Source organism: Nicotiana tomentosiformis, chromosome 9 (genome assembly GCF_000390325.3).
Source record: "Nicotiana tomentosiformis chromosome 9, ASM39032v3, whole genome shotgun sequence".
In the NCBI taxonomy this organism is placed as follows: domain Eukaryota; kingdom Viridiplantae; phylum Streptophyta; class Magnoliopsida; order Solanales; family Solanaceae; genus Nicotiana; species Nicotiana tomentosiformis.
This window is the reverse complement of record NC_090820.1, coordinates 112,905,055-113,024,022: the sequence shown is the minus strand read 5'-3', so window position 1 is coordinate 113,024,022 and position 118,968 is coordinate 112,905,055. Positions and strand designations below refer to the sequence as shown.

The 118,968-nt window shown below is 38.3% G+C and overlaps 11 protein-coding genes and 1 long non-coding RNA gene across 14 annotated transcripts; 8 read left to right on the top strand and 4 right to left on the bottom strand.

The window, feature by feature from the left end:
- Window positions 1-13,062: 13,062 nt before the first annotated feature.
- LOC104093098 (nuclear transport factor 2A-like) lies at window positions 13,063-16,480 on the top strand. The gene is made up of 3 exons (XM_070185902.1): window positions 13,063-13,549; window positions 16,155-16,255; window positions 16,302-16,480. Exons 1-2 carry the CDS (start codon window positions 13,253-13,255, stop codon window positions 16,227-16,229), a joined length of 372 nt encoding a protein of 123 aa, XP_070042003.1. The 5' UTR covers window positions 13,063-13,252; the 3' UTR covers window positions 16,230-16,255; window positions 16,302-16,480.
- A 3,436-nt stretch (window positions 16,481-19,916) lies between these two features.
- On the top strand, window positions 19,917-20,774 carry LOC138899378 (uncharacterized). Its single transcript, XM_070185544.1, has 3 exons — window positions 19,917-20,117; window positions 20,202-20,489; window positions 20,604-20,774. Exons 1-3 carry the CDS (start codon window positions 19,917-19,919, stop codon window positions 20,772-20,774), a joined length of 660 nt encoding a protein of 219 aa, XP_070041645.1.
- A 14,165-nt stretch (window positions 20,775-34,939) lies between these two features.
- On the top strand, window positions 34,940-36,590 carry LOC104093099 (uncharacterized). The gene is made up of 2 exons (XM_070185901.1): window positions 34,940-35,151; window positions 36,481-36,590. Coding segments are annotated over exons 1-2 (213 nt in total). The 3' UTR covers window positions 36,482-36,590.
- LOC104093100 (uncharacterized) lies at window positions 36,514-36,856 on the top strand. The gene has a single exon (XM_009598814.4). The coding sequence runs from the start codon at window positions 36,514-36,516 to the stop codon at window positions 36,721-36,723; it is 210 nt and encodes a 69-aa protein (XP_009597109.1). The 3' UTR covers window positions 36,724-36,856.
- Window positions 36,857-37,115: 259 nt separating this feature from the next.
- Window positions 37,116-37,733, bottom strand: LOC104093101 (uncharacterized). The gene has a single exon (XM_009598815.4). The coding sequence runs from the start codon at window positions 37,541-37,543 to the stop codon at window positions 37,331-37,333; it is 213 nt and encodes a 70-aa protein (XP_009597110.1). The 5' UTR covers window positions 37,544-37,733; the 3' UTR covers window positions 37,116-37,330.
- Window positions 37,734-37,886: 153 nt separating this feature from the next.
- Window positions 37,887-38,974, top strand: LOC104093102 (uncharacterized). The gene has a single exon (XM_009598816.4). The coding sequence runs from the start codon at window positions 38,352-38,354 to the stop codon at window positions 38,559-38,561; it is 210 nt and encodes a 69-aa protein (XP_009597111.1). The 5' UTR covers window positions 37,887-38,351; the 3' UTR covers window positions 38,562-38,974.
- Window positions 38,975-39,887: 913 nt separating this feature from the next.
- On the top strand, window positions 39,888-41,708 carry LOC104093103 (uncharacterized). Its single transcript, XM_018769761.3, has 2 exons — window positions 39,888-40,169; window positions 41,423-41,708. The coding sequence occupies exons 1-2, from the start codon at window positions 40,018-40,020 to the stop codon at window positions 41,487-41,489; spliced, it is 219 nt and encodes a 72-aa protein (XP_018625277.1). The 5' UTR covers window positions 39,888-40,017; the 3' UTR covers window positions 41,490-41,708.
- Window positions 41,709-44,737: 3,029 nt separating this feature from the next.
- On the bottom strand, window positions 44,738-46,792 carry LOC104093106 (protein LAZY 1). Its single transcript, XM_009598818.4, has 5 exons — window positions 46,652-46,792; window positions 46,506-46,572; window positions 45,645-46,366; window positions 44,972-45,224; window positions 44,738-44,875 (listed from the first exon to the last, which is right to left on the bottom strand). The coding sequence occupies exons 1-5, from the start codon at window positions 46,655-46,657 to the stop codon at window positions 44,856-44,858; spliced, it is 1,068 nt and encodes a 355-aa protein (XP_009597113.1). The 5' UTR covers window positions 46,658-46,792; the 3' UTR covers window positions 44,738-44,855.
- Window positions 45,637-47,617, top strand: LOC138899453 (uncharacterized). The gene is made up of 2 exons (XR_011411100.1): window positions 45,637-45,774; window positions 45,888-47,617. It is a non-coding gene; the product is annotated as an uncharacterized lncRNA (long non-coding RNA).
- A 17,146-nt stretch (window positions 47,618-64,763) lies between these two features.
- LOC104093107 (cation/H(+) antiporter 15-like) lies at window positions 64,764-69,339 on the bottom strand. 2 transcript variants are annotated; one of them, XM_070185899.1, is made up of 3 exons: window positions 68,961-69,339; window positions 66,179-67,180; window positions 64,764-66,083 (listed from the first exon to the last, which is right to left on the bottom strand). In XM_070185899.1, exons 1-3 carry the CDS (start codon window positions 69,219-69,221, stop codon window positions 64,956-64,958), a joined length of 2,391 nt encoding a protein of 796 aa, XP_070042000.1. In that variant the 5' UTR covers window positions 69,222-69,339; the 3' UTR covers window positions 64,764-64,955. The 2 variants fall into 2 exon arrangements, with proteins under 2 accessions (XP_070042000.1, XP_009597115.1); XM_009598820.4 differs by lacking the exon at window positions 68,961-69,339 and adding an exon at window positions 67,588-68,164.
- Window positions 69,340-69,488: 149 nt separating this feature from the next.
- LOC104093108 (uncharacterized) lies at window positions 69,489-84,122 on the top strand. Of its 2 annotated transcripts, none has more exons than XM_070185900.1 (3): window positions 69,489-70,274; window positions 70,802-70,897; window positions 83,733-84,122. In XM_070185900.1, exons 1-3 carry the CDS (start codon window positions 70,105-70,107, stop codon window positions 83,743-83,745), a joined length of 279 nt encoding a protein of 92 aa, XP_070042001.1. In that variant the 5' UTR covers window positions 69,489-70,104; the 3' UTR covers window positions 83,746-84,122. The 2 variants fall into 2 exon arrangements, 1 of the variants encoding a protein (XP_070042001.1); XR_011411099.1 differs by lacking the exons at window positions 69,489-70,274; window positions 70,802-70,897 and adding exons at window positions 82,796-82,891; window positions 82,985-83,201.
- A 568-nt stretch (window positions 84,123-84,690) lies between these two features.
- LOC104099058 (protein AUXIN SIGNALING F-BOX 2-like) lies at window positions 84,691-87,901 on the bottom strand. Its single transcript, XM_009605935.4, has 3 exons — window positions 86,879-87,901; window positions 85,668-86,163; window positions 84,691-85,581 (listed from the first exon to the last, which is right to left on the bottom strand). The coding sequence occupies exons 1-3, from the start codon at window positions 87,349-87,351 to the stop codon at window positions 84,811-84,813; spliced, it is 1,740 nt and encodes a 579-aa protein (XP_009604230.1). The 5' UTR covers window positions 87,352-87,901; the 3' UTR covers window positions 84,691-84,810.
- Window positions 87,902-118,968: the final 31,067 nt, after the last annotated feature.

Genomic DNA, 118,968 nt, shown 5'->3' with positions numbered 1-118,968 from the left:
ATAACGTTCCTGTGGAAGAACGACCATCTTCAGGTGGTCATATCTATCTTTCAAATTATTCCACAGTATGACTGGATCTTTAACAGTGAGATATTTCATTTTCAAGCCTTCATCAAGGTGATGACGTAGGAATATCATTGCTTTGGCACAGTCTTGGTTTGATGCTTGATTTTTGTCCTTGATGGTGTCTGCGAGACCTATCGCATCAAGATGAATTTCAGCATCAACCACCCAAGACATGTAGCTTTTTGCCCGATATATCCAGGGCTACAAATTCAAGTTTAGAAAGATTTAACATTATTTAGAAAAACAAAGTTCGTACCTATGATACTTTCAAAGTATTTGCTCGAGATGACAGAGTCTCGTGCTGATATCGTGTTATAAAATAAAGACTGTAATGTAAAGACAAGTATAGAGAGAAACTGATATATTATTCAATTTCAAACTGATGTACATCATGAACTGCAAATATCCTATATTTATAGAAGAAAAGAACATGTTGTGTAATCTGCTACTGCAAGCTGTTGTGTAAGGTGATATTGTACCATATATAAATAATATTCTAACAGGGGTAATATTTATCCATAACGGAGTATCGAAAGGATAATCCCATTGTACTAGATATAGATAATCTTTTATCGGGGATAATATTTATCTATAACGGAGTACCGAAATGATAAGCTTCTTTACGAGGCTTATTTCCAATAGGGTAATAAACAGATAAAAATATTTATGGCGGAGTCCCATATGGATAAGTTTTCTTAGGAAGCTTATTTACAACAGAGTACTAAATGAACATCCATAATATAATTTATTTATAACAAAACTAACTTTCAGTAATATTTTTTATTTTATTTTACTTAACTAAAATTAATATTGGGATTTATGGTTGTTTACCCGAAAAACGGATAGAGTTGAATTTGTACGTAGTTCTAAGGATACATGGTATAACTTAACACAAAATTGTAAAGATAAATAAAAATTATCAAATACAGATTGTAAAGAATGGAAGATACACAAGGTTGGAAAGAAGATGATTTAAGGACTAAGCAAGATGAATCAATCTATGAAGCCAAAAAGAATAATCCTTCGATATAAGAGTGTATGATATCTCAGTTACAATGTATGCCAAAACTTGGTACTTACAGAAATAATAACCATCCCCTTTATAGTAGAGGGGTCTTACTTTAAATATAATTAAAAATATATAGTGGGAGATCCATGATAAATCAACTTTTTCATAATTCCTGCCAAGATTCTCTCCTCTAGTGGGATTGCAACGGCTCTTGTCTATGAGCTCGATATTGATTCGAGCTCTCGGTCTTGACTCGAGCTCGATTCTGACTCGGATCCCTGTATTGATTCGGGGTCAGTGTTGGTTGGTCTCTGCCTCATAAGCTCGATAATCTTCACTTTGCATCATAGTTCGACTTGGATTCGAGCTCGATAATGACATCGAGCTCGACATTGATCGGTCCATCGGGCTCGAAGCTTGGTGATCAAACTTCGGACCTCGACATGATACTATGAAGACGCTTCTCCGATCCAATGTATTACCATTTAAACCAGTTCATACGAAGGACTAGCCGGTTTTTACCGTATACAGATAGTCCCATTGTTTCTCAGGAAGGATGTAGCGAGAAACGACATGATTTCACAACGGCTCGATTAGATATAAGTTGACGTTCATATTGGGCTCGATCATGATGCACATGATAGTTGTCCCATCGGTTTAGTTTTTCAAGGCATTTAATGTGTGTCAAACGATGGTCGGCCATTATCGAAATTGAACCGCCATTGCTATACCTATAAATAACCCTTTTTCACTTTTAATTACTTTTACATCTTCAAACTCTAAGTTTTCTAACTTCTTTCTCATACTTTCTAAATTCACTCACAAATCTGTGATTCTTCTCTGCAAAAACCTTTCTTCAAAAATACCAAATCTTTGTCACCTCATTCAATTCTTGATCTTTAAATCCAAATAATGGAGAAAACATCAAAAACCACTCCTCAGAAAGAAAAAGCTTCTTCTTCACAGCCTGCCTCCGACAAAACACTGATGGAGCCACGACCTGAGGAATGCGTTCCTGGGGCGTGTGTTCTTATGTCTGATTTTAAGGTCGACAAAGGCTCGTCGGTTCCCGGCTGATGTGAGCCTGTCTCAAGGTATATGTATTCGATAACCGAGAGGCACCTCGAAATGGTAAAGAAAGATTGGAATTGGGAGAACAAAGAAATAGTAATCCCGTCTTCTGAAGAAGATATCACCACTTACGTGAAATGGTTTTTAAGTGTGTATACTTACTCTTTCACGTTACGTCCCCTTGACCCTGTTATTATTGACTTCTTCCGTCAATACCAAATAACCCTAGGTCAGATCCATCCTTCCTTTTGGAGGAACGTTATTTTGATCCGTTACTTCGTGAACAAAATCGAGGTGATGCCTTTCACCCTCGACTATCTCATCTGATTGTACTATCCTCGTCTCTTTCGAGGCAGGTTAATAAAACTTTAGCGTCGGGCTACCAAGGTTCTGTTCTCGAGTATAGATGAGGATAGGGATCGAGGCTGGATGGGCAGGTTCATTCGAGTAAAGACTTCAGGCATGATTTCGACTGAAAAGATGCCCTTTCCCGAGGAGCGGAACATGAAGCGTAAGTGCAATTCTACTGTTATCTCCTACTGTTTTGCCTCTTAATTTCTTTTCTCATCGATATCCTCCTTCTTGTGATGCAGCGGTTCCCTGGATGCCTGATGCAGTCCTCGATCTCAAGAATTGGGTACGGGATCTAGCTTCAACCTCCACACATGTCGAGCGTTTATGGCGTGATTTGTCCAAGGGCCGATGGGAGGCCAAATATCATGGTGAGCCTCTTTCTTGTATCTTTGGTAGTTCGAACGAGATGCTTTCTATATGCTTAAATCAATTTTCCCGTATGTAGGTGTGGGCAAAGATGCGGTTTTGAGGCCCTCATCCGTTGAGGAAGAGGCTTCAGCCTCTGATCCAAAGCCGGTGAAAGATAATAAGAGAAAAATGGTCTATGCTTCCGAAGACCCAAAACTGAAGACGAGGCTGGCTCGTAAGTCGAGGAAGAATACCATCCCTTTAACCATGGAATCATTTCTGCGTCTAAGGGATGAAGAAGAGGAAGAAGAAGAAAATGATGAGTCTGTGCTGGTGGCCCGAACGAAGAAAACCGTCGATGCCCCTAAGGAAGCCGCGTCGATGGTGATATATAAAGCTCTTCCTCGGGCTGAGGAGATATCCGAGGAAGGTTCAGTCAAAGTCCCCAAACCGTTAGAGATCGAGGATGCTTCCTACCGAAGTCAACAATCGGGGGGTATATCAAAAGCGACCGATCCTGAAGCTCTCAAAACTGAGGAGAACGCCCCAAGCGAGTCGCTTGTGGCAATAGTAATCGGGGACTCGCCTAATCTCCCTGTTTTTTCCGAAGGGGCGATTTGTGATGTCCAAGCTTTAGGGGCCCATGAGATAAACCGATCACATAAAGGGGAGGACCCCTTCTGTGATTTGTTTACTGGTGTCGAGGACGTTGTTGGCCCCAGTGATGTTTCAGGACTTTTCTGTGAAGTGCAACAAGCTCTAAATGGGGTAAGCTCTAACTCCCTTCGTAGATACCACTTTCATGTTCGCTATTCTATTATAACTTCTTTTCTTCTTTCTTCGTAGGCCGCAACAGCTCATTGAGAAGTATGTTATCGGTCTCGAGACGAGCTGCGTCGATACGAGGCCGACCTTCAAAGGGTCATGGGGGAGAGGAACGCCCTCAGACTCCTTTCCGATCAAAGAGAAGAAGAGATCAAAGGCCTTCGAGCTGAGCTGGCCAAGGCTCATCAAGACCAGACCGAGCAGGTAATTATAATATTAAGAACTCATGAGTTTGATTCAGGATCAGAGGCTAATATTTCGATCTTAGAGCTGCAGCAGAAACTCGAGACGATCGGGCAACTTTGTGAAGAAGTTGATATAATAAGGGCGGAGACCATGGGATGGAAATATGGCATGGACCGTCTTACTTCAGAAAAGGAGATTGTTCGGGCCTAATTGTCATCGACTGTAAGCTAACTTCAAGGCATGAAGGAGAAGAGCTCGGTTCAAGCAAGAAGAATTGAGGAACTTGAGGCTCAGTTGGCCTTCGAACTTGCCAAGGCCAAATCTGATGCTGAAAAGGCAAAGGCCTATGCGGATGCATTAGTGGCCGTCTATCGAACGGATGCTGAAGCTGCTCAGGTACAAGAAAGAGAGGCAGCCGAGTCTGCCACTACTCGAGCATATTGGGTTGCCGAACTTGCTAAATGCCGATCTTGGAGGGAGATCCTCGAAGAGGTCCATGCTCGAGGCTTCAATCTTACTGAAGAGATAAAAAGAGCAAAAGAGCTTGAAGCCGATGCTGAAGCCTTGGCTTCCGATGATGATGATGGCAATGATGGGAGCAAGAGTGGGTCCGAGAGCGGGGAGGAGCCCGATGAAGAATAGACTGCCCCCGTAGATAACCAAGAAACGTAGCCCTTAGTTTTCATTTTGTTTTGTGTAGTGTCCTGTTCGGATATTTTAAACATTCTTGTATATATAAAGATCTTTTCTTTTCCTGATTCACCTCTGTTTTATTCTCTGCCTTGCGAAGATTTTGTTTTATTCATGCCTTATGAAGGTTTTCATAAGGTTTTAGGCAATTTGATCGAATTTGGATCTTATAGCCTTCATAACCGAGTGAGTGTTTGCTCAAAACTCGAAATAAGGTAGCCCATAGGCTTAGTAGTCGAGTTGAGTGATTGTTTGAACTTGAAGTAATGTAGCCCTTAGACTTGATGATCGAGTGAGAGTTTTGCTCGAACTTGAAATAAGAGTAGCCCGTAGTCTTAGTAGTCGAGTGAGTGATTCGAACTCGAGGTAATGTAGCCCGTAGGTTTATTAGTCGAGTGAGTGATTCGAACTCGAAGTAATGTAGACCGTAGGCTTAATGGTCAAGTGAGAGTTTGCTCGAATGCAAAATAAGAGTAGCCCATAGGCTTAGTAGTAGAGTGAGTGATTCGAACTCGATGTAATGTAGCCCGTAGTCTTATTAGTTGAGTGAGTGGTTCGAACTCGAAATAAGAGTAGCCTGTAGACTTAGTAGTCGAGTGAGTGATTCGAACTCGAGGTAATGTAGCCCGTAGGCTTATTAGTCGAGTGAGTGGTTCGAACTCGAAATAAGAATAGCCCCTAGACTTAGTAGTCGAGTGAGTGTTTGCTTGAACTCGAAGTGATGTAGCCCGTAGGCTTAATGATCGAGTGAGTGATTCGAACTCGAAGTAATGCAGCCCGTAGGCTTAATAATCGAGTGAGTGATTCGAACTCGAAGTAATGTAGCCCGTAGGATTAATGGTCGAGTGAGTGTTTGCTTGAACTCGAAATAAGAGTAGCCTATAGGCTTAGTAGTCGAGTGAGTGATTCGAACTCGAAGTAATGTAGCCCGTAGGCTTAATGGTCGAGTGAGTGATTGCTCGAACTCGAAATAAGAGTAGCACATAGTCTTAATGGTCGAGTGAGTGATTTCTCGAACTCGATATAAGAGTAGCCCGTATGCTTAGTAGTATAGTGAGTGATTCGAACTCGAAGTAATGTAGCTCGTAGGCTTAATGATCGAGTGAGTGATTCGAACTCAAAGTAATATAGCCCGTAGGCTTAATGGTAGTGAGTGATTGCTCGAACTCAAAGTAAGATAGCCCTTAGGCTTAATATTCGAGTGAGTGATTGCTAGAACTCGAAGTATTGTAGCCCGTAGACTTTATTGTGTAAGTTTTTTCAAAACTCCTTCGGTAGTGGTCAGTCCTTAAGCCTATTTGAATCATGAAGCAGAATGAAAATTTTCAAAATATGAGTTATCGGTAAAGAGGTCGTTATACATATGTTCGTATTTTGTGCCAGGGCTCGAGCAAAACAATGCGGGCATGGTTTATTTTGACCATTTGGCCCTTAAACGTTTTCCCTATCGATACCCTGTTTGATATGACTTTGGTACGAAATAACTTTCTTGTATCGAACTCGATTTATTCGATGGTAAAGATCCCCATTATTCGAGGTTGATTGTAAAGAAGCCTTGGATACTATTGAAATGTCCTCAGGTAGTACATAGTTGTTGTCTCGTTAAAACCCTTGCCGAAAAAATCCGGTTGGGACAAAAACCAATCTAAGGGAAAAAGAGTGCAACACGTACTTTAAAACCTGAGGTCTCGATGTTTTTGGTTGAACTCCTGCAATACGTTAGTATCCAATAAATATAGACGAAAGAAGGGAGAAAATCGTACCTTAACAATAATATCGTTTGAGGTGTGACACGTTCCAATTTCTTGGTAGTTATTCGCCATTTATAATACCGAGTTTGTAGGATCCTTTATCGACGTTTTCGAGTACTTGATACGGTCCTTCCCAGTTCATTCGTTTGGATTTCGGGTATTGAGGGTGACTTTCCTTAGCACTATGTCCCCGATTTTAAAATGGCGAAGCTTGGTTCTTCGATTATAGTATCTTTCGATCCGCTGCTTTTGGGCGGCCAATCGGACGAGAGTGGTTTCTCGTTTTTCATCCAATAATTCGAGGCTAGTATTCATAGCCTCGTGATTTGACTCTTCTGTTGTATATCGGAACCTGGAACTGGGTTCTCCAACTTCGACTGGAATCAAGGCTTCAGAGCCATATATTAAGGAGAATGGGGTTTCCCCCGTACTGGATTTTGATGTTGTTCGATATGCCCAAAGAACTTCGGGTAGGATGTCTCTCCATTTCCCCTTAGCGTTGTTCAACCTTTTCTTTAGATTTTGAATGATTGTTTTGTTCGTCGATTCAGCCTGTTCGTTCCCACTAGGGTGATACGGTGTTGATAATATCCATTTTATCTTATGGTCTTCGAGGAATTTTGTCACTTTGCTGCCGGTAAATTATTTTCCATTGTCACACACTATTTCGGCGGCTATCCCAAATCTGCATACGATATGATCCCAGATGAAGTCTATAACCTCTTTCTCTCTAACTTTTTCGAACGCATGTGCTTTAACCCATTTAGCGAAATAGTCAGTCATAAATAAGATGAATTTAGCTTTACCTGGGGCTGATGGCAGAGGGCCGACGATATCCATACCCCATTTCATGAATGGCCATGGGGATAGGACTGAGTGAAGTTGCTCTCCGGGCAGATGGATCATCAGTGCAAACCTTTGACATTTGTCACATTTTCGAACAAACTCATTTGTATATTTGTCCATATCGATCCAATAATATCCTGCTCTGATTATTTTTCGGACTAATGAATCGGTACCGGAATGATTTCTACAAGTGCCCTCGTGAATCTCACGTAGGACGTAATCGGTGTCCCCTGGTCCTAAACATACTGCCAATGGTACATCGAATGTCCTTCAGTATAATGTTCCATCTGCAGTCAATATGAACCGAGCAACTTTGGTTCGTAGGGCCCTCAGAGTTTTAGGGTCTGATGGGAGCTTTCCGTTCTTCAAGTATTCAATATACCTATTCCTCCAATCCCAGGTTAAGCTTGTAGAGTTAATCTCGGCGTGACCTTCCTCGATCACAGATATCGAGAGTTGAACGACAGTCCTCGAGCTGATCTCATCTTCCCCGACCGATGATCCCAAATTTGCAAGTGCATCGGCCTCACTGTTTTGTTCTCGAGGTACATGCTGTAAGGTCCATTCTTTGAAACAGTGCAAAGTTACCTGCAGTTTGTCCAAATACCTTTGCATTCTATCATGTTCAACTTCGAAAGTTTTGTTTACTTGATTTACCACCAGCAAAGGGTCACACTTAGCTTCAATGACTTCTGCTCCCAAGCTTTTAGCTAGCTCGAGACCTGCAATCATGGCCTCATACTCGGCCTCATTGTTAGTTAACCTAGTAGTTTTGATAGATTGTCTAATAGTGTTGCCCGTGGGCGGCTTTAAAACTATGCCTAACCCAGACCCCTTCACGTTCGAAGCCATGTTCATGAAAAGGGTCCATACCCTCGATGATGTACCCGATTTCAATAAGAGTTGTTTTTAAATTTTGGGTACGAGGGTCGGCGTGAAATCGGCCACGAAGTCCGCTAAAATTTGAGACTTGATGGTCATACGAGGTTGATATTCGATATCGTACCCATTGAGTTCGACGACCCATTTGGCCAATCGACCTGATAGTTCGGGCTTGTGCAAAATATTTCGAAACGGGTAAGTGGTTAATACGCATATGGGGTGACATTGAAAGTACGGTCTTAACTTTCTAGAGGCGCTTATCAGTACAAGTGTCAATTTTTTTAGGTTTGGATATCTAGTTTTTGTTTCTCCTAAGGTTCGACTTACATAATAAACGAAAAATTGCGTACCTTGCTCTTCTCGAACTAGGACACCACTTACCGCGATTTCCCATACTGTCAAGTACAAGCAAAGTTTTTTGTCTATTTTTGGAGTATGAAGCAGTGGTAGGCTTGATAGATAATTCTTTAATTCCTCTAATGCCTGTTGGCATTCCGGGGTCCAAGCAAAATCGTTCTTCTTTTTTAGTAGAGAGAAAAATCTGTGACTTCGATCTGACGACCTTGAAATGAATCGGCCTAAGGCAACAATCCGTCTCGTTAGCCTCTGTATGGCTTTTACACTGTCCACGATGGCGATGTCTTCGATTGCCTTGATTTTATCGGGGTTAATCTCGATCCCCCGATTTGATACCATAAAGCCGAGGAACTTGCCCGAACCGACCCCGAAAGCATATTTCTCGGGGTTGAGTTTCATGTTGTATTTCCTTAAAATTTCGAATGTTTCCTGCAAATGAGCCAAATGGTCCTCTGCGCGCAGGGACTTAACTAGCGTTTCATCAATATAAACCTCCATTGATTTACCTATTTGTTCCTCGAATATTTTATTTACTAGGCATTGGTAAGTAGCTCCTGCATTTTTTTAGCCCGAAGAGCATCACATTATAACAATATGTTCCATACTTGGTGACAAATGAAGTGTTTTTCTGGTCTTTCGGGTTCATTTGGATTTGATTATACATGGAATAGGCATCGAAAAATGTAAGTACCTCGTGGCCGTCCGTGGCATCGATCATGCGATCGATGTTGGGCAGCAGAAAAGAATCTTTATGGCATGCCTTGTTTAAATCCTTATAATCTACACACATTCTAAGTTTGTTCCCCTTTTTTAGGGACTACAACTACATTGGCTAACCAATCGGGATATTTCACCTCCCGAATGGACCCTATTTTGAGAAGTTTAGTTACCTCGTCCTTTATGAATGCGTGTTTTACCTCGTACTGGGGTCTTCTTTTCTGCTTCACCAGTTTGAACCTAGGGTCCTGTTTTAGCCGATGCGTCATTATATCTGGTGGGATCCCTGTTATATCTAAATGGGACCAAGCAAAACAATCTATGTTATCGATAATAAATTGAATAATCCTTTTCCTGAGTTTGGGGGTTAATCTCGTTCCCAGGTATACCTTTCGTTCGGGCAAACACTCGATTAGTATGACTTGCTCCAATTCTTCAATCATTGATTGGGTTGCGTCGGAATCATCAGGAATCACGCAGGATCAATGGATCCTTTGATCATCATCTTCACCGATCTTCTGATTTTTTGGTTGGGTTAAAGCTGATGTTTGTGATTGCTATTTGGCATCTCGTTCCCCTTTTGAGTCCGATCCTTTTATTGACAAAGGTGAGGATATCAGATTCGCTTCCTCGATGGCAAACATTTCTCTTGCGGCCGCTTGTTCTCCGTACACTGTTTTGACTCCCCTCGATGTTGGGAATTTAAGAACCTGGTGTAGGGTCGAAGGTACAACTCTCATGTTGTGGATCCATGGCCTTCCAAAAAGGGCGTTGTACCTCATGTATCCTTTGATTACATGGAACTTCGTTTCCTAGATAGTCCTGGCCACATTTATCGGTAGAATTATCTCGCCTTTGGTGGTTTCACATGCCATATTGAATCCGTTTAGAACTAGGGTTGCAGGTACGACCTGGTCCTGTAGACCGAGTTGTTCTACAACCTTCGATCTAATGATGTTGGCCGAGCTACCTGGATCAATTAACACACGCTTAACTTTAGTTTTATTCATAAGTACGGATATTACTAGTGCATCGTTATGAGGTTGTATGACTCCTTCTGTATCTTCATCATTGAAGGACAAAGTTTCTCTGGGTGTGTAATCCTGAGTTCAAGGTCATTTTTCTCTCATAATCGATATCTTAGTGCGTTTAAGCACCGGCCCTTGAGGGGTGTCGACACCGCCGATGATCATGTGGATGACGTGTTGTGGTTCTTCTTGTTCGTTGTGTTTGCCGAAATTCCTGTTTTTGAATGGTTCTTCGCCCTATCGCTTAAAAATTCTCGAAGGTGCCCTTTATTGAATAACTAGGCTACTTCCTCTCTTAGTTGCCTGCAATCTTCCGTTTTGTGGCCATGAGTGACATGATATTTGCATATTTGATTGGGATTCCTCTAGGCAGGATCGGTCTGCATGGTCGAGGCCATTTAGTGTCTTTGATACGTCTGATATCGGACACGATGGTGGATGCATCAATACTTAAGTTATACTCCGATAACCGTGGTGCTTCCTTAGATCTGGTAGGCCTGTCGAACCCACTTCTGTTCATCAGCCCCCGAGACCCTTGACCTCGATCACTTCTTTTATTGCTTTGTCCGAGGTTACGTCTTGATTCATTGATTCTGTGGTTTCTACTATACGGTCGGTATCGGTCCCTGATCGGACCTTGTTCTCGATTGATATCCCTTCGAGCAGCGGGTACAACCCCCAACTGATCATCTTTGACTCTAATTTTTGATTGGTACCGATTGTGCATGTCGGCCCAAGTGATAGCTGTGTACTCGATCAGGTTATGCTTCAACCGTCGTGAAGCCATCGAACTTAGTTTGTTCAAACCTTGAGTGAAAGCCTGAACAACCCAATCGTCTGTGACTGGTGGAAGATCCATTCGTTCCATTTTAAAACGAGATACGAACTCCCTTAGCATCTCGTTATCCTTTTGTCTTACCTTGAACATGTCCGACTTCCTGGTCCTGACTTTTATGGCTTCGGCGTGTGCTTTTACAAAGGAATTTGCAAGCATAGCGAAAGAATCGATAGAATTAGATGGCAAATTATGATACCATATAATTGCTCCATTTGATAGGGTTTCACCGAATTTCTTCAATAATATGGATTCGATCTCATCATCCTCTCGATCGTTTCCTTCGATGGCACATGTGTATGAGGGGACATATTCGTTGGGGTCGGTAGTTCCGTTATATTTAGGAATCTCGGGCATGCGAAACTTCTTTGGGATCGGTTTAGGAGCCGCACTTGGGGGGAAAGGCTTTTGTATGAATTTTTTGGAATCTAAGCCCTTCAATATTGGTGGTGCCCCCAGGATCTGATCAACCCTGGAGTTGTATGTTTTCACCTTTTTATCGTTTGCTTCGATCCTCTTTTCTCCCGATTCTATTCGTTTTGTCAGTTCTTCGAACATCTTAGCAATTTCGGGATTAGTCCCCGACTCCTGCTCACTCGATTGTATTATAGCTGGTTCCGTTGCATGGGCGATTTCTCGGAGTTGACTGGGCTCCGGCCTGCTCGGTATCTGGGTTTGACTCTGCAACTGAGCTATCGCTGCCTGTTGAGCTTGCAACATTTCGAAAAGCATACGCAAGCTGACGCTGTTTTCCTCGACGTTATGGGTATCTCGAGCTGCAGATCGGGTGCCACCATGTATGTTATTTTCAGGTTCAGAATGCAGGTTCGCCTCAATGGCCACATGCGAATTGATGTCTATCGGCACTTCGATTTGAGCTCCAACGGCGTTGATAAGCGGCCTTTCGGTACTGGGTGTCAAATTGTTGTTCTCATCTTGAACACCAACTTCGTTGTCGATAGGTAAGACCATTTAATTGATAGTTTAGTCGTTGCTAATCCGAAATCAAAGACACTTCCGGAAACAAGCGCAAAACGGCGTATTTTTGCAGATTCGTATCAAATAACCACTGTTATCCTTAGCCCCACGGTGGGCGTCAAACTCTTTATCCGAAAAACGGATAGAGTTAAATTTATACGTAGTTCTAAGGATACATGGTATAACTTAACACAAATCGTAAGGATAATTAGAAATTATCAAATACGGATTGTGAAGAATGGAAGATACACAAGGTTAGAAAGAAGATTATTGAAGGACTAAGCAAGATGAATCAATCTATGAAGCCAAAAAGAATAATCCTTCGATATAGGAGTGTATGATATCTCAGTTACAATGTATGCCAAAACTTGGTGCTTACAGAAATAATAACCATCCCCTTTATAGTAGAAGGGTCTTACTTTAAATATAATTAAAAATATATAGTGGGAGACCCATGATAAATCAACTTTTCCGTAATTCCTGTCAGGATTCTCTCTTCTAGTGGGATTGCAACGGCTCTTGTCTATGAGCTCGATATTGATTCGAGCTCTCGGTCTTGACTCGAGCTCTCGATCTTGACTCGAGCTCGATTCTGACTTGGATCCCTGTATTGATTCGGGGTCAGTATTGGTTGGTCTCTGCCTCATAAGCTCGATAATCTTCACTTTGCATCATAGTTCGACTTGGATTCGAGCTCGATAATGACATCGAGCTCGACATTGATCGGTCCCTTGGGCTCGAAGCTTGGTGATCTGACTTCGGAGCTCGACCTGATACTATGAAGACGCTTCTCCGATCCAATGTATTACCATTTAAACCAGTTCATACGAAGGACTAACGAGTTTTTACCGTATACAATGGTTAAACAAGTATAACATATACTTCGTATAACTCAATAGCCAGAATTTGACAAATGCAATTTACAAATCGCAATAGTGCGACTTACTTCATAAATCTCAGTTATAAATTATAATTGTAATATTAGCGACTTATATTCTCTTTGATTAAATTCGACTTATAAATTACATTGGCGACTCGCATTAGAAAATGCGACTTATAAATTGCGTTAGCCGACTTATAAATCACACTAACTTATAACTCTATTAGGCAATTGCGAGTTATAACTAGCATTTGCCAATTACTTCTTACGTGTTTGCTTTATGCCGCTTCTCGTGAGAGTCCCTTCCGATCCAAAACACTTTAGCGTAATATCGCAGCGACACCAGAGGGGGTAATATTCGAATTTTGTGTGTTTAAAAAGGAGGAGAAAAGAAAAGGTAGAGGCGTAGTGCGAAAACCAAATTGCAAAATGGATCCAGATGATGTGGCGACGGCATTCGTGAAGCACTACTACTCCACCTTCGACTCCAATCGGGTCGGGCTTTCTAACCTCTACCAAGAAGGCTCCATGTTAACCTTCGAAGGCGAGAAGCATCAGGGCTCTCAGAACATCGTCAACAAGCTGACCGGTCTCCCTTTTCAGCAGTGCAAGCACAATATCAGCACCGTCGATTCCCAGCCCTCTGGTCCCGGTGGCGCCATGCTTGTCTTTGTCAGCGGTAATCTCCAACTCCCTGGCGAACAGCATCCCCTCAAGTTCAGTCAGGTATTTTCACAAACACTTCCCCTACATGTTGTGTACTATAGTGTGCAATGTGCTTGCTTTCCCGGTTCATTTTCTGTTTACAGTAGTTTAACTCAGTTACATCGATGTGTTTGTACCCAAGCGTGTGGCCTTGTGATCAATGAAATGGGGAGAACCATGAGGTCTTAAGTTTGAATCCCAAGTCTAAAAGCACTAGGTTATTTCTTCCCATGTGTCCAAGCCTGGGTGGTAGCAGGTATAGTCAGGTGCACGCAAGCTAGCCTGGACATCGCTATCATAAAAAATAATTCGTGTGCGATGTGCTTGTTTTACCATTTCTATTAGATGTTATCTGTCGACGTGTTTTAAGTAGTTTACTCAGTTACATCGATCTGCCATGTGATTTGGATTAAAGTTGCTTTTGTGTGTGAGACGTGATTTGGTTTAAGTTTGTTCTGATTTCTGTTTGGCTGTTGTATATGGAGGAGAGGTGAGCCGATATGAGATAAGGCATTTCAGCTTAGCACTTGAGATGCTAAGTGAGAAGAAACGTGGCTTAATGTGAACATATGATGCAAAATACCTGTAGTAATTTTTTATAACCTGTAATATTGCTTTGATCATTCTATAGTATTAAATAGTTGCTAGAATGGCTATAGTGACAATGGTCTTGCGGTGTTATTAAAGGCTTAAGGAGCCAGAAAAAGGTCTTTTGACATCCCTAGTTGTTTTTGGAATTATGATATACTAACCTACCTAGATATTCTCCTATATCATCTCGTGCACTCAAGTTTTGTCCTTTGGCCCTTGGTTTGTATTATTCATTCATTTGGGATGTTAACCAATGATATTATAAAAATCAGGCGTAGATTTTGTTTGTATTTTGATTAGAAATGCCTGAGATGTCACCAATCATATCTCTTATCTTTCGGACCATTTTGTTTTGAAGCGTACAAGTTGCTTACTAGAAGAAGACTACGGTCAACGAGATAGCTTGTTAGATACGCAATTACACGTGAATTCTGCTGTATCGGAACACAAGTCTAATTCATATGCTTAATGCTCTTTCTCCCTATAGTTTTCTTTGTCACTATCTTTAACTAGGCCACTAAACGTGTCTCTTTGAAAAGGTAAATAGTCATATGACTTTACAAGATTTGATTTTGCTTGTTGGAGCATGGGGCATCAAAATCTGAACAAACAGTTGGAATGATGCAACTTGAAAGAATTGCTAATATATTCCTGCCAGAGAAAGAGCAAAACTACAAATTCTTGGCTCTCGACATTGTGAATACCTTGATCATCTTCCTTTTTCACTTTTTTTGTTTCGGCTAAGTTTACAGCCTCTTTGAGCAACCCAGAGTCTATTGGAAAAAAATATATGTTCCATTAGGCCAGATGAAAGAATGTCAACCACAATCTTTTAAACATGCATTTTTGATAACCGTGTTGTCCGGGTCAGTTTACGAGCACCTCGACTAATTCCACGCGGTATCTGCTACCTCTCATCATTGGATAACTCTAGTCCACCAAGATCTTCTAAACATGTATTTTACTTGAAGTTAGTTATAAACTGCTCAAGATTCTCTTGTACATGTTATATTTTGGAATGAGCACCGCAGGGTATCATGCATCAGCCTCACGAGAATCTAGATACCTCTGGGATTGGTGAGACTATTGTGTTAGAACATTCAAGCCCATATAGATTTCGCCCTTTGGAAGCTTATGGGCATTATGACCGTTGTAGGTGAAACTTGTTGAGGTCATGTGGCAGTGATACCTCATTTATACAACAGTTGTACACGTGTGGAGAGAAAAAAAAAAACCCGAGGGTAAAGAGTGGTTTGGCAGAGCTTTGGAAGTATTAGCTTCATTCGCTAGTCAAAAGGGTTATTTGCACTTGCCTTCCTGAGTGTGGTGCAGGGTGAGGTGGGTTTTGTAGCTTTGCTGACTGTCAACCTACTGGGTTTTTTTAGGAGCCCGAGCAGATATGATTTTATGGACCCGGTTTTGTTTTATCATCTTTAATTTGATAGATGGTAGAGAGAAATTAAAAGTTTTAGACTACCTTCAACTATTATCTTTCTTTCTTTGTTGAATACCTTCAGTGGCTATAATTGGCAGACGTGATTTGACTGGGTTTTGAGTTATTCTCGTGCACTCAGATCTAGCATTAACTCTCTCATGTTCTTTTCTGACATAGTGGGAGCTTAGTGCACCGGGCTGCCCTTTTTTGTCTTTTCTGAGAGAAGTCTGTTTATTTTCTTCTATTCTCATTTTAGAGCACCCTCATCTGCGTTTATCTTGCATTTTATCGTCTACACACTTAACGAGATAAGAAAATAAAGGATATTTGATTGTTTATTTTCTTTTTTCCTTCCTTCTTCATGTCCAGTCTTTTTTAATCATTGTGAAAGTTTTTGCTTCTCAATAGTGACAATGCTGCATTTGGCGGGGATATGTGGAGAGAATATGGCCATTAAAGGCTCATATGGGTTCTGGGATTTGAAGTTTAATTCTATGCAACTGCGCGTTTTTGATCCCTTCATACTTCGTGAACATTAGACTTCCGAACTTTGCATCTCAAATTTCTTATATGACTAATTTCTTCTTTCTTGGCCTGCAGATGTTTCATTTGATGCCAACACCGCAAGGAGGTTATTATGTGCTCAATGACATATTTCGTTTGAATTATGCATGAAGGTTGCTGGGTTGAATTGACTCTTCGTCATGTTTTCATGATTGATTTGTCCAAAACTGAACAAATTTACAGAATATCATATCATGATTGATTTGTCCAAAACTGAACAAATTTACAGAATATCATATTCTAGGAGTTGAAAGACATCAACCTCTAAAAGACTAGTTCTTCTGTGTTGTGGGGCAAGTTGATAGATGGACTCGGTTATGCTTTTGAGTTTTATGAAATTTAATGAGCTCTACCTTGTTGCATTATGTCATTCACATAATTCAGCTCCTCTCTCTCTCTCTCTCTCTCTCTCTCTCTCTCTCTCTCTCTCTCTCTCTCTCTCTCTCACACACACACACACACACACACTCTCTACCTTTCTCTCTTTACAATTTTTTTTGTTAGATGTTGCTTCCCTCTTCACACTTTTTGATTGGATCTTGCTTTTCTCCTTGTTCTTATTGGTACTTTAATCTGTGGGAGCTAGATGATTAGTAGATTTTGAAACATGAAAAGTGGTATTAGAACTTTTGATGCCTAAATTTGGTGGTCCATTACCACTAAAATAGTGGTATTGAATAGCCTTTTAAAAGGCTTTTCTGGGACTCGCATCGAGATTCGTCATGGGGAGGGCACTATCAAAACGCCTTGAGCCTCATGTGTGGGGCTTAGTTTTGTGAGGCTTACGCCCCCAAGTGACCGACTATACGCCCTAAACGCGCCTAACGCTCAACGCTCGGGACTCGCCCAACAGTTCTTATGTTAATCATGTGTTGAATTCACTAATTAGCACTGTTGACTTTCAAAATTCTTTAACAAATGAATGATTAGAGTTATTTTTATACTTAGAAATATGAAGATTGTGAATAACTCAAATAATGAATCATAGTATTGCAATTTACCAATTGAGAATATCGAGAGGGTGAATATCATTTGAATATTTCTTCCGAAGATAGATAACGAAAATTTATATCTTTACTTGATAGATCTTCATGTCTTAGTTCTATGTCTCTCAAAATTATTATATATTTATTATTTTACTATTAAAAAATAATTTTATATTTACTCATGAAGGAGTAATATTTTAAATTACAGTATGGATAAAATTTATTGAGTATTCACTTTTAAGGGGGAAAATATGTAGTTTGATAATATTTGATAAGAAATTATGATTTTTAATTGTTTGAAAGTTGAGACGCCGTAGTTTATTTATATTTTATAGTAACTTTAGTAGTATTGCATTATTTATACTTGTAAAACATGCTAGACATTTTATTTTATATGAGTTTGTTTAGTTCTTTTTAGTTTTCTTGAACTTTTAATGTGTCTTTTATATTTTTTTGTATTATAATATTGTATACCCTAAAATTTCGAGTAACAATTAAACTTATTTAGTGGTTTCAAGGATAAGTGATTTAATCTAATACTAATTGATAAACAAGAAATTAAATAGATAATTTGAATAGTAAAATAAATCGAACCGTGTTCTAGTAGTGGTTTCGACTTCGATTCAAGATGGTCTCGAGGTTGGGTAACAAGAATGATAAAGAACAGAAAATAAACAGTGGTGAGCAGTAGTAGATAGTAAGTGAAATAGAGAAAGCAGTGTATGTGTATATGTTTATCAATAAATCAATCCCCCTTACAAATGAATGGGGTCCCTCTTTTTATAGTAGAGGAATGCTAAATAAGGTACACTTCTAATAACAGAAACAAATTCCATGATTGGCGTCAATAACCGCTTGATTCGATCTGTTCCGGGATTTTCGCCGAGATCTTCGGTCGGTTGCTAATATCTCGCCATTCCGTTATTTTGCCTTACTCGAAGTCGGTCATGCACGGTCTCGATCTTCAGCGAGCACTTCGATCTTCATGCTCCATACTCTGCCATTGGGCTCGAGCCTGGTCTATTACGAGCTTACTCTCGAGGCAGCTCCTCGTGTCTATGAAATCGGACATGCCCGATTTCGACCGTATACAGATAGTCCTCGTGTTTCTTGGAATAAAATGATAAGAAACAGTTTGAGCCTTGATTTTTCAAAACCTCGATTATGACGTCGTCCTCATGACGTAAGTGACATATATGATCGAAGCGTCCCGTCAGTTCAGTTCCCCAAATCATTCATGCCTATCAGTTAGCGGTCGGCCACTAGCGCCACAGAACCGTCGCTGTGAGCCTATAAATACCCGCTCCTTCATTGAATCAAACTTTACTTTTGCTCTAATCAAACCTCTAAGTCTTCTCACTCTTTCGTCTCCTCCTTTTCGCCGTCTGTAGAGCCACATTCGTTAGCACCGAAACCTCCAACTTTTCATCTTCTATCGCTCTTCTTTACTTATACAAATGGCGAAAACCACAAAGACCGTACCGCAGAAGGAGAAAGCTTCCTGCTCCTCTTCTCGGCCGTCCGGCGGCAAGGCGCCGGTGGAACCGCTTCCCCACGAGTATGTTCTCGGCCAATGTACTCTAAAATCCGATTTCAAGGTCGAAAACCCTTCATCGATCCCGGGTCGATGTGAGCATGTGTCGATGTACATGTGCTCGATAACAAAGAGCCATCTCGAGATCGTGAAGAGGGACTGCATATGGGGTCCCGAGGTGGTGGTGCAAATTCTTGCTCCCGAAGAGAGCATCACCGCTTATGTCGAGGGGGTTCCTAAGTGTTTGCACTTACCCCTTCACATTGGGTCCCCTCGACCCAGTGATTATTGATCTCTGTAAAAGATATCAGGTCACCTTCGGCCAAATCCACCCCTCTCTATGGCGCATAGTAATCATGCTGCGCTTCTCTAGCAAGGCCGATGGGCTAGAGTTTACTCTAAATCACCTCATGCGGTTGTACCGGGCAACGAAGGCCTTGATCTCGAGCATCGATGAGGACAAGGATCGGGGTTGGATGAGCCATTTTATACGGGTGAGGACCCGCGACATTATCCCGGAAGAGAAGATGTCGTTCCCTGAGGAGTGGAACTTCGACCGTAAGTGATCTTTTAAACTTTGTTCTTCGTACCTTCTTTGACTTTGCCTGATATCCCCTTTCGACATGCAACTATTCCTTGGATGCCTCAAGCGGTACTTGACCTCAAAGATTGGGTTCGGAAGTTAGCCTCAACTTTCACTTATGCCGAACGCGCATGGCGTGATTTGGCAAGGGGCAGATGGGAGGCCAAGAACCACGGTAAGGATCTCCTTTTTCACGTTCTGAAACACTTTTTATACTTCATTCATCACTAATTTCCTTTCATGCAGGCCTGATCAAGGATGCCATTTGGAGGCCTTCAAGTGGCGAGGAAGAAACCAAGTCCTCGGTTCCGAAGCCGGGGGAAGACAAGAAGAGGAAAACTACCTCGGAGTCCGAGGACCCCAAGCCGAAACCTCGAAGGATGAGGAGGAAAGTAATCGCTCTCACGATAGACTCGGTCCAAAAATTGAGAGATGAAGAAGAGGAAGAAGAGGAAAATGCCTCGGCACTGACAGTTCGACCTAGGAAAGCCGTCGAGGTCACCAAACATTCTGAGCCGACGGCGGCTACTAAAATCAAGCCTCGTGTCGAGGAGGATTCCAAAAAGAAATCGGGTGAGGATCCCGAATTGCCAGAGGTCGAGATCGTTTCTCGGCCATCTGCAACTACATCTGACGGGGCCGGTTAAGAGACCCCGAAGATCGGTTAGGGAATCTCGAGCGACTTGCTTGGGACCATGACAACAAGTCACTTGCCTTCTCTTCCGACTTTTTCTGAGGAGGCACTAAGGGAAGCTCGAGATTTGAAGACCCCTGATATAGGCGGAGGCTCTAGTATAGGGGATCCCTTTCGGGATTGCTTTACTGGAGTCGATGACGCCTCTGATATTAGTGACACTTCTATTCTTTTAGAAGAGGCCCAACGTCTCTTATCTCAGGTAAGAATCAGTTTACTGCACTTTTTTTCTTTACTCTTTTTTTTTTCTTTCTAAATCTGACCTGTGTTTTCCTTTTTTGTATAGGCCTTCACCAAGTTTCGAGCTGACCTCAGCCAATGTGAAACCGAGTTCCAAAAGGTCCCGGAGGAGAGGAACGCTCTGAAGCTTCTTTGCGGCCAAAAAGACGAAACTATAAAGGACCTTCAAGCGGATTTGGCCATGGCTCGTGAGGAAGAGCCCGAGCTAGATAAGCAGGTGAGTATACTTTTGATAAAGTATGGACTCGACCCAACTGTGGAGGCTAATACTTCATTATCTCAGCTGCAACAAAAGGTTGAAAGGATCGAGCTGCTTCGGAGAGAAGTCGATCAGGTAAAGGCCGATTGTGATCGGTGGAAGGAGAATATGGATCGCCTGGCTGCGGAAAAAGAAACTACCTTGGCCAAAATGTCATCGGCCGAGGTTCAACTTTGGGGCATCAAATAGAAAAGTTCGACCCAAGCCAAGAGAATCAAGGAGCTTGAAACGAGGCTTGCTGAGGCCAAGGCGGAGATCGAGAAGACAAAGGTCATAGTGGACAAGTCCATTGCCATGTACCGGGCCGATGCTGAGGCTGCTGAAATGCAGCTAAGAGAGGCTTCTGACCGAGAGCAATGAATCATTGACTCGGCAAAGTGTCAATCCCGGAGGGAAACCCTCGAGGAAATCCATACTCGAGGTTTTGACCTCTCCGAGGAGATAGCCCTAGCCAAGGTGCTTGAAGCTGAAGCTAGGCAGCTTGCCTTCTTCGATGACGAAGACGATGATGAAGAAGGCAGTCGAGGCGGGTCCGATGAGGGGCCTGAAGGAGAAGTTGCTCCCGGAGAAGAGGTCGAAACCGGCCGTAGTTAGGACTTAGTTTCTCTTTTTGTAAGATCTTGATCGGTCTCTTGTACATAACCGATATATAATAGAAAAACTTCTTTTGAATGTCTTCTCAGTTTTATGTTCAAACGTGTTTTGTGCTTTTGGCTTGTGAAAATTTTGTTGTTGCAGCCTCTGTAATCGAGTGAACACTAATTCGAACTTAGAACAAACCCTTATATTTTTTTTAGACACGCAAGGGCGAGTCTCCGAGCTCAATAATATGTTCGAGATTTCGGATGGCTTGAACGATGTCATGACTGCACTATTTTTATAACTAAGTTCGAGTATGTTTCGAACTTAGAATAGAACAAACCCTTAGGTATTTTTTACCAAATAATGGGTAATTTTCGAACTTATAGTAACATACCCCTTAAGGTTTTATGGCGGATCCTGTAGCTAAATTCAAGTCAAATTTATTTGAACTCGGAATAGTGAAACCCTTAGGTCCGAGTTGAGTGAGAACAAAGTCTCAAACTCTAAATGTATTGGCCCTTAGGCCCTTTTAGGCTGGGCCCATATGACCTCTAAAAGACGGCTATTATTTGCCCTTTTCGGCTTAAAAGCCTTAGCATGTATTTTTTACCCATTGGGTTTTTTGAGGGTCCGATGTCGGTTGAAACCCTTTTGCTTTTTGTGCCTTATCACGTTTGTGTTAAAGATAATTTGATACCTATTAAGGTTTTTCGAGAGCTAATTTTATCGAAGCCCTTTTGATTATTTGCCGAGGGTAGCCTTTTTTAACCGGATTTTTAGAGAATTTGAAGGCATATCGTTATTGCGGAATTCGGACGTCTCCGAGCCGCGTTATTTAGGCCTTAGCCTTTAGTTTGGTTGTAGCCTTTGAGTATGTATTTTGACCGTAGCCTCTAGTTTGGCCGTAGCCTTCGGGTATGCCTCTTGGGCTTATTTCCCAATAACATTCGAACTTGTTTGAAATGTCAGTCCCCGAGAATGGTGGCCTTGGCCTATAGATCGAGGGGTGCGTCTTTGAGGTCTTATGAATTTGAGTTTAGATAACTCGAATATGCTTATCATCGATGGTAGTCCCCGAGTGTATATTTGCACTTTGGCTTTTGAGCCGTTTCTCACAATATCACAAGCATGAGGTTTGTATAGTAGAGGATTTTCTTCGAGACACAAAATGTTTAAATGAAGAGAGAATGCTTCTTTGAATAGTTTACACATGTGCACATATTTTTCCATCGGGGCTCAACTAATTTATATGGACACGGTTCACTTGACCGTTTGGCCCATTACAAAGCTTCCCTATCGAGGCCCTTTGACATGAAGTACTATTCTCGAGAATATAACATTCGAGGGTGATGCCCTCCAGTATTCGAGGTTGATTGCAAATAAGCCTTGAATACTGTTGAATTGTCCTCAGGTAGCACATAATTGTTGCCTCGTTAAAAACCTCGCCGGAAAACCCATTTGGGATAAAAACCGATCTAAGGGAAAAAGAGTGCAACGCGTACTTTAAAACCCGAGGTCTCTATGTCTTTGGTCGAACTCCTGAAATGATAGCGTCGAGTATATATAAACGAAAGAAGGGAGAAAGTCATACCTTAACAATAATGTCATTTGAGAAGTGATATGTTCCAGTTGTTTGGCAGTGGTTCATTGTCCATCGTTCCGAGTTTATAAGACCCTTTTTTTTGACTATATCGAGGACTTGATAGGGTCCTTCCCAATTCGGGTCGAGCTTCCCTTTATTAGGATCTCGAGTGTTGATGGTGACCTTCCTTAGAACTAAGTCCCCGACCCTGAAGTGGCGAATGTTGGTTCTTCTATTGTAGTACCTTTCGATTTGTTGCTTTTGTGCAGCCATTCGAACGAGTGCCGCTTCTCGTTTTTCATCTAATAATTCGAGGCTAGTATTCATAGCCTCGTGGTTTGATTCCTCCGTTGCATGTCGAAACCTGACGCTGGGTTCTCCAACTGGAATCAAAGCTTCTGAGCCATATAGTAAGGAAAATAGAGTTGCACTTGTACTGGACTTCGATGTTGTTCGATATGCCCAAAGGACTTCGGGTAGAATTTCTCTCCACTTCTCTTTAGCTTCGTTCAACCTTTTCTTCAGGTTTTGGATGATAGTCTTGTTCGTTGATTCGGCCTGTCCGTTCCCACTAGGGTGATACGATGTTGACAATATCCTTTTTATTTTATGGTCTTCGAGAAATTTTGTCACTTTACTACCGATAAATTGTTTACCATTGTTGCATACTATTTCTGCGGGTATCCCAAATCGACACACGATGTGATCCCAGATGAAGTATATAACCTCTTTTTCTCTCACTTTCTCGAACGCATGTGCTTCAACCCATTTAGAGAAATAGTCAGTCATAAATAAAATGAACTTAGCTTTACCTAGGGCCGATGGAATAGGGACGACGATATCCATCCCCCATTTCATGAATGGCCATGAGGATAAGACTGAATGACGTTGTTCTCCGGGCTGATGGGTCATCGGTGCAAACCTTTGACATTTATCACATTTTCAAACAAACTCCTTAGTATCTTTTTCCATGCTATCCCAGTAGCATCCTGCTCTAATGATTTTGTGAATAAGTGATTCGGCGCTGGAGTGGTTCCCACAAGTGCCTTCATGGACCTCTCGAAAAATATAATTGGTGCCTCCTGGTCCCAAACACACTGCCAATGGTCCATCGAATGTTCTTCTGTATAATGTTTCATCTTCAACCAATATGAATCGAGCAACTTTGGTTCGTAGGGTTCTTGACTCTTTAGGGTCCGACGGGAGCTTTCCATTCTTCAAGTATTCAATATATTTATTACTCCAATCCTAGGTTAAGCTTGTAGAGTTTATCTAGGCATGACCTGTGAGACCCCGGGTGTTTCTCTCTTCTCTTACGTAATATACGTAACGTGGCGTGGTTATATTAGGTATATATGATTGGGTATAGCACATTGGGAGAATAAGACTGAAAATGTGTGGTAATATCAAGGAACTAAGCTAAAGCTTTAAGTCAAAGGAATCCCTTAAACAAAGGTTCATGGTTAAAGAAATGGCTCGGGTAGCACCCCGCGCGTTCGGAAGGTTTAAGTTAACTTGCACCTGTGGGATAAGGCTAAGAGTGTATAATATGCTAAGAATAATGTGTTATGAGGTATTATAATATCACACTAGTCACATGTTAAGTTTTGGAGTCAAGCAAGTTGCGAAATAAAGGTCGGCAAAAGTTATCGTAAATTTCTCTAATAAATTTTCTAAACTTTGGGTCAAATGTATCAGATCATTTCTCCCAATATATAAAGAGTTATGGGACCCACAACCTACCAAATCGAAGTTCTACGAGTCTATTTTGCAATCAAAGAAATCTCACATCAAACCGACATTGAAGTAAAACGTTATGACTGTTTTACCGCGGACTGTCCGGGCTGAAATCGGGTCGCGAACCGGGTCGGGTCAAACAAGTGGTATAAGTCGGAAAATCCGACTTTTAAGACCCCAAAACATTTCATCTTCGTCTCAAAACAGTGAGAAAGCTTAAGAGAGGGTTTCATGGTGTTCTTGAGTGATTAAGGTGCGTTTTTAACGATTTCTATCGTTAAAGTTTGCCCTCGTGCCTAGAAGCACAATCTCTACGCTTTGCAATCGTTTTTCCCTTCTATTAGCTGTGTTTGGAGCTATTTTTGGAAGATAGAAAATTGTTGTTCTTGCTGGTTCTTCAGGATTTATACTTGGTTTGCCAAGATAATCATCTTGGGACTCTTTTATGATCGTTTTTACAAAGTTCTACGGGTATTTCATCAAGTTAGGGTCATATGGCAAATGTGCCGATTTAAACTCATTTATGAACTATTTATAGGTGCGTATAAGCTGCATATATATAGTGGTTTCGAAGATTAGGACATAAGGAACAACTTTCGTGAAGGAACTACAAGCATTCGGACGTTCGTTGGAGAGGTATGTTAAGGCTAAGCTTCGTCCTTCCTTTTAGCACGAATTTTGGGAAATTCCTAAGACGCCAAATGTGATATTTTACTATTCTGTTGCTAGAAAGACCTTCTGTAAAAGGCATTGGTATCGTAGCTAAAGTATTTTTATGATGCTATTAGGTTGATATTCCACTCGTTCGGTTAAAAAGGGTATTCGACATCTATATATGTCATTTTGTCGGCTTTCTTAAATATATGTCCATATATATGAATTCTTATTCGTCTTTGGGTTGTGTGACTTAAAAATAAAGGAATTAAGTATTTGCGATCAGTCCTTCTTCCTTGTTAAAGTGTATTTTAAAATCTCTAAAGTGACACGTCGATTTCAAAATTTTCAAATATAATTTTTATGCTTAAACTACTAAAATATTTGATTTTTTTGAAATATTTTCTTTTACTAATTATCAAGAAATCAGGTATAAGGACTAAGTGAAGCACCTTAAGCTTTTTATGAACATATTCAGAGTTAAGTTATCTTTCTAAAAGTCGAGTTAAGTTTTCAAACTTATAAAAAAAGATATGAGGTTCCACGAGATATTTGTATGCGATACGAAGGTGATTATGAGATTATGAGAATAAGAGTACCAATGAGCCAAGGTTGGCTAAGTTCTTGTTATGGCCTATTATGTGCATTCAAAGTTCATATCATACATGATATATTATGCATGAACTTCGAGCTATAATCGGAGGTAAGGGGCCTATTTGCCCGAAAGACTATATATATTGTACAGATGGCCACAGGTTGGCAATATGATACCGGTTAGCTACCGGGAGAGACCGCCATTGCTAGCATTTGGTTGGGTATGTCATGCATTTACATCAATATATATGTATTCACGACATACGATTACACGAGCATACCATGCATATTTTATTACTATGAGGTCGGATGTCGGCCATGGAGGCTATCAGAGTTTCAGTGTCAGGTGGTATCTTTATTACCTTTTTACATCAGCTATGTATGATTCTACTTTCTGCCTTGCATACCAGTACATTTTTATTCGTACTGATGTCCCGTTGCCTGGGGATACTGCATTTTTGTTTCGTGCGTGCAGGTCCAGGTAGGGACTCTGATCGACCCCTCTGCTAGGATTTCGGGGTTCAGCTATGAGTTGGTAAGCTCCACCTCTTCCTGGAGCTTTCATAGGATGGTTACTTTGGTTGTACAGTTTGGGTATAGTTGGGGCCTTATCCCGACAGTGCTTATGACACTCTTAGAGGCTATTGTGGACACAATATTCTGGGTTTCTTTTTTTGCTGCTTTCAGTCTCCAGCCTATAGGCTTGGTATGTATATATAGGTGTGTAGGCATGCATGTCTTCAGTCGCGGCCTCGTCGGCCAGCTAGTATTTTATTATTTTGGTTTGTCTACCTATGTTTATATGGCTTATTGTTATTCATGTCATAACCTTACGGTCCAGGCTTAGTATTTCAGATGTTGTGCTGCCCGATCTGTTGGGCCCCCAGTCTAGTTAGCTATTATGTTTAGTAGCTAACTCGATCGAATACAGTATCGATTGCCAGTCGTGCCTCCCCTAGTTTGGGGCGTGACATGACCTTCCTCGATCACAGATCTCGAGAGTTAAACGACAGTCCCCGAGCTGATCTCATTTTCCTTGACCGATGAGCCCAAGTTTACAAGTGCATCAGCCTTACTGTTTTGTTCTCGAGGTACATGCTGTAAAGTCCATTCCTTGAAACAGTGCAAAGTTACCTGCAGCTTGTCCAAATACCTTAGCATTCTATCCTCTCGAACTTCGAAGGTTTTGTTTACTTGGTTCACTACCTGTAAAGAGTCACACTTGGCTTCAATATCTTCTGCCCCCAAGCTTTTATCTAGCTCGAGACCTGCAATCATGGCCTCATACTCGGACTCATTGTTAGTCAACCTAGAAGTTTTGACAGATAGCCTAATAGTGCTACCCGTGGGTGGCTTCAAAACGATGCCTAGCCTGGACCCCTTCACATTTGAAGCACCGTCTGTGAAAAGGGTCCATACCCCCGATGACGTACCCGATTTTAACAAGAGTTCCTTTTCAACTTCGGGTAGGAGGGTTGGCGTGAAATCGGCCACGAAGACTGCTAAAATTTGAGACTTGATGGCCGTCCGGGGTTGATATTCGATGTCGTACCCACTGAGTTCGACGGCCCATTTGGCCAATTGGCCCGATAGTTCGGGCTTGTGCAAAATATTATGAAGTGGGTAAGTGGTTAATACGCATACTGGGTGACATTGAAAGTATGGTCTTAACTTTCTAGAGGTGCTTATCAATGCAAGTGCCAATTTTTCTAAGTGTGGATATCTAGTTTCTGCTTCTCCTAAGGTTCAACTTACATAATAAATGGAAAATTGCGTACCTTGCTCTTCTCGAACTAGGACACCACTTATCGCGATTTTCGATACTGCCAAGTACAAGTAAAACTTCTCATCTGCCTTTGGAGTGTGAAGCAATGGTAGGCTCGATAGGTATCGCTTCAACTCTTCCAATGCCTGTTGGCTTTCCGGGGTCCAGGCGAAATCATTCTTATTTTTGAGTAAAGAGAAAAATCTGTGGCTTCGATCCGATGACCTCGAAATGAATCGGCCTAAGGCAACTATCTGTCTAGTTAGCCTCTATACAGTTTTTACACTATCCACGACGGCAACGTCTTCGATGGCCTTGATTTTATCGGGGTTGATCTTGATTCCCCGATTCGATACCATGAAGCTAAGGAACTTGCCGAACCAACCCCGAAAGCACATTTCTTGGGGTTGAGCTTCATGTTGTATTTCTTTAAAATCTCGAACGTTTCCTGCAAATGAGCCAAATGGTCCTCTGTGTGCAGGGATTTAACTAGCATGTCATCAATATAAACCTCCATTGATTTACCTATTTGTTCTTCGAACATTTTATTCACTAGGCATTGACAAGTAGCTCCTGTATTTTTTATCCCGAAGAGCATTACATTATAATAATATGTTCCATACTTGGTGATAAATGAAGCTTTTTCTTGGTCTTCCGGGTTCATTTGGATTTGATTTTACCCGGAATAGGCTTCAAGAAAAGTAAGGATCTCGTGGCCGGCCGTGGCATCGATCATGCGATCGATGTTAGGCAGTGGAAAAGAATCTTTGGGGCACGCCTTGTTTAAATCCTTATAATCTACACACATTCTAAGTTTATCCCCCTTTTTAGGGACTACAACTATATTAGCTAACCATTCAGGATATTTTACCTCCCGAATGGATCATATTTTGAGAAGTTTATTTACCTCGTCCTTTATGAATGCGTGCTTTACTTCGGACTGGGATCTTCTCTTTTGTTTCACCGGTTTGAATCTAGGGTCCAGGCTTAGCCGATGTGTCGTTACCTCCGGTGGAATCCTTGTCATGTCTAAATGGGACCAAGCAAAACAATCTATGTTATCAACAAGAAGTTGAATAAGTTTTTTCCTGAGTTCGGGGGTTAATCCTGTTCCTAGGTATACCTTTCGCTCGGGCAGGTATTCGATCAATACAACCTATTCCAACTCTTCGACCGTTGATTTGGTGGCGTCAGTATCTTCGAGATCAACAAAAGTTCGAGGGGTCAGAAAACCCTCATTTTTTTCTTCTATCTCCCGCTTCCCCGATTCGGTCGAGGCTGGTGGCTGTGATTGCTATTTGACTTCATGTTTATCTTTGATGTTCGACCTTTCCGAGGCTGATAGTGTCGATATTGGTGTTACCTCATCGACCGTAAACATTTTCTTTGCAGCATGCTGCTTCCCGTATACTGTTTTTACACCGTTTGATCTCGAAAATTATATCATTTGGTGGAGAGTCGAAGGGACTGCTCTCATATTATGGATCCAAGGACTTCCGAGTAGGGCATTGTACCTCATGTCGTGCTAGATCACGTGGAACTTAGTATCTTGAATGTTTCCAGCCACATTCACCGATAGAATAATCTCCCCTTTAGTTGTTTCACTGGCCATATTGAAGCCATGTAGGACCCGAGCTGCAGGAACAATTTGATTTTATAGGCCGAGCTGCTACACGACCCTCGATCAGATGATATTCGCCGAGCTACCTGGATCCACTAAAACATGCTTAACTTGAACTTTATTTAATAGGATAGAAATTACCAGAGCATCGTTGTGGCGCTGAGAAATGCCTTCTGCTTCTTCGTCATTGAATGATAAAGTACTTTCGGGCACATAATCTCGGGTTCATTTTTTCCTAGTGATTGATACCTTAGTGCGTTTGAATATGGGTCCATGTGGAATGTCGACCCCACCGACGATCATATGAATGATATGTTGGGGTTCCTCCTGTTCATTTTTCCTGTTGGCGTCTCTTTCTCTGAAATGATTCTTGGCTCGATCGTTGAGGAACTCTCGAAGGTGGCCCTCATTGAATAGACGGGCTGCCTCCTCCCTTAATTGCCTGCAATCCTCGGTTTTGTGACCATGCGTGCCATGATACTTGCATATCAAATTTGGGTTTCTTTGAGAAGGATCAATAAGTATGGGTTTGGGCCACCTAATATCTTTGATCCTTCCGATTGCCGATACAATGCCTGATGCATCAATGCTAAAGTTATATTTCGATAACCGAGGTGCTTCTGCGGGATCAACATACTTGTCAAAACCACTCTTGCTCATAAATCCCCGAGAATTCTGTCCTCGATCACTTCTCCGATCGTTTCGGGCGGAATTCCGTCCTGAACCATTATCCTTATTGTTCCTTCGATCTGCGGTATATGGTTGATATCGGTCTCTGTTCGACCTTGGCTCCCTGTCGACGTCCCTCTGGTTTTTAACTGCCGACCTATTTGGATGTGCTGAACCGGAAGGGGCTCCCAATTGATCGTCCTCGACCCTGATCTTCGATTGGTATCGATTGTGCACATCTGCCCAAGTTACTGCTGGATATTCGATCAAATTTTGTTTCAACTGACGTGATGCTATCGAACTCCGCTCGTTCAACCCTTGGGTGAAAGCTTGAACGGCCCAATCATCTGTGACCGGTGGCAACTCCATGCGTTCCATTTAAAATCGGGACATGAACTCCCTCAACATTTCATTATCTCTTTGTCGTACCTTGAAAAGGTCCGATTTCCTCGTTGTGACCTTTATGGCCCCGGCGTCTGCCTTTACAAAAGAATCTGCTAACATAGCAAATGAGTCGATGGAATTTGGTGGCAAGTTATGATACCAGATCATTTCTCCCTTCGAAAGGGTCTTTCCGAATTTTTTTAACAACCACTACAAGAAAATCACATATTACATAGGGATTTTGTTGAGGATTATATAGGAAAATCCGCACCGAATAAATTCTGATGGAAAAATCTTCGTAGGTAATTATTACCTATGAATTTTAAAAATCCCCAGGTAAGTTACTTGTGGATTTTGAATCCGCACGTAAATTACTTGGGATTTTAAATCTGTATGTAAATTACCTGAGGAATTTTCCATAGAAAATTCTAAATATCCGCAAGTAAATACCCATGAAAATCCTCAAGTGCATATGTTGAAATTTTTAGACGAAAAATTAAAATTACTATCATAGTATTTTTAAATGTACATGTAAACCACACCCAATACATTCGGGTTTTTTAAATTCTTACAATTGTTAAGTCAAACATACTAAACCACAAGACGCATATATTGCTACCGAAGCCCATTACCGGTATCGTCGTTCCAACAAGCGTAGTTTATAAAATGCAAAAGCTTACAACTCTTGGCCGATGTGGGACAAGAATGTCCCCACTTCCACTTCCCAATTTAGTAGTACTATTTACTTACTAATGCTTACTTCTTATTTTTTGTTTTTACTTTTTATTTAGTAAAAGGATGCATTATTTGAGGATTCCATAAATCAAATGGAACACTCTTTTCCAAGTAATAACAAATTACACGTATATTACTTCTAATTTTAAGAAATTCTTAGTTATTTTTCAAATTTTCATTTATATTTCTCAAATAACATATTAATTTCTTTTTTATATAAAAAATACATTAATTAAAAAGAATTAAATACATTATACATGATAATTAGTAAGAATTATTTCGCTAATCCTAATAAAGTATACATGATTGAGTTATTTTAATAATGGTAGGATTTAATCAAGAGATGATGTTAGAAAGTTGAATCATAAGATCATTCGATATTAAGTTTTAATACTACCAATCTCAAACTATTTCATTTTATACGTACTATAATTGAATTTTATCTAATTAAATACATGTGAAAAAAATGACATACATAAGATAAAAAGTTAATAAAACTTAGTTACATTTTTATAAATGTGACATAATTTTTCTCTGCTTAGAAATTAAACTTAAATACTTCTCAATCATTTAATTACATTTAATATATTTTCTGATGATATTAGCTGAAATATGTCAAATATAGTCGTATCTTAGTTTTATCATGTCCTTTATACCAACCATATTAAAATTTTAATTGTTAAAATAATTTACTTTTTGATAATTATTTTGTTATTGAATTTACTAAAAAAGGTAATAACCGACTATGTTATGCTTAATGATTTATAATGCCCAATCCAAATATATATACATCATTATGTTTTATATAGTCAAAAAATTTATATTTACATATACATAAATCGACAAAATATAAACATAAAATCAATTCCTATGGATATTTTTTACATATAGAGTTTTTGTAATTTTAGAAAAACATAATTTTTAAATTAAAAAATAACTACTTCTTAAAAATTCATAATATTTTTTAAAAGTATTTAAATAATTTAAAACTTAAATATAGAGTTATAAAATCCTCAAGTAAATTCTCAAATATTATATATCCAACTAAAACAACAACAATAAAATTTCTATCTACATCCTAAGAATAAATCCCCATTTAAACCCGTAGCATGAAACAATCAAGTAAATTCTCAAGAAATAATTTTTATTTAAAATCACACAAATAATCTCTATTTAATTTCTTAGCTAATATTATTTCTAGTTAAATCCCAAGCTATATCATAAAGAATACATTTCTAGCAAGAATTACAACAATATAATCCCATATAATTCCACCAAATAAGTAAATCCCCAAGAAAATAAATTCAACTAAATTCACAACAACAAAATCTCTAGGTAATTCCCAAGGTAAAAAAATTCAGAGGTAAATTCCCAAAAAAATATCCCTAATTAAATTTGCAGCAATAACTTCCCAAGTAATTCCCCAGCTAAAAGAATCCCTAGGTAAATCCTCAAGAAAAAATCCCCAGCTAAATTTGTAGCAACAATATCTTTAGGCAATTTCCCAAATAAGTAAATCCTCAGGTAAATTCCCAAGAAAATATCCCCAACTAAATTCGCATGTAGAGTTACCTAGGGATTTTTCTTCGGAATAACATAGGATCTGTTTTTCATTTTCTTTATTTGTTTACCTGCGAATTTTCTTACGAAATTGTACTTGCCGATTCGTTTCCCCAGGTAATTGCCCATGTAATATTTTGGCGCATAACGGCGCCAAAGTTACCTACAGATTTTCCTAGGAAAATAATTTTTGCAGGTAAAATATTTTAAGTTTAAGGATTTTAATGTTTTTCATAAAAATCCGCAGGTATTATCTGCGAATAAAATCCCTAGGTAAATTCCCCATGTAATTAGCACTTTTCTTGTAGTGAACACAGATTCGATTTCATCATCCTCTAAATCGTTACCCTTGATGACGCATGTATATGAAGTAACATGCTCGTTAGGAACGGTGGTACCATTATATTTGGGTATGTCTGGCATACGAAACTTCTTTGGAATAGGTTTCGGAGCCGTACTTGGAGGAAAGGGCTTTTGTACAAACTTCTTTGAATCCATCCCTTTCAAGATTGACGGTACCCCCGGTATCTGATCAACTCGAGAGTTGTATGTCTCCACTTTTTTTTTTATCGTTGGCTTCGATTCTCTTCTCCCCTCATTCAATTCTTTTGGTGAGCTCCTCGAGCATTTTAATTATCGCAGGATCAGTCCCTGATTCGTTACCATTCGGCCTCTCCGGTATTGGCTCAGTACAACAAGTAATTTTCGGCTTGACCCTATTCGGAGCTCTATGTTGATTTTGTAATTGAGCAATAACGGCTTGCTGAGCCTGAAGCATTTCGAATATTACTTGGAGACTGACTCCCTCGTCTCCTCTCCCCTGTGTTCTTTGGCCACTAGATCGGTTTTCTCTGCGTACACTCCCATCGATATCTGCGCCTAGGTCCGCATTTAGAGCAACGTGCGAACTGACATCGACGGGGTTGGCAACCGATGCTCCCCCGTGATTAGCCTGTGGCAATTCGATTCCTGAAGCAACCACATTTTCGTTTTCGCCATGGAATCCGAGGCCATTGTCACCGTGTGTGAATGCGTTTTGTGAGTTTGACATGTTTTAACCTGAAAGCAAAGATATTTGACAAGAACAAGCGTAAAATAGTGTGTTTCACCAGAATTAGTACTGAAAAATCATTATCCTTGGCCCCACGGTGGGCGCCAAACTGTTTACCCTAAAATTTCGAGTAACAATTAAACTTATTTAGTGGTTTCAAGGATACGTGATTTAATCCAATACTAATTGATAAACAAAGAATTAAATAGATAATCTGAATAGTAAAATAAATCGAACCAGTGTTCTGGTAGTGCTTTCGACTTCGATTCGAGATGGTCTCGACGTTGGGTAACAAGAATGATAAAGAACATAAAATAAATAGTGATGAGCAGTAGTAGATAGTAAGTGAAATAGAAAAAGCAGTGTATGTGTATATGTTTATCAGTGAATCAATCCCCCTTACAAATGAATGGGGTCCCTCTTTTTATATTAGAGGAATCATAAATAAGGTACAATTCTAATAACGGAAACAAATCCTATGATTGGCGTCAATAACTGCCTGATTCGATCTGTTCCGTGATTTTCGCCGAGATCTTCGGTCGATTGCTAATATCTCGCCATTCCGTTATTATGCCTTACTTGAAGTCGGTCATGCTCGGTCTCGATCTTCAGCGAGCACTTCGATCTTCATGCTCCATATTCTGCTATTGGGCTCGAGCCTGGTCTATTACGAGCTTACTCTCGAGGTAGCTACTCGTGCCTACGAAATCGGACATGCCCGATTTCGACCGTATACAAATATTATATTATTATTTCATAAATTTTAAAAATTAAAGATCCTCGGGGCTTACGCCCCATGTCTCGAGATTTTTGCTTTGTCCGTATTAAGTAAAACGTCCCGTCTCACGCTCTCGCCTTTTAAAACACTGGTATTGAAGAGTTAGCATATGAGTTTTTTTAATTAAGTGTTGCGCTTCAGTTGTCATACAACCTTATGGCTATAATTTTAGTTTTATTGAAGTGTTAAGTGACACAGAATTGTAGAATTTGGTTACTTATACTCTGATCCAGGCTCCTTACTACAGTTTATAGGAGACTGTTGAGCGCTAGTTTATCTTCAAATGTGTCGTAGCTATGTTGACTTTCTGTCGGAGGAAAGCTATCTCCTTTGGCAACAATATTTTTTTAACTCAATCAAGAACCACAGTAAAATTAGTAGACTACATTTTATCTTCAAAAGGTGTTTGATGTTTTTTTTTGGGGGAGGGGAGGGAGAGGAGGCATGGTTGGCCTCATAGATCAAGAGAATCATAATTCTGATCGCATAAGCAACCAACCTTGAAAGTGCTTGTAACCTTATAAAGCAGCACCTCAGCTAACAGACAAAGTTTGTGATACAAGCAAACGATAAAGTATGAAACAGAATAGCTTCATTTGGCAGCCTTCTGTTTCTTCGTAGCCATTCCATTTTTGATTCAGCTTCCGCTCTACTCTCTTGTTGGCTTGTTGCTCATGAAATCCCCCTTTATAAATTCCGATCTCTACGTACCATTTCTGTTGCCCTGTACAGAAGTAAAGAATTCATATAGACAGAGAAAGAGAGTGCTGCTTTATAGATTGATAACATTAACACAGAGGAAGGAGAGGGAAGATGTCGGATTGGGGTCCGGTGTTTGTAGCGGTGGTGCTGTTCGTGCTGTTATCGCCAGGTTTGCTGATTCAGGCGCCGGGTCGCAACCGATTCGTTGAGTTCAGCAACTTTCAAACAAGTGGGGTGTCCATACTGGTTCACTCTGTTGTCTACTTCACCCTCATGTGTATCTTCCTATTAGCCATTGGAGTCCACTTATATATGGGTTCCTAGTAAGCCATTTTCCTTTTATGCTTTTCCGGTTGTGTCATCGGTGGTTGTCATATGTCTTGTGTCGTTGGTTTTGGCTTGTGCTTCCGTAGCAACTTATGATGTGATCTGATGTATAATCTATTTTGAGAGCTCTTGTTTTTACGTAATTGCTCTCTTTTTACTCGTGTGAGATGTATGATCTGATGAGAATTAAGATTAATAATAATATTCACTATGTGCGTTGCCCTCTTCTTTTTTTTCCTGTCATAGAAACAGTGCGAAATGAAATAGCTGTTCATCTGACTGTGGTCGTGATGACAGAACTATGACTTTTTCCGCCAACCAAGCAGAGGAAAAACAGAGGAAAAAAGGGGATTGGTTAAGGATTTAAAACGACAACATCTGAAATTTCCCGGAAATCTGCAAATAGTGATGGCCAAATGAATATTAGCGGGTCCCTAGATTTATCAAGATAAACAAGTTTTTGATCTAATATATTTATAGAAGAAATGAAATAAGGCTTTTCAGAAAGCCGATGTGAGATTTTTCTTGAACTGCTTGTAAGCTGTCTGTATGAACTGTTCGCAATTTGGTTGTTTAATAAGAAACTGATCAACTGCTTGAAGATAAATTTCAATGAAGTACTAAATCGATAACCATCTTCAGAAAAATTATCTATATCCGAGTAATAAATGGACATCCATATATATATAAATTAGAAGTTTGAATAGCTTAAGCACCAAGTTGGTGCTTGCCACTGGCTAATTTGATCAGACAGCACTTTGACTTTGAAGGCAGTGTGAGATGAGTCTATCAAGACCTCTAGATGAGATAAAAATAGAGATAAGAAGTATACGCAAGCAATGAGAATTTCTAAAATTTGGATCGGCATGTATACATGGATCTTCTGATAAAATAACACTGACGTATTATTACAGTTAAACTTCAATACCTCTTATGCCAAAAAGCGTTCAACATTATTTTAGAAAGAAAAGTATATATAAAGCCAAAGTGCTTCCTTTATGAACCATGCGGCTCTTTATTTCCTTTGAGTGGCTTCATCGGTAAAAGCATTTTATATTCAGTTGTCTATTCTACGTAACTTTTAACTTGAAAACTGTAGGTGGCTTGTGCTTTAATAAATTCCCTGTGGTTCAAACTGACTCCAGAATCTTAACCAATATATATGCTTGTCTAGATTCTAATACAGTATTCCTCCAAACTAAAGTAGAAGATTCCTAACTCTTTCTTGGCAGTGTCCTTCATAATTAAGCTATCACTGTTAGATTAACTGTGGCTACTACTAGTTCTTGAAACTGTTTTTCCAATTTTCATCCCACGGGAAATAGGTAGTTAGCGCATCTTTTCATCGAGCTGGTTGAATGGCGGACTGGGGACCAGTGATCATTGGGGTGGTACTCTTCATACTGCTGCAGCCGGGGCTTCTGTTTCAGATACCTGGAAATGGCCGATCTCTGGAGGTCGGGGGCATGAAGACCAACGGCAAAGCCATTGCTGTTCACACTCTCATTTTCTTTACTCTATATGCTATCCTCATTCTTGCCGTTCATGTTCATATCTATACTGGCTGAGCCTTTACTTACCATTTTCGCTGAAGCAATAACATCTGTATTTGATTTTCTTGAGAAAATAAAAAAAGATTTTATGTCTCATTTCTGTTACTGATTGTTTAATATAAAAGAATTCTTCCTTTTCGACTTTTAATTGGGATCTGAACTGCCTACTATTTCCCCTTGTTATCAAAATCTGATTATGCCATTCTCCACGAGACTTTGCTAAGGTTTCCGGATTATGCAAGAAAAAGATGGATGCACAACAACAACAACAAACGACCCAGTATATCCCGTAAGTGGGACATGAAGAGTGTAGTGTGTACGCAGACCTAACATACTCACGATAATTCCTTGTATTGAAGAAATAAAAAAAAATCTGCATTATGAACAAGCGTAAATATACTCCAGTATGAGCATGTATAGGCACTCTGATAGAGTGGCCGGAAGATTTTGTTCATTCCACTTTCATGAATTCGATAAAGATTTATATCAAGCGCATTTATCAGAGTACGCTAGGAATGATGAAAAGTACAAAGATATATGAAACACAAGGAAGGTCTGTAGCTGCCGTTGTTGTCACTTTCAACTATGGGACAATATACATGAAGTAGATGAAGGAAACGTATCAACCAGATCGTATGTGGACACCAATGGCGACTATCAAGATGGTATATATACAGAAGTAAAAGATGGCATGAACTAAGATGGCAATTCCGCTGGTGTACATGTTCCCAAACTCGATGACTCTCGTTCTTGCTGGCAGCTGGCATAGGAGTCCGGGTGACAATAAGATGAACATCACCACCGCCACCACTACTGGTCCCCAATCTACTACCATTTCTATTTTCTATCTTCGTCGCACTCTATTTTCTCTCCTAGAGTAGTTAGTAGACACAGAAAAATAAAGGAAGCCTTAGTTTTCTCTCTGGTATATATAGTAGTATTTAGTTCTGGTGTTTGCAAATGAGTAGCAGGAGATTTAAGGCAAATGTAGTGATTTTGCTTAGTGAAGAAGGAGAAAGGGTACTGAACTTGAGGGTCAAAAGCAGGCAGTGTGACGTATTGTGTGGTAGTGGAGATTTTGCTTTATGGAAGTTGACAGAAACTACTGACTTTGTGTGTATGTTTTTCAATAATTGCATAATTCAAGTTTCTTTTTGCCTTTACTTTAAACATTTTTATTTTCATCAAAGTAGCATACTTTATAAGTACTAAGGGGAAAAAAGCAGGTGGTGTGAGTGGAAAGGCAGATAATGCCGAAGGTTGATAGGTTTTTGAATGCTTTGTTTTTGGCTTACATATTCAAGATGAGCTAACAATGCACATTCATAAAAGGCTTTGAGGATCACATCTGGTAAGAAAGTAAATAATCAAAGCTGCGGATAAGGCAAACCTACTTGAATGATGCAATTGCTTTGCTTTCTATTTGGTAAAGTCCTGGCCCTCTTTCACATTAATTTGTTGTTCGTCTAATTCTCTTTTGATCATGCACAACGGTAAAGAGCTAGTAGGGACACCAAATATGCAAATGTAATTGTCAAATTCATCCTACCTGGTGTATCCCTCGCCCAAAGTTCACTTATCTACTGCTGAAGAGACTGAAACCTCCTCACATTGCTCATCAGACAGTAGACAGACCGATTAACATGGCTGATTGGGGACCGGTGTTAATAGCAGTGATGTTGTTTGTGCTGTTGACTCCTGGACTTCTGTTCCAACTTCCAGGAAGCAGCAGGTCAATAGAGTTTGTCAATTTCCAGACAAGTGCAATCTCCATCTTCATCCATACTCTTCTCTACTTTGCATTAATTACTATGTTCCTTATCGCCATTGGAGTCCACATTTACTTCGCCTAATATACTCCATCAACAGATCGATCTTCTCCTAAAGGCAAGTTTCACTTCATTTGTTAGTTCTATCCAGATTTGTGAGTAACTCCTATGATTTATTACATCACAAATAATAAGCATGACAAAGCATAAGAGGTGCTGATCATCAAGCCAAACACACGAGGAACTTATTACAAAATCATCAGCTCAGCATTCGCAAGAGTAAAGATGTAGTGAAGTTTACTTGGCATGTTTCAGACTCTGTATCTTGCAGCTAGAGTTCTCAGCTGCACCTATGCAAACAGGCAGCAAGCTGTAATCTTTTACTAGTTTTTCCATTTCCCATACAGAATTAAAGCAATTGCAATAAGTCATTCTTCCACTATAACTACAACATATGAAAATAACATCCAATAAAGATGCCACGTTGCCACTATTCATACTGTGTTAAGGAAATTTTGTAACAGTAATACATTAAACTACAATACCAATTCCATTAAATGATAAATTCAAATGAATCCACAAATGTATTAACCCCTCTTTTGGAGATGAATAAAATGCCTTCTTTTGCTCAAAAAATTAATGAATCGTCATCAACAACTCGGGGACTATTGACATTTTGTCATACGAAATTTTGGGCTCAACTATGTGGTGATTGGCAATGAAGCCCCGATAATATCAAACAACAATCTTAGGGATGCTATAATTTTGAACTAAACTTTTTAACATCGGGGTAATTCAGAATATCTTTGAAAAACTGAAATTCAGGACTCATTGGCTAATTTCTAAATAGCAACCCTTCAGAGTGGCTAGCTGGTGTCATTACCACAGCGGTATCACTAGGGTAAAAATAGCACGGGCTAGCCAGTTTTCAGACTGGTAATTCAAAAATAGCCACCGTTTGCAAAGTCATTGAAAGATAGCCACTATTTTGCTGCAACACGGACCGGTTCAGCATAATATACTGGAGATTGGTTCACCTGTGTATGAACTTCCAGCATATTATGTTGGAACTGCAACACGCGGAAAGTTCCAGCATAATATACTGGAGATTGGAATACATGTATATGAACTTCCAGCATAGTATGCTGGACCGATATATTATACTGGAACTCCAGTACATTATACTTTAATATTTTCTGAATTTTGAATAATATTTTCGTTCAAATTTATCTTTACATGAAAATTGGCTAAATTTCGATTACTTTTGAAACTGTGGCTATTTTTCAATTACTATTTGTAAATCTGGCTAATTTTGAATTTTATGCGGGCTTCACCTTTTCGGTGGGCCTGGGCCTAAATTACCCAGGTCCGCCAAAATCCCTCTTAACATTCCAATTCAGCGATTTGACAAATTTCTTCTCCAAGTACCATTCCTCCTGTCCTCCACTGCCAAAAAACCTATAGATCGAATTCATCTGCATCATCAATCAATCATATTCCCGTGATTAAGAGCTCTGAGACTGAAATACCCATCTTAAAAATGGCGTTAACGAACTTTATACTAACGGTGGTCGGAGTGAGCGCGGCGATATTATTGCTGAGGAGCGATGTCAAACAGTCTGCTTCCATCTTCAGGCGTAACGTCCGTCAAATTCGCCATTGGCTTGAGGAAGAGTCTTCTTCCGCCGCCAAGTATGCCCTTACACTTCCCTTTTCCCTTCAATATTTTTTGCTTATCGAAAGTGCTGTGCTATTATTCTGATTGATTGATAAAAACGAGACCTTTATACAATGGAATTGCAAAGAATCACTTTACATTCCCGTAACTAACCTGTAAACAAATGTTCTTCCAAATTGAATCAACCACTAACTAACTGCTTTAACTAACTAATGCTGACGTGGCATCTTCGAGCTTCTTCTCCAGCTGCTATCTTTTATTACTCCTCGATCCTTCTCTTGCAAATTCCACTGCAGCTAGACTGAGCTGGAATTGAGCTCAACTTAGCTACATTGAGCTGCTTCAGTAACTCCTCCTGGCTCCTGCATCATTATCGCTGAAACACAACGTAATATACTGGTAGCTTGAAAACAGTTATTACGAAACTACTTTGCAAATTTGTGTTTTTGGAGATGTACAAATAAAGTATCCATGTAATGGACGGATTGAAGTTGTGTCAATGAAGCACGTAAATAATGCCAAAAATCTATGACCACAGTTTATTCGATGTATGTAACAATTCCTACATGTTATGTCTCTTAATCTGTATCGTTCTTTCCAACTAAGAAAACAGTGCATTTTTTTTTCTTTTGTTCCTCGGCAAAATTATAGCTTTTGGGATTTTTAATAGGTTATCTAGATGCCAGTGGTATTGAATGTTCTTGGTGATTTCAAAAGCAACAGTTTGCTTTTGAGGTTTATTTTGTTTCTCGCTTGGTAAAGTCTAAAGAGTGATATAAAAATTAGAGTTCTAGGCAAGTCAAGTCAAGTAAACTTCAGGTGGTTTTTCTTTTGGGCAGTCCCTTATAGTTTTTGTTATCGAGATATCTTCTCTTTTTTCATTGCCCCCGAGGATGTTTTGGGGAATCTGCTCCTGTGCTGCAAAGACTGGCAGTCTGGCATTGCAGTTTCAGCTGAGGCTCATGCTTTTATAGTCAATTCTTTAATATGTAATTTATGATGAATAATATTTGAAGTTTATCATTTAATTGTAGGTTTAGGATCTTTAGCTTTGGCTTTATCAAAAAAAAAAAAAAGATAGTTAGCTTTGTTTCCTTTCCCTTCTCGTTCCTTAGTTTTCTCTGAACAAGGGACATCTATCCACGTTAGATTTTAAATTGGTTTCTCATTGTAGCTTCTTCCGTTAGCTTTTTGATTTTGAAATCCTGTAGCTGTAGTGTATATATCGTTGTCATGATGTTATGAAATTCCATTGATGTTTCTACAGGGAATTGGAGAAGGCAAAACCAAAGGAGATACCTCACAAAGACATTCCTAAGGAGGATAAGCATTAGACGTATCTCAGGAATCTTTATAATGAAATAGAGAGGGAAGAACCAAAGGAGATACTTAGAAGACATTCACTAGCAGGACAAGAATGAGACATGCCTCAGAAATCTTGATAGTTTCATAATTTGCATTTTCTCACCTGTGCTTCACCTTCTATCTGTGTAAAATTCTTCACAGTTTGATTTCTGATAGTGGATTACTATTCTGTTTTCTTAGCTACTCAACTGCTTGGTACATGTGTCCCTATGAATATCCATATGTTCACTTAATTTTACTGCTATTTGTTGGAAGTCATCATTTAACATAGCTTGCTGGACTGCTAGACTGCTTAGGATTTTGATGTAATCAAGTCCAGCCTTATCTTTGTACTGTCACAGTATCAGCTTGATACTGTTTCCAATAAAACCTCACCTTATAAAAAAAATAGATCCTTGGCGTAAGCTCATGAAATTTGGATAAATAGGCAGGATATGGTCGTTAAATGCACTTATGGTGAGAAATGATCATTTATTTCACGTTCTGTATTGATTCATGAGGGAAATTCTTCATTTTACTATTGCCTGGAGATATAACTGATGCAAAACCATGCCGGGGAGATGAATATTTGAAGGAACCTGCTTTGCTCTTTTATTCAGGAATCATGGGCTTTTATTAATTGAAGTTGCAGACGACAAATGTGGAGTAAATTGACATGTTAAGAACTGAAATTTATCCTTCGCAAAAGAATAGCAAATGCAATTGCAACTCTATTATTCTTTAGAAGAATTGTGGAGTTTGTAGGTGGTCATATCTAATTTGTCATTAGATCTCAGCACAACTCCTTAATGATTAAAACTTTTGGACCAGTTACGTTAAATGCATAAACACAATGAGCTCAACTCTTGCACGGTGATTTACTTAAAATAGCACTTATGGTAGCAATTTCAAGTCTACCATACCCATTGAAACTAGTTAGTGGCCTTGTCATGTTTTACCTACTTTATTTTATCGCCTTGTTGGAATAGATAGATGACCTGTTTATTCACTATGACAAGCTTAGTATGCTTGTTAGTTACTCTAGAATGACTCTGTCGGGGAACCCAATATTTCAACCTCTTATAGCTGCAGATATTGAGCAAAATTCTCTCTGGCTTTCATATTGGTGGCATTGGGGGACTCATTACCTTGTTCTAAAGGCTTACTCTGGATGCCAAGCTAAGTCAACCAAGTGCATGCTATTATATTCGGACTGTATTGGAATTACATCTGTTGTGCTGAGTTGCTAAAGTAGAGAGTAAAGCTAGTAAGGCGTTAACAGGAGAGGGTGCACACTTGAATATTATCATCCCTGTTGGTTCATCATTGTGAGGTTGGGCAATGCATTGATGTCTTTGTGACTATCAGGCAGGACTAAAAGGAATGAGATTTACATTCATTCATTCATGATAATGACGAGATCTGAAGATGTATTTTGTTCTACAGTAACACAAACATGATTCTCTTTTCGATTGGACAAGGCCAGGAAAAGTAACACGTGGTATGATTGTTGCACGTTGTTGTGGACCATCAAAATGCAGAGCAATTTTCACCTACCCAGAAACCACAGAGTGAAACTATTTGAAGAGCAAACAGAACAGCAATGAAAGCTAAACTTTAAGGAAAGTAGTAATCATATTTTACATGTAGAAATTGTTTTTTATGTCACTCGTAATGCAATAGGGATACTGATTTGTACAAGACTGCCTAGACCAGGGAAAACTGCTGTGCTGGTATAGAATAGCAACCAATTATAAGCATAAAGATACACACAAACGGACGAAGCTTCAGGTAACACATTTAAATTTCACTGCTTTGCTGCATGCGAATGACACTGTTTCTGCAGATCATATTGAATAAAGCAGTTCCCAAATAGTCGGCTAGTGAATCACAAGATTGCATGCATGTGAATGTCACTGTTACAATAATTGTATAGTAATAATAGAAGAATTGTAATCATTAATATCTTTGCTTACATTTTCACTCATGTGCCTAAAGTTACAAAAAGCTAGTGGTGGCCCATATTCCTTCTCATAGATATTACAGAACTGCGTTCGACTCTATCTTTAAGTTTCTAAACAGGGAATTTGGAAAGACTAAATTCATTGTTGAAACTGATTGTATTCTGTTGGGCGCCTTCAAAAATTTTCTCGTCTGCTGCTATGTGTTCCTAATGATCCATCTTCATGCTTCATGACTTTTTTATTTTTGATAAGGTGAGATTTTATTGAAAACAATATCAAGCTATCTGGTTGTTTTTATTCTGCTTTTATATGGCTTCTTGGTACTGTCCCTTCTTGTCTATGTTTTCGTTAATATGGTGCTTATGCTTTCCTAAACCGAGGGTCTATTGGAAACAACCTCTCTATCCTCACAAGGTAGGGGTAAGGTCTGCGTACACATTACCCTCCCCAAACCCCACGGTGTGGGATATTATTGGGGATGTTGTTGTTGTTGTAATATCAAGCTGATTATGTCAAGATTCATGCTTCATGATTTGTATTCAATACTTAATGTCTGCTTGTGAAAATGGACAGTCCATGTACCTTGTATATTTAGTGTGTCAAGTTTGGTTCTTCCTCGTACAGCTACATATATGGTGCTAGGATAGTAGTTTCTGGTGGATTAATATTGGAGAACAAAAAAGGGGGCAGTACTTAAATATGGATGCTAACCATTTAATAGCCAGGACTTATTATATAATCCTTGATCAATTTTCTCAAGTGATGAATGCGATGTGACTCTGTGAGTACAACTGTGAAGCGTCTTGCGCATGCTCTCATCTTTATTCAGCTTTACTGATGCTCATTCTGTAGGGAAGTTACAAAGCTAGCCTTAGAAATGTAGCTCCTATGGTAAATAGGAAACTGCATCTTTTTAGTGGTTAAGTAAACTATATATTTTTCATTTTAGTGGTTCAAGTGACTTGACAAAGTCCATGACAGCCTTCTTGTGAAAGTTCAAGGGGTATGCCTTCCGGACTTGATCTAACTATATAAAAGTATTCATATTTACTGGTGGTAGAATGATATATCTACTGCACTACGGTTTTAATCATAACAATCAAAGTTTTAACTTCTTTAACACAGATAACGATCTTCACGTATCATTGGAAATGTTCCGTGATAGTGAAAACATCAGAGCATGAGAATACTTTCTCAACAATTCTTAGCACATCAACAATAGATCAAACTTGATGATAACAACCCATTTCTCACACAACTTAGCAACACACGTAGAGCGAAAGAGAGATTCATTTATTTGTTCACAATTGACAGCTCAATACTGCACGCATATTGTGCTCCTGGAGTAGAAATGCAGAGGATCCATTACATTCTTTTTCTAAATTTTCCCATCTAGAGCTCCAGCACCAAATCTACATTACACAATGAGGAAAAAGAGTCAGATAATAGTCTATTTGTGTGTTTACTTGACAACAAGTCATGAATTTTAGCATAAGCTGTTTACTTACAGTCAGCATCTGTTTTAATCCAATGCTCCCTGTTCACTGCTGACACATCATATTCCATGTCACTTGGATATACTTCCGAAGCATGTAATATCTTAGTGGGAACAGAAGCGTTAGAAAACATGTTGTTCGGTTCACCATTTGCTCCCAGTTTACCAGCTTCGCAGAAAATGTTTCTGATCTCATCCTTTAGTGGCTTGTTCTTATCTGTTAATCCCTCAGCTGGATGAACTTTCCTTTTTAACATTTTTAGGACCTGTACATGATAGATGAATAACTTAGGTATTTGGTGATATATGCTGATGATTTTAACTCATTGTTTTGAGTACTTTCATAATATCATCTTCTTAAAAGCACATGGAAAGTCAACTAAAATGTGTGACAGTTAGGTATCCAGCAGTCAGGTTATTTTCGACATTTTTCATGCTGATGATTTAAAATAGAATCACGTTTTCAAGAATTTCTGTGTGGGGACCTTTTCCAATGCCGAAAGTGGCTTGAGAACATATTAGGCCTTCAAAGGAGAAGTCTTTTTCATGGACAAGAATCTATTGTCTGCACTGTCTTAATCAGGTGGAGGCTGGTATCTGTAGTCACCTTTGATTATAAATAATATGAGCAAGCCTTTCAAATGATATTTAAGAGTTAATCTTTGATAGGTCGAGATGGTACCAACCTGAGGGAGTTTCCTCTTACTTGAGACAGGTTCATTGACATCTCCAGAAGAAGGATCTGTACAGCTCTTTGACTTGGAGTGGAGATTCTTCAGCATTTTCTTCATAAAATGCATTGCATGTCTTCCCTTGGTTTGTTTCTTCTCTTTTCCATCTTTTCCTATATGATGCTCTCCCGCTATGTTGTTCCTCTTAATAAGGAGCTCTCCTTTTGATTTCTTTCCCTCGACTTCTGTCTCTGAAAGTTCAACTGATGAGCCAAATAGATATTTCTGGAGTGGGAATTCGACAGAATTATCGTAGGTTTCTGGTAATTCAGCCTCCTCAATTAATTGTTTTCCGCCACTGAGTGTAATAATGCTTGCATGGCTGCTTCTCTCTGATGATTCATGAGCAACTTCAGCTTCTAGAAACTTCTCTAGCTCATCATTTATAAGCTTCAATTCATTGTCTTTTATGTCTAGCTTTACTTCACCATGAATTACATGCTCAAGATGCATAGGAAGTGTAGGAGTTGGAGGGTCACTTTTTATTGTTTCAGAACCAAGAGTACCGATTGAAAGAAAACCATGGAAAAGTTCTTCTTCCAAAGCCAATTCTGTTTCGGTGCTTTTAACTTCCTTGCAAGCAGGTTGCTTTGAGATTGTGAAGCTGTAGTTTGCTTCTCCATAGTATTCTTGCTCTTCAAATAATGTGCCAGCTGAGAAGGAAGTAGCAGAGTTTCCTGAAAATAATGATGATCATAATAGTGAGAAAAATAAGATAAAAATGTAACAATTGAAAGGAAAAGGATAGTGTAAAAGAGTTCATTCCAAATGAAAAGAACTGAAAGCAGATATATGCAGTGTGAAATAATTACATACCTAGTATGATATTCTTCGCGGACTCATTGCTGTTTTGCTTTGCTTTACGGTGCATCCAACCTAGTAGCTGCAACACTGATGAAGTTAGAAAGTTTGATTTGAACGAGCATAACCAGATATATATGCGACTTTAATTTTGGACTCACCTTCATTTTGAACTATCTGGAGAAGTGCAGATGAAACCGGGGTGCTCGTTCGAGAGTTTTTGGAGAAACCTGTGTTAGAAGAAAGATATTTACTTGGTAGTTGGAGGAAGAAATTCAAGACTAGATAAAGGAAAATTTTAGGTATGTTTCAGCATTATTTTCTCCTGAATAGAAAGCCGGCATCCGTAGGAAGGGAAAGAAGTACATTGAGAAGATTACAAGATAGTGGCTGGCTATTTTCTTGTCAATATTGCATTGATTAGACAAGTTGAGATCAAAGTGGTTTTGAGACCCACAAGTTGAAGATGCTACAGTGTGATATGGGCACACGTGTATACAAGTTTGCACTTGATTGCTGCATATAGATTCCTAATACATATGTCTGTCATGTTGGCCTGGCATCTGATAATTTCCAGAACAGAATGCATGAGTAATTGAGTATGATCTAACTTTGCTTGCATTCTTATTAATAGGCTTGACTACATGGAATCATAAGACACATCCTACTAACCACGAGGTTCGTTGCAGTATTGGGTAGCCCGGTGCACGCACCCTAAGGTGTGTGATATAGACAGCATGCCCTAATGCATGCATTAGTGGCTGCTTCTACGGTTCAAACCAGTGACCTATAGGTCACATGGAGACAGCTTTAGCGTTACTCCAAGTATCCCTTCAGGTTCGTTACAGTATTGAGTGGTGAAATATATCTGTGTTGTCTTCTGAATTGGCTTCCGGAAGTGTACGTTTAATATTTGATTATTGCAATTGCGAGTGATCACAAAGTTTTTATCATGTGCCAAGGCCTCATTGAGAAGGCTGCATGTCACTCTGTTGATTATAGATTAAGTGTGAGAAGTTTGGTTTAGTTTGAACTGTTGATGGAACATTTTATTTGCCTTCGCTAAAGGGATTTTAGTTGTTAAATACAGTTTTTATCATCTTGTCAAAATTAACAACCAAAATTTGTGTAAGTGCTTAAACAGCTAACGTGGTGCTTCATCCTTCTAGTTTATTTTATCACTGAAACCCATCTAATTGTTGCCATGTAAACAACCCCTTTCTTCCATTCCATGTGCTACTTGTGTATATTGATATATAGTAAATTTTAGTACTAAGTACCCTCTCCATTTCATTTTCTGTAAAACCTGACTGATGAGTTTAAGCAAGAAAGTAAGATTTTTTGAACTTGTAATCTAAACATGTTATGGTATTTGTTGAGGAAAAATAATATTTAAAGTTAAATTGTCTTCCTATTGGAACAGTAGAATGTGAGATTTGCTTAAGTTAATAATAAAATGTACGATTAATGGTGATAGCCAAATGCTTAAAGCACATTATTAGCCACACGCAAATATATGTTATATATATATGGATATTTGTTTTACATGTCGTGACTCATAAAGTGGTTTTATGAAATCCTGTTGCTTGCGTTTGGACTATTATGTGTAACCTGATATGGAGAAGAAGAATACGTAATATTTAGGGTGGTTAAGATGTTGTTTAATCATGTCTGGGCTACTTTGGTTATATATCGTGAGTTTAACATTATTGGATTGTTTTAATTTCTAGACATATCGAGAAGAGAGGATATGAGTGTAATCGAAATAAAAGGATTATAAGAGATGCTAATTAATTCTTCCTCATCACCCGACAAGCAGTGAGGAACCAGGCCGAAAAAAACAAGTCGTGAGTTTTGTCAAATAAAGATATTTCCATGTTGTTGGAGTTAATAATTGTAAGTATAAAAATAGGTGAAACAACGTAACGTTGGGCCAAAGCAGTCAAGACAAGAGAGAGATGGGCGATGGGACCTTGTGAGGAAACAATTGAGGGAAGGATTCTACTTTTAGCTAAAGTGCGAGGCACTAAACAACATGAGAATTCCCTTCTTTAGGTCGAGAGAGCTCTGTGCATGAAAACGAAACATGAAAAACAGTTGTTGCATTCTATAGGGCAAAGTGTTTGATCAAAGTACCTAGGCAAGTTGGTGTACTGACATTGCAATCTTCATTAATGCAGGTTATAAATACAGTATTTAAAATACTGCGCTCACTGTTTATCAGTACGGATGCAGACACCCTACTCCATCTTTATTTCATGATCAGTGAGGCATAAAAAAGAGGGAAAATCATTCCCGCTGTAAATTTATATTAGCCGCTAGCCATAAATTATAATATATATTTTTATAGTCCAAAACTTATTCAAATGGCTAGCTGCTGAAATTAGCAAATCAAACTGACACGGAACACAAGGGGAAATGAGGGAACGAGAATTGAAAGGTAAAATATTGAGATTGCTCTAAATTTGTTCATAGGAAAACATTTAATAATTTATACATACTTGTGAGGAATATAAAAATAAAACTTTTGTCATAAATGTTGATTTTTATCAGCTGATGGAAGGGGAAAAAGACAGGTGTCGTGTACACAATAATCACACATGTTTGGGTCATTACATTCTTTTTATACACATTAGTATATCATTTAAATTCATAGTATGAAAAAGATAATTCCAATAAATTGATTTGTTTCTTTTCCTATATGAGTCCAAGCTGACCCGGTAGCACGTGTCCTCGCCATTTGTGAGAGAATAGAGATACAAAGGCTCAAATTCCAAAATCAACAAATTCCGCACGATAGGAATGAAAGAAGTGGAAATTTCCTAACAGTTCTGTAGCCTCTCGAAGATAAGTACAGACGTCTCTGTACTGATCTGCAAGATTTTACTAGACTCGTTCGTGACTCGTAAAATCTATGAACCTAGAGCTCTGATACCAACTTGTCACGACCCAAAATTCCACCATATGCGTCGTGATGGCATTTAGTCTCTCAGACTAAGTAAGCCGATTATAATCATAATTCAAGCTTTTTTTTTGAATTCAATACAGGTGTTGTAAACCAACAACGGAAATAATTACAAAAAACTCCCAAGACTGGTAATACTGAGTCACGAACTTTAACTGCATACATGAAATGATCTCAAGGATCAAATAATCTATATTGTTTGAATAATAATTATCAGTACAATAAAATGGAAAGACTCCAAGGGACTGCGGCGACCAAGCAATCCTACCTTGAATCCTTGCGATCATACTCTAATCTCTGTCCAAATCCAATACCTGGCTCTACACAAAAAATGTGCAGAAATGTAGTATGGGTACACTACAGTCGGTACCCAGTAAGTATCAAGACTAACCTCAGTGGAGTATTGACGAGGTACAGTCAAGACACTCACTAGTCAAATAACTTGTGCAATATAGCATACAAAAATAATAAAAAAACAAATAGCAGTGATAGCAACACCAATCAACTAGTGATTTAAACAGCAAGGCAACATGAACACCATAATTATTGCTCAAACGAATAATAAATACACGTACAACCAATTAATCAAGTCTTTCACAATATACATCTTTTATCTATAAGTTTTTCAATAAAAGTCTATAGAATATAATCCTTTCTAATAAATATATTTCGAATATACTTCCTTCAAATAAATATCTTTCCATTATAATTCTTTCAAATAAATATCTTTCGAATATAATTCTTTCAAGTAAATACCTTTCAAATATAATTCTTTCAAATACAATTCTTTCAAGTAAATATCTTGCAAATATAATTCTTTTAAATAAAAGTCACCATGTGATACCTCATTTAACTTCCATGGTGTGAGAAATATATTCAACATATCACATCAAATGGCACGGCAATACCTTCGTGCACGGCAACATATATATATATATATATATATATAACCAAATCAATTGGTACGATAACACCCTAAGTGCATTTATCTCTTTCTCACCGTGCATACATATAACAATACCAACTAGGTGGGAGAAAAGTCAATAACAATAAAAGAAATAAAGTGGAAGGCACACAGTAAGCAACAACGACTACAAGTCACATAGAAAACATATGTGCACAATAACATTTCAACAAAACGATAACACAATATAATGTATGTCTCTCGTCCTCGCCTTCACGGAAACACCCTTCGTGCCATGAATATATGATAATATAAAAATAATGGCACGGCATCACCCTTCGTGTTTTTACTCTCATCCTCACCTGATAATATAAATGAAATGGAACAGCATCACCCTTCGTGCTTTTACACTCTCAAATGGCATGACATCGCCTTTCGTGCTTTACACTCTCAAATGGCACGGCATCACCCTTCGTGCTTTTACACTCTCAATGGCACGACATCACCCTTCGTGCTTTTACACTCTTCCTTACCAAGCACATGTATATCATTAACAAGCAAGGTATAAAGCATAAATAACATCAAGGAGGGTGTTTAAACCAATACACAATACAACAATTCATATCACAATTTGCCCCTCACCACAACCAAATTCCAAATATGTAGCAGAATCAATAAATTTCTGAACAAATAGCACAAGGTTCCACACAACGTATATAAAACCTCAAATCAATCAACATGGGTGAAAAATACTCAGTATAGGGCAAAGCCTTCATTAATACAAATTCTTGATAATTATATTAACTCCTCAATTTAAACTTATTTAATAAATATTTGCAGATAAGGATTTCATCATGAATTTAATTCCAAGAAAAATATCAAATCAACAAACACACGGAATTCACATAAAATCCAAGTGACAATAACACTAAATTATTATATAAAATGCAAACTCGACAAATAAGGAATGAGGCGTGATAATTCAAGGATTTACTAAATGCCAACAATTATCCAATTTAATACGTAAAAATGTCTAAAACTTTAAACCAATAAAATTTGCACATATAAGCCTGAGTACGTACTCGTCACCTCGCGTACACGACTTCTAATCACACAATTTCCACATAATACTAAATGCCTAAGGGGTAATTCCCTCACTCAAGGTTAGGCAATATACTTACCTTTTTGAAGTTATGCTGATATTCCAAAATTACCTTCTTGCTTGAATTGACCTCCGGACAGCTCAAATCTATCCAAATTAATTGTACAACTTCATTAAAATTCATCGGAAATAATTCTCGATAATAAAACGTCGACTTAAAATTTTATTTTAAAAAGTCAACCAAAGTCAACGCGGGGCTCGCCTCTCGGAACCCGGCATAATTTTTATGAAATCCGAACACGCATTCCGATACGAGTTCAACCATACCAATTTTATTCAATTCCGATAACAACTCGACCTCCAAATCTTAAATTCCAGTGTTGGAAAAGTTTTTACAAAAATTCCAATTTCCTCCATTAAACTCGAATTGAACGATGAATATAACCATAGATTCATGAAATATAATCACTTTAGGATATAGAACACTTACTCCAACCAAGTTTGTGAAAAATCCCTCCAGAATTGCCCAAAACCGAGCTCCAAAAATCCAAAACGAAAATGTCGAATTGACCATTTTTTGTCCTTTAACATTCTGCCCAGTTTCGCACCAGCGGACGAGTCGCCGCATCTGCGGACTCGCTTTTGCGACCGCAAATGCGCACCAGCGAAGTGCACCAGCGAAGTGCACTGCCCTGTTGACCCTCGCATCTGCAGAAACATCTTCGCTTATGCGAGAATCGCTTCTGCGATGCCTCATGCGCATCTGCTATGTCCGTCCGCTTATGTGCCTTCTCTGCCCGCTTCGGCGATCTCGCAGGTGCGGGATATTTTTTCGCACCTGCGACCACTGCTCAGGCATGTCCCTTTTGCTTCTGCGACCTCGGCCTCGCTTTTGCGAAGGCGCATCAAAGCGAGGTCGCATCTGTGATCAATTTCATCGCATATGCGATGACACCAGTGGCAGATTTCCAGCAGTTCCTTCAAGTCCAAAATCAATCTGTTAACCATACGGAATTCACCCGAGACCCTCGGGACTTTAACCAAATATACCAACACGTCCCAAAATATAATACAAACTAAGTCGAGGCTTTAAACCACGTCAAACAACGCCGAATTTACGAATCAAATTATGAGTTTTCAAATCTTCCAACTTTTATATTTTGCGCCGAAACGTATCAAATCAACCCGGAATGACTTTAAATTTTGTACACAAGTCATAAATGATGTAATGGAGCTTTTTCAATTTTTGGATCGAAATCCGACCTCGTTATCAACAATTCAACCTTCGATCGAACTTTCCAAAAATCTTCTATTTTTCAACTTTAGCCAAAATGCGTCGAATTGTCCTATGGAATTCCAAATCTCAATTCGGACATACGCCTAAGTCCGAAATCACCATACGAAGCTATTGACATCATCAAAATTCTATTCTGGGGTCGTTTGCTCAAAAGTCAACTCTCTGGTCAACTCTTTCCATTTAAGCTTCAAAAATGAGAATTTCTCATTCAATTTAATTCTGAACCTTCCAAAAACTACCCTCGACCGCACACGCGAGTCATAATACATATTACAAAGTTGCTCGGGACCTTAAGTCGCTGAACGAGGCTTTAATTCTTAAAACGACAAGTCGGGTCGTTACATTTATTTACCAAGTAACAATATTTACAATTCTTACAATCTACTACAAAAAGCTCTAGCATACCTCCTACTGGACATGAAGCCCAACTAGAAGTTACCTATCACCATTACTTCTATTGCTTAACTGCTACTTCATGCTTTAGTTTACTTCAGGATACCAATTCAAATTAGCCATTGCTCTATCGAAATGAGGTAAATTGGCAGCCCTGACATGTATTTCCTGAATGATCAATCGTAGTATAGCATTGCTTGTTCTCCTCTTCTTCTGAAAGATCACATTGTTCCTTTCTTGCCAAATGTGGTAGATTGCAGCTGCTAGTAGGGGTGTAAATGGTTCAGTTCAGACAGTTATTTTCTAAAATTTATACCATACCAATTTTTCGGTTATTCTATTATGCATAACCAAAATTAAACTTTTCGAAACCGTCCCAATCATATCGGTTTATCTTCGATATCGGTACGGTTCGGTTCGGTTAATTTTTGGTATTTGTTTTAAATATCATGTAAAAGTTATTAATAGAAGTAGAATGCAATATCATACGTACTTTTATAGGACTTAGCAAACTCTTTAGATATTTTTACTCTTTAACGGGTGATGAATTAAGAAAATATTAATGATGGTCAAAGTATAATTCCATCAATTATTCTACAACAACGTAAAAGAAACTAAACAAAGATATTAACCGAGTGAAAATATATTAATCATGTTGGAACTCAAGATTAAAGTCTATAGAAGATTAAATATTCAAAAAGATAAATCTAAATCATAGGAAAGGAAACATATTATTCAATACATTGTAGTTTGCTACTAATCGCTAGAATAGCTTGTGTCTTGCTAGTGAATATGTTGAAAATAATTTAGTTTCAATAGGAGTAGTATTATAGGTTTGGGAATTAAGATTTTGAGTTTAATAACTTGTTTGCTTGTAACCATTTTCACAATTCCAAGACCCAGGGAAAACTTTAATACATTATTATTCTTAAACTTAATATATAAATATATTTTTAACATGTAAATTTATTCGGCACGATTCGGTATTTTTTCGGTTTATTTTTATAAAATGAAAAACCAATCCTAATTATAGGTACGGTTATAGATTTATATAAAAACCTATGGTTTTATTAAAAGAACCCTAAAAATTGGTTCGGTACGGTATGGTTCGATCGGTTTAGTCCGTTTTTTAATATCCATTGACACCCCTAGCTGCTAGGGTCATCCTACATACTGCTGCACCTGCACTCTTTCCTTTGCTCACCTGTTCCAGCCATGTCACTTCCTCGTGCCAAGCTTTCTTTGTTCTTCGTATACCTTGCCATTCCAGTAGTCGGTGCCATATCTCTCCTGATATCTCACAGTCAAAGAATAGGTGCTGCACTATCTCATTTTCTTTGTTGCATAATGAGTATGTTTGTTCTGCAATTATACCCCATCTTGCTATCCTTTCTTTAGTAGCAAGTCTTTGCTGAATTGCCAGCCCTAGTATGAATATCCACTTGGGTTGTCCCTGATTGTTGCATACTAATTTCCTGCATGTCATCTTTGGAAATTCTCCTTGCATGGCTTTGTATATTTGTTTGACATAGCATTTCTCCATCTTCTGGACATCTTCTTCTGAGAACCCTGCATTCGCAAAGTAGTTCCTTGCTTTGAATATATTTTGTATGGCCCATGATGCATTCTTTGGTTCTGTAGTCCAGATTGTGTTTCCCTTTATGTAGTAAGTATGTATCCATTATACCCACAATTATTTTTTCTTGTGCAAATACTCCATAGTAGCTTACATATGGCTACTTTATTCCATATCTCCACATTGGTAAAATTTAATCCCTCAGCTACCTTTGGTAGACACAATTTGTCCCAGGCTATCAAAACCTTCTTTGTTGGTTCAGCATATCCTGTCCATAAGAACCTCTTACAGATTGCTTCTATGAAGTGGATAATTTTCTTGGACAAAATGAAGATCTGAGCCCGGGATGTTTGTATAGCAAATAGCACACTCTTTACTAGTACTGCTCTTCCTGCATATGACAGAAACTTTATTGTCCAACTTTGAATCCTCCTTAACATCCTCTCTATTAAGGGCTCATATTGGATAGCAGAAAACCTCTTAGTGCTCAATGGGATACCTAGATATATGAAAGGTAGTTCACCTTTTGTGTAGCCTAGTATGTCCATAATTTGCTACTGAAGCAGATTATTTACTCCTCCAAAATAAATGCAGCTTTTGTTCGGATTAGCAATTAGGCCTGAGGCTGCTGAGAACATTTGGAAGTGTTGGTGTAGTATCTTGACTGATTAAATGTCTCCTCTACAGAATAGAAGTAAATCATCTGCAAATCCCAACTGAACTAAATTGAGTTTGGCATACCTTGGATGGAATCTAAATTGTTGATTGACCTTCAGTGTCTTCAGTGACCTACTTAGGTACTCCATTGCTAATACAAATAAGAATGGGGATAGTGGATCTCCCTACCTTAACCCTTTCCTTGCCGTAAATGGTACAAAAGGTTTACCATTGATTAGCACAGAATATGACATAGTTTTGATACAGGCCATTATCCACTTCACAAACACTTCAGGGAAACTCAATAGTCTCATTACTTGTTCAATGTACACCCATTCCACATATTCGTATACCTTCTGCATATCTATTTTGAGCATAAATCTGGGAGAAATATTCCTTCTTCCATATCCTTTGACCAGTTCATGGCTCATAATGTTGTTGTATGTAATTAGTCTTCCAGGTACAAAGGCAGCTTGGCAATTATCTATCAATTCTTCCATCACATCATTCAGTCTTACTGTGAGTACTTTTGAAAATATCTTGTAAAGGACTGTACAACATGAAATTGGCCTGAATTCCTTAATAGTTTGTTGGATTCTGAACCTTTGGTATCAAGTTAATGGTTGTGAAGTTGATGGCTTTGCATATATATGCACTTTCAAAGAATTCTATAACTGCTGCAATCACTTCCTCACTCAGTATGTGCCATGTTTTCTTAAAGAAGAAAGAGTTGTATCCATCACACCCTGGTGTCTTGTTGTCATCAATGTCCATTATAGCTTGTTTCAGTTCATCTCTGGTAACTGGTCTTATAAGATGCAATTGTTGCCTCCGATTTAATATATGTCCATTCTTCATGATCACTGGGTTAACAACTGGTAGTTATGCTACTGCAGTACCAAGTAGACCCCTATAGAAGCTTAGAATTTTTTCCTCCACTTCAGTTGGACTTTGTAGGATCTGCCTACTGCTAGTGATTAATCTGCCAATACTATTCCTTGCTTTTCTATCTTTCATGCAAGCACGGTAGTATGTTGTATTGGAATCTCCAAGTTTAAGCCATTGTATTCTAGATTTTTGTTTCAGAACACTCTCCTCAACCATCAATCATTTCTCCAATTTTAACTTTGTAGCTTTTTCAAGGGCTACTATCCCAGCATCTTGACCTGGGATATTCATTTGGTCTTGTATAATTTCTAACCTCCCCCTTGCTTCTTGTATCTTGCTCCATATTCTACTAAACTCTTGTTTGTTCAGTTATTTCATAGCCACTTTCAGTGTTTTGAGCTTATTTCACACATATAGCATGGCAGGTCCTCTTTTGTTGCTCCTCCATATTTGCTTTACAGTTGCATCAAACTCACTTAGGCTTGCCAAGCAGTTGAGAAATTTGAAAGGTCTCATGCCTGCTTTGTTAGTGATGTCAAACCCCACACTGAGATGACAATGATCAGAAAAACCTGAATTCATAATGATTCCCTCCATGTGAGGCCATTGTTGTATCCATTCTGCATTTGCGAGGATTCTATCAATCCTACTATGGACATGGTTATTAGACCATGTGTATTTCCTTCCCACAGTTTTTAGCTCATTTAATCATGCATCTATTAGGAAATTCTTGAAATCCCTTATCTCAATCTCTTGCACATGGTTGCCATTAATCTTATCCTCACTAGTCAAGATAGTATTGAAGTCACCCATTATGAGGTAAGGATTGTTTATTCCATGCACTGTCATCCTCAATTCCCCCCATAAGCTTTTCCTATCTTGAATTGTGTGTTTACCATAGACTGTACAGTAATTAAAACTGGTTCTATGCTGAATCATAGTTACCTTCCCCATTATAAATTGCTCATGAATTCTGGTCATCAAATAATCCACCTGAGTTGGATCTCATGCTACCCATATTCTACCACCTGGAGCTTCATTGTAGTTGTCAACCCATTTCCAGTTGTTAAAAGTCTTCTTTAGTATTGAATATGCATTGCTTCTCTTCACTTTGTGTTCTATAATTGCCACAAGTACCACTTTATTTGTTCTACAATTGTTTTTAGTTCTTTTTGCTTATATACTTTATTCAAACCCCTAACATTCCATACTATAATGTTCATCATGATATGGATATTTGTTGTGTAACTCCTTCCCTATCCTTCTTATTTTGCTTCTCCCTCACACCTTGGGCTTCAGATAGTTGAACTATCTTCTGTGTTGTATCAACTAGTGCTTTGAAAGCATTGCCAATGTCCACTTCATTCTCCTTTGTAACTTCTGCATTCTTCTTTATAGCAGATTTTCCTCGAGCAATTTGCCACTGTGGTTCAGCTTCCTGCTGATTTAGCTGTACATTTTCTACTGCCTCCAACTGATCAAGGAATCTACCTTGAGCATCAATTTTATCTACAGCAGGCTTAAGAGTTCTGATTTTTTTCCATTCCTGCTTCTGCTTTATTTCCATACTTTTCTGTATCACTCCTTCCTGTTTCTGCTTCTTTTGATCCCTACATGAATGGCCTAATTGGCAGCATGTTTGGCAGTACTGTGGTTTCTAATCAAATTAAATCATTTGTTCAATCACCTTGCCTCTAGGATCATACAGTTTAATCTTCTTTGGCAGTGGCCTTGTGACATCCATTTCAATCAGGACCCTAGCATATGAGACTCTTTCAGCCATTGTGGTACAGGCATCAGCATACAATGGATTTCCCAAACCACTTCTAATTTTATTTAGGGCATGTTTTCTCCAGTAGTTGATTGGTAGTTTTGGGAACTTGACCCATAGGGGAATGGTTTTCAACACTTCTTCATTGAAATCAAAGTTTTTCGACCATGGTCTAATTATAATTAGCCTGCTATTAATTGTATACGGCCCATTCAACATCACATCCTCCCTCTCTTCACTGTTATTTAGCAGTACTATGAAATACCCATCATTATGGAAGAGTACCTTAGGTTTATGAACATTAATCCATTGATTAGCTATGAATCTCTAAATATCCCCAATTTATGGTGTATTCCCCACCACATAGAGTATAACTGCTCGGTTCCACTTTTGGTTCTCGTCTTCGATGTCCTCTTCCATCAATTATACCACTACTTCACCATCTTTCATCACTGAGGTTATGTAGGTTAGATTCATACCTTTTGCTGCCAATTTGTTCTCCTGGAATAGCCCTGCCCATGATCTTCCCGTCTCCACAGTTGGTTCTATTTTTTTCTGCTAAGTTTTCTTCTGGTTATCGAGCTCTGTATTTCTTTGTTCCTTAGTTGGGCTTTCATGTACTGTTTCATTAGTCTGCGCTTTGCTCGATCTTGACTGCTCACTTGTAATCAGTGCTTTAGCAATTCCTTTCCCAGAGTTCACCACAAGTGTCAATTGATTGCTAAAACTCACCGGTGTTACCATTTTGACTCGATCACTGCCCAGATCTAGCCAGTTTGGGTCGCTATCGCTGTCTTGGTCCAGATCTTCCTCTTGCATTTTCTCTTTTGCTTTAGTAGTTCGTTTCCCTTGCTCGCGTGTGATGATGTCCGTTAGTTTCTTTTCTATGACTGGCGTTTTGTTGGTGTTCTTCCTCGCTCTTCCTCTCCCCCCTCCCCCCTCCCATTTCCGGTGATAACGCAGGTTAGTTATTCACCTAACGTGCGCCGAGAGAGAGAGAGTTAAAAAGTTTACCTAAAACCTCCACTACTATGTTTACATATTAGGCAATACACATGTGTATACAGTTTTGATACATTGTAAAGACATATTATACATTCATGATACAAAATACACTCGCGATACACTCACTATATACTTTAGATACACAAGCACAGTCTAGATAGGCTCAATATACACTAATAATACACTGTCAAACTTAAGATACAATATATCATCATACTATACTAAGTGGGAACACCCCCAAGTCAAAAGTTTATTTACAAATTTACCCACTAGAAACTAAGTGACCACTTTGCCCTTCAATCAAACATTACTTTAAAAATATTTTTGTATAAAAATATAAATACACATTCTAATAAAAATAACTGAGAAAAACAAGTGTAATATCCCTTCATATTGTTAGCTTTTACATCCTTTGATTTTCTCCGCTTTATAAATTTTCTCCGTTTTTTTGTTTTTTCCCTACTTTTTATTAAATTTATTTTATGCATGAATAAATATTTCAGTTATTACTACTTCACCCTTTCCTATTCCTTATTGTAAAAGACTTATTGTAGGAATAAATGTTCGATTATTACTACTCTACTTTTTCATACGTCATATCGTAAAAAAAATTAAATGTCTCAATATTTACTACTCAAAATTCATACTCCCTCGATGAAGGAAGAGGCAGAAAAAGAAAGACACTATTTCAAAAGACTTAAGGCTTTAATTTCAGCCCCATAATAAATAAGGACAAACAAAGACACCGTTTTAAAATTATTTTAATTGCATGATAAATAGGAAGAAAAAAAAAGTACCGTTTCAAAATTCTAAATCCAAAACTTCTAGCTTTTCAACTTTCACAATTTTAAAGGTAAAACCATCCTTCACCTATTTAATGAAGAATGGGAAAACCGTCCCAATCCTTTCACCCTCTTTTTATCTTTTGATCTCTAATTCTCTCTAATGTTTTTTTTATTTTGATGCTGCTCTACTCTTTCACCCAAAGAATTTTGATTAGATTATAGTTGTAATTATTTTAGTGAATTCGTTGAGTTTTGTATTTGATGATTTATTTTGATGTATATTTTTGAGTTTGATTCTAATGGAAACTACTGGATTTGTTGTTGTTTGTTGTTATTCTCTAAATTTTCATCTTTCATATAATCAGAATTGCAAGCTTTAAATTACCTTTGTGATACTGATAAGTGGAATTAAATTTAATATAGTATGCATTTTTATTTATCAGTGTTGAATATATATATCTCGTGTCTATTTCTTGAATATAGTCCTCTCTCTTTTTTTGGTTAGGAAGAAAAATGTTGAGGAAGTATTTGCTACGTCCTAATTGGATGCCTTATCCCGTGCTGAATATACGAAGATGCCAAATATGATAAGTTTTATAATTAAGTTTTTACATTTGCTGTGATGACAATTACTTCTTAGCTCCTCTACATTTAGATCTCTTTGGTTTTACTAAAGGATTTCTTTTTCCCGTTTTCTTTTTAACTTTTTCTCAATTTACTAGTATGGATGATGAAAACATTAAAATTGCAAAAAGCAAATTGTTGGGAATTCCATAGAAAATTGGAGAAGAAGATTAATAGAGATTTCTAGGCATAAAAATGGAAGTAAAGTTTATAGACTTATGGACAAACCGTAGGAAAGAGCGAGGGAACAAATGAATGAACAAATATAAAATAGAAGATTGAGGGGAAGTAACGAATTTTCTGTGATATATAAGAGATTATTTAGGGGGTGAAGAATTTTTATGGAGATATTACGAGATAGAAAGAAAGAAAAAAGAAGAGCATTGAAAGAAAGAAATCAAAATACCTATATTTAATATTAGACTAAGAGAATCACTATGTAGTAAAACTACACATACACATATTACATCTAAAAGTGACAATCTTATTTGAAAATATTTTTATATTTTTTTATTTATTAAGGAAAATATAATAATGAAAGACGAAATTCATCTAGGCTCTAATTCTAATAATCATATTTCATAGTTGTGATTTCATCAATATTTAGAATGAATGAATTTTTACATGAAATAATTTATCTCATTCTTTTTTACTCAACTTATAAAATAACATTTTTGAATTAACTAATAGATAAAATTAGTACTTCATATAGCATAAACTATACTTTTTAAATTTCAATTTATTAGGTAGTTACATTTGTTTTAGTGAGAGTATGAAAGGATTGAGTTTTTTTTTAAAACAACTCCATCAATAGGGTGTTCTGGTGATTATGAATTTTGCTTGTCTAGCTCTTTAGATAATAGTCTAATATCTAATGGCAATGTCGGCTCTCTTCGAATAATAGTCTAATATCTATTGGTAATTTCTTTTGAAGGTACGAAACTTTATGTTTGGTTGGTGTTTGATTTCATGTATTTGCATTAAAAAAAAAAATTCCACATCAGGTGTTTGCGCAGTATATCTATTAAGCCTTCTTTGCCAACATTTTTTTCGTTCACTCTCATTAAAAGTAACATTCCTATCATTAATGTTTATTAAGAGTAATATGTATTGATACATGCCATTTATTCTAAGGCCACAAAGGAATACAATATACAAAGCATGATGCGAGCTAGGGAGCCAAAGCCATAATTTTGTATTAACCAATAAGTTGGATCACGTTGACAACACCCTTTGACAAAACAAAGTTTTTTGTGGAGAAGATATACTTCAAAGATTATTGAGAGTGTATTGATATTAAACGATTCGATGTCTTGTACATATATATAGCCTTGATCTATAGAGATGATGTGACTTCTCTCCTAAGCTAAGTAATGTATTTATCTTTTCTCTCTTCTTCTAAATCTTTTATTCTTATTTTCTTAATTGAAGGTTAATCGTATTCCTATCGTATTTATTGAATTTATTAAATATTAATGATAAATTATTTAATTTCATCAGCTATAAAAAGTTCTTTGGTTTATTTATTATTCAAAACATATTTCAATAATCTCAAGTATATATATATATATATATATATATATATATATATATATATATATATATATAACTTTTCTACAAAACTATAATATTTTAAAATTATCCTGTATGTACGACTTTATACATATACATATATACACAAACACACAAAGACACACGCGCACACATATGTTGCACTCAATATACACTAAGGATACACTGTCGAACTTAGGATACAATATATATATACAATATTTATATATATATATATATATATATATATATATATATATATATATATATATATATATATATTGCTACACTTCGCCCACCATTAAATCCAAACCCACCATCAATACCCATTTCAAAAGATCTTCGAAGAAGAAGAAGAAGAAATGTACAAAATTAAATATATAGAGCTTGACCATAACATCTCACATCCTCACAAAAATTACCATACCACCAACATACACCATCATCAACGTGTAGAACTTAGCTAAAAATCTCACCTCTTCTACTATCACCCCATCATCAATTATCGTAGGATTAATCGGAGAATTTTTCTTAAGACTTAAATTGAAATTTCGATAACTTTTTTACGTTTGCGTATACTTTACCCTCCCTAGACCTCCATAATTATGGGATTACTCTGAGTGTGTTATTGTTGTTATTGTTATTGATAATGTTTTTTTAGGTACTTAGACAAAACTCCCCAAATATACTCATACAAAGAGAGGAAAGAGATCAAACAAAAATAGTTAAACTGACAAATATAACCAACAAACAAAGAGAAAAAATAATTAAATAAAAATAGCTGATAGATAAATATTATTTAAGTCTAATAAGTGGCTATGTAAAATCACATACTATTTTAGGAAAAGGTAAGAAATAAATTTAAATAGTACTAAAAAAGTAAAAGTAATAAGAGAGAGGAAAAGTGTTAGAATTCAAAGAATTGAAGAAAAAAGGTAAATAAATATGGAAAAAGGTAAAAAGTCAAGTGGGATACGTGAGAAAGAGAAAACAATTTGGTATTGGGAAGAAAAAATAAAAAAGTTGTACCAAAATTTACTTGTCTTTTATCCGTTGGTTTTATTGGACGAGGCTATAATTTGATATTAATTTTATCCGATTAGACATTTTGGGTTACGTGCAAAACTTTGGGCTAATAATTTTTTTCGCCGGCCATACAAGGTAGTTTTCTCTTTAAAAAAACTCACCGAAGCATACTAGCGAGACATAAGTATCGTGGGTCGTAAGCCCCAACGTTCTGGTCGTTCATTTTGAGGTATAAGCCCCGAGAATATTAATTTGAACCAAAATCGCTTAAGAAATTCTCTTTTTTTTATATATATATTTAAATATTCAAAAGTTAACTTATTGTAAATTTTCAAACTAAAAATCTCAAAAATCAAACGTTTTTTTCTAATTGTTTATCCTAATTGCATAAACGTTTCTCTTCGTCATTTACTGAATAACAAATATACTTTAAATCTTTGTCTATCAAAAGACAAACTACAAAGCAAAAAGTTGTCTTTCAATTCTTTATTTACTTTCACACTTGAATTTTCCTTCTTTATGCTTCATTTTCTTCAATTTCTTTAATTTATTCTTTTTAAGTTAGTTTTTAGTTTTAAAATTTCTTTTGATATCGCTCTAGTTTGGATATTATTTTGAAGATTTTAGTCATGTTATAGGTATAATGCATCTTTATGTCTTTTATTTTTCAAGTAAAAAAACATATTCTTTGTAGGGTTTGTACAAATGTTAGCATGTTTATAATATATACATACATTTTCCTACTAATTTTATATTTCTTTTTTGAATTTTTTATATATTTTATTTATACATAAAATATTAAAATTATGCTCGCGCCTCAAGAATTAAGCCTTGCCCAATATTAATAAAACGTCTTGTCTCACCCTCACTCACTCTGTTTTGGCCGCAACCTAAAGGTGTCTATCTGTTTTAGAACTAACTTACATCACCGAACCTATTTTGGAGAAATTAATTACGGGGATGTGGAAAAATAACATCTTTATTTGCATGTAATCAACGGTAAGAGTAAAAGTAATTTATCATATCCCCCACCCCCAACCTCCACTTTATCATTATTTTATGATTATCTGCTTTCTCTATAGTTATTAACAAACAAAAGAATTCCTAGAGTAAAAACCAAGTCTATTTTGACTAGTATCCGATCGATTAGAAATCTGGCCAACTCCATCACATTACTAAAGCATCATTGGTCGTACTTTATACGACAAAGTTATATTGCATATTATTATCATCTATTATTGTCGGGTTGGGAAGCAGTGACGAATCTAAAGGGTCTATTATTAGTTTACGTGAATCTGGTAACTTTTACTTCTTATTACTGTAGTATTAATTTGAGGTTGTCTTAAGAAACCTTAAATCTCTCTCCCCCGAGGGATCATCCATACTCTTTTGCTATTGATCAAGGCACTGATGCATCATTTTCAACATTTGAAGAATCACCAGTTCAAGCTAGAAAATATCTTAAATGTGATAAGTTTTTAATATCGAACTTTACATTTTATTGATTTAATAAGATGGCCTCCTAACTTGATACTTTCTGAACTTTTGGTATTATTAAAGTTTCTCACCTAGCTGATCTACTTTATTCCTTATCTGGTTAATTGAAGATAGGCTGCAACTGGAATATCATTTGGCAGCCAATTTTATCTGCAACTAATTGCAGGGATATAATTTTTTTCACTGCACTGATATACTTGTGTACACCTATGCTCTGTGCTAAAGGAAGAAATTGTGGCCGATTAAATCACAATAAAATCTATAACGTAATCTTTAAAATCCATATCATTCTCGTGTGGAGGTTCTCCTTTCTGGGTTGGAAGGAAAATTAGTTCTCGAACTATACAAGTTAGAAATGTCTTGTTCTTTGTACAGTTATTCAGCATTCAATTGTGGTTTCAAATTGAATCTGGAAGCCTGTTCTTCAATCGGTATGTTGTTGCACAACTAATATTGTGGAAATACTTTCAGAATCTGCTAAAGCAAACATGTCTCCTACTGGCCCTAACTCAGACTCTTCAACCCAATCAGAAAGGCCAAGTAGTAATGGAGATTGTGTGTCATGACGTCTGCCAACAATGATTAGTTCATATTCGTCCTCCATTGATCGCATAACAGCAGCTGTCCCTGTTCCATCCCGTATCATCTTTTCTACATACTTGACCCGATAATTTCCTGCCATACCACTTCTTGCTTCACTTACCATTTCATTATCCATCGTCTTCTGTATTGTGTCATAATCAGTCGTTGCTATTTTACCGCCTTCTTCTTGCTGAAGGAGCAATCGGACTATTGTGAGGCTGATGTTTCGTTTTCCAGCCATGCGTTCTCCCAGAGCGAGTGCTTCCCTATCATCTGGTCCTCCCAAGAAAAGTACAGCAACACGATACGAAGACCAAGCATCTAGTATGGGCCTTGAGGTGTTCACAAGTGACCGGTCTACAATTACTGCAACGGAACAAGGTGCTGTCTGCAGGATTTTTTCATTCATAATTTTAATACCTACCTTGGATACTGTCTTCCTGCTGGAACTAAACCTTTTGTGGAAAGGAATCATTATGAGAGATGCCCTCCTTTCAAGCGCCATGTTGCAGACTTCGTCATGCATCATAACATAAGGAGATATAGCCGTAAAGGGATGCATGGCTACTGTCTCACGGAAGTTCTGCTCAAACACTTTGAAGGCATTGATGATTCTTTTCGAAGCTGAGGCCTCGTTTACGTGCTTCATCATTGGGAGTTTGTGGTTTATGAGAAGCGGATGAGCACGGCCAACAAGCTCTATTAAATGTAGCATGGCAATATCCATGTGGCTTTGGTTTGAGGGGTGAAGTGCTTCCAGCAAGTTTATTGTGGCTGGAACATTTTCTTGATCATGTATACATGCAAGAACCCGAAGTTCAGAGTGGGCCTTCAAATGCTGGACATTCCGATTTTTGTGTGCTGCATATCTTTTGTGTGGATCATACAGGGATTTCAGTATTGGAGTAACGATAGCAGTTGCAATGAACAGGTTTATGCACAAGACAACAAAAGCTTCATCTGCTATTGCCTGTGTTCGACGAAAACCAATTCACAGGTATATATCAAAATGTGAATTAATGCATGAGCGAGTTAAATATATTTTTGCAACTATATATAGTTTACCTCATTTTGCTTCATCATTTTAAACATGCCTAGCTCCAGAACACCTTGGACGTTGGTTACGAGGCCAATTGAGATTGCATCTCGGAGTGAAACTTGGTTGCAAATTGAAGAGATAAGTGCTCCAAGGAATTTCCCCAAACAAGCAACGAGAATAACTGATTGCAGAAGCAAATAATTCCTGAGTTTCACAGAAAATATATCAGTAACCAACCCAGTTTTGACGAAGTAGATGGGCATAAACAGCCAAGAAACGATGAAATGAAGCTTCTCCACCAGGGCAGAACCTAGGGGAGGTCCAGCTGGTATGGCTAGACCGTAAATTAATGGCCCATAGAAGATGTGTAGGCCTAGAGCCTTGCTGCAAAATCCAGACAGCAAGACGCCTATAAATATCATACAAATGAAACCTTGCTTTAATGGCTCCCCCGGAGGATTTCTTCGCGTTCCCCATATTATTAGGGGTCTCACACCAAAAAATATAACCATAGTAAAGCCAATACCAGCTGTGATGTTTTGGAGAATGATGAATTTCTCGAGAGAGGGTTGACTTGACAGGCTGGTGATAGTTATGATTAAAAACCCAAACATATTGCTGACAAGGGAACACGACATTGCCATCCTTCCAAAATCTGAATTGACCATCCTAAGCTCAGTGAGATAGTGAGCGATGACTGGGAAGCCAAGCACCGATGACATGGTTGCTACTACGGGGAGTGAGTCCGACACTAATGGCTCAACATTTATTTCAATGCTGAGCAGAATGAAAGAGGTGGTGATGCTTAGTACAATAGAAGCCGCCACAGTTGATACACCAATGATGAACGCCTTCTTCTCAACTCTCTTCAGGATCCAAGGATCTATTTGTACTCCAATCAAGAAGAAGTAGAACATATAGCCAAATAGAGCAACCGCATCGATGAGTACCAGACTTCTGTAAGGATAAAAAAGCTCTATGAATCCACCAATCCGTCCAACAAACGACGGACCTAGTGCTATACCACCCTGCAGCGAAAGCAAACATCTTACAATGTGCTGTAATTGGGATCCTAGTGCTTAGATATTTAAGCCTAGGATATGCATGCATGTGATTTCATTCAGGCTAATTTACAAGATGATAATTAAATACTTATCAAAATGGCTGGACTTAGAATATTTTTGCACGAAATTTGAGCTAATCAAACTGATTCTACCTCCCATAGTTTGCTGGGAGTTATGGAGATCAAAATATGCTGGCAAACAGTGGCGGAAGCAAGATTTTACCAAAGGGATTCAAAAAAAAATAAAAAATAAACATGCAAAGAAGCTAAGGGGATTCAGCATCTAATATATATCCATGAAAAAAAAATTAATTTTCGGCGAAGGGGGTTCGGCTCCTACTAAAGTAAAGGAAGGGAAGAATTGGTCTGAACCTCTTTCTTCTCTTCTTATGATTGTTCTGTGATGGGTTTTATCCTTTTAGGATTAGGTTTCATTAACCCTTCCGCTTGTAGACAGACAGAAAGCAAAAAGAGAGCCCGAGGTGCTGACCCGCAGCGAGGCAGGCCCGTCTATCCCGATCGGGTGATATAGAACTGAGAGAAACCATATGCTATCACGCCTGTATCAATCTCTGATTATTTTCACTATCACAGATTTCAAGGGCACTTCAGCACATCAAATGGGAAACCATACTTCGGATCCTAGCCCAATCAATACACAAGTTTATCATGATCAAATGGTTTAAATCACCATGCCTGGTGGTTAAATTAAAAACTGATGGAAGCTGCAAAGAAGGGGGACTATAGAGCAGGCACTAGCAATTGGGCTGAAGCAAAGGGTATTTTGCTGGGATCAAGAAAATGGCTAGAAATGGATATGTAAAGATCATTGCTGAAACTGATTCTATGGTACTCACTACATGTGTTTTGCAACAAGGAGATCCACCATGGAGGATGATGAGTACACTGGAAGCTATCAGACAAATTAATTAATAGAAGAGCGCAAGGGATAGTTGTCAAGCAATATTGCTATAGAGAGGCTAATGAAGTGTTAGATAAACTAGCTTCTCTCAGCCATGCTTATTGCCAGCCCACTGACTTTACCAACTTCGGGCAACTATCTGGCAAGTTGAAGGCTTTCACCAACTAGTCAAATGGCAAATGGCACCACTCAAAGTTTGAAAATTCATAAGAATAAGAATTATGTTTTGACCATCGTTGAGCCTAGGGGCGAAGCTATGTGCGGCCAAGGGTGGTCAACTGAACACCCTTCGTCCAAAACTTATACTCACTCCGTTCTAATTTATGTGAACCTATTTCCTTTTTGGTCCGTTCCAAAAAGAATGACCCCTTTCTAAATTTGGAAACAATTTAGCTTAAACTTCCAATTCTACCCTTAACGAGAAGCTTTTATAACCACACAAATACCCTGGACCCCTTTTTGACTTGTTTAGAACCACAAATTCTAAAAGTCTTTATTTTTTCTTAAACTCTGTGCTCAGTCAAACAGGTTCACATAAATTGGAACGGAGGGAATACTATGTACAAGATAAAATATTACTTGTTATTGATACCCTAGCATAGCCCACTAGTCCCTTATTGAACACACTTATTGAATTTTCTGGCTTCGCCACGGCTTTGAACCAGCAAACTTTATAGCAGTAATTTTGGGGTGATAGAGCCTAACAACTATACTACAGAGCACTTGCACATGTACTTAGCTTATTTTGTACACAGAGTTTGGGATGCCAAACTATCATAGAATATGAAAAGGTCAAATAATAGAAAAAAAACAAGGAACTTACAAATATTTGGATGACATTGGTAGGTTGGCCGAGGGGTTTGAGGAGGGTAGAAGTCAAGAGAACGAAAAGGGAGGCCAGGGAAAGCTGAGCCAGAAGGAGAGGAACTGAGTAATCTAATGGGTTTGCATGGTGGAAAAAGATTGACCCTTTGGATTGAATCTTGCCGATTGACATGCAAATGGAGGAATGATTTTCTCCACCAGCTTTAAATATTTCAGCATACGTCGCTATGTCATCCGGTTCCATTACGTGCGAACCCATTTCAAACCTCAGATCCCTTTATTTCCTCAAATCTTTGTCTTCTTTACGCTGGCCTCCCTTTCTGCATCATCCTCTCCTGCATATGGAGAGGAACAAGAAATGTCGATGACCAAGAATAGCAAGTCTTTGACAGTTTAAAGCTATGGTCAAAATCCAATATGGCTCCTATTTTTTCGCCAAATTAAGGACTTATAAAAAGAGTAAACAAATAAAGGGTACAAAGGAAAATGTTTGGTTAGGTAATAGAACATATTTTTGAAAATATATTATTAAGACAAATACTAAATGAGACGATATGGGTAAGGGGCGGAGGGTAGTAGGTCCAAGTCCAGGGGTCGGAGTGACGGTAGAGATGTTAAGGGGATGGGTGGCGGGGATGGGGGTAGGGGTGAGTGGGGCGAGGCGGGAGGTGGAGGTGTAGAATAAGATGGGGTAGGTTGAGAAAAGATTTTAGAAAATATTTTTCTTCCTTTTGATTTAAATTGGATGAAAATTAGTCCACGAAAAAAATATTTAAGCAAACAGGAGAAAATTTTAAAATATTTTCACCAAACACACCCAAAATGTATGCATAAACTAAAGTAAATTTATTTAGATGAATCTGTGTCCAAACTCTACATCAACTCATGATCATAATACAATACAAGTATTAGTAACTGATTTACCCAAAAAAAAAAAAAAAGTGGGGGTTAATGTTCGGATTTGGAAATATGAATGCAAATCAATCAATTGGAGCGACTGGGATGTTAGTGCATGTGGAGGAAAGACGAGCTTTGATAAAAAGACAGAGCAGATCATTTTACATCTGGCACACAGTACTCACCCAACCCTAGCCTAGTTTGCTTACACTGCTACTATCTCATAGCTGCTAGTTTCTTCATCCATGGCGGATTGTAATTCCGTCCTCATAGCTGCAGTTTTAGCTCTATTATTGACGATCGCCAGCTCCGAGGGACCATTCATTGTGGCACACAAGAAGGCCACTCTTACTCGCCTCAAATCCGGTGCCGAACGACTCTTTATCTCCATTGATATCTATAATAAAGGATCTGCGTACGTTTTCATCTCTTTTCCCCCAGATCCCACTTGTTTCTCTTCTGGTTACTACTTTTATTGCCAAATTGACATAACAGAGGAGGATGAGGGAAAATGACTGCAGAGGAAAGGGGTTTTTTTGCCGTTTGTAAGAGGTAGATGAGGTAAAGAGAAGTTGAGGGATCCAAGTCAGCTGTTTAAGCCCCTTGAGTAGTTGCAAGCATAAGATCTTTTATTAGTGAAAACATTGTTAATTCTCTGAAAATTAACCACTAATGATATTTGGTCAATTAAATCTTTCCTACCTTGTTAACATTTTTTATCTCAAACTTGTGTGTGCATGCTTTTACCTGCCTTAAATTTAATACTGCTTTAGCAAGGCTATTTTCTGAATCTTCCCTTTCTTGTGTCTATCCACCATTAGATCTCGGAGATTTGGTGATGCTATTTCTATGAAATGGATTCTTTGTGTTCTTTCTTTATTTTTTTTGTAAAAAACAATGTGTTGCTGATCTTTTGATACGAATAAGCTCTTATTTGTTCAGGACGGCATATGATCTAAACCTTAATGATAGCTGGTCTCAAAATGTGTTTGACATTGTCGCTGGCAACACATCCATGTCATGGGAAAGGCTGGATGCGTGAGTTTTCATATTATTTGTGGTATCTGACAATTAAGTATCTTTAAATTTATCTCTTTATCATACTTGATTATCTGATGTCACGGGAACTGTTCTCTCGCATTCCTTTTGTCACACCTCCTTTTCCCCGAGGGATAGGGGACAGGGAATTTTTTCAATTTAAGTGACATTATTCGAAATGAGTTTATTTATTTATTTAGAGTCGCCGCTTGGAATAATTTATGGTGTCCCAAGTCACCGATTTATTTTAGAATCCCAAATCGAGGAAATCTGGCTCTTATTTTTGGTCCGCGAACACAGAAGACCGGGTAAGGAATTCTGTTAACCTGGGAGAAGGTGTGAGGCACTCCCGAGTTCCGTGATTTTAGCACGTCACTTAACAATTAATACTTGGCGTAATTATCTGATTTATTACATGTTTTAAAACTATATGTGCATTTTTATTCCTTTTACCGATTTTATTACATTACTGCATTTTAAACTTTTATGGAATTATTATGAGACGAGTTACGTTGTCATACACTCGTTGTTTATCCACATCGCAAATCGTGTCACGTGAAACGCACCCGCAATCTACAACGTGTTTAATTTTATTTATTATTGTTTGAAGTTGTGGTCGAGTCACGTGAAACGCACACTCGAATTGAGGTTTACGTATCATGACTATGCCACAGGAACCGTACCCATAGTCACGATGATTTATTATTAATCGCGCCTAAATCAAGCTACGATGTTCGAATATTATTCAATTACTAATTTTGACATTATTGTAAGGTCATGATGTATGTATATTGTTATGGAGGAAATGAAGTAAATTAATTATGGAAAAAGTTGGCTAGCTTGTGAATGTTTATTTGTTTTTGGTCATGTGCAACAATTAGCCCATAAATACGCTAGGGAAGTCCAATTAAAGTCTTACACCAATCATGGCCCAACCTAATCTCTTGTAATTTTACTGCTAACCAATATTTGAAATTAGACTAAATTTATGGCAGGAAAAGATAGATACAGACATGACCAATTTAGTCACTAAGATAGGAGATCAAAATGAAACTAAAGCATGCTAAAATGGAAAGCCATTACTTCATTGAATAAACAAAAAAAGTAACGAATTAATACATATTCATCAATAAAATTAACCATATGAACTACTAAAAAGGACAATAAATTAATCTTAACAAATACTCAATATGAGAACAAATTAATCTTAGCACACTCAGATGCGAACTCGATCATATCATACTCAAAGTTAAATTAAAACAGAGTGACCCAAAACATTAATGAGAAAAAAAAATAGAAAGAGAAGTGAACCTTTGTATTGATGATTCTGGATTTAAATTACAACCACTCAATGATCGGATAACTCTCAACTGGACCCTTCGGACCACGGAAAACTCGAGCGGCAAATCTCAACTTGCAACCTCAATCGACCTTGCAAAACTCACGATTTAGTGGCTATTTTTGGAGCTTTTTTTTTGTTGGGGAGAGGGGGTTAATGATTGGTCAAAAGTGGTCAAGGGCTGGTGGTTTTGGAGTGGTGAAGCTGCTGTATTTTTCGAAAGAATGACACGAGTAAAAATTTTCTTATTTTAGAAGAAGAAAAATATTTTTTTCTCAATTCCTTCCTCCCTATTTTTTCCTTTCTCTCTCTCTCTCTCTCTCTCCCTTTTTTATCACATTTCTCTTCTATTTATATAAAAATAAATTCGGAATTTTCAGATTTTTATTTTTTATTTTTTATTTATTTTTTATTTTTAATTAAAAAGAATTTTCACTTCCCATTTTTCTTATTTTTAAAAAAAAAAAATTCCCCACTTTTCTTTACTTTTATTTTTTAATTTCTCACTTTTTTACTTTTAATCTATTTAAAATCCCACTTTTTTACTTTTTTTTTTATTTTCCACTTATTTTACTTTTCTATTTTTATTTCCCACTTACTTTTACTTTTTTTTTAAAAAATAAATCAGATATCCTTACTTTTATTTTTTGATTCCAACTTTATTTTACTTTTCATTTTTTAAAATTTTCACATTCTTTGACTTTTATTTTTTTAATTTTTCACTTTCTTTTACTTTTTTTATTAAACAATCTCTACCTACTTTTACTTTTTAATTTTATATTTCTACTCTTCCTATTTTGTAATTCCCATCCGAAATTTGTTTTTTTTAAAAAAATAATAATTAATTTTTATTTATTTTCGGTTTTTAATTCATTTTATTAAAAATAAAGATAAAAATAATATTAATAGTAATATTTACATAGTAGAAGGTGATAAAAATTTAAATATAGTCAAAAATTAGGTGCTCACAGCTACTGCCCCTCTTTGCTTGGAAACATGGAGAGTTTTCAGGCAAAGACTAGGTGAGCCACGTGACTAATTTTTGACCAACCCATTATTCAAAAGGAAAAGAAATAAAAGATAGGGTGCAACCGAGTCCTGGTTTTGGACAGCCTACATATCCTGGGTTATAGGGGAATCAGGTCGTGTGTAGTTCAAAGAGAATGGTGGAATGATGAGTTGAAGAGTCGAGTGAGGTTCCGTCGAGGCTCCGGTCCGCGGTCCGCGGTCCTGCTATTATATCACAAAAAAAAAAAACTAAACAAGCCTATCAATTATGAGTTACAAGATTCCTATTTATGAGTCTTCAGAAACTTGATCTTGAGTCTTGACTGGTTCTTCATGCAGACTCTGATCTAAACGTTGATGCTAGCTGTAGGTTCTAGTTCATTGTTCTATAACTTCGTCTAATCAAAACAGGACTCCAATGCTCGTGGCTTCAGTCATGTCTTAGCATTCCACATCTTTTCAATTGCTATTGCATTTTGGATTCACTTATTTTTTTCTTTTCTTTTATTCTGAATTGAAACTTCTTCTTTTGGTCATCTCGAACCTTATGCCTCGAGGTAAAACCTACTCAGACACCAAAATAAACAATCGAACAAAATTTTTCTGCCCCAATTTGCACTAGAAAAATTTCATGAGTTATTGTAACAAAATTCTAAACTACTTCTTTATTGAAAGCAATAAAAGGTCGGGAGTGGTGTACCCTGAAAATGTCATGTTTTTTTTTTTTTGGATTGTGTTCTTTTATTGTCAAAAGGATATCTCAACTAAGGATTGGTGTACCTTATGTTGGGAAAATGTGGCCAGGGAATGGGATACCCTATATTGGCAAAGATATCGGGAAATGGTGTACCCTGCTTTTAAGATCAAATCAACTAGGGAGTGGAGACTCTATGTTGGAAAAAGCGACTAGGTAGTGGAGACCCTATGTCAAAAATAAAATCAACTAGGGAGTGGAGACCCTATATTGGAAAAAACGACTATGGAGTGGAGCCCCTATGTCTAAAAATAACAACTAGGGAGTGGATACCCTATGTTGGAAAAGCGACTAGGGAATAGAAACCCTATGTCTAAAAACATCAACTAGGGAGTGGAGACCTTATGTTGGAAACGAAACTAGGGAGTGGAGACCCTATGTCTAAAAATCATCAACTAGGGAGTGGGAACCCTATGTTGGAAAATCATCAACTAGGGAGTGGAGACCCTATGTTTGAAAAGAGACTAGGGAGTGGAGACCCTATGTCTAAAATATCATCAACTAGGGAGTGGATACCCTATGTTGGAAAATCATCAACTAGGGAGTGGAGACCCTATGTTGGAAAAGAGACTAGGGAGTGGAGACCTTATGTCTAAAATATCAATCAACTAGGGAGTGGATACCCTATGTTGGAAAAGCGACTAGGGAGTGGAGACCCTATGTCTAAAATAAAATCAACTAGGGAGTGGAGACCCTATGTTGGAAAAGGCGACTAGGGAGTGGAGACCCTATGTCTAAAAATAAAATCAACTAGGGAGTGGAGACCCTATGTTAGAAAAGGGACTAGGGAGTGGAGACTCTATGCCTAAAAATCATCTACTAAGGAGTGGAGACCCTATGTTGGAAAAGCGACTAGGGAGTGGAGACCCTATGTCTAAAAATTATCAATTAGGGAGTGGAGACCCTATGTTGGAAAAGCGACTAGGGAGTGGAGACCCTATGTCCAAAATAACTTCAACTAGGGAGTGGAGAGCCTATGTTGGAAAAGCGACTAGGGAGTGAAGACCCTATGTCTAAAAATATCAACTAGGGAGTGGAGACCCTCTGTTGGAAAAGAGACTAGGGAGTGGAGACCCTATGTCTAAAAACATCAACTAGGGAGTGGAGACCCTATGTTGAAAAAGCATACTAGGGAATGGATACCCTATGTCTAAAAACATCAACTAGGGAGTGGAGACCCTATGTTGGAAAAGAGACTAGGGAGTAGAGACCCTATGTCTAAAATAAAATCAACTAAGGAGTGGGGACCCTATGTTGGAAAACACAGCTAGGGATTGGAGACCCTATACTACCATGATTTTTTTTCTTTCTTTTTAATTTCATATATATATATATATATATATATATATATATATATATATATATATATATATATATATATATATTTAAGATAATGAGTAAAATGCGGGAAAGAGTTTGAAGAAGTCTTCCCTTTTGCAGTAGTTGCTGCAAAACTATTTCTAGCCTTTGCGTAATTTCGTTTTGGTTGCACCTGCTTCTTGCAAGGTTGCTTTTGGATTGCACATGTTTTCCTATTTTTTTTTTCAAACAAAGAACAATTTGTCAGTTTGAAACGGTGGTTGGTTTTGTGGCCTTGATTGTTTCAGTCACTTGGTCTCGGTCCTTTCAGTTGCAACTGGTTGTTTCCTGAATATCGATTGCATTTCTAACCTCGGAGAATCTCTGGTTTTTTCGGACTTTGCCATGATGGTTAGTCACGTGGGACTTAACCTTTTCAACTTTTATTTTGCCCTTGTGGGCATTTGACTTTGAATTTCCTCTTTCAACAGTTTTTGATTTCGAAACATCGGCCAACATGGCCAGTTGGAGTCAACTTGATGCCCTTGCCGAGATTGGGTGCCTTTTCTTTTGCATATTGGCTTGTATCAAGTGAGAACCCTGTAAATCAGTCCTGCCTTCCCTTCTTTGTCTTAGTTTCATAACAGAGTTAAATCGAAAAGGATTCAAAGAAAAGCAAACAATGGAATGGACAAATGAATTTAGACAAGAGGTATCCCTTTCGGGGAAAAGAAAGAAGGACTTATCTGGAGTGTATACAGACTTCAATGAACATGACATGCCTCTTGGACTAGATGCATGATCTGTGTAAATCGTCCAACTCTCAGAAATTCATCATAACTCTTGCTTTGAGACTGAGAAACTTTGCCCAGGACTGTGTCAATGCCAGTGATTGTGAGGATCCTCTTTTCGATCAGTGGCGCCCTTTGCGGGTTTTCACCAGCTGGCCTCTCTCATTTCTCTTCTCAACATCGCCTTATAGTGCTCTTTGTGAGTTTTCACTAATAAGACTCTCTCATTTTCGAATTTCTCTGCTTACCATCGCCTTATGGTGCCCGTGAGGTTTTCATCAATAAGACTCTCTTATTTTGTTGTATCAGATCCAAGTTACTGTATCCTCCCATTTTGAATCTCTTTGCCGATTGATCGGAAGGACTTGAAAATGATTTGGGTAAAAAGGATTTGGATTGAATTACAACTTTGGAACCTTTTAGACAAAATCATCGCCAAACCATTATAACATCTGCCCCAGTTTTACTTTTGAGGGAATTTGGATTTTTATTTTGGTGTGACTGAACCCCAAAGAGATGCTGCCTACGTATCCTTTCGGAATCAAGTCAAACGTAGTTCAAGGAACTTTATTTATTTTTTTTAATCATTTTTTTTTCCGTAGTAACTTCCAGGTTCCAAAGCGGGAGATCAAAGAAACAAAAAAGGGTCAAACATAATACCTCTTGATCGCATCTGCATTGACAGCTGTTTCGGGGTCATTTCCTTCAATGTTTCCCAAGTACAGCGCTCCTTTCGGCAACAGTTTTCTTATAATATATGGACCTTTCCAATTTGGAGCAAATTTTCCTTTTGCTTCCTTATGATGCGGGAGAATACGTCTTAGAACGAGTTGCCCCACTTCGAATTTTCTGGGTCGTACTTTCTTGTTGTAGGCATGAGTCATTCTTTGTTGGTACAACTGCCCGTGGCAAACTGCGGCCATTCGATTTTCATCAATCATAGTTAATTTTTCCAATCAGGCCTTTATCCATTCATCATCCTCGATCTCGGCTTCAACAATGATTCGAAGAAAGGGAATTTCAACTTCTGCAGGTATTACGGCTTCAGTGCCATAAACCAATAAGTAAGGCGTAGCCCCAACTGATGTGCGCACGGTTGTGCGATATCCCAATAATGCGAAAGGCAGCTTTTCATGCCACTGTCTAGAACTTTGAATCATTTTCTTGAGGATCTTCTTGATATTCTTGTTTGTAGCTTCAACAATGCCATTAGATTTGGGCCGATAAGGGGTAGAATTACGATGCGTAATCTTAAATTGTTCACATACCTCCCTCATCAAGTGGCTGTTCAGATTTGCAGCATTGTCTGTAATGATAGTTTTAGGAATACCAAAATGACAAATAATGTTGGAATGCACGAAGTCCACTACCGCTTTCTTGGTGACGGCTTTGAAAGTGACTGCTTCAACCCACTTTGTGAAATAATCAATGGCAACCAAGATGAATCTGTGCCCATTTGAAGCTTTCGGCTCGATTGGCCCAATGACATCCATACCCCAGGCAACGAACGACCAAGGTGCTGACATAAGGTGTAACTCTGAAGGCGGTGCATGAATCCGGTCACCGTGTATCTGAAACTGATGACACTTCCGGACAAAACTGAAGCAATATCCTTTTCCATGGTCATCCAGTAATAACCTGCCCGAAGGATTTTCTTTGAAAGGACATATCCGTTCATGTGAGGTCCACATACTCCCGAATTCACTTCGTTCATGATCTTTTCAGCTTCTAGGGTATCTACACACCTCAAGAGATTCAGATCTGGAGTTCTTTTGTACAAGATTTCTCCGCTCAAGAAGAAACTGCTGGCAAGCCTTCTAATGGTTCTCTTTTGGTCTCCACTAGCCTGTTCGGGATATTTCTTTATTTTCATAAACCTTTTGATATCATGATACCATGGCTGAACATCTGGTTCTATTTCAATTGTATTACAATAACCATGCCTCTCTCGAATTTGGATTTCCAGCGGGTCAATATGGACATTGCCCGGATATGGCAGCATTGAGGCCAAAGTAGCTAATGCATCAGCTAACTCGTTGTGGAATCGAGGAATATACCTGAACTCGACGGACTTGAATCGTTTGCTTAGATCTTCCACATGTTGCCTATATGGGATAAGCTTGATATCTCGAGTTTTCCATTCACCTTGGGCTTGCCGAATGATCAAATCTGAATCTCCTGTGATTAAAAATTCTTCCACATCCGGATCAACTTCCATATTCATGCCCATAATGCAGGCTTCATACTCAGCGGTGTTGTTGGTACAGAAGAACCGAAGCCGGGCTGTGGCCGGGTAGTGCTGACCGGTGGGTGAAACCAAAATTGCCCCAATCCCGACACCTTTTGCATTTACAGCTCCATCAAAGAACATTTTCCAAGCATTGGTGTCTTCTGGAATTACTTCAACTGAATTTACTTCCTCGTCCGGAAAGTAAGTACTTAGGGGTTGGTATTCATCATCAACCGGGTTCTCAGCTAGATGATCCGTCAAGGCTTGAGCTTTCATTGCTGTACGAGTGACATAGACAATGTCGAACTCAGTGAGCAGGATTTGCCATTTTGCTAACCTTCCCGTGGGCATTGGTTTCTGGAATATGTACTTTAGAGGATCCATTCTAGTTATGAGATATGTGGTATAGGCCAAAAGATAATGTCTGAGCTTCTGGGCGACCCAAGTTAGGGCGCAACAAGTTCTTTCCAACAAAGTATACTTGGCTTCATAAATGGTAAACTTCTTGCTCAACTAGTATATGGCTTTCTCTCTCTTCCCGGTCACATCATGTTGCCCCAGGACACAGCCAAAGGAATTTTCCAAGACTGTTAGATACAAGAACAAAGGTCTTCCTAGCTCGGGTGGAACCAACACTGGCGGATTTGACAAATATTCTTTGATCTTATCAAAAGCCTCTTGACATTCATCTGTCCATTTGATCACTGCATCTTTCTTCAGCAACTTAAATATGGGCTCACACGTGGTAGTAAGCTGAGCAATGAACCTGCTGATGTAATTCAATCTCCCTAGTAGACTTATGACCTCTTTCTTGGTTCTCGGAGGTGGCAAATCCCGAATAGACATTATCTTTGCCGGATCTAACTCAATACCCCTCCGGCTGACTATAAACCCCAGAAGTTTCCCAGATGGAACTCCGAATGCACATTTGGCTGGATTTAATTTCAAATCATACCTGCGCAGACGCTCAAAGAACTTTCTCAGATCTTGCACATGGCCTTCTTGTGTTCTGGATTTAATGATCACATCATCCACATACACCTCAATTTCCCGGTGCATCATGTCATGGAAGATGGCAGTCATGGCTCTCATGTAAGTTGCCCCGGCATTTTTCAAATCGAATGGCATGACTTTGTAGAGAATATTTTTGGATTTTGAATTGATTTGTTTCTTTTTTCAAATGAAAGACTTCTATAAAGAATTTTTTTTTTTTGGTTTTAAATTTTTATTTATTTGGGATTTTCTAAGAAAAAACTTCTAAAGAATGAATTAAAGAAAAATATTTTTGGATTTTGACTTTTTTTTTATAAAAAAAAATCCAAAAGAAAAACTTCTATAAAAGAAGGAAATTTTTTGGATTTTTTGGATTTTTTGCCTACGTATCTCACATCCGGTGAGAATCAGACCCGCGTAGTTCGGTAGGTTTTGGAGTAATAGGAAAACACGACTTATTTTGAAAATGACTTTTTTTTTCAGAGTTTCAGTATTTTTCAAATACCTGGATTTTCAAAATCGAGTATTTTTTTTTACCTCACTCTTTGTTTTTTCTTGGTTCCCTTTTCTTATTCTAGAAGCCGGTCAACATGCAAGCCGAAACAAACATATGCACAAATAGCACGTAAAATGCATTAAGATGGTCCAACATATTGGGTACACCTGTCCTAGACGAACCCAACCCCTATGTTGAGTTCCTAAAGTCAAATGCACGTGATGCAAATAAACGTTCCTACTAGGGATCCGGCATGAGGCTATGTTATTCTAGGTTTAGATCCTAGGTGTGTTGTTCTAGACCTGGCTTACCCGAGCAGACAACTCGAGCCGAGGGGGGCAGCGTACCGGGAATATAGAAGGTTCACCAGCTTTGCAACTTGTCCGAACCTCGATCTAAAATTAGGGTATGACTCTAACAGAAAAGAAGTCACGCGAAGCGCACGCTTCCCAAAAGATTTAGAAGACTCAAAGAGAAGAGGGTTTCTTAACAGTTTATATACAGTTCAAGCAATATCAAAGCGGTAAAAAGCGGCATTTAGCATATCAGGCTCAAACACGTAAAAATAAGATAATAAATAAAAGCCAAGTATAACAGCTATTCTAAGCTCGAATTCTGAACCCTGAACCAGAGATTCTGGGTTCTTATTCCCCAGCAGAGTCGCCAGAGCTGTCACACCTCCTTTTCCCCGAGGGGATAGGGGATAGGGAGTTTTTTTATTTTAAGTGACATTATTCGAAATGGGATTATTTATTTATTCATATTCGCCACTTAGAATAATTTATGGTGTCACAAGTCACCGATTTATTTTAGAATCCCAAATCGAGGAAATTTGGCTCTTATTTTTGGTCCGTGAACACAGAAGACCGGGTAAGGAATTCTGTTAACCTGGGAGAAGGTGTGAGGTACTTCCGAGTTCCGTAGTTTTAGCACGATCACTTAACAATTAATACTTGGCGTAATTATCTGATTTATAACATGTTTTAAAACTATATGTGCATTTTTATTCCTTTTACCGCTTTTATTACATTACTGCATTTTAAACTTTTATGGAATTAATATGAGACGAGTTACGTTGTCGTACACTCGTTGTTTATACACATCGCAAATCGCGTCACGTGAAACGCACCCGCAATCTACAACGTGTTTAATTTTATTTATTATTGTTTGAAGTTGTGGTCGAGTCACGTGAAACGCACACTCGAATTGGGGTTTACGTATCATGACTATGCCACAGGAACCGTACCCATAGTCACGATGATTTATTATTAATCGCGTCTAAATCAAGCTACGGTGTTCGAATATTATTCAATTACTAATTTTGACATTATTGTAAGGTCATGAGATATGTATATTGTTTTGGAGGAAATGAAGTAAATTAATTATGAAAAAAGTTGGCTAGCTTGTGAATGTTTATTTGTTTTTGGTCATGTGCAACAATTAGCCCATAAATACGCTAGGGAAGTCCAATTAAAGTCTTACACCAATCATGGCCCAACCTAATCTCTTATAATTTTACTGCTAACCAATATTTGAAATTAGACTAAATTTATGGCAGAAAAAGATAGATACAGACATGACCAATTTAGTCACTAAGATAGAAGATCAAAATGAAACTAAAGCATGCTAAAATGGAAAGCCATTACTTCATTGAATAAACAAGAAAAGTAACGAATTAATACATATTCATCAATAAAATTAACCATATGAACTACTAAAAAGGACAATAAATTAATCTTAACAAATACTCAATATGAGAACAAATTAATCTTAGCACACTCAGATGCGAACTCGATCATATCATACTCAAAGTTAAATTAAAACAGAGTGACCCAAAACATTAATGAGAAAAAAAAATAGAAAGAGAAGTGAACCTTTGTATTGATGATTGTGGATTTAAATTATAATCACTCAATGATCGGATAGCTCTCAACTGGATCCTTCGGACCACGGAAAACTCGAGAGGCAAATCTCAACTTGCAACCTCAATCGACCTTGCAAAACTGACGATTTAGTGGCTATTTTTGGAGCTTTTTTTTTGAGGGGGATGGCTGGAGGGGGGTTAATGATAGCTCAAAAGTGGTCAAGGGCTGGTGGTTTTGGAGTGGTGAAGCTGCTGGATTTTTCGAAAGAAAGCCGAAGAAAGAATGACACGAGTAGAAATTTCCTTATTTTAGAAGAAGAAAAATATTTTTTTCTCAATTCCTTCCTCCCTATTTTTTCCTTTCTCTCTCTCTTTTTCTCTTTTTTCATCACATTTCTCTTCTATTTATAGAAAACAAAATCGGAATTTTTAGATTTTTTATTTTTTATTTTTAATTAAAAATAATTTTCACTTCCCATTTTTCTTATTTTTTTTTTAAAATAATTCCCCACTTTCCTTTACTTTTATTTTTTAATTTTTCACTTTTTTTACTTTTAATATATTTAAAATTTCACTTTTTTTACTTTTTTTACTTTTCTTTTTTTATTTCCCACTTATTTTACTTTTATTTTTTTATTTCCCACTTACTTTTACTTTTTTTTTTATAAAAAAAATCATATACTCTTACTTTTATTTTTTAATTCAAAGTTTATTTTACTTTTCATTTTTTAAATTTCCACATTTTTTTACTTTTATTTTTTTAATTTTTTATTTTCTTTTACTTTTTTTATTAATCAATTTCTACCTACTTTTACTTTTACTTTTTAATTTTATATTTCTACTTTTCCTATTTTTTAATTCTCATCCGAAATTTGTTTTTTACAAAAATTAATATTTATTTATTTTCGGTTTTTAATTCATTTTATTTAAAAATAAAGATAAAAATAATAATAAAAATAATACTAAAAATAATAATTGACCTTTTAAATTATTAATAATTTTTTCTCTCTATATATATATATATGTATAAGTGTAACAAAGTTAAAAAAAATATATATTAAATTTTAAAAATATTTACATAGTAGAAGATGATAAAAATTCAAATATAGTCAAAAAAATTAGGTTCTCACACCTTTGAGTTGGAGGCTAAGACAAAAACAGTGTTTTATGGTGCACCAGCAGTTATAACATTCCGCATCCCCACAAAGGCTGCTCTGCAGGTTTGACATTCTCGTCAGTTTCTTGACATGCTTTTACCTGTTTGGTTGATATGGAATATGGATGGTGTTGGATCTTAAATGTTTTTGTTCTAGGAGGCATACTCAACTCCAATCCTTCCTCTTGACATACTAGCTGATAGACCTCCTGAGAAAAAGTTTGATTGGGTAAGATTAAGTACTAGTTGCAGCTGCACACGGCCATCTAAATATGGTTTAACTGGTCGTTGTTTCTTATAATGACTTCCTTTAATTTTATTTTATTTTTCTTGCATGGATATCTTACACTGCTGGCAAAAATTCACAGGCTAAGGTATGATTTCTGCTTGTATTATTATTGGTTTTTAGAATGATTACAATCATGTAAAACTAGAAATCGATTTGGGCAAGAAAGAAAGAAGATGAAGAAGACGTGAGGAAGGGGGGAGAAGAAATACTTATCTGGAAAGAAAGTTTTTTTCTTTTTTGGGCATCAAAGACCTTTCCTTTTTTTGTTGTATTTCATATTTTAGGTGTTCAATAGGTCGAACCCTAAGATAAGAAAAAAAATTAGTGCCAAGGTTAAGGGGACGCCGATGTATTTGGCTGCAAATGTTAAAAGTAAACTACATGGTGTAGAAAATTTGAGGACAGTGTGAAACATGGAGTATAGTCTCATTTGATATCCCCTAGTCCTCCCCAAAGTTGGACGTGTTTTATGACATCTTGAATTGATGTATCTTACATCTCTCACGTGATTCCCTTCTTTAAAAGTAATGTGGGGTTTCTCTTGAACTTATGATGGCTTCGGTGGAAAGTTTTAAGAATTAGGTCCTAACTTTCATCTGTCTTTGTTTTTTTGCAGAGTTGGTTGGTAAAATATGGATCTTTGATTTCTGTGGTCTCAATTGTGGTTCTGTTTGTATACCTGGTTGCAACCCCATCAAAATCCAGTGTCGCAAAGGGAACCAAAAAGAAACGGTGAATGTTGGTTCCACAACTTGGTCTTTATTCAAGCAAGGATGCATATCAAGTTGGACACCTTCAGTTTTAGTTCTTTTGCGTCGTAGGTATCACAGGTTACCAGTTTAGATTTACACTACAACGTCTGAGGAATTGATCAGTAAACTGAATTGTTTTTTCTCCGCAGATTTCTAGGTTACAGATTCACTGTAAGAGAATGTTGAACATAGTTTTAGTCCTTGAACAACAGATCAGTCGCCTGTTTCTTGAGCAGCAACGATTCATTTTCTTATGGTTCCTTCCAGTGCTTTTTTCTTCTTTTTTAATGAGGTTGAGGTGCAAAGAGTTTTGCTTGCCCAAATGGTGGGTTCTTTAAAAATCATTATCTGAGAGAGCAGATTAGGTTTGAGTAAGACTTTAATCTTTCTGTGACTTGCAAGGTAATCGCAGGAGATGCGAGCTTATTCATATGTTTATTGCATATGATTGCTCTAATTAAAGATCTAATGTAGTTGTGTTTCAAAACCTTTCTTTAATTAAAAAGTTCCATTAAGTCAACGTAAGTAATCAGTTATAAATTTAATGAGGAATAACTTTAGAAAAGTTTTAGACTTTTATCCCTCAGAATCTCATTTATATACTAATTCATATCCTAGTCTTATCAAGTTAAAAGAGTAGTCAATCTGAAAATGATTATAAATCATATAGTTGGGCAGAGAGAATTTAGAGTAGAAAGTTAAATATAACACGCATAAATCTATCCACATTTTCCTGGCTATGGAGTAAATGAAGCCGGAAATATGCAAAGAGATCCATACAGCAAGATAAAGAAATGCCCTTTAAATTTGTGGATCACCAGATTCAGAAAAGTGAATGGTCTCCATTCCAATAAGTTGATAGTTGAACTAAGAATACATAACAGTTCATTTGAACAAATTAAAGTTACAAGAGGCAGAGGGAAGCAAATGCACACATGTCCTCTACAACGTCCGGACGAAATCTGGTGCATCCTTCCTGGGACCAACCAATGTTCGATACAAGTACATCTTCTCTACCTTTTGCCTATCATCAGAGCAAGTGTCTGTCTGGTCGCTCTCACTGATGATCTCCACATTGAGCCTCGGCATCTTCTGAGCAACAGCCTTGCATGCTCCAAGGGTCACTTGGCAGGACGACATCCAAAGGGATCGCATTGTCTCATACTTCCCCACGTCCGCCAGAAGTGCCACATTACCAAAAGGGCTATCCCTGATCTCAAGCTTTTTCATTTTCTTGCACCCGTTCAACACATATAGCATCCCCTTGTCACTATCTCCAGCAAAGGCTATGGAGAGCATCTCAAGCTGCTCAGCATACATTCCTATGTAAAGGAAAACCTGATCAGTTAGAAGACCAGAGACTGACAGCCGCTTGAGGCCTTTGCACGACTGTACAATTGCCCCAAAACCTTCGTCTAGTGGCTGCATGGTAACTGCGTCTGGCACAGTTGGGTTAAGAGTGCACAATCTAAAACGAATAAAGTTTGGGCAATTTTTGGCAACGGTTATAAGTGCAGCATTAGTCATCTGCTGGCAGAAATACAATAATGAGTTGAGTTTTGGACAACCGGCTGATATTGCAACCAAGCCCTCTTCAGTTACAGCAGCATGGCCAAATCCATGAAGGTCAGATGGGAAGACCCTTAATTCCTGCAATTCTTTACAAGTAGAAGCCACAACACCTAGCCCTTTATCTCCAATAGTATCCAAAATCTGTAAAATCAATATTTACTGTGTCAAACATTTGTAGGAAAATAGGGCAACAAGGAAATAATTAAAAGGGGGGCAAGAATATCAACCCATAGGCGCTCTAATTTTCCACAGAAACGAATCAGCTTTATAAGTTCAGCACTGTAGATTCCAGGTGCGTAGCTCAAGTTCAGAGACGACAAATTCAGGCAAATTGGATAAATAGCAGGCAGGCAGCGAGGAGCAACCTCCAAGAACCCCGACAAGCTCCTAATAGAAGTACACCTCTGCAGAGCATTCTTTAGTTTGTTGTAAGTCTCAGAAACTGGATCACTGACAAAAGTCCCTGTCCCCAAGTCCACTAAGTGAGGAGCTTTAACTAAAATCCTTTGAAGAGCATCAAGAGGCACAGTATGATTTAATCTCAGACTTCTTAGGTTTGGACATCTAGCCACTAGCCTCTCAAGAGCTGCCAAGTTAACTTCTCCTTTGAGGCAGGCAAAATTCAAAGAGACAAGAGTAGTGCAGCTCTCTGAAAAACAACTAAGCCACTGCCCTCTACGATCTTCGACTTCATTTTCCTGCAAATCCAACTCCCTTAAAAACCTGCAAATGAGAACCAATTAACAAGAAACCAAATGATCAAAGTGAAGATACCCTTGCCAAAATTGTCAAGAATCAGACGATCAATTTCAATTAATCATCTACCCTGTGTATCATTCAAATGCATCACAATTTTGCCTTAACACAAGTTCAAACCATCCTTGCAGCTCCTCACAGACGTTCTTCACCAAGACATCATGGGTATGAAAATTTGTAGAGAACCAAGGTGCAGCGAAGAAAGGTGTTTACATATCTTACTTCATACGCAGAGTGAGCTATAAAGAAGCTTGCAGCTTTAAGAGACAGTTGATTGCGAATAAACATGACATTTCAACATGAACTACCATGAGCCACCAAAAAGAGAAAGACTTATTCTATTAGAACTTATTAAAGTAGTCCGAAGAACAGAACTTGCGTAAACTGTAGACTGAGTTTAATAGCCAAAACTAAACAAGCATGCAGAACTAAACTGACATCGCAAAACAGAGAAATATCCCAACAGCACAATTTGGTATATTGCTTGGTTAAGAACGAATACTCAGAGAAGCCACAAGGATGAAGAACTGCAGCAATATAGGAAAGGACTACTGCTACATTAATGCAATTCACGAAAAGCAAACACACATATCGAATGCACCAACAATAAGACAAGTAAGAAATAATAATGCATATATATTCTATTAGGCTGAAAGATTTGCTGCAGTAAAGGAATATATACCTGCAATTGGAAGCAATAGCAGCAAGACCATCAGTGGAGAAACCTTCACAGCTAACCAATATCAAAGACTTAAAATTAGGAAAGGATCGCGAGAGTAGCTCAAGGCTCTCATCCGAAACCACCATCCTCTTCAAACGAAGCTCCTCCAAGTTCACACCACTCGCGGCCATCGCCTCAATCCAAGGGTCAACATAACCTCCCCAATCATGAGGGACCAAATTGAAATCCGCAAAATGGGGCTTCCCTTTCAAGGTAAGCGACCTAAGCCTCGGAAACCTAGCAATCACTCTCTCGGGGCTTACCGCGTAACAATTCCCTACAAAAACCTTCTCTCTACTGAACCTCTCAACTCTATACCAGGAATTACAGACCAAAGAGACCGCATTTCGGTCCCTGTGGGAAGTCAAGAAATTGAAGACATGCTCCAACACTTCCTCAGGGAAGTAATTCATCATACATTGACACAAACACATTATTTGATGGTAACACTACCCTTCCAACATACTTATTAAGTAGAACAACTTCACATTTTTGAACAAAAACTAGATCTAACAACACAGAGAGAGTAGATCTAAAGACTTGACCTTTATGGTACTACAAGTAGAACATTTGGATAGATCTGAAAGAGAAAAAAAAAAATGAAATTCAAGAAATACGATATTAATTAATCAGATAAGGAATATAGTCATCATCACCATCATATATAAAATAATAATAATATTAAGAAGCGATGATTAGAGAACAACTTTATGAAAATGAGCAGATCTGAAGTGAAGAAGCTATTCCGACAGAGAGACAGAGCTCCCTCCGTGGGCAGTAAATCTCTTATTATTATTATTATTATCACTCACTCATCAGAGAAGAAACTGTTCTTCTCTCTCTCTCTCTCCCCCCCATCTCAATATGATGATAAGATATCTAAGCAAAGTGCTTCACATCATCACCACTCATCAGTCTTCAGGAAAAAAAGGAAGAAAGAGAGAGAAGTGTCTCTCCTCATCTCTATTGACTAACCAAAGTAGTAAGCTCAATCTTGACTCTGGTTGAGTTAAAAGGAATGATCGGACGGTAGATATATGTCCTTGAGAGCAGAGTAACATGCATGTGTCTTTATCTCAAAAGCAATGCCAGTTTCGCAAAATTGGCCATTCCTTTCACCATCTATTAACACGAAATGCCATTTTGTTGATAAGCTTCTCTAACCACAACACGTTCTTGGTAATGGACTTATAGCCTGGTTGGTGCTGAAATTCTTTTTTTTTTTTTTTGCCAAATGTATTTTTTTTTAAAATAAATTAAGGTGTTTGATAAAACTTTTAAAAATAAAAAAATATTTTTGATTAGAAATAATTTTTAAGAAGAAAAAAACTAGTTTCTCTCCAGAAATGCTTATTTGAAAAATAATTTTGAGAGAAATATATATAGAAATACTTTTTAAAAGTTTTGACCAAACACTAATTGTTTCTCGAAATTATTTTTCAAATTAAGTAGTCAAACACAAACTGCTTCTCACCAAAAGCATTTATTTGAAAAGCACTTCTCAAAAAAAAGCTGATTTTAGAATCTTAGCCAAATAGGCTAATAGAGATTAAAATGAAAAGAAAACAGAGGAATGTGTATGGTCAACCAAAGATTAAGTAGGGAGCATTGACTAAGGATAGAGCGCAGTAGAAAAGGAGAAGTTGTTAGTAGTGGGGGCATGAGGGAGTAGTGGGGAAGCAAGTAGTATATGGATCACGACTGTGAATTGCATTAGGGAAGCAACTTGAAAGGTGTTATGGGTCTCGAAGGGCTACTTAGGTGGCCACAAAAGGGTCTGGTGGTAGAATAAAGAGGTCCAAGATAAAGTAAAATCCAAGAAAACAACGTATTAAAGCTAGTGGCGAGCAAAGACGAGGAGGAGAAAAGGACGAGTGGGGAAAAGGACGAGTAGGGACTGGTATAAGAAGGCTAGGAAGAAGACGAAATTAGTGATTACGGTGGCTAAGACTACAACATTTGGATTTTTATATAAAGAACTTGGGTCCAAAGGGACAAAAAGTTGTACAGGCTAGCCAAGATGAGAGAAAGGAAGACCTTTGACATGTACGAAATAAAGTGTATCAAAGACGAGAAAGGAAAAGTATTGGTGGAAGAAGCATATATTAGACGAAGATGGGCGACATACTTCTATGGACTCTTAAACAAAGAAGGGGACATGAACATTATACTAGATGATTTAGAGCACTCCGAGAGTAATTGAGAATTTGGGTATTGCATGCATATGAAGCTTGAGAAGGTTGAGGGAGTTATGCATAAGATGAGCAAGGATAGAGCGACTAGGCCAGATAAAATCCAAGCTCGAGGATGTTGGATTGGCTTACTAGATAGTTTAATATTATTTTTAAGACGATGAGGAGGCTAAAAAAATAGAAGTGAAGCATGATGATCGGTTGTACAAGAACAAGGGAGATATCAAAAATTATAACAACTATAGGGAAATCAAGATGATAAGCCACGTTATGAAAGTTTGGGAGAGGATGGTAGAAGTAAGGTGAGGATGAGTGTGTCTATTTTCGAGAACCAGTTTAGATTCATGTCGGGGCGTTCGGCTATAGAAGTTATCCACCTTGTAGGATATTGGTGGGATAATATAGGGAGAGAAAAAGAAGCTTGCATATGGTGTTCATTGACCTAGAGAAAGCTTACGATATAGTCCAAATAGGTTCTTTTATGGAGATGTTTGAAGACTAGAGGCATGCTTGTAGCATACATTTGGGTAATTTAGGATATGTATGATGGTGCTAAGACCCAGGTAAAGACAACAAGAAGAGACTCAAAATACTTTCCGGTCGTGATTGAGCTGCACCAGGGAACGCTTAGCCCATCTCTATTTTCCATGACAATGAATGTACTGACGCGTCATATTCAAGGGGAGGTACCATGGTGCATGTTATTTGTAGATGACATAGTACATATTGACGAGATTCGAGGCGGTGTTAACGCGAGGATGGAGGTTTAGAGACAAACCCTGGAGCCAAAATATCACGATCCAAAATCCATTAAAGGTCGTGATAGCGCCTAACACTGCTGTCAGGCAAGCCAATAATAAATTATTGCCTTAATTGCTCATTTTAGAAATTAAAATCATAGTTTTATTTAATTATATAGTACAAAATGGGATTTACAAGTGAATAAGAATAACTTCGCAACTACATTATTGAATGACCCGTAAGCACCCCTAAAACCTGGTGTCACAAATGCATGAGCATCAATTAGGGAGTAAAATAAAATACAGCATCTGTCCGGAATATAAGTTGGACAGAAAATTATAAATAATTTTGAGGGAGACTTTGCTGGCTGCGGAGCGTAACATAAAATGCGGCTCGCGGCAAGTCCCTGCATCATCCGCGCTTCTGAGCCTAAAGGACCACCGGACATAAATGTACCTGCACAAAAATGTACAGCAAGTGTAGTATGAGTACGTAAATCAACGTGTACCTAGTAAGTATCTTGCCTAACCCCCGAGGAGTAGTGACGAGAGATCGACATCGACACTCACTAGTGGTCCAATAATATCAGGTACAGTAAGGAGGTGATCAAATACGAGGCAGAATAATTAAATGAAATAAATAAGTGTAAATATGTAGTATAATTCTCCTCTTTACAATAAACTTAAGCTCTCAATTCGCAAATTCCTTCTCAACCGGAGCATATATATATATATATATATATATATATGTGTGTGTGTGTGTGTGTGTGTGTGTGTGTGTGTGTGTATGTGTGTGTGTGTGTATGTGTGTGTGTGTGTGATTGTATAATGGACCTCACCAAATAGGTTGTTATAATTCGAATCCGGAAAAAACTCACATATACCCTAGCTTATTGTCGGATATTACGCACGATTCTGTGAGGATATTTTATAGAAATGTCGAGGCGTACGACCCGATCCCATCATAATATGTGCATTGTCGAGGGTCGAACGGCACGAACCATAGATACATCTAATAAATTATCGAGGCAAACGGCCCGATCCCATTAGAATAAGAAGCTTAAACGGGTCCTTGACACCCACTCACGAATAAACATGCGAGTTATAATTTTTAAGGAAAATTGTTCGATGAAAACGCATAACTCGTGAGAAATCCGAAAGAGGAATACCACTATTCCTTGGCAAATCATGAAACTCGCGAAAATCTCGACAATAGTAAGTCTATTACTCTACGCATGTCTAGTCTCAAGTCGTAATGCGATTTAAAAGAATTAAACGAGCAAGGATAATTCCTATTGTACAAGTACAACATGGTGTGAACCTAAGTTTACCCGGACAATAACATGAATCTAACTACGTACGGACTCTCGTCACCTCGTGCGTATGTAGTCCCCGCAATAAGTTGCACATATTTAAATATATCACCTAAGGGTAGTTTCCCCCTCACAGAGTTAGGCAGGAGACTTATCTCGCTCCGAAGTTTCGTAACCGTCTCCAAAGCCTTTCCAACAACTCCAACCGATGCCCAACGCTCCAAAACTAGTCAATAAATGTGCAAATCCATAAATATACACTCTAATACTCATTGTCCAATAATTAAATACTCATGAACCATTCTTGAAGTGTATAAAATACACATAAAAATCTCTACTTTAATCCCAATTTCATTTTCAACGTACCTACACATAAAATAACTTAATTAAGCACAAATAGAGTATAGTTTAGCATTAAAGCCCCAAAATATAAGGTAAGTAATGCACTAAAAATATGAAATTATAGCCAAATATCACTACCCCGCACTTAAACGTTGCTCGTCCTCGAGCAATCAAACTACACTTTATATAGACACGACCCTTTTTAAATAATTCTCCTGACTCATCATGCCAAGAATCTTTAAAATAGACTAAGCACAAGAGTGTAACATCTTCACCTCAAGTTTTGACTCACAAGTACTATACATTATTCACAACTCACTCACTTACTCTAACATAGAGGTCAATGACATTACATTTCCTTCATGAATCAAGTGCCCTCACACAACAAAAGAGAGTAGTTCCACACACAATAAAATTTTAAGAACAATTAGGAACTCAAGATAGAAGGAATTCACTCACTCTCAGAAATAACATTCATATGCTACAAAAAATTCACCATAGGCTTGCCCGTAGTGTACTACTCTACTAATCGAGCTCATTCAGTCTAAGATCAAGTGAGACTTTAATTGGTTGTAATGTAGACTGCAAGTCGGGTAGGATACATTTGGATATAAGAGTGACTACACCCCTCTAAGCACTTTAATACATATACTTTAACATTCAAATCCTATACTTATATCAAACCATAACTCTACCTTCAAATCAATGTATATTAACTCCATACTTCTTTAAGCACAATATCAAGAGTCACCACTATTTAGGAATATTTTTCAGAGCAATACAACTATTTTTTATTTTTTATTTTTAATTCAAGTGGCTCTTACTTCTTTTTTTTTTCAAAACAGTGCACATTTCTCCTTATTTCGTTAGTTCCACTCAAAAACCAAACCAACCACCCCACTCTTTCACTTTTACAAAGTTCATAATAATTCAAGTGCTCATGAGAGGTGAAAAGGTTCAAATAGATGGTTAACCCAACAAATGGGTAAGGCTTGTAATGTGGTTGACAAAGAAACATGATTACAGGCTCAACGGGATTAACTACGATACATAACAATTAGGCGGATAAAATATATATTTGGCTCTACAAATAAACGTCTATATCACTTTCAAGACTGAACAAAACTACAATTTCACTTTGCAAACATACGGGATAAGGTCTAGATATCAAATGCAATGTACAGAATAACACACAAACCTCACACACACATGGCACATAACTCACTCAAGATTGGATTCATCAAGATACTCTAGTCAAAGCAGCTAAGCAAAGTTAAGATTATACAATTTAATGTACGTATACAAGAGTCAAAAACTGAGCCTAAGCATCACAACCAAAGTACTCACTATTCTCAAGGCATAACAACGTCAAGAGCTATTGCTCCAATTTAATTCATCTCACAGTGGCTTCTACTCCTAAAAAAATAAAACTAACTACACCCGATTCAAACAAAACCCTTGAAAAATAACCGCAGTACAAAAAAAAATCCAGGGAGAATTATTACACTACCTAACAAAAGAAAATCTTTTTGTCTTTTCTTTCAACTTAAATCTCTCAAGAAACCTGTCGAATGAGATCCATCGTCGGGAAAAATCCAATTTTTCTACTTTTTTCATTTTTTTTTCATAGCTACTAAAATACTACACAACTACTAAAACAAAAATAAGAAGTTAACATTTTTCTACTACTTTTTTTTTTAGAGAATTCTCCCACCCCACACTTAAAAGAGTGCAGTGTCCCCAATGCACAAATAAAGTAAAATAATAATGAGGGTGGACAAGAAACTCCCTGAAAGGCCAAAGGCCGAAGCAATGGCGGCTTACGAGTACTCAGACTTCCCCCAGGCATGGTCCTTTGTGTGGTCACCCCCTACTTAGTTCTCACCATCTATTTCGCTTTTGCACTCTTCCAATGGCTTTGCCTCCTATGCTTATAATCCTACAAAACAAAAACAGACACTACAACAATAATAAGATAAAAATAAAAAATAAAAAATAAAAGAAAGCAGTAAAGTTGGGTTGCCTCCTAACAAGTGTCTGATTTAAAGTCGCGGCACGATTTGAACCACTTTTTCCTCAACCTCGAACTTTTGAATTGTACCCCTAACATGGCATCCAGTCTGTGGCTATGGAAAACCAGGCCAAGCAATAAAATTTTTGCTCTACACCTCTTGACCTTTAGATGAAGAATGTAATTTTTGCTTTTTGGCACAACACATTCAAGAACATAGGCACCCCGTTCCTCGTCCATTGGCTCCTCCAAAGGCTCAGATGACTCGATTTTCATGTCATCATCCAAACACAATGTTGAAAAATGTATGGAACGAGGACCAATACGCCCTAACTCTAGAATTGTATTACTCTTTATATCCTCATATGTACACACACTAGAGTCTTCAAATATAATATTATCTACTTCCTCACATGATTCTAGAACACTCCTCTCAGCATTGGCATCCTCAAGAAAAATATGGTCTAATGCTTGGTATTCTCGTTTTAGCTCCTCAATTTGGTCTAGAAGATTTTTTTCAGTTTCACACAACTCATCATTAAATTATTGGGCGTTGAACTCATCAACCTTTGTACTCAAATCTGCATCCAAGTTGTGCAAATCCAAGCCAAACTTGTCAATTTCTTGTGCAAGATCAACTCTCTCCTTCGACCAGTCATTCACCAACTCTGTTAGAAGATAACGTCGTTCCTCATATTCTCTTAATCGTGAATATTTGTCCCAATACCAACCCTTACCCCCATATTCAAATTTAGACCTCCCAGAGTTCAGGTCATAACAAGCCCAAAACGACAGGCCATAAAAGTCTTCCGTCAACCAAACGTCTTCATCAATAACCTTACCTCCAGATATTTCATCCCAATATATCATGTTGAGTGAACTATGAAGACACTAAGAGAAAAATCAAATTGTTATAAAAATAAAAATATTTACAAAAAGAAAAAATAAGCAAAACCTGTAAAGATAAAAGTAAAAGTCTAATCTAGAAAAATAACTAAATAGAAAAATTAAAAACTTGAACAGAAATCAATTAAAAGCTTAACTTAGATAACCAATCAATAACTAAGTCTCCGACAACCGCGCAAAAAACTTGTTGGTTCCCCAAGCATACACAAGTATATGTGATCGTCAAGTAATAAAGTGACTCGAAAGTCGGATGTCGAACCCACAGAGACTTAGATTGATCGTTAACTAAGCAAACTAAAATCAATTAATTGTCCAAGATATTTAAGAGTGATATTTTTTCTATTAATCTACTATTGCGGAAATTAAACAAATAACAACTAAATTATCAAGAATGCAATTTTGTATGACGAGATTTTACTTCATAGAAGGTAAAAATTCCAGGGTTGTGGTTGGTTTATCAATCCTATTAAGTTTAATAATCACACTCGTTAATCCAGATTATCTATGGTTGCTAATTAATCGGATCATTTATATGAATAGTATGTTCCCACAATACTATTCGCCAGTCCACAATATATCAACCCTATATTCCTATGTTATTGAGTTTATCATGAACGAACATAATATGGTATTCAATTAAGCAAGACTGTTAGGTATATTCCTATCCTAACCGCGAATCGTTTCCCGAGCCACGAGTTCAGAAATAAGCTCTCTCTAATTCTACTATAATCTAAACACGGTTTTCCCAAGCATAGCATAGATAGTAAATAGAACTCAACTGCTGGCCAAACAATTAAGTAATTATGCACAAAATTAGAGAAATAATCACAAGATGATAATCCGAATTAACGAAGATGTAATTAATAAACATTAATAATCATGTCAACCACAACCCTAGAACTAGAGTGCTTAGCCACTCATGTTCGTAGTAAAAATTTCTTAGGTATTTTGCATAAACAAAGTACAAAGAAAAGATAAAGGAATGAAGAACTCGATGATTTTCTCCTCCGAAAGTTGTTCCACGTGATGTTCTTGCCTCCGGTCGCAAAACTCCCTTAAAATGGTATTTAATGACTATTTATATGTGTAGGGAAAAGACCCAAACGAAATAACCAAATCCAAAATCAAATAGGATACAAAATAGGCTTTAAAAATTCGGAACACGCTCGCTATGGACCTCGCCTCGCAAGGCAAAACGCCTGCTCCATCTCGCCTCAGGCCTTGCGGCGCAAGCTGTTTCGCGAGAAAATTCCTTCGCTACGCCTGTTGCTTCATCAATTCAATTCTGCTGCCTAACTCTTCAAAGTCACGTTTTCTCTTCTTTTTCAAAAATCCTTTGCATTATTTCTTAGCCAATCATTGCTCAATTCCAATGACTTTCGTTTCTTAGCTTTCCAATTCATTTTTTTGTCTTTTTTTATTTTTTTTATAATACTAACCTTAAATCATTATCCAATAATTAAATACTCGTGAATCATTCTTGTAATGTATAAAATACACATAAAATCTCTACTTTGATCCCAATTTCGTCTCCAACGTACATACACATAAAATAACTCAATTAAGCACAAATAGAGTATAGTTTAGCATTAAAGCTCCAAAATGTAAGGTAAGTAATGCACTAAAAATATGGAATTATAGCCAAACATCAAACACCGCAAGTTACACAGGACCACAACACATGCGCGAATAATCAAGCTGCCTCATAACCCACATGACGCAATAGAGTATTACGTGAAATAGTTGACGACGAAAATAACATCCAACGCCCGAATGCTCCTCCATAAGGAATGATATGCTGAATGAACACGCCCAGGCTGGCGTAGAGTACACATCCACATTTAGACCCATCAACCGACCTCAAACTGATTCTGATCATACCATACTTGGCAAATAGCCTCTCAAAGACCCACTTTGACCTATTCACGACACATAAGAACAATCGTCAAATCAGGAACAGACTCACACGGTCACAACCCAAGGAATAGAATGCCTTTTAGGCATAAACTCTCGCACTTGCGATATTACCATGACCTCCATATCTGGTTTCAATCTTTAACAATCAAGTGACTGATATATCACACTTATACAAATCTCCTCGTGGGGCATGCTCCCACGATCATTGTTGCGACCAAACACACTCACGCAAGTATACGCGGTCGTCAAGTAATAAAGTGACTAAAAGTCGGATGTCGAACTCACGAGGACTTATGATTAGCTATTAACTAAATTAGACTATCCTAATTATCTAAACAAGAATTAAATCTAAAAATATTTTATTCCAACTAATTAAATAAGAAAAATATAAATAATAAACTTTGAACAGAGAAAGAGCAGAGTTTAATGATATCAATGTAATGAAAACGATCTAGGGTTATGGTCTATCTAACAATCCTATTGTATTCTTCAATTGAATTGACCGACTAATTTATCTAGCTTATTGGTTGACAGGGTTAATATTGCTCATAAGAATCTGTCGAGTTCTTACTCGCCTATTCCAGCTAACTTAACGCCTATATGTCTATGGAGTGAGAATCAACAAGAACGCATTTATAATTCCTGTAAATCAACCAAGCAAGGCAATTAGGTATATGTCTATCCTAACCACGAATCCGTTCCCCGATGCCCGAGTTCAAGAACTTGCCCTACTCAATCCTATATGCAATATAGAATTCCCACTTTCGAGTTCAATTCTAGATTCGTAGATAATATTCAATTGGTGATCAAGCAATTAAATAATTAAGCGCAAGATTGAATAAATAAACTAATATGATAAATCAAGTAGTCAAAATCAATATCCGAATAACAATAGTCATGAAAGAACCACAACCCTAGAACGTGAAGTTTAGCTCCACATAGACATGGTAGCCAAACAACAAATCATATAAAGAAACATAAAAATTACTAAGTTTGGTGGGAGAAAGATGGAACTTGATGAATTCCGGCCTCCACAGCTTTTTCGTGGCTTTTTCCCCCTTCCCAATATGTTAGATAACCTAAAAGAGGCATTTTTAGCTTATATATTGCGTACAAAAGTCGTGGGCCAAAGCTCTCCTATTCCTAGTCCAATTCGGCTTCAGGGATTGATGCTAAGGTGGATGCGACGCATCCACCTTGTCCTCCATTTCAATTTTTTCCTGCGAAGGTGGATGCGACGCATCCAGCCTTCTCCTCTATTTCTCAGCTTTGCACGCGATGGTGGACGCGACGCATCCAGCCTTCTCTTCTACTTCCCAGTTTCGCACGCGATGGCGGACGCTATGGCCCAACTTCACTGCTAAGGTTGCATGCAGGATGATGTTTTCCTAGGTTGGATGCGACGCATCCAACCCTTCTTCCTCTGGCTAAACCACCTTTTCTTCATATTTTGCACTCCGAACACCTTAAATCGTCACACATAACTTAATTAGTCATCAAACCAATAATTACACCATGTTGGGTGTTTTAAAGATTAAATAACATCAAAAAGTGGTTAAAACATGGGCAAAGTAACATCAACACATATCGAAATATGCCAAACATCAATCATTCCGCTCAGGTAGCAAGGTCCGCACATCCATACCGCCAATCGCTCTAATTCTGTAAAGTGAATCAAAAATTCGCAAGTCAATACACAAAGCCTCTTCCACATGACACCGATCTCAGGAGATGCTAAAGACAATACCAGCTTACTCTAAACGTCTGAATTCTTTCCTGCTCATCCGAGCTCGTGACATTCTTGTCAATACCGAACCGTAACCTTGATCCTCATCTTTCATTTTCCATGTCGCTCACTGCACCTATCCTACAAATACATGAGAGCACAAGAATTTCATCATAACTCTTGAACCACTTATTCCGTCATATAGAAGCCTTTCACTTAGCTCATTTCTGGAAAACCATTGCAACACGCGACTGAATTCTCAAAACGTGGGAAATACAAGCCTCCTGTCACGATCTAAACCGCCATGACTCTTCCGAAATTCATTTACTCAACCTAGTGCTTAGAACAAAATACCTCCCAAATCAATCGAATTATGGTGCCTGTCAAGCCTTGCATGTACCGCCACAAATCACATATATAACTTAACACACTGGAGGAACTAATCAAGGCCACAATCATATCGATTCAACCATTACTAGTCGACCCGTCTTCTTCCAATTTATTCTCAACTTGCCTTAGAAATAATAATAGCTTCATTCATTAACGTAACGAAACCCAACCACACTCATCCCGAGTGACCCAATCCACGAGACCACATCGTCTCAATACCCATGAACCATCTCAAATTCTCCTTAAGCGCACAATAGCATCGCCAACTGGTACACCCGTTCTGCAAGACCTTCCGTGAATCCAAAGCTACTTATTCCCTTCCTCCAATACTGCACCGCATACCCAATGATAACGTAGAACATTCTAAGTCCTTAGGCACTGTACTCAAATTCTTGAACCCACCAGGACCACTGTTGAGAGTCGCCCACTCTGTCTTAGCCCCGAGTATAAGCCAAACTCTAGTGCTCTGTCAGCACGTGAACACCCTATCAAAGAAGAACCCAACTGAATTCTTTTCCCTTGTACATTACTCCCACTAGAAGCAGAAACTCTGAGTCTTCTCAAAACTGAACATGAATCGATAAGGCCCAAGTATAACACACATTCCTCAAATCATTTGCTCAAATTACCATTGATGTCTCCTTTCCTTAGTCGTAATACCCACCAATACACCGATAACCGGGAACCTCACAAGTAGACAACCATGCACTCAATTCGTAGATGGTAGAGTTCTCCCACTTAGCTTGAATCTACCATTACATAGCCCTGGAACCTACTAAGATCCCTTCTTCCTCGTGGACATGATCTTGCACAATCAACCCACCAAATTTTCTCGAAATCTTTCTGTTAAATATTTTATGAATACTTTGAATCACTATCCATATTTACATATTCGACCTCTTACCGGATAGCCAGTAGAATTCTTCGTATAAGCTTCATCAACATCACGCAACCGCTAACATGCTCATAGGAGATAACTCACCTGTGGGAATTCTATGCTGACATCTCCCAATGGCGATGCGCTGTATATAATTACTATGAAATCGGTAAACCTTCCTAAGCCCGTGCTTACTCACCAGCTGTACAAGTCCGTTCACTCCTCATTGACATCAACTAAAAGTGAGACAATATATTCCAATCCGAAGTCATGTTGAATTTTCCTTCGTATCAAGCAGACTTCTGTTTGTCGTATCCAATCCTCCTCAGTATGGTAGCCAACATTTCAAATTAAGTCTGTAGACCTAGTCACTATCCACTATGAATCCCAAATTACTCCAAACTTCCTCAAGTCATGTGGCTATCCTACCGCAGAATCCATACGCTACTCTGTCACTCCCACGTCGGCTAAACCATCTTCTTTAAGTAACTGCTCGATCTCTGCTTCTCATACTTGACCTGTTTGTAACTCACCCACCGCAAAATACCTCCCACGTGTCCTTCCTTGTCCTAATAAATTACACCAACTCCAAGCCTCCTAGAAGATCATCCTTCTCGAGCCACCAATATTAGAAATACCCATTTGATTCTGAAATTGCTACACCCCGCTATCTCTGACAATCGCCTCTCTGGCACCATTCCTCACTACCCTGCCCCGAAGGAAAATTGATGAAGACAGTAACACCGGCGAACCTTAGCGTGTTCAACAAGGACGATGACACCACATCACAGTTGAGAATTCCACCATGCTCGAAAATACCAAGTCTCGTTACTATATATCCCAAACCTGAACATTCATAGTCCAATTGCCTTTCCTATGCTGGAAATAGAATGTCGAACCTCTGAATCATACACTGAGGAAAACCTCATTTTGAATCATTCACTGCCCCGTCACATAGATAAGCACCCCACCATTACACAAATATTGTGCGATAGCAACGCACGAATCATTATAACAATCAGTGCCCAACTTCAAAACCATAGGAAATACTGATACTGAGCTGAAACGACAGAACATCCTTCCGTAAGGCGACGACAATAGCCCAATCAAATACGCAGGGGGAAATATCCCGCACCACATCCACAGTACCGTTATAATTACTCGATTACCAGTTGATAACAAGCGCTTCACGTCGCATAAGATCGAGTAGGAAGGAAATAACGGCATAAGCCTCAAAGAAAATCAAACTGCACGAAGAGGAATCAAGAAGGGAAGTGCTCTTAATAGTCATGTAGCCTCTCAAAGATAAGTACAGATGTCTTCGTACCGATTCGCAAGACTCTACTAAACTTGCTCATGACTCGTGAGACCTAAGTGAACCTAACGCTCTGATACCATATTGTCACAACCCAAAATCTATTAAAGGCGTGATGACGCCTAACACCGCTGCCAGGTAGGGGTGTTCAAAACCGAACCGAAACCGAAAATCGAACCGAAACCGAAGCTTAATGGTTTATTGGTATCGGGTTAACGGTTTAACGGACGGGGAACGGATTAAATTTTTTTTTATTAACGGCTTATCGGTTTGGGGGCGGATTATTCAATTTTCTTAACGGATAATCCGTTAACCCGTTAAGAAAATATATATATATATATATATATATATATATTAAATATCAAAAACCCTTCCACTTCTTCGAGCTATTAGCTTAGCTTATTCTCCCACCCTACAACAAGATTGTTTAAGCTGCTGTCTATGGTTCACCTCTGCTTTTGTTTTTTTAAACTAATGCATTTGGTCTATGTTTAATAGAAGAACAACAGTGTTGTGCCACAACCTTTATCCCACAATATTGATGATAGTACTGTCTTGAATTATGTTCTGGGGAAAGAGCACATTTGCGTTTCCTGTAAAATATTTACTGCTTATAATCCATCCCTATTTCTATACATAACTGCCTTTTGCTTGGTGTTGTTTGTATGGTTAATGATATAGCGTGAAATGCTTGGTTGAGAGTTTAAGTTAGAAATTTGAAGTTGTTGTTTGAACTTTGAAGCTGCAGAAATTCAAGCACTGTTAGGCATTAGCTGCAGGCCAAACATTTATGTGTAGTCTGCTCACTTATGGATTAATCATTTTAAAATATGTATTCTGGACTGATGTAATGTAGTCTGCTTTGGGATTTAATGGTAGGCATTAACAGAAATGTATGCCTGGACTCATATGTAGTCTGCTTTGGGATGTAATGTAGCCTACAATGTGTTCTGCTTTTTTCGCTCTACAACACACGACACACTACATCATTCTTATGTAGGCGTTAACAGACATGCATGTCTGGACTCAATGTGTAATTTCCTATTCTGAATTTGTATGCTAGGCGGTCAGCACACAATTAATGCACACAATATAAATTGAATTAGGCCGATAAGCCGCCCGATAAGAGCTAAACCGATACCAATCTGCCCGATATCTTATCGGGTGGCTAGCGGATTAATACATTTAAAAGCCGATAACCGTTAAGCCAAACCGTTAAGAGTAATTAACCGCCCAATCCGCCCGATAAGCAGCCCTACTGTCAGGCAATCCAATGATTCCCTTAATTGCTCATTTTAGAAATTGAAATCATAGTTTTCTTTAATTACATAGTACAAAATGGGATTTACAAGTGAATAAGTATAACTTCGCAACTACATTAATGAATGACCCGTAAGCACCCCCAAAGCCCGGTGTCATAAGTGCATGAGTATCAACTAGGGAGTAATATAAAATACAGCATCTGTCTGGAATACAAATTGGACAAAAAAATATAAATAACTCTGAGGGAGACTCTATTGGCTATGGATCGTAAAATGAAATGCAGCTCGCGGCAAGTCCCTGCATCATCCGCGCCTCCGCGCCCAAAGGACCACTGGACATAAATGTACATGCAACAAGTATAGTATGAGTACGTAATTCAACGTGTGCCTAGTAAGTATCTAGTCTAACCCCAGAGGAGTAGTGATGAGGGGTCGACATCGACACTCACTAGTGTTCCAATAATATCAGGTACAGTAAGGAGGTGAACAAATATGAGGCAGAGTAATTAAATGAAATAAACAAGTGTAAATATGTATTATAATTCTCCTCTTAACAATAAGCTTAAGCTCTCAACTGGAAAATTCCTTCTCAACCAGAGCGCATATATATATATATATATATATATATATATATATATATATATATATATATATATATATATATATATATATATATATATATATCTGTGTGTGTGTGTGTGTGTGTGTATGTATGTGTGTGTATAATGGACCTCACCAAATAGGTTGTTATAATTCGAATTAGGAAAAACTCACATATACCCTGGCTTCTTGCCGGATATTACGCACGATTCTTTGAGGATATTTTATAGAAATGTCGAGGCGTACGACCCGATCCCATCATAATATGTGCACTATCGAGGATCGAACGACACGAACCATAGATGCATCTAATAAATTACTGAGGCGAATGACCCGATCTTATTAGAATAAGAAGATTAAATGGGTCATTGACCCCCACTCATGAATTAACATGTGAGTTATAATTTTTAAGGAAACTTGTTCGATGAAAACGCATAACGCGTGAGAAATCCGTAAGAGGAACACCATTATTCCGTGGAAAATCATGAAACTCGCAAAAATCTCTACATTAGTAAGTCTATCACTCTACGCATGTCTAGTGTCAAGTCGTAATACGATATAAAAGAATTAAACGAGCAAGGAAAATCCCTATTGTACAATAACATGAATCTAACTACGTACGGACTTTCGTCACCTCGTGCATACGTAGTCCCCGCAACAAGTTGCATATATTTAAATATATCACCTAGGGGTAGTTTCTCCATCACAAGGTTGGACAGGTGACTTACCTCGCTCCGAAGTTCTGTAACCGGTTCCAAAGCCTTTCCAACAACTCCAACCGATGACCAACGCTCCAAAACTAGTCAATAAATGTGCAAATCTATAAATATACACTCTAATACTCATTATAATCCAATTTACAATAAATTCCCAACTCCGCTCGAAGAGTCGATAAAAATCTCCCTCGGGCCCACGCATCCGAGTTCCGAAATTCTTTGATGATAAACATTACCCATAGCATCACGTACTTAAACATTTAATTTATTCTCAATTTCATGCCCAAATTCATGGTCAAAATCCAAAAATAAAAATTAATACCCCCATAATTTCTATTAATTTTCATGTTTAAATCCTTATACAAACCATGTATTTAACTTTTAATAAGTGGGAAACACTTACCTTGTGTTGCTTGATGAAAAATCTCCCTTTGAAGCTCTCTAAAATCGCCCAACCAAATAAAAAATGGAAGAAAAATGGGCCAAGTCCCGTTCTTAAAGGAGCACACTCCCCAGCGACTTCTCGCACCTGCGGTCCCACAGGTGCGACCAAAATACTGCTTCTGTGGTCCTCTTTCAGGCCCCTCAACTCCGCATCTGAGGCCCCATCCGTGCTTTTGTGCCTTCGCTTCTGCGGCTCCACGTGCGCATGTGCAGTCCCGATTCTGCGGAACTCAGCCGCATCTGCGGTCCCAGCCTTCCCCAACCAAAACCGCTCATGCAACCCTCATGGTCGCTTCTGCAGCTCCGCACCTGCGTCCATAATCTCGTAGGTGCGGTTACACCAGAATACAGTAGCCTCACCATATCTTCCAAGTCCAAACTCGATCCGTTGACCATCCGGAATGCACCCGAGGCCCTCGGGACCTCAACAAATTATACCAACATGTCCTAAAACACCATCCGGACTTAGTCGGGCCTTCAAATCACATCAAACAATGCTGAAACCACGAATCACACCCCAATTCAAGCTTAAATGAACTTTAAAACTTCAAACTTCTACATTCGATGCCGAAACCTGTCAAATCACGTCCGATTGACCTCAAATTTTGCACACAAGTCATAATTGATATTATGGACCTAATCCCACTTACGGAATCAGAATCCGGCCCCGATATCCAAAAGTCCACTCCTAGTCAAACTTCCACAAACCTCTAACTTCCAACTTTCGCCAAATGACCTCAAAATGACCTACAGACCTCCAAATCCATATCCGGATGCGCTCCTAAGACCAGAATCACCATACAGAGCTATTCCCAGGCTCAGAAATTCAAACGGATATCAATAACATTAAAATACACTTCAATCCAAATTTATAACATTCTTCCAAAATTCCAACTTTTTACAATAAGCACCGTAACGCTCCCAGGTCATCCAAAACCCGATCTGGACACACACCCAAGTCCACAATCATCATACGAACCTATTGGAACCTTCAAATCTTAATTTCGAGGTCGTTTACTCAAAAGTCCAACCTTAGTTAATTTTTCCAACTTAAAGCTTCCGAAATTAGAAATTTCCTTCCAAATCAACTCCGAACTTTCCGAAATTAAATTTCGACCACACGTACAAGTCATAATACCTGAAGTGAAGCTACTCAAGGCCTCAAACCGCTGAACGATGTTCCAGAGCTCAAAATGATCGCTCGGGTCGTTACACAAAAGGTTTGAAGTTGAGAAGGATCAAAATAGAATACTGGACGCGAGGTTTGATGCACAAGTCATTTCCAAGAGAGGAAGTTTCAAGTACTTGGGTGTGTAATCAAAGGTAACGGGAAGACTGATGAGGATATAACACAATGTATAGTAGCAGAGTGGATAAAATAAAGGTTTGCATTTGGTAATTTATGTGATAATAATTTACCACAAAAACTTAAAAATGAGTTCTACAAAACAGTTGTTAGACTGAAAATATTGTATAGGGTAGAGTGTTGGCCTGTCAAGAACTCTCATGTCCGGAAGATGAAAGTAGCATAAATGAGAATGCTAAGATTGATATGCGGGCATACAAGAAAAGATAAAATTAGGAATGAAGATCTTCGGGTCAAGGTGGAAGTGGCCTTCGTAATGGACAAGTTGCGGGAAGTGAGGTTGAAATGACACGAACATGTGAAGAGGAGATGCATAGAGACACCAATGAGGAAGTGTGAGAATTTAGCCTTGGTGGGTTTGAAGATAGGTAGAGGTAGACCTAAGAAGTATTAGGGAGAGTGATTAGGCACAATAGCACACAAAAAATCAAAAATCATGCTGAATTCCTGTTTTATTGTCCTAAAACGCCAAAATATTAGGAACGGCCATGGCGATACAATCATTATTATTCATATGCCATTTCTTATGGGGCCATAAAATTTTAGGCGATTCGGGGCCATACGCCTGAATTCATGAAGATGGCGTGGAACATTAGCACAAGCAAAATCAAAATCATCTCGAATTCTAATTTTATGGCTCTAAAAATACTAAAATATGAGGAACGGTTATGGCGAGGCAATAATATGGTTCATTAGGTCATTATTGATAAGCCTACAAAATTTTAGGCGATTTAGGGTCGGTCGACCAAATTCATGAAGATGACGTGGACATTAGCACACAAAAAATGGGAAACTATGTTGAATTTCTAATTTTATAGCCCTAAAACGCCAAAAAATAAGGAACGGTCATGGCGAGACAATGACTATGGTTCGTTAGGTCATTTTTGATGGGCCCACAAAATTTTAGGTGATTCGACGCCCGATGCATGAATTCATGAAGATGGCGTGCACATTAGCACACGAAAAATAGGAAATCGTTCTGGATTCCTATTTTAATGCCTTAAAACGCCAAAAAAATGAATGGTCATGGCGAAACAATGACTATTATTCATTAGGTCATTTCTAATGGGCCCAAAAACTTCTTGTTAATTCGGAACCCATCGCCAGAATTCATAAAGATGGCGTGGACATTAGCACACAAAAAATTAAAAATCATCTTCAATTCCTATTTTATGGTCCTAAAACGCCAAAAATAAGGAACGGTCATGACGAAGCAATGACTATTATTCAGTAAGTTATTTTTTATGTTCTCACAAAACTTTAGGTGATTTGGAGCTCGTCGCCCAAATTCATGAAGATAGTATGGATATTAACACACAAAAAATTGGAAAAAGTCCTAAATTCCTGTTTTATGGCCATAAAAGCCAAAAATCAAGGAACAGTCATGGCGAAGCATTGGCCATTGTTCATTATTTCATTTTAGATGGGCCGATAAAATTTTAGGTAATTCGTAGCCCGTCACCCAAATTCATAAAGATGGCATGGACATTAGCACACGAAAAATTGAAAATCATCAACAATTCCTGTTTTATTGTCCTAAAATACCAAAAATGATAAACGGTCATAGCAAAGTAGTGAATATTGTTCATTATGTCGTTTTGGTTAGGCCTACAAAATTGTAGGAGATTCGGAGCCTGTCGTCTGAATTCATGAATATGGCATGTATATTAGCATACGAAAATTTGAAATCGACCTGAATTCTTATTTTATGGCCCTAAAATGTCAAAGATGATGAAAAACCATGGCGAAGCAATGACTATTATTCATTAGGTCATTTCTATGGCCCACAAAAGTTCAGGCGAATCAGAGCTCGTCGCCTGAATTTATGAAGATGACATGGACATTTACACACGAAAAATTAGAAATCATCCTGAATTCTCTTTTTATTGCCCTAAAATGCCAAAATCAAGGAACATTCATGGAGAAGCAATGACTATTGTTCATAAGCTCGTTTGTGTTAGGAGATTCAGGGCCGACCGCCCGAATTCATGTAGATGGTATGGACTATAGCACACAAAAATTTGGGAATCGTCTTGAATTCCTGTTTTATGGCCCTAAAATGCCAAAACATTAGGAACGGTCATGGAGAAGTGATGATCATTGTTCATTAGGTCATTTTTTATAGGCCAACAAAATTATAGGAGATTCAGGGCCAGCCGCTCGAATTCATGCAGATGGCGTGGACTATAGCACACGAAAATCTCGCAATTGTCCTAAATTCCTGTTTTATGGCCTTAAAATGCCAAAAAATGAGGAACAATCATGGCGAAGCGATGACTCTTATTCATTAGGCTGTTTTCAATGGTGTTGTAAAATTTTAGGAGATTCGGGTCGGGATGACCGAATTCATGCGGATGGCGTGGACTATAGCACAGGAAAATCTTAGAATCGTCTTGAATTCCTATGTTATGGAATGGTCATGGCGAAGTGATGACTATTGTTCGCTTGGTTGTTTTCGATGGGCCCCGAAAATTTTAGGAGATTCGGGCTAGTCGTCTGAATTCATGCAGATGGCGTGGATTATAGCACAAGAAAATATGGAAATTGTCCTAAATTCCTGTTTTATGCCCTAAAATACCAAAAAATGAGGAATAGTCACAGCAAAGCGATGGTTATTGTTCATTAAGTTGTTTTTTATGCGCCCACAAGTTTTTAGGAGATTCGGGTCCAGTCCCCCAAATTCATATAGATGGCATGGACTATAGCACACAAAATTTGGAAATCGTCCTAAATTCCTGTTTTATGGCCCTAAAATGCCAAAAAATGAGGAACGGTCATGACGGAGCGATACTATTATTCCTTAGGTCATTTTTTATATGCCCGCAAAACTTTATGAGATTCAGGGTTGGTCACCCAGAATCATGCAGATGGTGTTGACTATATAGCACACGAAAATTTGAGAGTCGTTCTAAATTCTTGTTTTATTGCCCTAAAATGCCAATAAATGAGGAACGATCATGGCAAAATGATAATTATTGTTCATTAGGTCATTTTTGATGTGCCAGCAAAATTTTAAGGGATTCGTGGTCGGCTGCCCGAATTCATGCAGATGGTGTGAACTATAGCTACAAAAATCTAGAAATCGTCTTGAATTTTTATATTATGGCCCTAAAATGCCAAAATATGAAAAACAGTCATGGCGAAGCAATGACTATTGTTTATTAGGTTATTTTTTATGGGCCGCAAAAGTTTTAGACGATTTGGTTCGGGTCGCCGGATGCATGATGATGACATGGGCTATAACACACAAAAATCTAGAAATCGGGTAGAATTCCAACTTTATAACCCTAAAACACCAAAAAATAATAAATGGTCATGGCAAAGCAATGAATATTGTTTGTTACGTAGTTTTTGATGTTCCGGTAAAATTTTATGTGATTCAGGTCTATTTACTCAGGCGCATGTAGATGGCGTGGGCAATAACACACGAAAATCTGGGAAATGGGCAAAATTCTAGTTTTATGGCCTTAAAATGCCAAAAAATCAGGAACAATCATGGCGAGGATCATTTTTTATGGTCCAGCTAAATTTTAGGCGATTCGGATTAGGTGACCCAGATACATGCAGATGGCGGGGCTATAGCACAAGAAAAATTGGGAATCGAACCGAATTTCAGTTTTGTGGCCCTAAAACAATAAAAAATGAGGAACGTTCATGGCGAAGCGAAGACAATTGTTCCTTAGGTCTTTTTTGATGGTCCGATAAAATGTTAGGCGATTCGGGTCTGATTGCCCAGATGCATGTAGATAGATTGGGCTATAGCAAACGAAACTATGGCAATCGGGCAGAACTCCAGTTTTATGGCCCTAAAATGCCAAAAATCGAGAAACGATCACGGCGAAGCGATGACTAGTTCCTTAAGTCATTTTTGATGGACCAACAAAATCTTAGGCGACTCGGATCCGGTCATCCGGATGCATGCTGATGGAGTGTGCTATACAGAGGCGGCTCAATAATATTGAAGGCCTAAAGCCAAGCTGTAATAAAAGACCTTAAACTTGTTTAATAATTTTAGATATTTTTATTGAAGTTTATTCTTTTTATTTTTTGAAATGCAATTTCATCCTAACGATATAACTAAACCCTTTAATTGTTGAAACATTACTAATCTTTGATAAGATTTTATTAAGTTTAATTGTGAATTTTTCTTTTCACATGACCGGCAACATAACTCACTATAGCATTGCCTCCTAAAGTAACAATCATGTGAAAATTTATATTTACAAAGATGATAAATAAATTAACTATAGCTTTTTACGATCTAATTAGCTTGAAGCGTGCCTACAGAGATTTTGAAACAAAATATCTTACAAAGTTAGAGTTGTAAATAAAATTTATTGAAGTTAGAGTAAGAACAACTAGAAAGTAATTGCAGATCTAATGAGGAACAGTCATGCAGAGGCAGTAACTATTGTTCCTTAGGTCATTTTTTATTGTCCGAAAAAATTTGAGGCAATCCGAGTCCGTCCGCCCGGGCCCATGTAGAAGGCGTACGCTATAGCACACGAAAATCTGGTATCTGGCGGAATTTCAGCTTTATGATCCTAAAATGTCAAAACATGAGTAAAGGTCATGACGAGACGGTGACTATTGTTCCTTATGTTGTTTTTGATAGTCAGGCAAAATTTTAGGCGATCCGGGTCCGGGAGCCGGAGCCCATGGAGAAGGCGTGTTTTATCACCCTAAAACGCAAACAAAATGAGGAATGGTAATGGCGAGGAGGTGACTATTGTTCCTTAGATCATTTTTGATAATCCGATAAAATTTTAGGCGATACGGGTCTGGGCGCCCGGGACCATGCAGAAAGCGTGCGCTATATAGCACACACAAATCTGGGAATCGAGCGAAATTCCAATTGTTTGGCCCTAAAACGCCAAAAAATGAGGAACGGTCATGGCGAGGCGGTGACTATTATTCCTTAGATTGTTTTTGAAGGTCCGACAAAATTTTGGGAGATGTGGGTCCGGGCGCCCGAGGCCATGCAGAAGGCGTGGGCTAAAGCACTCTAAAATTTATAGCATCACATAAAATTCTAATTTTTATGGCCCTAAAATGCCAAAAAGGAGGAATGGTCATGGCGAGGCAGTGACTATTATTCCTTAGGTCATTTTTGATGATTCGACAATATTTTAGGTGATTCAGGTCCGGGCATACAAAAAAGGCGTGGGCCATAGCACACAAAAATTTGGGAATCAGGCGGAATTCCAGTTTTATGGTCCTAAAATATCAAAACATGAGTAACGATCATGACGAGGGGGTGGCTATTGTTCCATAGGTTGTTTTTGATAGACTGATAACATTTTAGGCAATCCGGACCCATGCAGAAGGCGTCTGCTATGTAGCACACGAAAATATAGGTGTTAATCAGGTTGGACCGGCCCACTAACAACCCGGGGTTGGGCCTTTTTTGGCTACCAGTGCATCGGAACCCTGCTAGCCCGCTAACCCGTTCAAAGGTTTTAATCGTGTTCCAGCCCGGTCCAGCTCGGTTTAAGTTGTAAATTTTTTTTTTATTCTGAATGTTGCCATTGGTTAAAATTAAAAAAAATGACTATTGGGCAACGGCTAGTTGTTGTACTTTTAGCCATTTCGGCCTATTCCCTTACTAAAATAGCCCCTCCACCCCTAATAATTGATAAATTACATTCTTATTCTTTTAATAACTACAAAATAGCCCCCCTCTTCTTCATTTTTTCCCAGTACTTGCTCTCTTCTTCTACTCTAATTCTCTTTCAATTCCCTATTGATTATTAAATTGTTTATTGCTCTCAAGTTTTCAATTAATTAATATTTCAAGTTTTATCAATTATTTACGGTAGCCACTATAAAATTATAATTATCAAGTGAAGTGTGGTTACCATTTTTCTTAGGTTCAAGTTAAATAATGCCTTGTGCTTCTAGAGTGCGTTCACATGTTCAGGAACACTTAGAGGTGGTAGAAGAAAATGAAGAAGTTCGCAAAGTAGAGTGCAAGAAATAGGGTCGAGTCTTTAATGTTCGTCGAAAGTAGGAGGGCACGGTTGGTTTAAGGAGGCATATGAAGGGTTGTCTTGGGTGTTCTCGAGGAATTCGTATTTAAGTTGATTTGAGATAATTTGTGTTATTTTGAATTTTTTAGACTTATTTAAGCTTAATGTGTTAGTTTATAAGACAAGTTAATTTGAAGTATTATTATTCCCTGAAAATAAGAAATGAAAGCCTTTGAAGTTTGATCCTTACATATTGGTCTTATTAAATAATTTTATGTGGCCACTTAATTTCAATTTTCAAATTTAAATTTAAAACTTTAAACTTTAAAGTTTAAAAGTTTAATTTTATTCCTTAAAATACTTATTTTATTATTCAAAAGTTTGAAAACACTTAAGTAACAATTACATTGAACAAGGAAATATAATACACTAAAAAATATTAACCCGGCTCGGTCTAGACCCGATAAGCCCGTACCTAGACGGGCCCACCAAAACCCGAAATATCCCAGCCCACTACCAGCCCGGAACCCCAGCCCACTAACTAGCCCGCCCCACTAATCGGACGGGCTATTTTTTCCCATGTCCAGCCCGGTCCAGCCCATCCGATAAACACCCTTACACGAAAATTTAAAAATTGGGCGGAATTCTAGTTTTATGCCAATAAAACGCCAAAAATCGAGGAACGGTCATGCCGAGGGAGTGACTATTATTTTTAGGTCATTTGTGATTGTCCGACAAATTTTGAGGCAATCTGGGTCCGGCCGCCTGGGCCCATGCAGAAGGCGTGGGCACACACGAAAATTTGGTATCATACGAAATTTCAGTTTTATGGTAAAGAAATGCCAAAACACAAGTAACGGTCATGACAATGCGCTGACTATTGTTCCTTATGTTAGACAATTCGAGGCCGGGCACCCGAGTCCGTGCAGAAGACGTTGGCTATAGCAAACGAAAATTTGGGAATCGGGCAAAATTCTAATTTTATGGCCCAAAAACGCAAAATAAATGATGAACGGTCATGGCAAGGAGGTGACTATTGTTCTTTAGGTCCTTTTTGATGGTCTGACAAAGTTTTAGGCGATCCTAGTCTGGGCGCCCGGGACCATGCAGAAGGTGTGGGCTAGCTAGCACACGTAAATTTGGGAATTAGGTGGAAATCTAATTTTTTGGCCCTAAATTGCAAAATAAATGAGAAACGGTCATGGCGAGGCAGTGATTATTGTTTCTTAGTCATTTTTTATAGTCTGACAAAATTTGAGACGACCCAGGTCCAAGCTCCCGGGCGCATGCAAAAGGTGTGGGCTATAGCACACGAAAATACGGGAATCGGGGAAAAATGCATTTTATGGTCCTAAAATGCAAAACCACAAGAACGCTCGTGAAAAGGCGGTGACAACTGTTCCTTAGGTTATTTTTGATGGTCCAACAATATTTTAAGCGATCCGGGTTGGGGCGTCCAGGCCCAGCACACTAAAATTTAAAAATCGGGGCGGAATTCTAGTTTTATGGCCCTAAAATGCCAAAAATAAGGAACGGTCATGGCGAGGCGGTGACTATTATTCTTTAGGTCATTTTTTATTGTCCGACAAAATTTAAGGCAATCCAGGTTCGGCCACCCGGGCCCATAAAGAAGGCGCATGCTATAGTACACGAACATTTGGTATTAGGCAGAATTTTAGTTTTATTGTACTAAATTGTCAAAACACGAGTAACAGTCATGACAAAACGGTGATTATTATTCCTTAGGTTAATTTCAATGGTTCGAGAAAATTTTAGGCGATCCTTTTCCGGGCGCCCGGGCGCATGCAAAAGGCGTGGGCTATAGCACATGAAAGTCTTGGAATCAAGCGAAATTCCAGTTTTATGGTCCTAAAATGCCAAAACACGAGTAACGGTCATGACGAGGCAGTGACTAGTGTTCCTTAGATTATTTTTGATGGTCTAGCAATGTTTTAGGCGATGCGGGACCATGCAGAAGGCGTATAGCACACGCAAGTTTGAGAATTAGACAAAATTCAAGTTTTATGGCCCTAAAACTCCAAAAAACAAGGAACGAACATGGAGAGGCGGTGACTATTGTTCCTTAGGTCATTTTTTATGGTCTGAAAAAAATTTGCGGCGACCCAGGTTCGAGCGCACGGGCACATGCAGAAGGCGTGGGCCATAGCACACGCAAATCTGGGAATCATGCGGAATTTCAATTTTATGGTCCTAAAATACCAAAATACGAGTAAAAGTTATGAAGAGGCGGTGATTATTGTTCCTTAGGTTATTTTTTATGGTCCAGCAAAATTTATGGTGATCCAGGTCCGGGTGCATGCATAAGGCGTGCGCTATAGCACACGAAAATTTGAAAATTGGGCGGAATTCTAGTTTTATGGCCCTAAAACGCCAAAAAATAAGGAACGGTCACGGAGAGGCGGTGACTATTTTTCCTTAGGTCATTTTTGATTGTCCGGCAAAATTTGAGGTGATCCGGGTCCGACAGCCCTGGCTCATGAAGAAGGCGTTGGCTATAAACACACGAAAATCTAGTATCGGGCGAAATTTTAGTTTTATGGTCCTTAAATGTCAAAACACGATAACGATCATGACAAGGAGGTGACTATTGTTCCTTATATTGTTTTTGATGGTCAGGCAAAATTTTAGGCGATCCGAATCCGGGCACCCGAGCCCATGCAGAAGACGAGGGCTATATAGCACACGAAAATTTGGAAATCGGGCGAAATTCTAATTTTATAATCCTAAAAAAAAATAAATGAGGAACGGTCATAGTGAGAAGGTGACAGTTGTTTCTTAGGTTATTTTTTATGGCCCGACAAAATTTTAGGCGATCTAGGTTTTGGTGCCCGGGACCATGCAGAAGGCGTGGGCTATAGCACACGCAAATTTGGGAATGGGGTGGAATTCCAGTTTTAAGGCCCTAAAATTAGGGCTGCTTATTGGGCGGATTGGGCGGTTATTTACTCTTAACGATTTTGCTTATCGGTTATCGACTTTTAAATGTATAAATCTGCTAGCCACCCGATAAGATATCAGGCAGATTGGTATCGGTTTAGCTCTTATCGGACGGTTATCGGGCGGTTTATCGGATTGTTTGCTGATCGCTGTGACTCAAAATAAAATTCTTATGCTCAGCAGACTAAATTCCAGTCTATAGAATATGGCACCTAAGAAGAGAGCTAAATAAAAGAAATATAGAGCTACATTCCAGCGTATTTTCCAGTAGAATCATTTCTGGGGATGAGCCTATTAACAACTTATAACTATCAGAAGAAATAGAAGAGAATACTGGGTATAACACATGACATCAAAATTATTTAATAGTAACTAATTGGAATAGTAAATTATAACTAAATGTCTAATAGTAAATTAGTAATAGATAGTGTACTGGAAGTGGAAGAAGGGTTTTTGATTATTTAATATATATATATGGATAAAAATAAATTTTATATACATATATATATTCTTAACGGGTTAACGGATTATCCGTTAAGAAAATTAAATAATCCGCCCCCAAACCGATAAGTCGTTAATCAAAAAAATTCAATCTGTTCCCCGTCCGTTAAACTGTTAAACCGATACCAATAAGCCATTAAGCTTCGGTTTCGATTCGGTTTTCGGTTTCGGTTTGGTTTTGAACACCCTTACCTAAAATGCCAAACAATGAGGAACGCTCATGGCGAGGCGGTGACTATTGTTCCTTAGATTTTTTTGATGGTCCGTCAAAATTTTAGGCGATCCGGGTCTGGGCGCCCGGGACCATGTAGAAGGCGTGGGCTATAGCACAAACAAATCTAGGAATCAGGCGGAATTCCAGTTTTATGGCCCTAATACGCCAAACAATGAGGAACGGTCATGGCTAGACGGTGAAGACGGTCATGGCGAGGCCCTAATAGGTCGTTCTTTATGGTCCGAAAATTTTTTAGGCGATCCAGGTCCGGCGCCCGGGCGCAAACAGAAGGCGTGGGCCATAGCACATGCAAATATGGGAATCGGGCGGAATTCCAGTTTTTGGGTCCTACAACACCAAAACATGAGTAACGGTCATGACGAGACAATGGCTATTGTTCCTTAGATTATTTTTTATGGTCCGACTAAATTTTAGGCGATCCGAATCCGGGCACCCGATCCCATGCAGGAGGCGTGGGCTAAAACACAAAATATTTGGGAATCAGACAGAATTCTACTGTTATAATCCTTAAACACCAAAAATAAGAAAAGGTCATGGCGAGCCGATAACTATTGTCCCTTAGGTCATTTTTTATGGTTCAGCAAAATTTTAGGCGATCATTGTCCAGGCCCGGGCGCTTGCAAAAGGCGTGGCCTATAGCATATGAAAATCTGGGAATCAGGCATAATTTCAGTTTTATGGTCCTAAAATGCCAAAACACGAGTAACGGTCATGACGAGGCGGTGACTATTATTCCTTAGGTTGTTTTTGATGGTCTGGCAATATTTTAGGCGATCCGAGTCCGGGCATCCGGGCCCATGCAGAAGGCGTGGGCTATAGCACCAAGACAATTTGGGAATCGGGCGGAATTCTAGTTTTATGACCTTAAAATGCCAAAGAATGAGGAACGGTCATGGAGATGAGGTAACTATTGTTCCTTAGGTCATTTGTGATTGTACGGCAAAATTTGAGGCGATGCGGGTCCGGTCGTCCCATGCAGAAGACGTGGGCTATAGCATACGAAAATCTGGTATTGGGCAAAATTTCAATTTTATGGTCCAAAATGCCAAAACACGAGTAACGGTCATGAATAGGCGGTGACTATTGTTCCTTAGGTTATTTTTTATGATTCGGCAAAATTTTAGGCAATTCAGGTGCGGGCGCCAAAGCCGATGAACAAGGCGCGGACTATAGCAAACAAAAATCTGGGAATCAGACGAAATTCCAGTTTTATTGCCCTATAACGCATAAAAAGAGGAACGGTCATGGCGATGAGGTGACTATTGTTCCTTAGGCCACTTTTGATGGTCCATCAAAATTTTAGGCGATCCGAGTCTAGACGTCCGGGACCATGTAGAAGGCGTGGTGTATAGCACACGCAAATATGGGAATCGGGCGGAATTCCAAATTTATGGTCCTAAAATGCCAAAAGACGAGTAACAGTCATGACAAGACCATGGCTATTGTTCATTAGGTCATTTATGATGATCCGACAAAATTTGAGGAGATTCGGGTCTGGGCACCTGGGCCAATATAGAAGGCGTGTGCTATAGCACACAAAAATATGGAAATCAAGCGAAATTCCAGTTTTATGGTCCTTAAATGGCAAAAACACGAGTAACAGTTATGACAAGGTGGTGACTATTGTTCCTTAGGTTATTTTTAGTAGTCGAGCAAAATTTTGGACAATTCGGGTCCGGGCGCGCGAGCCCATGCAGAAGGCGTAGGGTATACAGCAAACGAAAATCTGGAAATCAGGCGGAATTTCATTTTTATAACCCTAAAACGCAAAAATTAAAAGTAAGAACGGTCATGGTGAGGAGGTGCCTATTGTTCCTTTGGTCATTTTGATAGTCCAATAAAATTTTAGGCGATCTGGGTCTGTGTCATGACCCAAAATACCAACATGTCGTGATGGCGCCTATCTCGATACTAGGCAAGCCGATAATCTCAATACACCAAAACTTCTCTTTAAGGTTGAAAATATAATATTTAAATACAATACAAAATTCCACAAATACTAAAAGAACCCTCCCCAAAACCTGGTGTCACTTTGTACATAAGCATCTAATATGAATACAAGTCTGAAAAATACAGTCCATAACAGTCTCATACCAAATACTGTAAATAAGGAGATAGGAAAGGAGAGGCAAGGTCTACGAAATACAGCAGCTACCTGTGAATCTCCGAAAAATCAACCTTGCTAAAGAATCAACACCCGCTATGACTGTGAATACCTGGATCTGCACACGAAGTGTAGGGTGTAGTATGAGTACAACCAACTCAGCAAGTAACGATAATAATTAAGGAACTGAAGATAATGACGAGCTACACAGTTATAGTTCATTTCCAGTAATTCCAGAAAAGAATAGACATGCTTTCAAATCCGACAGTTTTAAGTCAAATCAATTTTATACTATTCAAGATCATGTAATCCGGATATAAAATCTTTCAGAGAATTTCACAACAATGACAGATAGCAACTAAGTACAACAACAAATGAAAAGCAAGTACAACCTCTCAGGCCAACAATCACACCACTCGTCACAACAACTCATCTACTCGACTCTCAGCCCTCAGTACTCACACTCAATGAGTACCCGCGCTCACTGGGGGTGTACAGACTCCGGAGGGGCTCCTACAACCCAAGCGCTATAATCTGCACAGACAACTCACATGCTGCACGGACAACTCACGTGCCATAATATAAATATATGGATCCACACGGCCAACTCACGTGTTGCGCGGCCAACTCGAGTGCTATTGTATAATATAAGGATCCGCACGGCCAACTCACGTGCAATAGTATAATATATGGATCTGTACGGCCAACTCACGTGCAATAGTATAATATAAGGATCTGCATGGCCAACTTACATGCTGCACGACCAACTCACGTGCAATAGTATAATATAAGGATCCGTACGACCAACTTACGTGCTGCACGGCCAACTCACGTGCAATAGTATAATATAAGGATCAGCACGGCCAACTCACGTACTATAATATAATATCTCACAATCAGGCCCTCGGCCTCACTCAGTTATAAAGCTCTCCAGTCTCTTGGGATCTCAAAAATCGTAAAAATTAGCCCAAACAACAATGATATGATACATCAATAATGAACAATAGAGACTGAGATAAAATAATCAAGTAAGTTGTGATTGAGTACAAAACAACAATTTAAACAGATAATTCAACATGTACACGACCTTTATGGGTCCCGACAATACCAACATATAGCCTAAACATAGTTTCTAGTAAGACTTATAGTCAGGTTTCCATAACACATAGAGAGCACATAACTATCAACAAGTTATTCAGCTTTACAGTTTCCACGAGTCGGACCAAGTCACAATCCCCTCGGTGCACGCCCACACGCCAGTCATCTAGCATGTGTGTCACCTCCAAATTAATCGCATGATACAAAATTCCGAGGTTTCATACCCTCAGGACCAGATTTAAAACTATTACTTACCTCAAACCATGAAATTCTTATTCCTCTAAGCCTTTGCCTCATGAATTGGCCTCCAAACGCCTCGAATCTAGTCACAATTAATTTGTTTCAGTCAATAAAATTTATTGAAATTAATTTTATAAGAAAATATTAATTTTCCATAAAAATCCGAAATTTAGCTCAAAAATCACTCATGGGGCCCACGTCTCGGAACCCGACAAAAGTTACAAAATGTGACAACCCATTCAATAACGAGTTCAACCATACTAATTTCACTCAAATCTGACTCCGAATCGGTGTTCAAATCCCAAAAATTCGTTTCTATGAAATTTCTATAATTTTTCCCAAATTTCCATCTCAAAGTACTAATTAAATGATGAAATGAGTGATATATTCATGTATATTAACCAAATCCGAGTTAGAATCACTTACCCCGATGAATTTCTTAAAAAACCCACAAAAAATCGTCTCAAACCGAGCTCCCAAAGTCCAAAAATGAAATAATAACCTAAACCTCAGATATATAGTACATCCTCTGAACTTCCAATGTGCGGTCCGCACAAAAATGGCGTGGCCGCACATCCCCAGCTCCTGCGGTCGCACAAAAATGGTGCGGCCGCACTTCACAACCTTCTCCTCTAATAGGCTTCAGTGCATTGGCCATACGAAGGACTACAACTTTCATTTTTGAATCATCTCAAAATTCTTTGTAAATCAAAAGATACAAGCTTCCGAAGTCGGACCGACGAATCTGCAGAACTCCCTGGAGTGCGGCCGCGGACAGAATTGGGCGGTCTGCGCCCCTCCTCTGAGTTCCGCATTTTTCTGTTGCGGT

Bases quoted from the DNA above. Each gene is read 5' to 3' on its own strand.
- LOC104093098 (XM_070185902.1), top strand. From the start codon at position 13,253: ATGGATCCAGATGATGTGGCGACGGCATTCGTGAAGCACTACTACTCC. The intron at 13,550-16,154 runs GTATTTTCACAA...CTTGGCCTGCAG, and splicing joins ATCCCCTCAAGTTCAGTCAG to ATGTTTCATTTGATGCCAAC.
- LOC138899378 (XM_070185544.1), top strand. From the start codon at position 19,917: ATGACAACAAGTCACTTGCCTTCTCTTCCGACTTTTTCTGAGGAGGCA. The intron at 20,118-20,201 runs GTAAGAATCAGT...TTTTTTGTATAG, and splicing joins CCCAACGTCTCTTATCTCAG to GCCTTCACCAAGTTTCGAGC. The intron at 20,490-20,603 runs GTAAAGGCCGAT...GGCATCAAATAG, and splicing joins TTCGGAGAGAAGTCGATCAG to AAAAGTTCGACCCAAGCCAA.
- LOC104093099 (XM_070185901.1), top strand. From the start codon at position 34,940: ATGTCGGATTGGGGTCCGGTGTTTGTAGCGGTGGTGCTGTTCGTGCTG.
- LOC104093100 (XM_009598814.4), top strand. From the start codon at position 36,514: ATGGCGGACTGGGGACCAGTGATCATTGGGGTGGTACTCTTCATACTG.
- LOC104093101 (XM_009598815.4), bottom strand. From the start codon at position 37,543: ATGGTAGTAGATTGGGGACCAGTAGTGGTGGCGGTGGTGATGTTCATC.
- LOC104093102 (XM_009598816.4), top strand. From the start codon at position 38,352: ATGGCTGATTGGGGACCGGTGTTAATAGCAGTGATGTTGTTTGTGCTG.
- LOC104093103 (XM_018769761.3), top strand. From the start codon at position 40,018: ATGGCGTTAACGAACTTTATACTAACGGTGGTCGGAGTGAGCGCGGCG. The intron at 40,170-41,422 runs GTATGCCCTTAC...ATGTTTCTACAG, and splicing joins GAGTCTTCTTCCGCCGCCAA to GGAATTGGAGAAGGCAAAAC.
- LOC104093106 (XM_009598818.4), bottom strand. The intron at 46,367-46,505 runs GTATGTAATTAT...CATTATTTTCAG, and splicing joins CGCGAAGAATATCATACTAG to GAAACTCTGCTACTTCCTTC. The intron at 44,876-44,971 runs GTAAGTAAACAG...TGTGTAATGTAG, and splicing joins GATTAAAACAGATGCTGACT to ATTTGGTGCTGGAGCTCTAG.
- LOC104093107 (XM_070185899.1), bottom strand. From the start codon at position 69,221: ATGGGTTCGCACGTAATGGAACCGGATGACATAGCGACGTATGCTGAA. The intron at 67,181-68,960 runs GTAAGTTCCTTG...CTTTCGCTGCAG, and splicing joins CCAATGTCATCCAAATATTT to GGTGGTATAGCACTAGGTCC. The intron at 66,084-66,178 runs GTAAACTATATA...CGTCGAACACAG, and splicing joins AAATGATGAAGCAAAATGAG to GCAATAGCAGATGAAGCTTT.
- LOC104093108 (XM_070185900.1), top strand. From the start codon at position 70,105: ATGGCGGATTGTAATTCCGTCCTCATAGCTGCAGTTTTAGCTCTATTA. The intron at 70,275-70,801 runs GTACGTTTTCAT...TTATTTGTTCAG, and splicing joins ATCTATAATAAAGGATCTGC to GACGGCATATGATCTAAACC.
- LOC104099058 (XM_009605935.4), bottom strand. From the start codon at position 87,351: ATGTGTTTGTGTCAATGTATGATGAATTACTTCCCTGAGGAAGTGTTG. The intron at 86,164-86,878 runs GTATATATTCCT...TCTCATTTGCAG, and splicing joins GCTATTGCTTCCAATTGCAG to GTTTTTAAGGGAGTTGGATT. The intron at 85,582-85,667 runs GTTGATATTCTT...TTGATTTTACAG, and splicing joins GAAAATTAGAGCGCCTATGG to ATTTTGGATACTATTGGAGA.